Consider the following 120,988-nt stretch of genomic DNA (forward strand, 5'->3'; position numbering starts at 1 on the left):
CCATTTATTTTAGTGCTTGCAAGTACTAAATAAGCTACCATGGCTCCAAAGAAAGCTCCTAGTGCCAAGCCTGTGGTAAAGAAGGTGAGAAATACGATTGAATTTAAGAAAACCATCACTGAACAATATGAAAGTGGTACAAGTGTGGCCGAACTGGCCAGGATGTATAAGAAACCCTACACAACCTTATGTTCCATAGTGGCCAAGAAAAAGGAAATCAAGGACGCTGTTGTTGCAAAGGGAGTAACTATGCCGACAAAAATGAGATCACCAGTACTGGAAGATGTTGAGAAGTTATTAATGGTGTGGATAAATGAGAAACAATTAGCAGGAGATACTCTTATGACTTCGATTATTTGTGAAAAGGCTAGGCAGTTGCATGACGATTTGGTAAAGAAATTGCCTGCAAATAGTGGTGAAGTGAGTGAATTTAAGGCCAGCAAAGGCTGGTTGGAGAGATTTAAAAACCGTACTGGCATACACAGTGTGGTAAGGCATGGTGAGGCTGCCAGTTCGGACCACAAGGCGGCTGAAAAATATGTGCATGAATTCCAGGAGTACATAGAGGCTGAAGGACTGAAACCTGAACAAGTGTTCAATTGTGACAAAACAGGCCTCTTTCGGAAGAAAATGCCAAAGAGGACCTACATTACACAAGAGGAAAAGGCAATGCCAGGACACAAGCCTATGAAAGACAGGCTGACGCTAATGTTCTGTGCTAATGCTAGTGGGGATTTCAAAGTGAAGCCGTTATTAGTGTACCATTCTGAAAATCCCAGAGTGTTCAGGAAAAACAATGTTATGAAGAGTAAATTGTGTGTGTTTTGGAAATATAATAATAAGGCATGGGTCACGAGGGAAATTTTCGTCGAGTGGTTCAATGAAGTGTTTGGCCCTAGTGTGAAGAATTACCTCCTGGAAAAGAAATTGGATCTCAAGTGCCTGCTGGTAATGGACAAGGCACCTGCTCATCCTCCAAACTTGGATGACTTAATTTTGGAGGAGTTTGGGTTCATCACAGTAAAGTTCTTGCCCCCGAATACCACTCCTCTCCTCCAACCCATGGACCAGCAGGTTATTGCAAACTTTAAAAAATTATTTTATTATTTTTTATTATCACACTGGCCGATTCCCACCAAGGCAGGGTGGCCCGAAAAAGAAAAACTTTCACCATCATTCACTCCATCACTGTCTTGCCAGAAGGGTGCTTTACACTACAGTTTTTAAACTGCAACATTAACACCCCTCCTTCAGAGTGCAGGCACTGTACTTCCCATCTCCAGGACTCAAGTCCGGCCTGCCGGTTTCCCTGAATCCCTTCATAAATGTTACTTTGCTCACACTCCAACAGCACGTCAAGTATTAAAAACCATTTGTCTCCATTCACTCCTATCAAACACGCTCATGCATGCCTGCTGGAAGTCCAAGCCCCTCGCACACAAAACCTCCTTTACCCCCTCCCTCCAACCTTTCCTAGGCCGACCCCTACCCCGCCTTCCTTCCACTACAGACTGATACACTCTTGAAGTCATTCTGTTTCGCTCCATTCTCTCTACATGTCCGAACCACCTCAACAACCCTTCCTCAGCCCTCTGGACAACAGTTTTGGTAATCCCGCACCTCCTCCTAACTTCCAAACTACGAATTCTCTGCATTATATTCACACCACACACATTAAAAAACTCTACACAAAAGCAATGTTTCACAGGTGCTTGACTGTGACCACAGACACTCACTTGACCCTAAGGGAATTTTGGAGAGAACACTTCAGCATCCTCCACTGCATAACCCTTATAGGTATGGCTTGGGAGGGAGCGACTACCAGGACTTAGAACTCTGCCTGGAGAAAATTGTGGCCAGATTGCGTCGACAAGAGGGATTTTGAAGGGTTTGGGACTGACCCTGATGAGCCTATGTCTGTTGTAAAATCAATTGTGGCACTGGGGAGTTCCATGGGGTTGGATGTGAGTTTGGAGGATGTGGAAGAATTGGTGGAAGACCACAATGAAGAGCTCACCACTGAGGAGCTGCAAGAGCTTCAGCAGGAAGAGCAACACATCGCAGCTCAGAATCTTGCTGCAGAGGAGGAGGAAGAGAGATGGAAGAAGGTGCCTTCTTCAGAAATTAAAGAGATTTTTACTATGTGGGGTAAGATGGAAAGCTTTATGGAGAAACATCACCCTAACAAGGTTGTTGCAAGCCAGGTTGGTAACATGTACAGTGACAAAGTCTTGGGCCATTTTAGGGAAGTGTTAAAGAGATGCCAGAAACAGAGCTCTCTCCACAGTTATTTTGTGAGACAGGACTCCAGTGACTCTCAAGGTGGTCCTAGTGGCATTAAGAAACAGAGAAGACAAGCAACCCCAGAAAAGCAATTGATACCTGAGGTGTTGCTGGAAGGGGATTCCCCTTCCAAACTATAAACAATCCACTCTCTCTCCTCCTCCAGTCTCCCATACACTAAGAAGAATCTCCAATAAAGGTAAGTGTTATGCTGTTAATGTTTCATTCATCATTTCCCATTGTATTGTTTATGTACTACATGTATATTTCATGTAAAAAAATTTTTTGTTTTAATACTTCTGGGTGTCAGGAACGGATTAATTTTATTTACATTATTTCTTAAGGAGAAAATTGATTCGCAAATTGTAAATTTTGTTTATAGTAGCTCCTCCAGGAACGGATTAATTACGAAAAACGAGGGACCATTGTATATACGTTTGGACCGTTTACGGGTTAATGACAATATGCAGTTAAACTTTACTGATTGTGTGGGTACCTTTATTAACCCTTTCAGGGTTGAGAGACCCTCTCCTAAACTTGTTCTCAGGGTCGAAAAATTTTCGGAAAAAAAAAAAAAAATCTTATGAAACGATACAGAATATTTTCCCGATCATAATGACACTAAAAGTACAAAATTTGATGTTAAACTTATAGAATTATGCTCTTGCAAAGTTAGCGGTCTTAGTGATGTTTACGCATCAGCGATTTTGCCCACTTTGAGCCCTATTTTTGGCCAATTCCAATGTACTAGTTGACAAAAATCATAACTATTTTGCTAGAACTCCATTCTTTCTATCGAATGAGTACAAGAAACCACCCATTTACTGATTTCAACTATCCAATAAAGTGGTAAGAAATTGGCAATTTTGCCAATTTCACACAAATTTCAAAAGATGCCAATTTCCAAATAGAGTCCAAAATAAACAAGAAAGACATTCCTGCACTAAAATAACATTTCCTCTGTTCATTAGTCACGTCCCAACGCCCCTCTTACATTTCTTTTGCTTTCCACTATGAATTTTTATTCTCACAAAAAATAGAAGATTTACTGTTATGCAGACTGCTGCATTAGTGTAGAAATGGTATAAATAATATCAGCGCACTTGTGAAGGAATATTAGATTCACCAGTTGACGTGTATTGCACGCTTGGCATGATTTGTTTACTTTTGAACTTCGGCAAAAATCGAACATTTCTGCTACTTTGAGCTCAATTTCAAGGTACTTTTCATTGTAAAACCAATCAAAATCATCTCCATTTCTGTAATGTGTCTTCCATTCTATAAAATGAAATCAGGAAAACTAGAATACAATCATAAATACCATACAAAAATAGAGTACAAAGTCGCTGTTTTAAACCAAAAACACAAAGTTTTTTTCTCTCATTACGCACTGTGTGCTGCAGGATTTTTTTTATACTGCACACACTGACCACATAGACCAATTCTTTCATATGTAGGCCTACCAGCTTTCTCTCACTAGATTTGAAGGCGCTAGAATTTACGTGTACTAGTACGTCAATAACCCTGGTGTGTAAGACGTACTAGTACGTCAATAACCCTGGAGTGTAAGACGTACTAGTACGTCAATAACCCTGGAGTGTAAGACGTACTAGTACGTCAATAACCCTGGAGTGTAAGACGTACTAGTACGTCAGAAACCCTGAAAGGGTTAATGACAATATGCAGTTAAACTTTACTGATTTTGTGGATACCTTTATTAATGACAATAATTCACTCACACACTTGAAAAAACCCGGTGTGTTGCCAGGCCAGATCCAGAAATTTTCCTGGGGAGAAGAAAACCAAAATTCATGGTTGTAATGAGGAACCCCTCAGGGAAGGTTCCTTGATGTTGGTCAGGGGCTCTTGATTTAGGGAATTGGATCTGTGCTCCAGTTCCCCGAATTAAGCCTGAATGCCTTCCACATCCCCCCCAGGTGCTGTATAATCCTACGGGTTTAGCGCTTCCCCTTGATTATAATAATAATGTAGTGAGGAAAGATGTGATAGCCTGGCTGAAGGAATCATATTTTTTATTAAGTCATTGATTTTAAATGTCAAAATATTTTTATAATATTGTAGTAACAGTTAAATGAGGAATTCAGAATCAGTGCACATTAGATGGGAGTGAGTGAAGGCAGGTGGTTTTTATGACTTGATGAGCTGTCGGAGTGTGAGCAAGGTAATACTTCTGAAGGGACTTTTGGAAACCAGTTAGCCATTGAGTCCTGGAGGTGGGAAGTACAGTGTCTGCACTGTGAAGGATGGGTAGGGATGTTACAGTGCTGGAGGTGGGAAGTACAGTGCCTGCACTGTGAAGGATGGGTAGGGATGTTACAGTGCTGGAGGTGGGAAGTACAGTGCCTGCACTGTGAAGGATGGGTAGGGATGTTACAGTGCTGGAGGTGGGAAATACAGTGTCTGCACTGTGAAGGATGGGTAGGGATGTTACAGTGCTGGAGGTGGGAAGTACAGTGCCTGCACTGTGAAGGATGGGTAGGGATGTTACAGTGCTGGAGGTGGGAAGTACAGTGCCTGCACTGTGAAGGATGGGTAGGGATGTTACAGTGCTGGAGGTGGGAAATACAGTGTCTGCACTGTGAAGGATGGGTAGGGATGTTACAGTGCTGGAGGTGGGAAGTACAGTGTCTGCACTGTGAAGGATGGGTAGGGATGTTACAGTGCTGGAGGTGGGAAGTACAGTGCCTGCACTGTGAAGGATGGGTAGGGATGTTACAGTGCTGGAGGTGGGAAATACAGTGTCTGCACTGTGAAGGATGGGTAGGGATGTTACAGTGCTGGAGGTGGGAAGTACAGTGTCTGCACTGTGAAGGATGGGTAGGGATGTTACAGTGCTGGAGGTGGGAAGTACAGTGCCTGCACTGTGAAGGATAGGTGAGGATGTTAGCGCTGGAGGTGGGAAGTACAGTACCTGCACTCTGAAGGATGGGTGAGGATGTTAGTGCTGGAGGTGGGAAGTACAGTACCTGCACTCTGAAGGATGGGTGAGGATGTTAGTGCTGGAGGTGGGAAGTACAGTACCTGCACTCTGAAGGATGGGTGAGGATGTTAGTGCTGGAGGTGGGAAGTACAGTACCTGCACTCTGAAGGATGGGTGAGGATGTTAGTGCTGGAGGTGGGAAGTACAGTACCTGCACTCTGAAGGATGGGTGAGGATGTTAGTGCTGGAGGTGGGAAGTACAATACCTGCACTCTGAAGGATGGGTGAGGATGTTACAGTGCTGGAGGTGGGAAGTACAGTACCTGCACTCTGAAGGATGAGTGAGGATGTTACAGTGCTGGAGGTGGGAAGTACAATACCTGCACTCTGAAGGATGGGTGAGGATGTTAGTGCTGGAGGTGGGAAGTACAGTACCTGCACTCTGAAGGATGGGTGAGGATGTTACAGTTCAAAGGATCATCTGAACAGTTATATCAACATTCTTCTAGCATGATAAGTGATTGAGTAATGACAGAAGTTTATCTATTTCTCAAGCCTTGGCTGATGTGTAAATAAACAAACAAGTATACCCACATTGTTTAAATCGTAAATACGATCAAATAATTTATAAAGGGGTGACCTGATAAAAAAACATTAAATTATTAAATTATATTTATTATAATGTAATTATCTCACTAATCACTGATAGTAAAAGATTCCAAATCCATAATGTTCAATTACATATACAATAAGCTTGAATTGTTAGTCAAGCTTTATAGGCTTTATGTATTTAGTAACAGCCTCAGATTTCCAGATTTAGCAAACTGTTCAACAACATTGCCTTTTTTTTTTTCAACACGTCAGCCGTCTCCCACCGAGGCAGGGTGACCCGAAAAGAAAATACTTTCGTCATCATTCAACACTTGCACCTCACTCATACATTATCACTGCCTATACTAAAACCTCCAAGCAAATGTGATTCATGAACATCCTGTCTCTGTCTACCTTGTCGGTTTCTCTCAGTATTTTATGTTATCATGTCTCCCCTGTACTCCCTGCCCCTCCTGTCCTCCCTGCCCCTCCTGTCCTCCCTGTCTCTCCTGTCCTCCCTGTCTCTCCTGTCCTCCCTGCCCCTCCTGTCCTCCCTGTCTCTCCTGTCCTCCAGTGTCGTCAGGTCGGGTTCTCTTAACCTCTCCTTGTAGGACAGATTTTTTTACGTTTTTTTGCAAAAATAAAAGTCATGGTGGTCTAGAGGTAGGGCCATTGCCCCTTTGCAGTGACCCTACCCCTAGACCACTCCTGTGTGCAAAACACAGTCATTAATAAAGACATCCACAGCCTCTAAATATTCCTTTTTTGGTTTTCAGAAACTATTCCAGTTATAAAGTTTTTTTTGAGGTGTTTTGCTCTAAGTAGAGCTTCATAAAGTGATAGTAAAGCTCTACAAAGAACACAACCTGGGTTATGAAAACAAGGTTTGCTTTGCACCGTGCTTGTCTACCATAACGTGGGCAACACCTGCCATCGTACACAATACAACACTTCTCTCGCACAAATGGCAGTGTAACGTTTCTCATTAGCTCTAAACCACATAAATAATGCAGTTACATGAAAAGAACATGTTACCACATGTGTGTGTGTGTATGGCACACACACGATGTGTACACACTATACACACACCACCTGTATACTGTACATGTACCATGTGTACCATACATACACCAAGTGTGTACCATACACACACACACTATGTGTCAGCCCCAAAGTTTTGTTACAAATTATAACATTAATGGCAATGCGCATACTGCATTACAGTTGCAGTGTTGGCGTGATATAACATCCACAACATTCAATGTTTATATTCACTGGGACTCATTTTATTGCTTCCTATGTAGTTATTTCTCTTACAGCTTTTCTCTGGCAGTTGAACTGCGGGAATCCTGGTCTACAGTGGGTTCATGACTGCCACAGTCTTGGAGATCTACTCACCATTGTGAACCAGCATGTGCGTGTTCAGACTGCTCTTCCTGGTGAACATTGTGCCACATTCCTCACATTCAAACTTCTTCTCGCCACTGTGCATCAACATGTGGGTGTTGAGGCTGCTTTTCCTGGTGAATCGTTTGCCACACTTGTCGCACTCGAACTTCTTCTCACCGCGGTGAGCCAGCCGGTGAATGTTGAGGCTGCTCTTTCTGGTGAACAAGCCACCACACTCATTGCACTCAAACTTCTTTTCTCCAGTGTGTGTGATCGAGTGAGTATTGAGGCTGCTTTTCCGAGTGAATCTACTTCCACATTCTTCGCACTCATACTTTTTTTCTCCGCTGTGCACCAGCCGGTGGGTGTTCAGGCTGCTCTTCCTGGGGAAGAGCTTAGCACACACCTCACAGGCATACCTCTTTTCAATCACTGTAGGTATGGCAGCTGTGGTAGTGACGCAGGCGAACCTCTTGTCCGGGATGGTGGTGACGGCAGTTACACCATCGCCGGTCTGGACCAGCATGTGAGCCCCAAGGTGGGCTGGGTGCGTGGCCAGGAGGCCGCTACAGTCCTCACAGGCAAACTTATCCTCTCCCCCGTGCACAATCATCTGGGTGATGGTATTGTTCTTATAAGCAAACTGTTTACCACACTCTTCACACCTAAACATGTCTTCTCTCATTATTTACGACACCCACACAGAGGTCAGCTCGAAAATCTGTGAAAGAGGCGTGTGTGGGAAAGACAAATTGCATGCAATAAAGACTTATCACCTTACCACACACACCCTGTTCCAGCATGTCTCGGGGAATTATCACTCACTGACTGAGCACAAGAATTCACAATCTTGCAAATGAATCACAATATTCCTTGCAACTACACCTCCATTTCACATACCTTTAAGCAATGCCACTTAAGTTTCAGTTCATTACTCAAGTCTTTCAGTCTGTTCTTTGATAAATCATTTTTCTCTCATATTGCTCAGGATTAATTAAGAGTTTAGATGGCAAAACAGGAGAGTCACAGCTCCCTCTCACTCATAGAGTTAAATGACCCACACAGATTTACTGCTTCTTGTGAAGATTTAATCTGGAAAACGCACAACTGTGGGCACACTGAAAGCCACAGAAATCACCAGCGTAAGATTTATTTCAGGTAAGTTTGTTTCCCTACAGTGTGAGTAGCTTGGAGCACCTTGGATCTACTTCTTGGTGAACCAGTGAGGGCTTGAGCAGACCATCAATCTGAAAAAGGAAGAATTATCAATTATTTTTATATTATACCCATACAAGGCTAGCATCCAATAAAAAAATTTAATAATTTCCCATTTATGTTTACAGTGTAAAGATGATCTCCACAACCACTGACTCAGCCAGCATTTTCATGACTACTATTAACCTTGTCAGGGTCTCCAGGCCCTCTCCCAGACTTGTTCTCAGGGTCACCCAAATTTCAAAAAAAAAAAAAAAAAAATTTTTCTTATGAAAAGATAGAGAATCTTTTCCGGATCATAATGACACCAAAAGTATGAAATTTGATGAAAAACTTACGGAATTATGCTCTTGCAAAGTTAGCGGTCCCGACGATGTTTACGCATCGATGATTTTGCTGACTTTGAGCCCTAATTTCGACCAATTCCAGTGTACTAGTCGACAAAAATCATAACTATTTCGATAGAACTCCATTTTTTCTATCGAATGAGTACAAGAAACCACCCATTTACCGGTTTCAACTATCCAATACAGTGGTCAGAATTTAGCAATTTTGCCAATTTCACACAAATTTCAAAAGATGCCAATTTCCAAATGGGGTCCAGAATAAACAAGAAAGACATTCCTGGCACTAAAATAACATTTCCTCTGTTCATTAGTCATGTCCCAATGCCCCTCTTACATTCTTTTGCTTTCCACTTTGAATTTTTATTCTCACAAAAAATAGAAGATTTACTGCTATGCAGACTACTGTATTAGTGTAGAAATGGTATAAATAATATCAGCGCACTTGTGAAAGAATATTAGACTCACCAGTTGACGTGTATTGGACGCTTAGCATGATTTGTTTACTTTTGAACTCTGGTAAAAATCGAACATTTCTGCTACTTTGAGCTCAATTTCAAGGTACTTTTCATTGTAAAACCAGTCAAAATCATCTCAATTTCTGTAATATGTCTTCCATTCTATAAAAGGAGACCAGAAAAACTAGAATACAACAATAAATACCATACGAAAATACAGTGCAAATTCGCTGTTTTAATCCAAAAACACGGTCGAAGTTTTTTTTTTCTCATTACGCACTGTGTGCTGCAGGAGTTTTTTTATACTGCGCACACTGACCACATACACCCATTCCTTCATATGTAGGTCTACCAGCTTTCTCTCACTAGATTTGAGGGAGCTAGAATTTAGGCGTACTAGTACATCAAAAACCCTGGGGCGTAAGCTGTACTAGTACGTCCGAAACCCTGAGAGGGTTAAAAACATCTTATCTCCTTAACATATCTCAGCACAAGCTAAATATGTGGATACACACATAACCCGCACATAGAAGAGAGGAGCTTACGACTACGTTTCAGTCCAACTTGAACCATTTACAAAGTCACACTAACAAAAAGGAGAGAAGGAGGGTATATATATAGGCCAGCAGACCTGTGACTTAACCTGATTATTTTTTTTCCCTTCTCCCTCTTCCCTCTTCCTCTTCCCTCTTTCTACTTTGGGTTTTCATTCTTCTGCCTTGGGTATTTGTCCTTTATTATTTTTCCTCCCCTCTGTGCTCTTGCTCCTACCCTCTGTGAGTCCCTAGCTCCCTTGTGAGGCCCTAGCTCCCTTGTCCCTAGCTCCCTTGTGAGTCCCTAGCTCCCTTGTGAGTCCCTAGCTCCCTTGTGAGTCCCTAGCTCCCTTGTCCCTAGCTCCTTTGTGAGTCCCTAGCTCCCTTGTGAGTCCATAGCTCCCTTGTGAGTCCCTGGCTCCCTTGTGAGTCCCTAGCTCCCTTGTGAGTCCATAGCTCCCTTGTGAGTCCCTGGTTCCCTTGTGAGTCCCTAGCTCCCTTGTGAGTCCCTGGCTCCCTTGTGAGTCTCTAGCTCCCTTGTGAGTCCCTAGCTCCCTTGTGAGTCCCTGGCTCCCTTGTGAGTCCCTAGCTCCCTTGTGAGCCCTAGCTCCCTTGTGAGTCCCTAGCTCCCTTGTGAGTCCCTAGCTCCCTTGTGAGTCCCTAGCTCCCTTGTGAGTCCCTAGCTCCCTTGTGAGCCCTAGCTCCCTTGTGAGCCCCTAGCTTCCTTGTGAGCCCCTAGCTCCCTTGTGAGTCCCTAGCTCCTTTGTGAGTCTCTAGCTCCCTTGTGAGCCCCTAGCTCCCTTGTGAGCCCCTAGCTCCCTTGTGAGCCCCTAGCTCCCTTGCAGTGCTCCTCTTTCTTAGTATTTGACTGACTCCACTACCACTACTACTACCACTACTACTACCACTACTACTACCACTACCACTACCACCACCACTACCACCACCACCACCTCTCATGCTCCCATCATTGTCTGCAGGCCTATATATACTCCCTCCTCTCCTTCTTGTTTACAAGACTTTGTAAATGGTCCAAGTCGGACCAAAACGTCGTCGTAAGCTCCTCTCTTCCATGTGCGAGTTATCTGTGTATTGTTCCAGTTATGGTATTGTTTGTTTGTTATCTAAACATGTGAAGACAACACATGCATATTCTCAATGTCACAAACACATGTAAAACAAATAAGACCTGCTCTCAATATCTGTAATCCTCCCAAATATTAAATCTGTGTCACCTTTATGTTAATAATCAAACGTGTAATTTGTTTCATAGCTGTTAACCCTTAAACGGTCCAAACGTATATATACGTTTTTTCAACATCTGAAAGTATGTAAAAAAATGTAGATCTTCTTTTCTGTTTTACATTTCAAAACGTGTAAAAAAAAGCAGATCGACTTTTGGAGCGCTATGAATCTGAACGTCGATCTGTCTGGACCGTTTAAGGGTTAATGCCATATAGCATGAATAGGATATTCAATTCTCTTGTATTCACTGTAAACTCCTAAATTTATACTCACACTCACCAACATGTTACTGCCTTAGTAATCCTAAGTCAGTCTTAAGTTTACCCGAAATGCTCTATATATACGGGCTTTCAGCACGTACACCCAAATGCCATTCATAGTATAAACATTGTATCAAGCTGAAAATTATTATTATTATTATTATTATTATTATTATTATTATTATTATTATTATTATTATTATTATTATTAATGAGAAATGAAGTCTCAGTGTATATAAGTACAGGTCTCCCTCAACATTCGCGATGGTTAGGGGATCAAGAGCCTCGCGAGTGTTGAAAAACCGTGAATGTTTGGTGCCCCAATATATTGTAGGGAAATATATTACAATACTGCTTCCTTAACTTGTTGAACCATGAATAATCATAAAATACATGAAAACATCGTAAATTGTACTAAATATATACATGTTATGCTTTAATAATGTATGTTATTTAATAACATGTATGTTAACAACATGTATGTTATTAAATAACACAGACTCCACCACTGCCTCCACCACTGTGAGTCCCTACTACCCTCCCTCCGACCCCCACAACTGGCAGCCAGCCCTCCCACCACTCAGTGTGGTGAGTGTTTTGTTTGTTCGTTATTTGCTATTAAACTACAGAATAAATAATGTAAACCCATCCATGACTGCATATTGGAATGGCTATTAGGACAGGTATTGGACGGTGACATCATGTGTTTACTCTTGAACACTGCAATAAATCGAACATTTCTGCTATTGCTAATAATAACAATAGTAATAACAATAGTAATAACAATAATAATAATAATAATAATAATAATAATAATAATAATAATAATAATAAATACGATATAATTGAAGAAGGAAATTGTACAAAAATACGAGGGAGTGGTTGACACATCGTCAGTGAGACTTTGTTTATGCTGGAGTGAACATTAGTCTCCGTGCTCTCCCAAACATTTCACAATAATTCAGCGGTTGAGGCAGTGGTATTTAATAACATATATGTTATAAATAATAATAGTACAAATTATTAATAACATGTATTATTATTAACATGTATGTTATTAAATACCATTGCCTCAATCACTGCCTCTACCACTCCAGTCACACTCAATCTACAAGCACCAAACACAATGAATTATTGTGAAATGTTTGGAAGAGCAGGGAGACTAATGTTCACTCCAGCATAAACAAAGTCTCACTGACGATGTGTCAACCACTCCCTCGTATTTTTGTACAATTTCCTTCTTCAATTATATCGTATTTATTATATTATTATTATTATTATTATTATTATTATTGTTATTACTATTGTTATTACTATTGTTATTATTAGCAATAGCAGAAATGTTCGATTTATTGCAGTGTTCAAGAGTAAACACATGATGTCACCGTCCAATACCTGTCCTAATAGCCATTCCAATATGCAGTCATGAATGGGTTTACATTATTTATACTGTAGTTTAATAGCAAATAACGAACAAACAAAACACTCACCACACTGAGTGGTGGGAGGGCTGGCTGCCAGTTGCGGGGGTCGGAGGGAGGGTAGTAGTGACTCACAGGTGGCGGGAAACTTAAATATGATTTGGTGGCTGGGAATTTGGCGGTTGGGAATTCGCGAATGTGTGAAGCCCGTGAAAGTTGAAAACGTGAATGTTGAGGGAGACCTGTATATAGTATATAAGTATATAGTATATAAGTTTACCTGGAGTTTACCTAGAGAGAGTTCCGAGGGTCAACGCCCCCGCGGCCCGGTCTGTGACCAGGCCTCCTGGTGGATCAGAGCCTTATCAACCAGGCTGTTGCTGCTGGCTGCATGCAAACCAACGTACGAGCCACAGCCCGGCTGGTCAGGAACCGACTTTAGGTGCTTGTCCAGTGCCAGCTTGAAGACTGCCAGGGGTCTCTTGGTAATCCCCCTTATGTATGCTGGGAGGCAGTTGAACAGTCTTGGGCCCCTGACACTTATTGTATGGTCTCTTAACGTGCTAGTGACACCCCTGCTTTTCATTGGGGGGATGTTGCATCGTCTGCCAAGTCTTTTGCTTTCATAGTGAGTGATTTTCATGTGCAAGTTCGGTACTAGTCCCTGTAAAGGGAGCGCCTGTCTCTTTCTATTTTACATCTACTCCTCCTTTTTCTTAGAGGAATAAGCCTTGTGCATACATCGAGTGCCACCGAGTTAATCTGTTCTAGGCATAAGTTGGGGTCTGTGTTGCTTAGTATATCTTCCCAGCTTATATCGGTTAGGACTTGGTTTACTTGGTCCCAGTTTATGTTTTTTTATTGAAGTTGAATTTGGTGAATGCTCCCTCGTGACTAGTCTCATTATGTCGGGCTGGGGCTCCACGCATACATGTCTGAACCTCAATTATGTTGTGATCTGAGTATATTGTTTTTGATATGGTGACATTTCTTATCAGATCATCATTGTTAGTGAAGATGAGGTCTAGTGTATTCTCCAGTCTAGTAGGCTCTATTATTTGCTGGTTTAAATTGAATTTTGTGCAGAGATTTAAAAGCTCGTGTGAGTGTGAGTTTTCATCAGAGCTGCCTCCTGGTGTCATTACTGCAACAATATTATTTGCTATATTCCTCCATTTTAGGTGCCTTAAGTTGAAATCCCCCAGGAGCAAGATGTTGGGGGCAGGAGCTGGAAGATTTTCCAGACAGTGGTCAATTTTTAACAGCTGTTCCTGGAATTGCTGGGATGTTGCATCCAGAGGCTTGTAGACTACCACAATGACTAGGTTTTGGTTCTCGACCTTTACTGCTAAAACTTCCACTACATCATTTGAGGCATTAAGCAGTTCTGTGCAAACAAGTGACTCTGCAATGTACAGGCCAACCCCCCCCCCCCCTTTTGCCTGTTCACTCTGTCACATCTGTATAGGTTGTAACCTGGGATCCATATTTCGTTGTCCAAGTGATCCTTTATGTGGGTCTCAGTGAAAGCCGCGAACATTGCCTTTGCCTCTGCAAGCAGTCCACGGATGAAAGGTATTTTGTTGTTTGTTGCTGGCTTTAGACCCTGTATATAATGTATATAATGACAACAAGATGATGAATTAGACACGTGTGCAACACCTATCTTTATTCTGTAGATGTTTTGCCAACCAGTGGCTTTATGAGTACAACAGAGAAGAGTGAAGAAACAGATGAGGTAATCTGTCCCTCAGCCTAGAAGGTGTTCAGTAATAGTCTTTATAAAGCCACTGGATGGTAAAACTTCTAGAGACTGAAGATACCCATATGTTGCTGCATATATGTCTAATTCATTATGAGGTGTAGACATTAATAGATGCGATAAACTATTTTGTATATTGTAGCTTTACAGGTGGTCCTGGAATTAACATGGGATTACATTCCAACGAACCTTCGTAAGTTGAAAATATCATGAGTCAAATATGAATATGATATGATAGGGGGTAGGGGTTGGCCTAGGAAAGGTTGGAGGGAGGGGGTAAAGGAGGTTTTGTGTGTGAGGGGCTTGGACTTCCAGCAAGCATGCGTGAGCGTGTTTGATAGGAGTGAATGGAGACAAATGGTTTTTAATATTTGACGTGCTGTTGGAGTGTGAGCAAAGTAACATTTATGAAGGGATTCAGGGAAACCGGCAGGCCGGACTTGAGTCCTGGAGATGGGAAGTACAGTGCCTGCACTCTGAAGGAGGGGTGTTAATGTTGCAGTTTAAAAACTGTAGTGTAAAGCACCCTTCTGGCAAGACAGTGATGGAGTGAATGATGGTGAAAGTTTTTCTTTTTCGGGCCACCCTGCCTTGGTGGGAAATGGCCGATGTGTTAATAAAACAAAATAACTACTGTCACTGAATACAGGAGGGCCCCACTTATACAGCACGTTAGTTCCAGGCTACTGATGTAAAGCAAAAATTGCTGTAAACTGAAACTTTGTTGTTGTTTTTCACTTTCAAATGCATATAAAAGCCTGATAATATATTTGAACTATCATATATTAAGTGAGTAATAGAGCTAGGCCTAAACAATATAAGTAGTACACACATTACTGACCTTTGAGGGTCCAGAGGCCAAATCTCAGAGTGACAGCCAGGGTCCAAGATTTTTTAAAAAAAAAAAATTATTTTTTCTTATGAAATGGTGGAGAATCTTTTTTCTGAAGGTAATGAAACAAAAAGTACGAAATTTGATGGAAAATTGACAAAATTATGCTCTCGTGAATTTTGCTGCATCCCTGATATTTGCGCATTGGCAATTTTGCCGATTTTGACTCCCATTTTAGGCCAATTACATTATTCCAGTCGACCAAATTCCTAGCTATTTCACTAGTATTACTTTTGTTTTATCAACTGAGAAAAGAAATCACCCAGTCAACTGTTTCAACTACCCAATAAAGTGATTGGAAATTGGTAATTTGGCCAATTTCACACATAAGAACATAAGAACATAAGAACGAAGGAACACTGCAGCAGGCCTACTGGCCCATGCGAGGCAGGTCCAAGTCTCCTACCAGCTTAAGCCAATGCACCCAAACTAGTCAGGTCAGGTCACCTTGACTTAAGGGAGGAACACGGCAACCGACCTGGTAGCACAAGCTATCAGGTCCAACTCACACCCACCCACATCCACTCATGTATTTATCCAACCTATTTTTAACCCTTTGACTGTCGCAACCCCCAATCCTGAGGTGTCTCCTGGTGTCGCAAAATTTAAAAAAAAAAAAAATTATTTTTTCTTATGAAATGATAATCTTTTCCCGATTGTAATGACACCAAAAAAACGAAATTTGATGGAAAACTGACGGAATTATGCTCTTGCGAAGTTAGCGACCTCGGCGCTGTTTACAAATCGGCGATTTCGCCCACTTTGAGCCCTATTTTCGGCTAATTCCATTGTTCTAGTCGCCCAAACTCATAGCTATTTCTTTAGAACTTGATTTTTTCTATCGATTGAGTACAAGAAACTGCCCATTTACTGATTTCAACTACCTAATAATGTGGTCAGAAATTTGCAATTTGGCCAATTTCATGAAAACTAAAAAATATGACAATTTCAAAATAAGGTCCAGAATGAACAATGCAGACATTCCAGGCTCTAAAATAACGTTTTCTTTGTTCATCAGTCACGTCTCCAGGCCCCTCTGATATTACTCTTGCTTTCTATTTTGAATTTTTATTCAAACAAAAAATATTAGACTTACTATTATGCAGACTACTGCAATGCTGTAATAACTGTATAAATAACATCAACCCATTCATGACTGCATATTAGAATGGCTAGTTGGACATTTATTGGACAATGGCATCATTTGTTTACTTTTGAACATTGGCAAAAATCAAACATTTCCCCTACTTTGAGCTCCATTTCTAGGTTCTTTTTATAGTAAAATCAATCAAAAACATCTCTATTTCTGTAATATGTTTTCCACTCTATCAAATGAGACCAAGAAAACGAGAATACAACCATAAATACTATACGAAAATAGACCACAAAGTCGGCATTTTAATTAAAAAAAACGGTCGGAGTTTTTTTTCTCTCATTATGCACTGCGTGCTCCAGGATTTTTTTTATATGGTGCACACTGACCACACAGACCCATTCTCTCACATGTGAGCCTACCAGCTTTCTCCTGCTTGATTTGAAGCCGCTAGAATTTATGAGTATATATACGTCAAACACGGCACCTCGTAAAACGTATATATACGGCCGCGACAGTCAAAGGGTTAAAGCTACACAACGTTCTGGCCTCTATAACTGTACTTGGGAGTTTGTTCCACTCATCCACAACTCTATTACCAAACCAGTACTTTCCTATATCCTTCCTGAATCTGAATTTTTCCAACTTAAAACCATTGCTGCGAGTCCTGTCTAGGCTAGATATTTTCAGCACACTATTTACATCCCCTTTATTTATTCCTGTCTTCCATTTATACACCTCAATCATATCCCCCCTAATTCTACGTCTTTCTAGAGAGTGCAGATTCAGGGCCCTTAGTCTATCCTCATAGGGAAGGTTTCTGATACATGGGATCAACTTTGTCATCCTCCTTTGTACATTTTCCAGAGCATTTATATCCATTCTGTAATACGGTGACCAAAACTGTGCAGCATAATCTAAATGAGGCCTAACCAAGGATGTATAGAGTTGAAGAACAACCTGAGGACTCCTATTATTTATGCTTCTTGATATGAAGCCAAGGATTCTATTAGCTTTATTGCAAACACTTATGCACTGTTGTCTTGGTTTCAGATTACTGCTAACCAGAACTCCTAAATCTTTTTCGCAATCCGTAATATTAAGATCTACATTATTTAGTTTATATGTGGCATGGTTATTGTCCTGTCCAACATTTAGAACTTTGCATTTGTCTATATTAAACTGCATCTGCCACCTCTCCGACCACTGCATCAGTCTATTCAAATCTTCCTGGAGTGCTCTAATGTCCTCGTCAGAATGAATTCGACGGCCTATTTTGGTGTCATCGGCAAACTTGCTGATGTCGCTCTTTATGCTCTCATCTATGTCGTTTATGTATATTGTGAACAGCAGGGGGCCCAACACTGACCCCTGTGGAACACCGCTCATGACGCTTCCCCACTCTGATTTCTCCCCATTTATGCAAACTCTCTGCTGCCTATTTGTCAACCATGCCTCTATCCAGGAAAAAAATTCTCCTCCTATTCCATGTGCCTTAATTTTCCTCAATAGTCTCTGATGTGGGACCTTGTCAAAAGCCTTACTGAAGTCCATATACACAATATCATATTCATTACCATGATCAACCTCCTCAAATACCTTAGTGAAAAAAGTTAATAAATTCGTAAGGCAGGAACGCCCCTTTGTAAAACCATGCTGAGATTCGTTGATTAATTTATGCTTTTCAAGGTGGCTACGAACTGCCTCGGCAATTATTGATTCCATAAATTTTCCCACTATGGAGGTTAGGCTTATTGGTCTATAGTTCGAAGCTAAGGACCTGTCACCTGCTTTGAAAATAGGTATCACATTTGCCATTTTCCACTTATCTGGCACCATGCCAGATAAGTTCAAAATATTCTAATTTCAACATAGAGTCCAGAATAAACAATGCAGACATTCCGTGCACTAAACTAACATTTCCTCTGTTTATTATTTACATTTTCAGGCTTTACACACGAATTCCATTTCTATTTTTTATTCACATAATAAATTTTTATTCACACCAAAAAATAGAAGATTTACTGTTATGCAATTTTGTAATAATTGTATAAATAATATCAGCACATTTGTGAATATATATCAGACCTACCAACTGATGTGTATTATACGCGTGATGGCAATTGTTCACTCTTGAACATCGGCAAAAACTGAACATTTCTGTAACCTGGAGCTCAGTTTTTAGCCATTTTCAGTACTAAAACCAATCAAAATCATCTCTGTTTCTGTAATATATTTTCTATTCTGTCAAATGCAACCAAGAAATCACGAATGCAACTGTAAAAAAGCATACAGAAAAACACCACAAAGTCACTGTTTTAATCCAAAAATACGGTTGCAGTTTTTTTCTCATTATGCACTACATGCTGCAGTATGTTTTATGTTGTGCACACTACCACATATCTAGGCCCAAATTTACCACTTCCTGCTTATCCGAGTGAGGTGAGCTCAAGCCATAACGCTACGGCCTGGACCCAGGCTTCAAAGCCGTAAAACTATGGGACGGGCCCTCAAAGCATTAAAATATTGTCGTCCTTAGCTTATACTGAGTGAATATATTTATTGTAGAAAGTCGGAATAAATGAAGAACGGGTATAATTCAAAAGCGCTGCATTAGCCAAATGCTGTAAAGCAAAGTGCTGTAACATGGGGCCTGCCTGTAAATAAACAAATAATTATTGTAACTAAGTCAATAACAGCATTGAAAAGTAAATAAATAAATCAAGTTATGGACTTACTGCCTCCATGCTGCATAATTCAACCTTTCAGAGTCACAACCCAGGCTCACAAACTTGCTCCCAGTGTTGAAGAATTTAAAAAAATATATTTTTCCTTATGAAATGAGAATCTCTTTCCAAATATAATTAAACCAAAAGTACAAAATTTGATGGAAAACTTACAAAATTACTTTCTCGCAAAGTTGGCAGTCTCAGCGATATTTATGCATCGGCGATTCTGGCCACTTTGAGCCATATTTTCCACCAATTCCATTGTTCCAGTTGATCAAACTCATAACTATTTTACCAATATCCCTTCTATTCAATCAACTGAGGACAAGAAACTGCCCATTTACCTTTTTCAACTACCTAATAAAATTATCAGAAATTGGTAATTTGGCCAATTTCACAGAAAATTAAAAAATTGCTAATTTAAAAACAGGGTCCAGAATAAACAATGTAGATCTTCCTGGCACTAAATACATTTCCTCTAGTCATTAGTTACGTCCCCGGGCCTCTCTTATATTACACTTGCTTTCCATTTTGAATTTCTATTCACTCAAAAAATAGAAAATTTACTATTATACAGACCACTGCATAATTGTAATAATTGTATAAATAATATTAGTACATTCCTAAATGTGTATTAGTCAAGTGAAATCGTTTGTGTACTCTGGAATATCGGCAAAAAATTTAACATTTCCGCTACTTTCAGATCAATTTCAAGATACTTCCTGTCCTGACACCAATCAGAATCATCTCTGTTTCTGTAATATATCTTCCATTCTATCAATTGAGACTAAGAAACTGAAAATACAACCATAAAACTTTACAAAAATACACCGCAAAGTATTATTAAACCAAAAATATGGTCGCAGTTTTTCCCTCATTATACACTGCTTGCTGATATGGTGGACACTTATTTTTTCTCATCTCTATGACCCATTCTCTCATCTCTAGTGGACCATCTCATCTCTAGCTTAGACCCATTCTCTCATCTCTAGACCCAAACTTAGACCCATTCTCTCATCTCTAGACCCAAACTTAGACCCATTCTCTCATCTCTAGACCCCAACTTAGACCCATTCTCTCATCTCTAGACCCAAACTTAGACCCATTCTCTCATCTCTAGACCCAAACTTAGACCCATTCTCTCATCTCTAGACCCAAACTTAGACCCATTCTCTCATCTCTAGACCCAAACTTAGACCCATTCTCTCATCTCTAGACCCAAACTTAGACCCATTCTCTCATCTCTAGACCCAAACTTAGACCCATTCTCTCATCTCTAGACCCAAACTTAGACCCATTCTCTCATCTCTAGACCCAAACTTAGACCCATTCTCTCATCTCTAGACCCAAACTTACCGCTCACAGCTTATCTGACTGAGCTAAGCTCGTGGCTTAGAATTACAGTACCAACCCTGGCTTCAGTCACAGTGCTGTGGTACCAACCCTGGCTTCAGTCACAGTGCTGTGGTACCAACCCTGGCTTCAGCCACAGTGCTGTGGTACCAACCCTGGCTTCAGTCACAGTGCTGTGGTACCAACCCTGGCTTCAGTCACAGTGCTGTGGTACCAACCCTGACTTCAGTCACAGTGCTGTGGTACCAACCCTGGCTTCAGTCACAGTGCTGTGGTACCAACCCTGACTTCAGTCACAGTGCTGTGGTACCAACCCTGGCTTCAGTCACAGTGCTGTGGTACCAACCCTGACTTCAGTCACAGTGCTGTGGTACCAACCCTGACTTCAGTCACAGTGCTGTGGTACCAACCCTGGCTTCAGTCACAGTACTATGGTACCAACCCTGGCTTCAGTCACAGTACTATGGTACTAACCCTGGCTTCAGTCACAGTACTATGGTACTAACCCTGGCTTCAGTCACAGTACTATGGTACTAACCCTGGCTTCAGTCACAGTACTATGGTACCAACCCTGGCTTCAGTCACAGTACTATGGTACTAACCCTGGCTTCAGTCACAGTACTATGGTACTAACCCTGGCTTCAGTCACAGTACTATGGCACCAACCCTGGCTTCTGAGCCATAGTACTACAGTACCAACCCTGGCTTCAGTCACAGTGCTGTGGTACCAACCCTGGCTTCAGCCACAGTACTATGGTACCAACCCTGGCTTCAGCCACAGTACTATGGTACTAACCCTGGCTTCTCAGCCATAGTACTACAGTACCAACCCTGGCTTCAGTCACAGTGCTGTGGTACCAACCCTGGCTTCAGCCACAGTACTATGGTACCAACCCTGGCTTCAGTCACAGTACTATGGTACCAACCCTGGCTTCAACCACAGTGCTGTGGTACCAACCCTGGCTTCAGTCACAGTACTATGGTACCAACCCTGGCTTCAGTCACAGTGCTGTGGTACCAACCCTGGCTTCAGTCACAGTGCTGTGGTACCAACCCTGGCTTCAGTCACAGTGCTGTGGTACCAACCCTGGCTTCAGTCACAGTGCTGTGGTACCAACCCTAGCTTCAGTCACAGTACTATGGTACCAACCCTGGCTTCAGCCACAGTGCTGTGGTACCAACCCTGGCTTCAGTCACAGTGCTGTGGTACCAACCCTGGCTTCAGTCACAGTGCTGTGGTACCAACCCTGGCTTCAGTCACAGTGCTGTGGTACCAACCCTGGCTTCAGTCACAGTGCTGTGGTACCAACCCTGGCTTCAGTCACAGTGCTGTGGTACCAACCCTGGCTTCAGTCACAGTGCTGTGGTACCAACCCTGGCTTCAGTCACAGTGCTGTGGTACCAACCCTGGCTTCAGTCACAGTGCTGTGGTACCAACCCTGGCTTCAGTCACAGTACTATGGTACCAACCCTGGCTTCTCAGCCATAGTACTACAGTACCAACCCTGGCTTCAGTCACAGTGCTGTGGTACCAACCCTGGCTTCAGTCACAGTGCTGTGGTACCAACCCTGGCTTCAGTCACAGTGCTGTGGTACCAACCCTGGCTTCAGTCACAGTGCTGTGGTACCAACCCTGGCTTCAGCCACAGTGCTGTGGTACCAACCCTGGCTTCAGTCACAGTACTATGGTACCAACCCTGGCTTCTCAGCCATAGTACTACAGTACCAACCCTGGCTTCAGTCACAGTGCTGTGGTACCAACCCTGGCTTCAGTCACAGTACTATGGTACTAACCCTGGCTTCGCAGCCTTAGTACATCGGTACCAACCCTGGCTTCTCAGCCATAGTACTACAGTACCAACCCTGGCTTCAGTCACAGTGCTGTGGTACCAACCCTGGCTTCAGTCACAGTACTATGGTACTAACCCTGGCTTCACAGCCTTAGTACATCGGTACCAACCCTGGCTTCTCAGCCATAGTACTACAGTACCAACCCTGGCTTCAGCCACAGTACTATGGTACCAACCCTGGCTTCTCAGCCATAGTACTACAGTACCAACCCTGGCTTCAGTCACAGTGCTGTGGTACCAACCCTGGCTTCAGTCACAGTGCTGTGGTACCAACCCTGGCTTCAACCACAGTGCTGTGGTACCAACCCTGGCTTCAGTCACAGTACTATGGTACCAACCCTGGCTTCAGTCACAGTACTATGGTACTAACCCTGGCTTCACAGCCATAGTACTACAGGACCGACACCGAAAGGGTTAACCCTTTCTGTGTCGGTCCTGTAATATTACGCCAAAATTCTAACGGCTTTAAATCTTGCAGAAGCTGGTAGGCCTACATATGAGAGAATGGGTCTATGTGGTCAGTGTGCACAGTATAAAAAAAATCCTGCAGCACACAGTGCATAATGAGAAAAAAAAAACTCCGACCGTGTTTTTGGATTAACCCTTTGACTGTTTCAGTTGTATATATACGTCTTATGAGCCAATGTGTTTGACGTATATATATATTCAAAAAATCTAGCAGCTTCAAATCAAGCAGGAGAAAGCTGGTAGGCCCACATGTGAGAGAATGGGTCTCCATGGTCAGTGTGCACCATATAAAAAAATTCCTGCAGCACGCAGCGCATAATGAGAAAAAACTGATCGTGTTTTTGGATTAAAACGCCGACTTTGTGGTGTATTTTCATACAGTATTTATGGTTGTATTCTTGTTTTCTTGATTTCATTCGATAGAATGGAAAACATATTATAGAAATAGGGGTGATTTTGACTGGTTTTACTATGAAAAAAACTTGAAAGGGAGCTCAAAGTAGGGGAAATGTTTGATTTTTACCGATGTTCAAAAGTAAACAAATGTCCAACTAGCCATTCTGATACACAGTCATGGATGGGTTGACATTATTTATACAATTATTGCAACAATGCAATAGTCTGCATAACAGTAACTCTTCTATTTTTTGAATAAAAATTCAAAATAGAAAGCAAGAGTAATATCAGAGGGGCCTGGAGATGTGACTGATGAACAAAGAAAATGTTATTTTAGAGCCAGGAATGTCTGCATTGTTCATTATGGACCCTATTTTGAAATTGTCATATTTTTTAATTTGCGTGAAATTGGCCAAATTTCCAATTTCTGACCTTGTTATTGGGTAGTTGAAATCAGTAAATGGGCAGTTTCTTGTACTCAATCAATAGAACAAATGGAGTTCTAAGGAAATAGCTATGAGTTTGGGCAACTGGAACAATGGAATTAGCAGAAAATAGGACTCAAAGTGGGTGAAATTGCCGATTTGCAAATATCGCCGAGGTCGCTAACTTTGCGAGAGCGTAACTCCATCAATTTTCCATCAAATTTCGCTCTTTTGGTGTCATTACCATTGGGAAAAGATTCTCTATCATTTCATAAGATTTTTTTTTTTTTTTTTTCAAAATTTTTTCAACACCAGGAGACACCTCAGAATTTGGGGTTTTGACAGTCAAAGGGTTAAAACTCCAACTTTGAGGTGTATTTTTGTATAGTATTTATTTTTGTATTCTCATTTTTTTGGTCTCATTTGATAGAATGGAAGACATATTACAGAAATAGAGATGATTTTGAATGGTTTCACAATGAAAAGTACAGTGGACCCCCGCCTTACGATATTATTTCATTCCAGAAGTCTGTTCGGGTGCCGTTATAGACCGAATTTGTTCCCATAAGGAATATTGTGAATTACATTAGTCTGTTTCAGACCCCCAAAAATACACTTACAAAAGCACTTACAAAAATACACTTACATAATTGGTCAAGTTGGGAACTGATCGTTAGTCGGGGGTCCACTGTACCTTGAAATTGAGCTCAAAGTAGCAGAAATTTTTGCCAATGTTCAAGAGTAAACAAATGATGTCACCATCCCATACGTGTCCAACTGGCCAGTCTAATATGCAGTCACGAATGGGTTGACATTATTTATACAATTATTATAATAATGCAGTAGTCTGCATAACAGTAAATCTTCTATTTTTTGTCTGAATAAAAATTCAAAATGGAAAGCAAGAGTAATATAAGAGGAGCCTGGAGATGTGACTAACGAACAGAGAAAATGTTATTTTAGTGCCAGGAATGTCTGCATTGTTTATTCTGGACCCTGTTTTGAAACTGGCATCTTTTAAAATTTGTGTGAAATTGGCCAAATTGCCAATTTCTGACCACTTTATTGGGTAGTTGAAATCGGTAAATGGGTAGTTTCTTGTACTCAATAGACAGAACAAATGGAGTTCTAGCAAAATAGCTATGAGTTTGGTTGACTGAAACAATGGAATTGGCCAAAAGTAGGGCTCAAAGTGGGTGAAATCGCCGATGCATAAATATCGCCATGATCGCTAACTTCACAAGAGCATAATTCCATAAGTTTTCCATCAGATTTCATACTTTTGGTGTCATTACCACCAGGGTAAAGGGTTAAACTCGACACAGAGAGCAAGTTTGTGAACAAGGGTCTTGACAGTGAAAGCTTGTGAGCAGGTGTCTCGACACTGAAAGCTTGTGAGCAGGGGTCTCGACACTGAAAGCTTGTGAGCAGGGGTCTCGACACTGAAAGCTTGTGAGCAGGGGTCTCGACACTGAAAGCTTGTGAGCAGGGGTCTCGACACTGAAAGCTTGTGAGCAGGGGTCTCAACAGTGAAAGCTTGTGAGCAGGGGTCTCAACAGTGAAAGCTTGTGAGCAGGGGTCTCAACAGTGAAAGCTTGTGAGCAGGGGTCTCAACAGTGAAAGCTTGTGAGCAGGGGTCTCAACAGTGAAAGCTTGTGAGCAGGGGTCTCAACAGTGAAAGCTTGTGAGCAGGGGTCTCAACAGTGAAAGCTTGTGAGCAGGGGTCTCAACAGTGAAAGCTTGTGAGCAGGGGTCTCAACAGTGAAAGCTTGTGAGCAGGGGTCTCAACAGTGAAAGCTTGTGAGCAGGGGTCTCAACAGTGAAAGCTTGTGAGCAGGGGTCTCAACAGTGAAAGCTTGTGAGCAGGGGTCTCAACAGTGAAAGCTTGTGAGCAGGGGTCTCAACAGTGAAAGCTTGTGAGCAGGGGTCTCAACAGTGAAAGCTTGTGAGCAGGGGTCTCAACAGTGAAAGCTTGTGAGCAGGGGTCTCAACAGTGAAAGCTTGTGAGCAGGGGTCTCAACAGTGAAAGCTTGTGAGCAGGGGTCTCAACAGTGAAAGCTTGTGAGCAGGGGTCTCAACAGTGAAAGCTTGTGAGCAGGGGTCTCAACAGTGAAAGGATTAAGTTTTATCTCTAAAATAATTGCTTTTGCACCATCATAAAGGTGAAATATTGAAGACGAGGAGCACTTGTATACTAGAACAGTACAGATGATGGATCTTCTTATCACTTCTGGGCAAATGACTACAAGAAATTTCCAACACCAAATCATCATCTTTTTTTTTTTTACACTCCAATTGTTACACGTTTCATTGTCGCATTATTAAAAAAAATAAGAAAGTTCCATTACAGTAGGACCCGTAATCCATGTGGGATACAGTCCAAGACCTACAGTGAACACCGGAAACCGTGGCTAGTAGCGAACCCTATATTTAAGTCATTTATTGTTTACATACATACCAATGATAAAGTTTAATTGATGCATTATGAAAAATATGTCTAGAGTTAGCACTTTTTCACCGATGGGAAGCACTTCACAGCTTCTCTTAGGGTTGGAAGAACTGCCAACGTCACTACTTTTGCACTTGGGGTCATTATTAAACAAAATTAAGAGTCATTTTCAGGCCGTGATAAATCGTGGATAACTCAAATCGCAGATACTGAATCAGTGGATACAGGGGTTCTAATGTATATTTTTCATTAACCCTTTCAGTGTCGGTCCCATAGTACTACAGCTTTCAAGCCCGGGTCAGTCCCATAGTTCTATGTCATGAGCTTAGCTCACTCAGATAAGCTTAGAGTGATAAATTTGGGTCTAGTTATGAGAGAATGGGTCTATGTGGTTAGTGTGCTCCATATAAAAAAAAGTCCTGCAGCACGCAGTACATAAGGGGGAAAAACTTCAACTGTGTTTTTGGATTAAAACTGCGGCTTTGCGGTGTTTTTCACACGGTTTTTATGGTTGTATTCTCAGTTTCTTGATCTCAATTGATAGAATGAAAGACATATTACAGAAATGGATTTGATTTTCATTGGTTTCAGGACTGACAGTAGCTTGAAATTGAGCTCAAAGAAGTGGAAAAATTTTATTTTTGCCGATATTCTAGAGTACACAAATGACGTCACTTGTCCAATACACATCCAAATGGCCAGTCTAATAATAATTTTTATTTTAGTATGATACATGTTTGTACAAAGGAGTATAACAATTGGGTGTACATGCCAAAAGCCCCTTAATATGCAGAGCATTTCGGGTAAACTTAAGATTAACCTAAGATTAATAAGGCAATAACAGTGTAATAACTGTACATATGGTCATTAGGCGAGTTACAATGATTACAAAAAACTTAAAATTCTATTAGCTCATGTTATATAGCTTTAGTAAGTTTGGTGTCTTAAAGATTACAGATATTGTTGTACGTAGGTTCATGATACTGAGCAAATGCACATACAGTCTATACAGTGGACCCCCGCCTTACAATATTATTTCATTCCAGAAGTATGTTCAGGTGCCAGTACTGAACGAATTTGTTCCCATAAGGAATATTGTGAATTAGATTAGTCCATTTCAGACCCCCAAACATACACGTACAAACGCACTTACATAAATACACTTACATAATTGGTCGCATTGGGAGCTGATCGTAAACCGGGGGTCCACTGTACACATTTATTTATGATGGACTGGGATAGGTTAAAGAGATAAGGTGTTTTCTAACTGTAGTTTTGAAAATGCTGAACCAGTGGTTCTGGAGATTTCTGGCAGAGTTCCAGATTTTCGTTCCTTTTACATACATTGAGTTTTTGAAAAGATTTAACCTGACACAGGGAATGTCATAGAGATTTTTGTGTTTGGTATTGTGTTTATGGGTCCTACTGCAACTGTCAAGAAAATGCTTCAAGTCAGGATTTATCTAAGAATTGATTGTTCAGTAAATGTACAGTAGTTTGCATAGTAGTATGAGTGGATGATTTGTATGGTGAGTAGGTTTAGGTCTTTGAAAGGTGGCGAAGGGGAGGCCGTCTAGCTGTGGATTGTGTGATCATTCACCCTGCAGTTTTTTGTTGGGTTATTATTGGCTTTAGGTGATTTGTCATTGTGGAACCCCAGACACAAATAGCATAGGTGAGGTATTGGTAGATCAGTGAATAGTATAGTGTAAGTAGTGCTGTTTGTGGTACATAGTAACGTATCTTTGAAATGATGCCAACTGTTTTAAATACTTTTTTTGTTGTGTGTTGGATATGAGTGTTGAATTTTAGGTTGCTGTCAAGGTGAAGACCCAGGAATTTTCCCTCATTATGTTTAGCAATAAGGATGTTGTTAAGCATAATGTTTAGTTGGACCTCACTTGCTCTACTCCCAAACATAATGTAGATGGTTTTGTCTATATTCAGTGAAAGTTTATTGAGTCATCCAGGTTGCTATTTTTGCGAGCTCTTCATTAGCAACAGAGTGAGGCTAGATTAGTGTGGGAGATGACAAAAGTCGTGTCGTCGGCAAAAAAATAGGCATAAGTTGTTGAGATATGCTTGGAAGGTTGTTGATGTATAAAAGGAAGAGGAGGGGACCAAGAACACTTCCCTGCGGTACACCAGTGTCCAGGGGTCTTGCTGAGGAGGTTGTGTCATTGATAGAGATGTATTGCTTTCTTTTAGTAAGGTATGACTTGATACATGCAAGTGCACGGCCTCTTACACCGTAATGATCAAGCCTGTGGAGTAAGATGCTGTGATCTACTGTATCAATAGCTTTCTTAAAGTCGAAAAAGAGTTCAAGTGGGTATTCATTTTTTTCGAGTGCTGTGTGATGGTGGTCTAGCATTTTTATTATTTGTGCTTTTGTTTCTCCTTGAGGATGCTTTGTGATGTTATGAAGGAGTATAACTTTTTGTGTATGAGTTTCTTGAAGATTTTGGAAAGTAAAGGCAAGTTCAATATTGGCCTAGAATTGTTTACATCTGTTGGGTCACCATCTTTGTGTGCTGGTGTTATCCTTGTTAGCTTGAGTAATGCCAGGAAAGTGTTGGTTTCTGGTGATTTGTTAAAGAGTAATGCAATGGTGGGTGAAAGGATTTGAGCTGCTTGTTTGTACAGTAGTTGTGGTGCTTGAGTTACATTTCCTGATTTGTTTTTTAGAATTAATAATGATGGTAGCCTCAGTGTTGGTGTAAGATAGAAGAATGTTGGGAAGTTTCCATCAAGATAGTCATTAGCTCGAGCATTGGTAATTGAAATTTTACTGGCGAGATTTGATCCTATGTTTGAGAAGAAGTCATTTATCTTATTACCTGTATCAATAGGTCGGAGTTTCGGTTCAATTGGTTTAGTTAGTACAACATTAATAGCTCAGTTCAGTTTGTGGTGCCCAGGATCTGAGAGTCTTCCAGATCTTTTTAATATCTCTTGTTTCAGTGAATCTATTAGAATAGTCCAGTTGCTTGGACTTTCTGATTATTTGATGAGGATTGATGTATAGTGTTTGATGAATTCTTTAGTTATTAAGCCCCTTCTATGTTGCTTTTCATACTGATGTTTCATAATGATGGATCTTAGGATCCTAGGTAGTAGGTTGGTAAACAGCAACCGCCCAGGGAGGTACTACCGTTCTGCCAAGTGAGTGTACAACGAAAACCTGTAATTGTTTTACATGATGGTAGGATTGCTGGTGTCTTGTCTGTCTCATAAACATGCAAGGTTTCAGGTACATCTTGCTACCTCTACTTACACTTAGGTCACACTACACATACATGTACAAGCATATATATACACACCCCTCTGGGTTTTCTTCTATTTTCTTTCTAGTTCTTGTTCTTGTTTATTTCCTCTTATCTCCATGGGGAAGTGGAACAGAATTCTTCCTCCGTAAGCCATGCGTGTTGTAAGAGGTGACTAAAATGCCGGGAGCAAGGGGCTAGTAACCCCTTCTCCCGTATAAATTACTAAATTTAAAAGAGAAACTTTCGTTTTTCTTTTTGGGCCACCCTGCCTTGGTGGGATATGGCCGGTGTGTTGAAAGAAAGAAAGGATCTTAGGATGCTGTTAGTAAGCCATGGACAACTTAGACTTTTATTAGTGATCTGTTTAGTTTTTAAGGGACAATGTTATAGAGTCAATGTATTTTGTTTAGAAACATGTCTACCCATTTACTGATACCAACAGCACTGGAGAATTCTATATGCCAGTCAATTGAATTTAGCTCTGCAGTGAGGGTACTTATTGATGTCTCATCATGGAGTCGAGAAGAGAACTTATTATATTCCATTGGTTGTTTACAAATGTTGGTTAGGAGGAAAGTTGAGTAGTGGTCAGTAGTGTTGTCAGCGATTATTCTCACTTTAAGGGGAGGTGAGTATGTTTGTCCATATATGGCCAATTATGGTTGCACTTGCCTCAGTCTTGTTGGTAGTGTAATTGCTGGTATGAGTAATGTATTGTTCATATTGTTAATGAAGTCGATTACATGTTTGTCACCTGTTAAGCCAAGGTTGATGTTGAAGTCTCCTGCTAATAGTAGGTGGTGCACTGACATTATTTATACAATTATTACAATACGTAATGCAGTAGTCTGCATAGCAGTAACTCCTCTATTTTTTTTTTTTTTTTGTGAATAGAAATTCAAAATGGAAAGCAAGCATAATATAAGAGGCCCGGGGACATAACTAATGACCAGAAGAAATATTTTTTTAAGTGCAAGGAATGTCTACATTGTTTACTCTGGAGCCTATTTTTAAATCAGCAGTTTTTAACCCTTTCAGGGTCCAGAGGCCAAATTTCAAAGTGGTGCCCCAGTGTCCAAGAATTTAAAAAAAAAAATGTTGTTATTTTTTCTTATGAAATGGTAGAGAATCTTTTTCTGAAGGTAATAAAACAAAAAGTACGAAATTTGATGGAAAATTGACGAAATTATGCTCTCGCAAATTTTGATGTGTCAGCGACATTTACGAATCGGCAATTTTGCCGACTTTGACTCCCATTTTAGGCTAATTACATTATTCCAGTCGACCAAATTCTTGGCTATTTCACTAGTATTACTTCTATTCTATCGATTGAGCACAAAAAATCGTCAAGTCAACTGTTTCAACTACAAAATAAAGTGATCGGAAATTGGTAATTTAGCCAATTTAAGACAAAGTTCAAAATATTCCAATTTCAAAATAGGGTCCAGAATAAACATTGTAGGTATTCCTGGAACTAAACTAACATTTCCTCTGTTCATTAGTTACATTTTGAGGCTTTACAAATAAGTTTCATTTTGATTTTTTATTCACATAATTTTATTCACACCAAAAAATAGAAGATTTACTGTTATACAATATTGTAATAATTGTATAAATATCATCACCACATTAGTGAATGTATATTAGACCCACCAGCTGGCGTGTGTTAGACGTGTGAGGTCGTTTGTTTACTCTTGAACATCGGCAAAAATTTAACATTTCCGCTACTTTGAGCTCAGTTTCAAGCCATTTCCAGTGCTAAAACCAATCAAAATCATCTCTATTTCTGTAATGTGTTTTCCATTCTATCAAATGAGACCAAGAAATCGCAAATACAACCACAAAAGACATACGAAAAAACACTGCAAAGTCGCTGTTTTAATAAAAAATCACGGTCTCAGTTTTTTTTCTCTCATTATACACGGTGTGCTGCAGGATTTGTTTTATGTGGTGCACACATACCACATAGATGTATTCTCTCATATCTAGGCCCAAATTTACCACTCACAGTTTATCAGAGTGAGCTGAGCTCATGGCGTAGATCTACGGTTTGGACCCTGAACGTAAAGCTGTAGATCTACGGGATGGACCCTGAAAGGGTTAACTTTGTGTAAAATCAGCCAAATTACTGGGTAGCTGAAATAGGTAAATGGGCAGTTTCTTGTACTCAGTCGATAGAATAAAATGAATCTAGCTAAACAGTTATGAGTTTGATTGACTGGAACGAAAGAATTGGTTGAAAATAGAGCTCAAAGTGGGCAAAATTGCCGATGTGTAAATATCGCCAAGACTGCTAACTTTGCGAGAGCATAATTCCGTAAGTTTAACATCAAGTTTCGTACTCTTGGTTTCATTACCTTCCAAAAAAAGATTCTCCATCGCTTAATAAGAAAAAAAAACATTTTTTTCTTTTAATTAACCCTTTGAGGGTTTCGGCCGTAGTAGTACGGCTTACGACCCAGGGTTTTTGACATATTAGTATGCCTAAATTCTAGCACCCTCAAATCTAGTGGGAGAAAGCTGGTAGGCCTACATATGAAAGAATGGGTCTATGTGGTCAGTGTGCACAGTATAAAAAAAAATCCTGCAGCACACTGTGCATAATAAGAAAAAAAAACTTTGATCGTTTTTTTGGAATAAAACAGCAACTTTGCACTGTATTTTCGTATGGTATTTATTGTTGTATTCTAGTTTTCTTGGTCTCATTTTATAGAATGGAAGACATATTACAGAAATTGAGATGATTTTGACTGGTTTTACAATGAAAAGTACCTTGAAATTGAGCTCAAAGTAGCAGAAATGTTCGATTTTTACCAAAGTTCAAAAGTAAACAAATCATGCCAAGCATCCAATACACGTCAACTGGTGAGTCTAATATTCTTTCACAAGTGTGCTGATATTATTTATACCATTTCTACACTAATGCAGTAGTCTGCATAACAGTAAATCTATTTCTTTGTGAGAATAAAAATTCGAAGTGGAAAGCAAAAGAATGTAAGAGGGGCATTGAGACGTGACTAATGAACAGAGGAAATGTCATTTTAGTGCCAGGAATGTCTTTCTTGTTTATTCTGGACCCTATTCAGAAATTGGCATCTTCTGAAATTTGTGTGAAATTGGCAAAATTGCTAAATTCTGACCACTGTACTGGATAGTTGAAATTGGTAAATGGGTGGTTTCTTGTACTCATTCGATAGAAAAAATGGAATTCTAGCAAAATATTCATGTTTTTTGTCGACTAGTACAGAGGAATTGGCCAAAAATGGGGCACAAAGTGGGCAAAATCACCGATGCGTAAACATCGTTGAGACCGCCTTCACGAGAGCATAATTCCATAAGTTTTCCATCAAATTTCATACTTTTGGTGTCATTATGATTGGGAAAAGATTCTCTATCTTTTCATAAGAAAAAATTATTATTTTTTTTTTTAAATTTGGCCGACCCTGAGAACGAGTCTCGGAGAGGGCCTGTCGACCCTCAAAGGGTTAAATTCTTCGACCCTGAGAGAAAGTTTGCGATCACGGGTCTCAACCCTGAAAGGGTTAACTTGATTCTCCTCCAATTTCCATCAAAGTTTTGTCCTAAAAACTATGTGTAAAGCAGATTCTAACAAAAAAAAATTAACTTAATTAGACAGCAAATAAAAAAAAATATTGAGATCAACTTCCCCTTTTATTAAATTCATTATACATGAATACTTAAAATGGCATTTCATGTAAACACAGAGTGAGACTAGGGTTACTTTACACTAAAAACACAGATGGGGGAGTTTTTATCAGTTTAATAAACGGTAGTAACAAGAATTTAAAATAACAGTTAAGATACAAACTGGAAATCTCCATGGGGAAGTGGAACAGAATTCTTCCTCCGTAAGCCATGCGTGTCGTAAGAAGTGACTTAAAATGCCGGGAGCACGGAGCTAGTAACCCCATCTCCTGAGTACAATTACAGTGGACCCCCGCATAACGATCACCTCCGAATGCGACCAATTATGTAAGTGTATTTATGTAAGTGCGTTTGTACGTGTATGTTTGGGAGTCTGAAATGGACTAATCTACTTCACAATATTCCTTATGGGAACAAATTTGGTCAGTAATGGCACCTGAACATACTTCTGGAGTGAAAAAATATCGCTAACTGGGGGTCCACTGTACTAAATGCTGAGAGCACGGGGCTAGTAACCTCTTCTCCTGTATGCATTACTAAAGTTGAAGATTGAGACACTTATGCAACATATGGGAATCTTTATTGAGGAAATGTTTCGCCACACAGTGGCTTTATCAGTCCAATACAAAGCAGACACAGCAGCATCATGGTATCTTGATACAAAGAATTCTTCAAAACTTGTCCAACCTTTGGTCGAAGACCTACTTCGACTAGTGGATGGTACCACTATGACCCCACCTCCTCCTGCTTCGCCTCACCTGACTACAGTATATAAGCAATGTCTACGGCCTTATGCTGTACATTCTACAAGATTGATGGACTGAACACATCGACTCCAGGCTGAGGGACTGATTACCTCAAACTCCTCCTCTCCTTACACCTTTCTGCTTTGTATTGGACTGATGAAGCCACTGTGTGGCAAAGCGTTTCCTCAATAAAGATTCCCATACATTGCATAAGTGTCTCAATCTTCAACTTGTCGGTTTTCAAAACCATTCATCACATTACTAAAGTTGCAAAAGAGAAGCTTTTGTTTTCGTTGTTTGGTCACACTGCCTTTGTGGGATACGGCCAGTTTGCTGTTATTTTCACACTGCCAAGGTAAGATATGGCCAGTTTGTTGAAAACAAAAATACAAACTGTAAATATTACGTGGTAGTTTAAAAATAACATCAAAGATTGTTTAACATTTATGTTACTATATTACAGGTGCTAGAAAATACTGCAGCCTGAATAGCCAATCCCTGGATAACACTGCAACCTGAATAGCCAATCCCTGGATAACACTGGAACCTGAATAACCAATCCCTGGATAACACTACAACCTGAATAACCAATCCCTGGATAACACTGCAACCTGAATAACCAATCCCTGGATAACACTGCAGCCTGAATAGCCAATCCCTGGATAACACTGCAACCTGAATAACCAATCCCTGGATAACACTACAACCTGAATAACCAATCCCTGGATAACACTACAACCTGAATAACCAATCCCTGGATAACACTGCAACCTGAATAGCCAATCCCTGGATAACACTGCAACCTGAATAGCCAATCCCTGGATAACACTACAACCTGAATAACCAATCCCTGGATAACACTGCAACCTGAATAACCAATCCCTGGATAACACTGCAACCTGAATAACCAATCCCTGGATAACACTGCAACCTGAATAACCAATCCCTGGATAAGCATCAGTGATATTTACATTTTTACAATTTACTGACACCGAGATGTGATTGTTTTCTCCACGCCTTTGAAGCCAGAGTCCAAGCCAGAGTACTACGTCATGAGCTCAGTTCACTTAGATAAGCTGTGAGTGGTAAATTTGGGGTCAGAAATGAGAGAATGCATCTATGTGGTAAGTGTGCACCATGTAAAACAAATCCTGCAGCATGCAGTGCATAATGAGAAAAAAACTGCGACTGTGTTTTCGGATTAAAACAGCGAATTTGTGGCGTATTTACATATGGTTTTTACGGTTGTTTTCCCAGTTTTTTGGTCTCATTTGATAGAATGGAAAATATATTACAAAAATAGAGATGATTTTGATTGGTTTTAGTATTGAGAATAGCTTAAAATTGAGCTCAAAATAGAGGAAATTTTCAATTTTTGCCAATGTTCAAGAGTTAACAAATCACGTCACGTGTCCGATACACGCCAGCTGGTGCAACTAATACACGCCAGCTGGTGCAACTAATACACGCCAGCTGGTGCAACTAATACATGCCAGCTGGTGCATCTAATATATGCCAGCTGGTGCATCTAATACATGCCAGCTGGTGCATCTAATATATGCCAGCTGGTGCATCTAATACATGCCAGCTGGTGCATCTAATATATGCCAGCTGGTGCATCTAATATATGCCAGCTGGTGCATCTAATATACGCCAGCTGGTGCATCTAATACATGCCAGCTGGTGCATCTAATACATGCCAGCTGGTGCATCTAATATATGCCAGCTGGTGCATCTAATATACGCCAGCTGGTGCATCTAATATACATTCACAACTGTGCTGATATTACTTATACAATTATTACAATATTGCATAACAGCAAATCTTCTATTTTTTGGTGTGAATAAAAATTCTATATGCGAATAAAAAATTCAAAATGAAATTCATCTGTAAAGCCAGAAAGCGTAACTAATAAACAGAGAAAATGTTATTTTAGTGCCAGGAATGTCTGCATTGTTTATTCTGGACCTTATTTTGAAATTGGAATATTTTCAAGTTTGTGTGCAATTACCCCTCAGGGAAGGTTCCTTGATGTTGGTGAGGGGCTCTTGATCCAGGGAATTGGATCTGTGCTCCAGTTCCCCGAATTAAGCCTGAATGCCTTCCACATCCCCCCAGGTGCTGTATAATCCTACGGGTTTAGCGCTTCCCTTTGATTATAATAATAATAATAATGTGTGCAATTGGCCAAATTACCAATTTCTGATCACTTTAATGGGTAGTTGAAATAGTTAATTGACTTATATTTTGGGGTCAATAGATAAAAATGGAACATATACTAGCAAAATTGCTATGATTTGTGCATAATAGAACAATGTAATTGGCCGAAAATAGGACTCAAAGTGGGCAAAATTGCCAATGCGCAAATATTGCTGACACAGCAAAATTTGTGAGCGTAATTTCATCCATTTTTAATCAAATTTCATACTTTCTGTTTTATTACCTCTACGATTTCAAAAGAATAAATAATTATTATTTTTTTTTAAATTCTTGGACCCTGTGGGGAATTTTCAGATTGGGGGTCGGAATCCTCAAAGGGTCAAGGTTATGTACAAGGAATACAGCCTCTCCTCACTTAGCGACGTACTTGTTTACCGACCACTTGGCCTTATGACCAGCTCTCTGACCAGTATGCAAACCAAAGTAATGTACATTAGAGCTGATTTCCTCTATTCTGTTTATTATAGTATACAGTCCACTATTGTATATACATTTAAAAATACAGTGGAACCTCGGGTTACGAATTTAATCCGTTATGTGGATTTGTTCGTATCCTGATTTGTTCGTATGCTGGGTCAATTTTCCTCATTTAAATTAACTGAAATGCAATTAATTCGTTCCAGCTGAATTCCTGCTCTCAGGAGGCATGACAAAATAACCCTAATATCAACTCTAATGAGAGCATAGGCAATGGGGTCGAAGAGGTATGGGGTAGGTTTAAAAATGTAGTGTTAGAGTGTTCAGCAGAAGTTTATGGTTACAGGAAAGTGGGTGCGGGAGCGAAGAGGAGCGATTGGTGGAATGATGATGTAAAGAGAGTAGTAAGGGAGAAAAAGTTAGCATATGAGAAGTTTTTACAAAGTAGAAGTGATGCAAGGAAGGAAGAGTATATGGAGAAAAAGAGAGAGGTTAACCCTTTGAGGGTTTTCGTCGTACTAGTACGTTTTACGCGTAGGGGTTTTTGACGTACTAGTACTCATAAATTCTAGCGGCCTCAAATCTAGTGGGAGAAAGCTGGTAGGCCTTCATATGAAAGAATGGGTCTATGTGGTCAGTGTGCACAGTCTAAAAAAAATCCTGCAGCACACAGTGCATAATGAGAAAAAAAAAACTTTGACCATTTTTTTTTAATAAATCAGCGAATTTGCAGTGTATTTTCGTATGGTATTTATTGTTGTATTCTAGTTTTCTTGGTATCATTTTATAGAATGGAAGACATATTACTGAAATTGAGATGATTTTGACTGGTTTTACAATGAAAGGTGCCTTGAAATTGAGCTCAAAGTAGCAGAAATGTTCGATTTTTACCAAACTTCAAAAGTAAACAAATCGTGCCAAGCGTGCAATACACGTCAACTGGTGAGTCTAATATTCTTTCACAAGTGCACCAATAATATTTATACCATTTTTTACACTAATGCAGTAGTCTGCATAACAGTAAATCTTATATTTTTTGTGAGAATAAAAATTCAAAGTGGAAAGCATAAGAATATAAGAGGGGCCTTGAGACGTGACTAATGACTAGAGGAAATGTCATTTTAGTGCCAGGAATGTCTATCTTGTTTATTCTGGACCCTATTCGGAAATTGGCACCTTTTGAAATTTGTGTGAAATTGGCAAAATTGCTAAATTCTGACCACTGTACTGGATAGTTGAATTTATAAATGGGTGGTTTCTTGCACCCATTCGATAGAAAAAATGGAGTTCTAGCGAAATATTCATGTTTTTTGTCGACTAGTACAGTGAAATTGGCTGAAAATGGGGCTCAAAGTGGGCAAAATCGCCGATGCGTAAACATCGCCGAGACCGCTAACTTTGCGAGAGCATAATTCCGTAAGTTTTCTATCAAATTTCAAACTTTTGGTGTCGTTATGATCGGGAAAAGATTCTCTATCTTTTCATAAGAGAAAATAATTTTTTTTTTTTTTTAAATTTGGCCGACCCTGAGAACGAGTTTCGGAGAGGGCCTGTCGACCCTCAAAGGGTTAAGAGAGTGGTGAAGCAATGTAAAAAGAGAGCAAATGAGAGAGTGGGTGAGATGAAAAAGATTTGGAGTGAGATTAACAAGTTAAGGAAGCCTAGAGAACAAATGGATTTGTCAGTTAAAAATGGAAGAGGAGAGTTATTAAATGGAGAGTTAGAGGTATTGGGAAGATGGAGGGAATATTTTGAGGAATTGTTAAATGTTGATGAAGATAGGGAAGCTGTAATTTTGTGTATAGGGCAAGGAGGAATAACATCTTGTAGGAGTGAGGAAGAGCCAGTTGTGAGTGTGGGGGAAGTTCGTGAGGCAGTAGGTAAAATGAAAGGGGGTAAGGCAGCCGGGATTGGTGAGATAAAGATAGAAATGTTAAAAGCAGGTGGGGATATAGTTTTGGAGTGGTTGGTGCAATTATTTAATAAATGTATGGAAGAGGGTAAGGTACCTAGGGATTGGCAGAGAGCATGCATAGTTCCTTTGTATAAAGGCAAAGGGGACAAAAGAGAGTGCAAAAATTATAGGGGGATAAGTCTGTTGAGTGTACCTGGTAAAGTGCATGGTAGAGTTATTATTGAAAGAATTAAGAGTAAGATGGAGAACAGGATAGCAGATGAACAAGGACGCTTTAGGAAAGGTAGGGGGTGTGTGGACCAGGTGTTTACAGTGAAACATACAAGTGAACAGTATTTAGACAAGGCTAAAGAGGTCTTTGTGGCATTTATGGATTTGGAAAAGGCGTATGACAGGGTGGATAGGGGGGCAATGTGGCAGATGTTGCAGGTGTATGGTGTAGGAGGTAGGTTACTGAAAGCAGTGAAGAGTTTTTACGAGGATAGTGAGGCTCAAGTTAGAGTATGTAGGAAAAAGGGAAATTATTTCCCAGTAAAAGTAGGCCTTAGACAAGGATGTGTGATGTCACCATGGTTGTTTAATATATTTATAGATGGGGTTGTAAGAGAAGTAAATGCGAGGGTCTTGGCAAAAGGTGTGGAGTTAAAAGATAAAGAATCACACATAAAGTGGGAGTTGTCACAGTTGCTCTTTGCTGATGACACTGTGCTCTTGGGAGATTCTGAAGAGAAGTTGCAGAGATTGGTGGATGAATTTGGTAGGGTGTGCAAAAGAAGAAAATTAAAAGTGAATACAGGAAAGAGTAAGGTTATGAGGATAACAAAAAGATTAGGTGATGAAAGATTGGATATCAGATTGGAGGGAGAGAGTATGGAGGAGGTGAATGTATTCAGATATTTGGGAGTGGACGTGTCAGCGGATGGGTCTATGAAAGATGAGGTGAATCATAGAATTGATGAGGGGAAAAGGGTGAGTGGTGCACTTAGGAGTCTGTGGAGACAAAGAACTTTGTCCTTGGAGGCAAAGAGGGGAATGTGTGAGAGTATAGTTTTACCAACGCTCTTATATGGGTGTGAAGCATGGGTGATGAATGTTGCAGCGAGGAGAAGGCTGGAGGCAGTGGAGATGTCATGTCTGAGGGCAATGTGTGCTGTGAATATAATGCAGAGAATTCGTAGTTTGGAAGTTAGGAGGAGGTGCGGGATTACCAAAACTGTTGTCCAGAGGGCTGAGGAAGGGTTGTTGAGGTGGTTCGGACATGTAGAGAGAATGGAGCGAAACAGAGTGACTTCAAGAGTGTATCAGTCTGTAGTGGAAGGAAGGCGGGGTAGGGGTCGGCCTAGGAAAGGTTGGAGGGAGGGGGTAAAGGAGGTTTTGTGTGCGAGGGGCTTGGACTTCCAGCAGGCATGCCTGAGCGTGTTTGATAGGAGTGAATGGAGACAAATGGTTTTTAATACTTGGCGTGCTGTTGGAGTGTGAGCAAAGTAACATTTATGAAGGGGTTCAGGGAAACCAGCAGGCTGGACTTGAGTCCTGGAGATGGGAAGTACAGTGCCTGCACTCTGAAGGAGGGGTGTTAATGTTGCAGTTTAAAAACTGTAGTGTAAAGCACCCTTCTGGCAAGACAGTGATGGAGTGAATGATGGTGAAAGTTTTTCTTTTTCGGGCCACCCTGCCTTGGTGGGAATCGGCCAGTGTGATAATAAAAAAAAAATCAACTCTATGGCTTATTTACCTGTCACAATTCATCTAATATGACATAAGCAATAAAAATAACACAGAAACCTGATATACACTCTAGAATGAGTAAAATATGTCATTACATGGATGGTGGAGGGAGGAGGATTGTGATCGGGAGTAGTCACACGTTATCGCTATAAAAACGTCAGAGGTGTTATTATACGAATTAGATCTGGTGTACATACGACATTTATGTACCTTGGAGAAGAAATGCAGAGCGGCATATCCTGTCAGGAGTTCACACTTTTCTTAAGAACCGCTATGTACAATTTTTATGTTCATCTCACTACACTACATATCTCCTGTGAGCTGTTTCTCCGTCAACAATGTCAACAGCAGCTTTTCCATCTTTTCATTGACAGAGGTCCACTGCTTAGAAATTACTGTAATGCCCTTTGCTGGCACTATATCCTTCATAGACTCCTTCTGCCTTAGTTTTGTACATATAGTAGAGGGGCTACGCTTGTACTCACTCGCCAAGTCCTCAACCCTCGTACCTAGTCTGTGCTTATCAATGGTTTCTTGCTTTAATTCCATGCAAATCATCCTCTTTTTCTTCTCGGCACTGTTCTCTGCACTTGCTTTTTTAGGATCCATGGTTAGAAAGAAATCTGGTGAATTAACTGCACAAAACGTAAGGAAATCACGAGAATTCCTTGCAGCGCGAGGGTAACTACGTAAGCACATGTGCACTGATGACCACTGTTTTGACTGACACTGCTCTCTGGTGGTGGTGTTGTCAAACTAAATTATAGCCAGTACGTACATACACGTATGTACTATTATTATTATGATTATTATTGTACTATTACATATTATATTATTATATTATTATATTATTTTATTATTATTATATAGTATTATTATTACGTATATTATACATAATTATTATTTTGTATTATCATTATTATTAGTACATAAGTATTATTATAATAATACAGTGGACCCCCGCATAACGATATTAATCCGTTCCTGAGAGCTCATTGTTATGCGAAATTATCGTTATGCGAATGAATTTTCCCCATAAGATTATTTTATTATTATTATATAGTATTATTATTATATTATACATAATTATTATTTTGTATTATCATTATTAGTAGTACATAAGTATTATTATAATAATACAGTGGACCCCCGCATAACGATATTAATCCGTTCCTGAGAGCTCATTGTTATGCGAAATTATCGTTATGCGAATGAATTTTCCCCATAAGAAATAATGGAAATCAAATTAATCCGTGCAAGACACCCAAAAGTATGAAAAAAAATTTTACCACATGAAATATACATTTTCCTACACACAAAGAGAAGGATACATGCACAATAGTAGAGTAGTACATGCACAATATATATTGTGCATGTACTACTCTACTAAATGAAGAATAAATGACACTTACCTTTATTGAAGATGCAGCAATGACTGATGAGACACTGTGTCCTGGGAGTGCCTTTTCCTCCTGAGTACTGTAGGTCCTGTTTGGCATTTTCTTCCAGAACAGGACTTATCACACTGTGTATGTCACTACGATTCTTAAATCTCTCAAACCAACTTTTGCTGGCTTTAAATTCACCAATATGAGCACTAGTTCCAGGCATTTTTCCCTGTTCACCTGGGTGTTAGTCGACTGGTGTGGGTTGCATCCTGGGAGACAAGATTAAGGACCCCAATGGAAATAAGTTAGACGACAGTCTTCGATGACACTGACTTTTTTGGGTTATCCTGGGTGGCTAACCCTCTGGGGTTAATTGTTTCTTGGTATTCTCAATAAGCCACACCAACAACAGTGCTACAGCAGCAGCAGCAGCAGCTGAAAGTGCTACAGCAGCAGCAGCAGCAGCTGAAAGTGCTACAGCAGCAGCAGCAGCAGCTGACAGTGCTACAGCAGCAGCTGACAGTGCTACAGCAGCAGCAGACGATGCTACAGCAGCAGCAGATGGTACTACAGCAGCAGCAGCAGCAGCTGATGGTGGTACAGCAGCAGCAGCAGCTGACGGTGCTACAGCAGCAGCTGACAGTGCTACAGCAGCAGCAGACGATGCTACAGCAGCAGCAGACGGTACTACAGCAGCAGCAGCAGCTGACGGTGCTACAGCAGCAGCAGCAGCAGCTGACAGTGCTACAGCAGCAGCAGCTGACAGTGCAGCAGCAGCAGCAGCTGAAAGTGCTACAGCAGCAGCAGCAGCAGCAGCTGACAGTGCTACAGCAGCAGCTGACAGTGCTACAGCAGCAGCAGACGATGCTACAGCAGCAGCAGACGGTACTACAGCAGCAGCAGCAGCTGACGGTGGTACAGCAGCAGCAGCAGCTGACGGTGCTACAGCAGCAGCTGACAGTGCTACAGCAGCAGCAGCAGACAGTGCAGCAGCAGCTGACAGTGCTACAGCAGCAGCAGCAGACAGTGCAGCAGCAGCTGACAGTGATACAGCAGCAGCAGCAGCAGCTGACAGTGCTACAGCAGCAGCTGACAGTGCTACAGCAGCAGCAGACGATGCTACAGCAGCAGCAGACGGTACTACAGCAGCAGCAGCAGCAGCTGACAGTGCTACAGCAGCAGCTGACAGTGCTACAGCAGCAGCTGACAGTGCTACAGCAGCAGCTGACAGTACTACAGCAGCAGCAGCAGCTGATGGTGCTACAGCAGCAGCAGCAGCTGACAGTGCTACAGCAGCAGAAGCAGCAGCTGACACTGCTACAGCAGCAGCTGATAGTGCTACAGCAGCAGCAGACGGTGCTACAGCACCAGCAGCAGCAGCTGACGGTGGTACAGCAGCAGCAGCAGCAGTTGACGGTGCTACAGCAGCAGCTGACAGTGCTACAGCAGCAGCAGCAGCAGTTGACAGTGCAACAGCAGCTGACAGTGCAGCAGCAGCAGCAGCAGCTGACAGTGCTACAGCAGCAGCTGACAGTGCTATAGCAGCAGCAGACGGTGCTACAACAGCAGCAGCAGCAGCTGATGGTGCTACAGCAGCAGCTGACGGTGCTACAGAAGCAGCAGCAGCTGACGGTGCTACAGCAGCAGCAGCAGCTGACAGTGCTACAGCAGCAGCAGCATCAGCAGTTGACCATGGTACCACAGTATTTCGATAATATTTCTCACCCTTTTTACCACAGGGTTGGCACTAGAAGCTTTCTTGGGGCCCATGGTCACTTATTTTGCAGATAAAATCACCAAAAACGCTGTTATAATACGAAATGTTCTGATTGTATGCTTGGATGTTACCGCGGAGGCTGGCTTGTAAACAATGCCACCGGCGGAACATGTGAGGCTGGCTCAGGCCACACATAGACACATCTCGGACGAATAGCGTTGAGCGAGTTTTTTAGCGCTGTGCGAGGCAAAATCTTAGCGATAAAATGTATCGGTATGTGGATTTAACATTATGTGATGCCAATGGTATGCGGGGGTCCAATGTAATAATAATATTATTATTATTATTATTATTGTTGTTATTATAGGTACCATCCGACTTACGACCAAGCTTGGTTCCGACCAACCGGTCGTAAGTCAAAATGGACGTAAGTCGAACCTTACTACTGAATATCAACATCACACTTTTGTAATGATTTTATTTTATTGTTTTGATATTTCATGTTTTACTTTACTTTTTATGTTGTTAGTACTGTATTTTATACTGTAAGGTTTAGGATAAACACTGTGTACAACACAAATACTTGTTTATTTCCCAGATATCTGGCATAAAAAACATGGTCATATGTCGAGCAGGTCGTAAGTCGAATGGTAGGTGTATTATTATTAACCCTTTGACTGTCGCGGCCGTATATATACGTTTGTGAGGTACCGTGTTTGACGTATATATACTCATAAATTCTAGCGGCTTCAAATCAGGCAGGAGAAAGCTAGTAGGCCCACATGTGAGAGAATGGGTCTGTGTGGTCAGTGTGCACCACATAAAAAAAATCCTGGAGCACGCAGTGCATAATGAGAAAAAAAAAAACTCCGACCGTTTTTTTTTAATTAAAATGCCGACTTTGTGGTCTATTTTCGTATAGTATTTGTGGTTGTATTCTCGCTTTCTTGGTCTCATTTGATAGAATGGAAACTATATTATAGAAATGGAGGTGATTTTGATTAATTTTACTATAAAAAGAACCTGGAAATGGAGCACAAAGTACAGGAAATGTTTGATTTTTGCCGATGTTCAAAAGTAAACAAATGATGTCTTTGTCCAATAAATGTCCAAATAGCCATTCTAATACGCAGTCATGAATGGGTTGATGTAATTTTTACAATTATTACAGTATTGCAGTAGTCTGCATAACAGTAAATCTTCTATTTTTTGTTTGAATAAAATTTCAAAATAAAAAGCAAGAGTAATATCACAGGGACCTGGAGACATGACTGATGAGCAAAGAAAATGTTATTTTAGAGCCAGGAATGTCTACATTGTTCATTCTGGACCTTATTTTGAAATTGTCGTATTTTTTAATTTTCGTGAAATTGGCCAAATTGCAAATTTCTGACCATGTTATTGGGTAGTTGAAATCGGTAAATGGGCAGTTTCTTGTGCTCAATCGATAGAAAAAATAGAGTTCTGAAGAAATAGTTATGAGTTTGGTTGACTGGAATAACGGAATTAGCCGAAAATAGGGCTCAAAGTGGGCGAAATTGCCGATTTTTAAATATCGCCGAAGTCGCTAACTTCGCGAGAGCGTAATTCCGTCAGTTTTCCATCAAATTTCGTTTTTTTGGTGTCTTTACAATCGGGAAAAGATTCTCTATCATTTCATAAGAAAAAATAATTTTTTTTTTTTCGAATATTTTGCGACACCAGGAGCAACTTCAGGATTGGGCCCTTCGACAGTCAAAGGGTTAATGTATTATTATTAATTTAGGGACCTGGAGCAGAGATCCAATTCCCTATATCAAGAGCCCCTCACCACATAAGTACTACTACTACTACTACTACTACTACTACTACTAATAATAATAATAATAATAATAATAATAATAATAATAATAATAATAATATTTTTTTTATTATCACACTGGCCGATTCCCACCAAGGCAGGGTGGCCTGAAAAAGAAAAACTTTCACCATCATTCACTCCATCACTGTCTTGCCAGAAGGGTGCTTTACACTACAGTTTTTAAACTGCAACATTAACACCCCTCCTTCAGAGTGCAGGCACTGTACTTCCCATCTCCAGGACTCAAGTCCGGCCTGCCGGTTTCCCTGAACCCCTTCATAAATGTTACTTTGCTCACACTCCAACAGCACGTCAAGCACCAAAAACCATTTGTCTCCATTCACTCCTATCAAACACACTCATGCATGCCTGCTGGAAGTCCAAGCCCCTCGCACACAAAACCTCCTTTACTCCCTCCCTCCAACCTTTCCTAGGCCGACCCCTACCCCGCCTTCCTTCCACTACAGACTGATACACTCTTGAAGTCATTCTGTTTCGTTCCATTCTCTCCACATGTCCGAACCACCTCAACAACCCTTCCTCAGCCCTCTGGACAACAGTTTTGGTAATCCCGCACCTCCTCCTAACTTCCAAACTATGAATTCTCTGCATTATATTCACACCACACATTGCTCTCAGACATGACATCTCCACTGCCTCCAGCCTTCTCCTCGCTGCAACATTCATCACCCATGCTTCACACCCATATAAGAGCGTTGGTAAAACTATACTCTCACACATTCCCCTCTTTGCCTCCAAGGACAAAGTTCTTTGTCTCCACAGACTCCTAAGTGCACCACTCACCCTTTTCCCCTCATCAATTCTATGATTCACCTCATCTTTCATAGACCCATCTGCTGACACGTCCACTCCCAAATATATGAATACATTCACCTCCTCCATACTCTCTCCCTCCAATCTGATATCCAATCTTTCATCACCTAATCTTTTTGTTATCCTCATAACCTTACTCTTTCCTGTATTCACTTTTAATTTTCTTCTTTTACATACCCTACCAAATTCATCCACCAATCTCTGCAACTTCTCTTCAGAATCTCCTAAGAGCACAGTGTCATCAGCAAAGAGCAACTGTGACAACTCCCACTTTATGTGTGATTCTTTATCTTTTAACTCCACGCCTCTTGCCAAGACCCTCGCATTTACTTCTCTTACAACCCCATCTATAAATATATTAAACAACCACGGTGACATCACACATCCTTGTCTAAGGCCTACTTTTACTGGGAAATAATTTCCCTCTTTCCTACATACTCTAACTTGAGCCTCACTATCCTCGTAAAAACTCTTCACTGCTTTCAGTAACCTACCTCCTACACCATACACCTGCAACATCTGCCACATTGCCCCCCTATCCACCCTGTCATACGCCTTTTCCAAATCCATAAATGCCACAAAGACCTCTTTAGCCTTATCTAAATACTGTTCACTTACATGTTTCACTGTAAACACTTGGTCCACACACCCCCTACCTTTCCTAAAGCCTCCTTGTTCATCTGCTATCCTATTCTCCGTCTTACTCTTAATTCTTTCAATAATAACTCTACCATACACTTTACCATGTATACTCAACAGACTTATCTCCCTATAATTTTTGCACTCTCTTTTATCCCCTTTGCCTTTATACAAAGGAACTATGCATGCTCTCTGCCAATCCCTAGGTACCTTACCCTCTTCCATACATTTATTAAATAATTGCACCAACCACTCCAAAACTATATCCCAACCTGCTTTTAATATTTCTATCTATATCCCATCAATCCCGGCTGCCTTACCCTCTTTCATTTTACCTACTGCCTCACAAACTTCCCCCACACTCACAACTGGCTCTTCCTCACTCCTACATTTAGCAATTCCTCAAAATATTACCTCCATCTTCCCAATACCTCTAACTCTCCATTTAATAACTCTCCTCTCCTATTTTTAACTGACAAATCCATTTGTTCTCTAGGCTTCCTTAACTTGTTAATCTCACTCCAAAACTTTTTCTTATTTTCAACAAAATTTGTTGATAATAATAATTATTATTATTATTATAACAATAATAATACAATAGTAATAATAATAATAACAGTAAGGAGAAACTTCAAAAGGCTGTCAGTAGTTGGCACCACCATCAGCAAAACATTGGTAACTACTACTAGTACACTTTTCACCTGTCTAGATTTAAATAGTCTTAAGTAGGCATTTCTGCCCAAAATGCCTCGGCATGATAGTGGCTTTCTTTGCTCCAATTATATTATGAGATGTAAACACACACTGTAACCTTTGCAAAGAAATATATATTTTATTTATTTATTTATTTAAGGAACCTCCCTTGAGGGGGAAGTTCGCATCCTGAAATTTCTTTCGTATCCTGAAGTAAAAAATGAACTGAACGACGGTTCGCATCCTGAAAAATTCGCATGGTGGGGTGTTCGTAACCTGGGCTTCCACTGTTTACTAAAAATTTTATAAATAGTGCAAAGGTGACATTAAAAAAATATCTAAAGATGGTTGACACAAACCCATTACCATTATAGCATGCTCATCGCTTTATGACCAACTCATTTACCGTCCTATTCTTAGGAACAGTATCCCACTGTTAAGAGAGGGCAGAATGTAGTAGACTTTAAAACAGTACAATTTTAAGTGCATATTAATACACCTACCATCCGACTTACGACCTGCTCGACTTATGACCGTGTGTTTTATGCCAAATTTCTGGGAAATAAACAAGTATTTGTGTTGTACACAGTGTTTATCCTAAACCTTACAGTATAAAATACAGTACTAACAACATAAAAAGTAAAGTAAAACATAAAATACCAAAATAAAACAATAAAATAAAGTCATTACAAAAATGTTATGTTGATATTCAGTAGTAAAGTTCGACTTACGTCCATTTCGACTTACGACCGGTTTCTCGGAACCGAACTTGGTCGTAAGCCGGATGGTAGGTGTATTTAAATTTAGTGTTCTAAAGTTAGTTTGGATTTCCTGAGCAGTTTCAAACTGGCTGTATTATTTAAGACTCAGTACAGTGGACCCCCGCATAACGATTTTAATCCGTGCAAGAGGGGTAATTGTTATGCGAAATAATCGGTATGCGAATGAATTTTCCCCATAAGAAATAATGGAAATCAAATTAATCCGTGCAAGACACCCAAAAGTGTGAAAAAAAAATTTTTACCACATGAAATATACATTTTCCCACACACAAAGAGAAGGATACATGCACAATAGTAGAGTAGTACATGCACAATATATATTGTGCATGTACTAGTCTACTAAATGAAGAATAAATGACACTTACCTTTATTGAAGATGCAGCAATGACTGATGAGACACTGTGTCCTGGGAGTGCCTTTTCCTCCTGAGTACTGTAGGTCCTGTTTGGCATTTTCTTCCAGAACAGGCCTTATCACACTGTGTATGCCACTACGATTCTTAAATCTCTCAAACCAACCTTTGCTGGCTTTAAATTCACCAATATGAGCACTAGTTCCAGGCATTTTTCCCTGTTCACCTGGGTGTTAGTCGACTTGTGTGGGTTGCATCCTGGGAGACAAGATTAACCCTTTGACTGTCGAAGGGCCCAATCCTGAAGTTGCTCCTGGTGTCGCAAAATATTCGAAAAAATAAAAAATTATTTTTTCTTATGAAATGATAGAGAATCTTTTCCCGATTGTAAAGACACCAAAAAAACGAAATTTGATGGAAAACTGACGGAATTATGCTCTCGCGAAGTTAGCGACTTCGGCGATATTTAAAAATCGGCAATTTCGCCCACTTTGAGCCCTATTTTCGGCTAATTCCGTTATTCCAGTCAACCAAACTCATAACTACTTCTTCAGAACTCTATTTTTTCTATCGATTGAGCACAAGAAACTGCCCATTTACCGATTTCAACTACCCAATAACATGGTCAGAAATTTGCAATTTGGCCAATTTCACGAAAATTAAAAAATACGACAATTTCAAAATAAGGTCCAGAATGAACAATGCAGACATTCCTGGCTCTAAAATAAGATTTTCTTTGTTCATCAGTCATGTCTCCAGGTCCCTGTGATATTACTCTTGCTTTTTATTTTGAAATTTTATTCAAACAAAAAATAGAAGATTTACTGTTATGCAGACTACTGCAATACTGTAATAATTGTAAAAATTACATCAACCCATTCATGACTGCGTATTAGAATGGCTATTTGGACATTTATTGGACAATGACATCATTTGTTTACTTTTGAACATCGGCAAAAATCAAACATTTCCTGTACTTTGTGCTCCATTTCCAGGTTCTTTTTATAGTAAAATTAATCAAAATCACCTCCATTTCTATAATATAGTTTCCATTCTATCAAATGAGACCATGAAAACGAGAATACAACCACAAATACTATACGAAAATAGACCACAAAGTCGGCATTTTAATTAAAAAAAACGGTCGGAGTTTTTTTTTTCTCATTATGCACTGCGTGCTCCAGGATTTTTTTTATGTGGTGCACACTGACCACACAGACCCATTCTCTCACATGTGGGCCTACTAGCTTTCTCCTGCCTGATTTGAAGCCGCTAGAATTTATGAGTATATATACGTCAAACACGGTACCTCACAAACGTATATATACGGCCGCGACAGTCAAAGGGTTAAGGACCCCAATGGAAATAAGTTAGACAGTCTTCGATGACACTGACTTTTTTGGGTTATCCTGGGTGGCAAATCCTCTGGGGTTAATTGTTTCTTGGTATTCTCAATAAGCCACACCAACAACGGTGCTACAGCAGCAGCAGCAGCAGCTGACGGTGGTACAGCAGCAACAGACGATGCTACAGCAGCAGCAGACGATGCTACAGCAGCAGCAGACGATGTTACAGCAGCAGCAGACGATGCTACAGCAGCAGCAGCAGCTGACGGTGGTACAGCAGCAACAGACGATGCTACAGCAGCAGCAGACGATGCTACAGCAGCAGCAGACGATGTTACAGCAGCAGCAGACGATGCTACAGCAGCAGCAGCAGCTGACGGTGGTACAGCAGCAACAGACGATGCTACAGCAGCAGCAGACGATGCTACAGCAGCAGCAGACGATGTTACAGCAGCAGCAGACGATGCTACAGCAGCAGCAGCAGCTGATGGTGGTACAGCAGCAACAGACGATGCTACAGCAGCAGCAGACGATGCTACAGCAGCAGCAGACGATGTTACAGCAGCAGCAGACGATGCTACAGCAGCAGCAGCAGCTGACGGTGGTACAGCAGCAACAGACGATGCTACAGCAGCAACAGACGATGTTACAGCAGCAGCAGACGATGCTACAGCAGCAGCAGCAGCTGACAGTGCAGCAGCAGCAGCTGACAGTGCAGCAGCAGCAGCAGCTGACAGTGCAGCAGCAGCAGCAGCTGACAGTGCAGCAGCAGCAGCAGCTGTACCACCAATAGTAGCGATGGCTGATTGGGGTTTATTATACAACCTGGCCAGCTCGGAGACACGCACTCCACTTTCATACTTATCAATGATCTTTTTCTTCATCTCTATTGTAATTCTCACCCTTATTGCTGTAGGGTTGGCACTAGAAGCTTTCTTGGGGCCCATGGTCACTTATTTTCCAGAAAAAGCACCGAAAACACTGTAATAATACGAAATATTCCGATTGTATGCTTGGATGTTACCGCGGAGGCTGGCTGGTAAACAATGCCAGCTGCGGAACATGTGAGCGTGGCTCAGGCCGCACATTGGACGCGTCTCGGACGAAAATCGGTGAGCGGGTTTTTAAGCGGTATGTGAGGCAAAATTTTTGCGATTAAAACAAGCGGTATGCGGATTAATCGCTATGTGATGCCATCGTTATGCGGGGGTCCACTGTATAGAGTTGCTATAATGTTGAACATGTACGAGTCATTCAGTACATGTATTGTTTTTACACTACAAACTGAACTCAACGGTCTGCTCTTTACCGTATGTCCCTTCAAGGGGGGTTCCTTGACACTGATGAGGAGCTCTTGATCTAGGGAATTGGATCTGTGCTCCAGTTCCCTGAATTAAGCCTGAATACCTTCCACATCCCCTCCTCGCAGTGCTGAATAATCCTATGGGTTCAGAGCTCCCCCTTGATTACAATAATAATAATAATTTACCGTATGTCTGGAACTTAATCTAAATATTTACCAAAGTTCAGAGACTATAACTCTTGCATTGAAATAATTAGTTAATTTAATAAGAAACTTCAAAGACACTATTATCCACATTAATACAGTAGGCCTATTGACCCATGCTAGGCAGCTACTATATAAAGCTGTTTAACAATCTTAACTATTGCAGAGTTTAGTCTCACATACAACAAATTAATTATAGTTGAATTTTTAACACTACTGACTAGGTGAAGAATTAAGACACACTTGCAACATCTGTCTATCTTTACAGTAGACATTTTGTCATCAAGCGGCTTTATCAATACTTGTCTCATAACAATAAAAATGCTTTCAAATGAGCTGATGTAGGTAACAGCTCTTAGCTTGTCAATAAAGTTAGAAATCCTTAACCTGTAAATAGCTTGTCAATAAAGTTAGGAATCCTTAGCCTTTGACTGTTTCGGTCGTATATATACGTCTTACGAGGTATACTGTGTTTGACGTATATATACTCATAAATTCTAGCGGCTTCAAATCAAGTAGGAGAAAGCTGGTAGACCCACATGTGAGAGAATGGGTCTGTGTGGTCAGTGTGCACCATATTTTTGTATTCTCGTTTTCTTGGTCTCATTTGATAGAATGGAAAACATATTATAGAAATAGAGGTGATTTTGATTAGTTTTACTATAAAAAGAATCTGGAAATGGAGCTCAAAGTAGGGGAAATGTTTGATTTTTGCCGATGTTCAAAAGTAAACAAATGATGTCATTGTCCAATAAATGTCCAAGTAGCCATTCTAATATGCAGTCATGAATGGGTTGACATTATTTATACAATTATTACAATATTGCAGTAGTCTGCATAACAGTAAATCTTCTATTTTTTGTTTGAATAAAAATTCAAAATAGAAAGCAAGAGTAATATCAGAGGGGCCTGGAGACATGACTGATGAACAAAGAAAATGTTATTTTAGAGCCAGGAATGTCTGCATTGTTCATTCTGAACCCCATTTTGAAATTGTCATATTTTTTAATTTTCGTGAAATTGGCCAAATTGCAAATTTCTGACCACATTATTGGGTAGTTGAAATTGATAAATGGGCAGTTTCTTGTACTCAATTGATAGGAAAAATGGAGTTCTAAAGAAATAGCTATGAGCTTGGTCGACTGGAACAATGGAATTAGCCAAAAATGGGGCTCAAAGTGGGTGAAATCGCCGATTCATAAACAACGCTGAAGTCGCTAACTTCGCGAGAGTATAATTCCATCAGTTTTCCATCAAATTTCATTCTTTTGGTGTCATTACAATCGGGAAAAGATTCTCTATCATTACATAACAAAAAATAACTTTTTTGGGGGGAAATTTTGCGAAACCAGGAGACACCTCAGGATTTGGGGTTGCGACAGTCACGGGGTTAAATTTAGTAATGTATACAGGAGATGGGGTTACTAGCCTCATGCTCCCAGCATTTTAGCCACCTCTTATGAGATATACATGGCTCATGAATAACTGAAACTGCGGATACCGGACCCGCGGATACGAGGGTCCTACTGCATGTACCAAAGATGAGGTAATGAGTCCCTCAGCAAAGGCTTTTGTATATATTTCTACAGTCTTCACATTATGCCCTTGTGTTGATAAAACGACTGATGACAAAATGTCTACATCGTCAAGATTCCCACACATTACATGTGTGTAATTCTTCAAATTAACTTTAGTTGAACAGTTACATGACTAAATTGAAATTTAAGATCTTTACAACAATAGTTTAGTATAAAGAAGAACTGTGATCTTACTTGTTGTGACACAACCGTTCTCACTGTAGCAACATTCCCTCAACCTTCGTAGTCAATGCTCCCTCTTGTTATTTTCCCCAGGAATGATAGTTTGGATATCTGTAAATGTTTGCTAGTTAAAATATGGTAAAATAAGAACACTGGCATATATATATAAACAACTGTTCACATCTGCTATTCCCTGCCAAGATAGCATGACCAAAAAGTTTTAAATACAGTGGACCCCCGCTTTACGATCAGCTCCCAATGCGACCAATTATGTAAGTGTATTTATGTAAGTGCGTTTGTATGTGTATGTTTGGGGGTCTGAAATGGACTAATCTAATTCACAATATTCCTTATGGGAACAAATTCGTTCAGTAATGGCACCTGAACATACTTCTGGAATGAAATAATATCATAAGCCGGGGGTCCACTGTATATACTAACCATCACTAGTTCATAGGTATCTTGCCAGAACCAAAATGAGCATTACCATGAGTAGAACAATACACATACAACCTGCACATAGGAGAAAGAAGGTTATGACGACCAAAACGTCATCATAAACTTCTTGAACCATTTACAGCCGACTTGTAAATGGTTCAAGTCGGATCAAAACATCATTACAAGCTTCCCTCTACTATGTGCAAGTTATCTGTTTATCTTACCAGGATTAACCACATATCACAATACAAATGAGCCAGTGAGTTACAACATTCTTCATCTAATTCACAGAAGTAATCTGCATTAAAGGTAGAGCTTTCAGACTGGATACCTTTGAAGAGTTTCGCAAGTTTCTCTAGTCTCTGAGCCTAGCCATGGGCCAGGCTCGTCTGGTGCTTGCCTGGTCAACCAGGCTGTTGCTGCTGGAGACCCACTGCCCCACATATCCATCACAGCCTGGTTGATCTGGCACCTGGTGAAGGTACTTGTCCAGTTTCTTCCTGAAGGTTTCTACACTTGTTCCAGAAGTGTTTCTGATATCTTCTGGTAAGATGTTGAATAGTCTTGGACCCCGGATGTTGATACAGAGTAAACATGTCATGGAGCCGGAGAAGATGAAATTGAAGAGTGCTTTCTGATAGATGGAATAAAGTAATCAAAATAGACTTCTCGCACAAATGGACAATTCTCCCAGAGAGGTACTGACTGTACAGTGGACCCTCGACCAACGATGGCATCGTATAACGTTAAATCCGACTAGCGATACATTTTAACGCTAACATTTTGCCTCGACTAACGCTAAAAAAACTCGACTAACGATATTCGTTCTCAGGTACCAATTAATATTGTTAGTCGAGGGTCCACTGTACCTCCATCAGATAGCATTGTGAGAGCCTAAAGTGACCGATAATAACAATAATAACCTTTATTTGTACAAGTACATGATACAACTTATACAGACCATAGCTGACATCAGTGGCATACTATGTAGAAAGCCCTTGGTTATGCGGGGCATTTCCCACAACTTTGGTTAAACTTGTCCCCCAAGATGCGACCCATACCAGTCGGCTAACACCTAGGTACCTATTTATTGTTAGGTGAACAAGGGCAGCAGGTGTTTCAAGGAAACACTCCCAGTGTTTCCACTAGTACTGGGGATCAAACCACGGACCCTCAGTGTGTGAGCTGAGTGTGTTACCAACTCAGCAACAGTGAAATAAATCATGACAAGTGGGTCCTAAAACTCAGACCAGTGGGTTCAAATCCCTCCTGTTCCCTGGCATGTTTGCAACAGTGTTACTGTGATTTCATGAACCAACAATGATTAAAATAGGATGACCTGCAACCCAAATGTTTTTTAATTACAAACAGTTTACTGTATACTTAACTTACTGCAAACATAATGCAAGCTAGTACAAGGGAACCTTATCAATGACCAAGTTAGTACAAGGGAACCTTATCAATGACCAAGTTAGTACAAGGGAACCTTATCAATGACCAAGTTAGTACAAGAAAACCTTATCAATGACCAAGTTAGTACAAGAGAACCTTATCAATGACCAAGTTAGTACAAGAGAACCATATCAATGACCAAGTTAGTACAAGGGAACCTTATCAATGACCAAGTTAGTACAAGGGAACCTTATCAATGACCAAGTTAGTACAAGAAAACCTTATCAATGACCAAGTTAGTACAAGAGAACCTTATCAATGACCAAGTTAGTACAAGAGAACCATATCAATGACCAAGTTAGTACAAGGGAACCTTATCAATGACCAAGTTAGTACAAGAAAACCTTATCAATGACCAAGTTAGTACAAGAGAACCTTATCAATGACCAAGTTAGTACAAGAGAACCATATCAATGACCAAGTTAGTACAAGGGAACCTTATCAATGACCAAGTTAGTACAAGGGAACCTTATCAATGACCAAGTTAGTACAAGGGAACCTTATCAATGACCAAGTTAGTACAAGAAAACCTTATCAATGACCAAGTTAGTACAAGAGAACCTTATCAATGACCAAGTTAGTACAAGAGAACCATATCAATGACCAAGTTAGTACAAGGGAACCTTATCAATGACCAAGTTAGTACAAGGGAACCTTATCAATGACCAAGTTAGTACAAGAAAACCTTATCAATGACCAAGTTAGTACAAGAGAACCTTATCAATGACCAAGTTAGTACAAGAGAACCATATCAATGACCAAGTTAGTACAAGGGAACCTTATCAATGACCAAGTTAGTACAAGAAAACCTTATCAATGACCAAGTTAGTACAAGAGAACCTTATCAATGACCAAGTTAGTACAAGAGAACCATATCAATGACCAAGTTAGTACAAGGGAACCTTATCAATGACCAAGTTAGTACAAGGGAACCTTATCAATGACCAAGTTAGTACAAGAAAACCTTATCAATGACCAAGTTAGTACAAGAGAACCTTATCAATGACCAAGTTAGTACAAGAGAACCTTATCAATGACCAAGTTAGTACAAGAGAACCATATCAATGACCAAGTTAGTACAAGGGAACCTTATCAATGACCAAGTTAGTACAAGAGAACCTTATCAATGACCAAGTTAGTAAAAACCTTATCAATGACCAAGTTAGTACAAGGGAACCTTATCAATGATCAAGTTAGTACAAGAGAACCTTATCAATGACCAAGTTAGTACAAGGGAACCTTATCAATGACCAAGTTAGTACAAGAAAACCTTATCAATGACCAAGTTAGTACAAGAGAACCTTATCAATGACCAAGTTAGTACAAGAGAACCTTATCAATGACCAAGTTAGTACAAGAGAATCTTATCAATGACCAAGTTAGTACAAGGGAACCTTATCAATGACCAAGTTAGTACAAGAGAACCTTATCAATGACCAAGTTAGTACAAGAGAACCTTATCAATGACCAAGTTAGTACAAGAGGACCTTATCAATGACCAAGTTAGTACAAGGGAACCTTATCAATGACCAAGTTAGTACAAGAGGACCTTATCAATGACCAAGTTAGTACAAGGGAACCTTATCAATGACCAAGTTAGTACAAGAGAACCATATCAATGACCAAGTTAGTACAAGGGAACCATATCAATGACCAAGTTAGTACAAGGGAACCATATCAATGACCAAGTTAGTACAAGGGAACCATATCAATGACCAAGTTAGTACAAGGGAACCATATCAATGACCAAGTTAGTACAAGGGAACCATATCAATGACCAAGTTAGTACAAGAGGTCCTTATCAATGGCCAAGTTAGTACAAGGGAACCTTAACTTATCAATGACCAAGTTAGTACAAGGGAACCTTATCAATGACCAAGTTAGTACAAGAGGTCCTTATCAATGGCCAAGTTAGTACAAGGGAACCTTAACTTATCAATGACCAAGTTAGTACAAGGGAACCTTATCAATGATCAGGTTAGTACAAGAGGTCCTTATCAATGACCAAGTTAGTACAAGGGAACCTTAACTTATCAATGACCAAGTTAATACAAAAGGATCAAGACTTAGCAGCAGCCACGTCACTGTGACTTATACTCATAAATGAAAGTTGAAAGACATTGCCAAAATAACTGTACGCCTACCATCCAACTTATGACCTGCTCGACATACCACCACTCAACTTATGACCATGTTTTATATGCCAAATTTCTGGGAAAAAACAAGTGTTTGTGTTGTACACAGTGTTTATCCTAAACCTTACAGTATAAAATACAGTACTAATATCATAAACGTAAAGTAAAAAATGAAATACAGTACACCTACCATCCGACTTACAACCGAGCTCGGTTCCGAGAAACCGGTCGTAAGTTGAAATGGTCGTAAGTCGAACTTTACTACTGAATATCAACAAAACATTTTTGTAATGACTTTATTTTATTGTTTTATTTTGGTATTTCATGTTTTACTTTACTTTTTATGTTGTTAGTACTGTATTTTATACTGTAAGGTTTAGGATAAACACTGTGTACAACACAAATACTTGTTTATTTCCCAGAAATTTGGCATAAAAAACACGGTCATAAGTCGAGTGGTCGCAAGTCGAGCAGGTCGTAAGTCAGATGGTAGGTGTACCAAAATAAAACAATTAAATAAAATCATTACATAATATGATGCTAATATTCAGTAGTAAGGTTCAACTTACATCCATTTTGACTTACAACCAGATGGTCGGAACTAAGCTTGGTCGTAAGTCGGATGGTACCTGTATAATGACACACACCCTTTGTACCATCATTCTCTATAAGACAATACAATTAAGTTCACAAAACAACTAATTCATACTCTGAAACCCCAGAAACAGAACTCACCCATCACAATAATTATACATAAAACAATAATAAAAAAAATAATAATATATATTTCTACTAGTACATGATACAACTTATACAGATTATAGATAATATAAATGACGTACTATATAGAAAGCCCCTGGTTATACAGAGCATTTCTCACAACTTAAGATAATTTTGTCCCCAGGATGAGACCCACACCAGTTGACTAATGCCCAGGTACCTGCTTACTGCTCGGTGAACAGGGGCAACAGGTGTCTTAAGGAAACACGCCTAATGTTTCCACCCGCACCGGGGATTGAACCACGGTTAATCAATGGGTAAGAATTGAGCCTACGGCAACAAATTAGAGCCAGCGCAGAATAGTGGTAACGTAGTTGGAGATTTGACTTCTTGGAGTGAGAGATATGGAAGGAAGTGTAAAATAAACCTAATGAGGAGCAGGGGTGCTGTGGGGACAATAAGGGAACACTGTATCAACATCCTGGGTCCCAGACTATTCAACGTCTTACCAGAAGATATCAGAAACAGCTGGGACAAGTGTAGAAGCCTTCAAGAGGAAACTGGACAAGTATCTTCACCAGGTGCCAGATCAACCAAGCTGTTATTGATATGTGGGGCAGCGGGCCTCCAGCAGCATCAGCCTGGTTGACCAGGCAAGCACCAGACAAGCCTGGCCCATGGTCAGGCTCGAGGTTCGAGGTTCTGACCAGAGCTTTGGTAAGAGGGGAGGGGGGGAAGAATGGAGGGATGGAAGTTGGGAAAGGTTGGGGAGGGAGGAGGGGTAGGTGGGGTTATAAAAGGGTAGTGGCCTATGCACTTTGGTGTAATTTGAATATGCGTGTGTGCATATTGAGTGATTTATGAAGAGGTTGGTTTTATGAGTAGGGTACAGTGGACCCTCGAATTTAGTCCTGCCTTTTCTGTACGCAAAGCTATTTTTATTATCTATAAAATGTATTTTTTGTTAATATTTTTGGGTGTCTGGAATGGTTTAATTGGATTTACATTATTTCCTATGGGAAATATTAACAAAAAATACATTTTATAGACAACAAAAATAGTTTTGCATACAGAAAAGGCAGGACTAAATTCGAGGGTACATGTATACCTCCTGCCCAACAATTTCGCAATGTTATATTGTGTTATACCAGTGCGTCATTGAATTGGTGGCCCGGTGGCCTGGTGGCTAAAGCTCCCGCTTCACACACGGAGGGCCCGGGTTCGATTCCCGGCGGGTGGAAACATTTCGACACGTTTCCTTACACCTGTTGTCCTGTTTACCTAACAGCAAATAGGTACCTGGGTGTTAGTCGACTGGTGTGGGTCACATCCTGGGGGACAAGATTAAGGACCCCAATGGAAATAAGTTAGACAGTCTTCGATGACGCACTGACTTTCTTGGGTTATCCTGGGTGGCTAACCCTCCGGGGTTAAAAATCCGAACGAAATCTTATCTTATCTTATCTTATCTTGGTCAGGCTCAGAGAGTAGAGATACTCTCAAAACTCTTCAGAGGTATATCATAGGTATTAGAAGTGTTTTCACATGATAAAGATATATTTCTTTGAGCATACAAATAATGCAGATACACGTGCTCCAAGAATTACCAAGCTGTGACATACTACAATATCTTTACAATGGTGCGATAGCGATGCACATTCATTATTTTACAATTATTGATAGGATAAACTTATATTTATTTATTTACTTTTCATTATTGGTATTTAGCCCCTTCAGGGTCCAAGGCCAAAATCTGAAGTGGTGCTCCAGTGTCCATGAAATTTTGAAAAAAAAAAATATTATTTTTTTCTTACAGAATTAAAGAGTATATTTTTGTGAAGGTAATAAGACAAAAAAAAAAATTCTGATCAGTACTTACCGAGATACAGTGCCAAGAAGTTTGTCCAAAATGACCTGGTGGCGGCAACATCGACGAATTCCACATACGCGCATTACTTTATGTAGCGTTTTTTGTTGTTTTTTCTTTTCTATTCCAATTTTTTTCTTTTCCTACTAACATTTGGGGCCTGAGAGACCAATACTGTATATAATGTATATATATAAACTCACTGTATTGAACACAATAACCGCACTAAAGTTATTATCATATTATTGTTTACCACTGTTGTTTATTACAATAAACATGTACAAATCTTGTATAATACTAATGTTCTATCATATATTTACATATTTACAATCACTGGACATGGTTTTAAAACTGCTGGAGCTTGTGGAACTCCTTGAAACAAGGCACCATACACAGAGGCACCTTACATTCCTCACACATAAACCGAGTGTCTTTGTGTCTTTGTTGCCGTCGTTTTGTTTGTGCACAGACAATGCATCTCTTCTGAGCAAATTTCTTCTTAGTTGAAGGAAGCTGTATTATGAAATGATCACCTTCCCTCCTCAAACGCTTGGGTATATTCTGAGTAATTCGAGGACCGTGTTGTATAGCAGGTGTTCTTACCTGGTACTTCATTATGAGTTGTCTGACAACAGACAAACAATTAAAAGTGAATACAGGAAAGAGTAAGGTTATGAGGATAACAAAAAGATTAGGTGATGAAAGATTGGATATCAGATTCGAGGGAGAGAGTATGGAGGAGGTGAATGTATTCAGATATTTGGGAGTGGACGTGTCAGCGGATGGGTCTATGAAAGATGAGGTGAATCATAGAATTGATGAGGGGAAAAGGGTGAGTGGTGCACTTAGGAGTCTGTGGAGACAAAGAACTTTGTCCTTGGAGGCAAAGAGGGGAATGTGTGAGAGTATAGTTTTACCAACGCTCTTATATGGGTGTGAAGCATGGGTGATGAATGTTGCAGTGAGGAGAAGGCTGGAGGCAGTGGAGATGTCATGTCTGAGGGCAATGTGTGGTGTGAATATAATGCAGAGAATTCGTAGTTTGGAAGTTAGGAGGAGGTGCAGGATTACCAAAACTGTTGTCCAGAGGGCTGAGGAAGGGTTGTTGAGGTGGTTCGGACATGTAGAGAGAATGGAGCGAAACAGAATGACTTCAAGAGTGTATCAGTCTGTAGTGGAAAGAAGGCAGGATAGGGGTCGGCCTAGGAAAGGTTGGAGGGAGGGGGTAAAGGAGGTTTTGTGTCCGAGGGGCCTGGACTTCCAGCAGGCATGCGTGAGCGTGTTTGATAGGAGTGAATGGAGACAATGGTTTTTAATACTTGACGTGCTGTTGGAGTGTGAGCAAAGTAATATTTATGAAGGGGTTCAGGGAAACCGGCAGGCCAGACTTGAGTCCTGGAGATGGGAAGTACAGTGCCTGCACTCTGAAGGAGGGGTGTTAATGTTGCAGTTTAAAAACTGTAGTGTAAAGCACCCTTCTGGCAAGACAGTGATGGAGTGAATGATGGTGAAAGTTTTTCTTTTTCGGGCCACCCTGCCTTGGTGGGAATCGGCCAGAGTGATAATAATAATAATAAAAAAATATATGCATTGAGCATTGAAATGTCCATGAGATGGAAGAAAAGTTTCATGTACCACTTGTAACTCTTACGAACACAATCAACAAAACCAATCTGCATGTCACATTTGTCAACCAAGCGCATGTTTTGTGTATAATCAATCACTGTCACTGGTTTTTGAATACATTCATTAGTCACTCGATCAACTTTGCCACTGTCTTGCATTTCATTACGGTGAATGGTTGTCAACAATGTGACATCTCAATTGTCATGCCACCGTAATGCCATGATGTCATTGGCAGTAAACACCTGCACGTCATCACCACGAGCACCTGCGTTGAACCTGGGCATATGTTTACGATTAGAACTCACTGTGCCACACACATCTGTCTTGTTCACTCGCATGAAACCACTGAGTAAAGGGCTTGTGTACCAGTTATCGGTATATAATGTATGCCCCTTACCAAGATAAGGTGCCATCATGTTTCTCACTACATCACCTGAGATACCCAATAACATCTTGGAATCTTTCAATGTTTTACTTCCCGTGTATACAACAATATCCAACACCAGGCTACTGTCACAATCATAGAGTACAAACAGTTTTATACCAAAGCGTTTCCTCTTGCTCGGTATATACTGCTTGAATGACAGTCTACCTTTGAACAAAATCAAAGACTCGTCAATTACAAGATTCTTGAATGGATAAAAGTATATGCTGAACTTTTGTTTGAGATACATAAAAACATTTCTAATCTTGTATAACCTGTCACTTCTGTCAGGCCTGGTTTTGTCAGAGAAGTGCAACATACATAACAGTAAGATAAACCTGTTCACTGGGATGATTTCACTGAAGACCGGGGTAGAAATTAGCCGATCTGTGGACCAGTATGCTTTTATATTATGCATATAGACATGAGGCATAAGCATTATTGTTGCAAAAGGCAAATACATTTCTGCAACAGTCGTCTCTTTCCACCTGTGTAGTCTTGACTGTGGTGATATGATCGTATTTGCCATGGTGTACTCAAAATACTTATTACTTTCCCTGACAATAGTTTCCATCAATGGCTGGTCAAAGAATAATTCAAAGAATTCCAGTTCATTGGCCGTGGTTCCAAGGGGACAAGTAGGTAGAATTCCACTTTGAGAGTCATCGAAGTGGTGGGGCTTGGGAACAAAATTGGGATTTTGCTGCCAATCACAGATACGGTTTGCTGGTGGATACTGGACATCATAGGCTGGTTGTGCAGGTGGTTGTGGTTGTGGTGGGCTGGTGGCTGATGCTCCGCTTTGTCCTTGAACTGACGAGTCAGCAGCGTGTGTCCCAGCCTGGGCTGGTGAGTCACGCATGGCAGTGCCACTACCATCACCACTACCACCATCTACTGATGCCTGTGGTCTATCCATGCCAAGTGTAGCCACATCATCCTCACTATCACTATCTAAACCTGGTGTAGGGCCACGGGATGTACTCCGGGATGTACTCCGTCCCCTGGGCACAGCATAGGGTACACTACCCGAGCGCATGCGGTGGCGTACATACCGACGCTTCACTGGTGAATATGATTCCTCATTATCACTACTCGAATGATCGTCGAGCACAAGAAAATCACAATCCACGTCACTATCATCATCATTACTGAAGTCAGAGGCCTGGCCACGTGAAAATATTAGTTTTCTCTTGCATTGTGGCACAACCGACAGTGAGTCACGAGTGCCCACACCAGAGGTAGAAGGTTGAGGATCGTCAGGGTTTTCTGCACTATTATCGATATCCTGGTCATTCCTTTCGGTCACTAACTGATCAAAGCCATAGAATTCGTCTTCATTTCCACTTCCATCAGTGTCAGAACTATCAGATAGGAAGAGGAGAGTCCCAATTTTCCGGGGAGTGAGAGCTGACTTGCGACGAGGCATGGTGAACAAGGGTAACTGAGCTGGCATTCCCACAATGCTATGCAGGCGCCTAGATTTTTTGTTTATGGCGCACACCCACCACGCAGACCCGTTCTCTCACATGTGAGCCTATGTGCGCTTTCGCGCTAAATTTGACGGCGCTAGAATTTTGGCATAGATCTACGGTTTGGACACTCAACATGAAGCCGTAGATCTATGGGACGGACCCTGAAAGGGTTAACCCATTGACTGTCAAGACCCCAAATCCTGAAGTGTCTCTCTGTTTTGCAAAATATTCAAAAAAAATATTTTTTTCTTATGAAATACAGAATCTTTTCTCAATGATAATGACACCAAAAGTACAAAATTTGATGGAAAACTTGCAGAATTACACTCTCGCGAAGTTAGCAGTCTCAGCGATACATACACATTGGTGATTTTGCCCACTTTCAGCCCTATTTTCAACCAATTCCATTGTTCCAGTCAACCAAGCTCATAGCTATTTCTTTAGAACTCCATTTGTTCTATTGATTGAGTAAAGAACTCACCCATTTACCGATTTCAACTACCCAATAAAGTGGTCAGAAATTGGCAATTTGGCCAATTTCATGCAAATTAAACAAGATGTCAAATTAAAAAAAGGTGCCAATTACAAAATAGGGTCCAGAATGAACAATGCAGACATTCCTGGCACTAAAATGACATTTTCTTTGTTCATCAGTCACGTCTCGAGGCCCCTCTTATACAGTGGACCCCCCGTTTACGATCACCTCCCAATGCAACCAATTATGTAAGCGTATTTATGTAAGTGCGTTTGTATGTGTATGTTTGGGGGTCTGAAATGGACTGATCTACTTCACAATATTCTTTATGGGAACAAATTCGGTCAGTACTGGCACCTGAACATACTTCTAGAATGAAATAATATCGTAAACTGGGGGTCCACTGTATTACTCTTGCTTTCTATTTTGAATTTTTGTTCACACAAAAAAACAGAAGATTTACTGTTATGCAGACTACTGCATTATTGTAATAATTGTATAAATAATGTCAACCCATTCGTGATTGTGTATTGGACTGGCCAGTTGGACACTAATCAAAATCATCTCTATTTCTGTATCATGTCTTCCATTCTATCAAATGAGACCAAGAAAATGATAATACAATCATAATTACTATACAAAAATACACCTCAAACTTAGCGTTTTAATCCAAAAACACAGTCGGAGTTTTTTTTTCTCATTACGCACTGTGTGCTGCAGGATTTTTTTTATACTGTGCACACTGACCACACAGACCCATTCTCTCACATGTGCACCTACCAGCTTTCTCCCACTTGATTTAAAGCAGCTAAAATTTTGGCGTATTTATACATCAAAAACACTGGCTCATAAGACGCATATATACGACCGAAACAGTCAAAGGATTAAACAGTTCAATGACATTCAGTTTTCCGGCATGACTGAATAGAGATTATGAAATTACAGCAAGAGACTTCAATTACAAATCTAATGGGACAACATATGTTACAAATTATGTATGAGAGTTAAAGGAAGACTAGAAGAACAGGGATACAAGTGGCTGAGGATAAACATTATGTATGAGCATTGAAGCGAGGCTAGAAGAACAGATACATAAGTTGCTAAAGATATACACACTGTTTGAATTGTTGTCTGGATTATATTATGGAGACGAGATGCTTTTTAACAACAGTTTTTAAGTTTTTGGCAGACAAGGGACCTTCAGAGACTTCAGGGAGTTTCAGATTTTAGGGTCTTTTATGCACAGTGAGTATTTACACAAGCTGAGTCAGACTAGGGAAGTGATTCGCAAAGTGGGTGGTACCGCCCCCCCTTGGGGGCGGAGGAAAGATCCAGGGGGTGGAACTGAGGAAAAAGGGGGTAGCAGTAGCAGAGTGGCATCAGAACCATGGGAGCATTTGTTATACAAAATCTAAGCTACAAACACTTAAGTAACACAAATGCTTCATAAAGAATAAAATTAACATAAATTTATACATGAAAGATGTACACGTACGTACTTTACTTTCTTCGTAACATCATATTTAGTAGAGTGAGGCTTCAGTACAGTCACCACACTTCTTGCCAAGCAAAGAAACAGACTGAACATTACTGAATGAGAGGCTGTAAGACTTCTTCTCAGTACCTTCAAGACTGATGTTGAGATGACGATGTCCCTGCATCAAGCACATCCGTCACATCAAATCAAATAAAAAATTTATTTCTTTGCAAAGGTTACAATGTGTGTTTACATTTCATAATTTTCTGGTACAAAGAAAGCCACTATCATGCCAAGACATTTCGGGCAGACTTAACCCAATACGTAAAGACTAAAGTCTAGACAGGTAAAGAGTGGCAGATTACAAATAATCAATATTTTACTCTATTATTAATCTAAGGTAATACACTTTATGATACATACATTTTCAGGTTTGCAATAATGGTTTAATAGATAAGGGTTAATACAATACGTATTTGGAAAAGTTTCTTTAAACTTGGTTAGAAATTAGCATAGTGTGGGTGTTGTTGTTGTTTGTCCATCGATTCGACGAGGACCATCTAGTCATCCTGGGGTCGAAGTTGGTGGGTACGCAGATGACTTATCAGGCCAATCCACGCACGAAACGTTCTCTGGCAGTGTGGACAGGGAAGGGTGGCGGCATCGAGGGGTCTGGTGGCTCTGGTCTTCCTCGCCTGCCTGCGCTGCTCAGCTAGTGAGATTCTGCTTGCCTCGCAGGATGTTGCCCCTTTCTGGACAACTGCTCGCCAGTCATTCCTGTCCTGAGCTATCAGCTCCCACATGGTGTGGTTGATGTTGAAAGCTTTCAGAGCAGTCTTAAGGGTGTCCTTGTAGTGCTTCTTTTGGCCTCCTTGAGAGCGCTTTCCATGCTGCAGTTCGCCAAACAAGAGTTTCTTTGGCAGCCGGTGGTCTGGCATGCGAGCAACGTGACCTGCCCAGCGAAGCTGTGTCTGCATTAGGATGGTGTAGATGCTAGGCAGGCCAGCTGTAGTCAGCACTTCTGTGTCTGGGATCTTATCTTGCCATTTGATGCCGAGAATTTTTCTGAGCCGTGTGGTGTGAAAGTGGCTCAACTTTCTGGCGTGACGTTTGTAGACAGTCCAGGTTTCGCAGCCATAGAGAAGTGTGGTGAGGACTATGGCTCTGTACACCTTGATCTTGGTGCTTGTGGTGATGCCTCTTCGGTTCCATACATTCTTGTGGAGCTTGCCGAAGGTGGCACTGGCTTTGGCAAGTCTGGCATTCACCTCATCATCGATGACAACGTTTCTGGAAAGGGTACTGCCGAGGTAGGTGAATTTGTCTATGGCGTTCAGTCGCTGCCCGTTGATGGTGATGTTTGGCTCAACATACGTCTTTCCTGGAGCAGGCTGGTGCATCACTTCAGTTTTCGTTGTACTGATTGTCAGCCCGAAGTTGTTGCAGGCGTCAGAGAACTTGTCAACACTGTGCTGCATGGCGGCTTCTGAAGCAGCATTGAGGGTGCAGTCATCAGCAAATAACAGGTCATTGATGGTGTCAGTTGCAGCCTTGGTTTTTGCTTGAAGCCTCCTGAGGTTGAAGACAGACCCATCTGTACGGTACCTGATGCCGATTCTTGCGTCTGTGTCCCTGAATGCGTCTGTAAGCATGGCCGAGAACATCAGGCTGAACAGGGTGGGAGCAAGCACGCAGCCTTGTTTCACTCCATTTGAGACTGGGAATGGTTTAGACATCTCTCCGGTGTCTTGGACTCTGGCCAGCATTCCATCGTGAAGTTGGCGTACGATGGTGATGAACGTCTTTGGGCAGCCGTACTTTGCCATGATTATCCAAAGACCCTCTCTACTAACGGTGTCGAAGGCCTTGGTCAGATCGACGTAGGTGGAGTACAAGTCGGCGTTCTGTTCCTGACATTTCTCCTGTAGCTGTCTGGCAGCGAACACCATGTCGATAGTCCCTCGATCTTTCCGGAAGCCGCACTGGCTTTCAGGTAGGAGTCCTTGCTCTAGATGTTCGTTGAGCCGATTGAGTAGAACTCTAGCCAGGGTTTTGCCTGCGATGGAGAGCAGGGAGATACCACGGTGGTTGTCGCATGCCTGGCGGTTTCCTTTTCGTTTGTAGAGATGCATGATGGAAGCATCTTTAAAGTCCTGAGGAACTGTCTCGTGCTGCCATACAAGCTGGAAGAGTTGGTGAAGTTTCTCTACCAGTGCCATTCCGCCTTCTTTGTAGACTTCAGCTGGGATGGCGTCAGACCCAGGAGCTTTGCCACTGGACAGGTCAACTGTCCAGTGGGTATGGTCAATAATGAGATACGAGATCATTTTTGAGTAAAGTCCTAAACTGATTTGTGGGCAGGGAACTTCTTGCTGGTTCAGGCAAAGAATTCCAGATCTTTGGGCTCTTTATGTGCACTGCATTTTTGCATAGTGTGAGATGGACACGAGGGATGTCAAAAAGTGTTTCGTGCCTCGTGTTATGCCTGTGTGTTCTTTTGAAGCTGTCTAGAAGAGTTGAGCAGGGGGTTGATATTGGAGTTTAATGTTCTGTATATATAGTAGGTACAATAATAAGTGTGTACATTTTGTATATTAACCCTGTGACTGTTTTGGTCGTATATATATGTCTTACGCGCCACTTTTTAAGACGTATTTATATGCGTAAATTCTAGCGGCTTCAAATCAAGCAGGAGAAAGCTGGTAGGCCCACATGGGAGAGAATGGGTCTGTGTGGTCAGTGTGCACCACATAAAAAAAATTCTGCAGCAAGCAGTGCATAATGAGAAAAAAAAAAAATTCTGACCTTTTTATTTTGGATTAAAAATGCCGACTTTGAGGTGTACTTTCATATAGTATTTATCGTTGTATTCTCATTTTCATGATCTCACATGATAAAATGGAAAACATATTACAGAAATACAGATGATTTTGATTAGTTTCATAATGAAAACGACCTTGAAATTGAGCTCAAAGTAGCGGAAATGTTTGATTTTTACCAATGTTCAGGAGTAAGCAAATCACACCACACGTCCAATACACGTCAACTGGGGAGTCTAATATTCTTTCACTAGTGCACTGATATTATTTATACCATTTTTACAATAATGCAGTAGTCTGCATAACAGTAAATTTTGTATTTTTTGTATGAATAAAAAATCAAAATAGAAAGCAATAGTAATATAAGAGGGGCCTAGAGACGTGACTAATGAACAGAGGATATGTTATTTTAGTGCCAAGAATGTCTACATTGTTTATTCTGGCCCCTGTTTTGAAATTGGCATCTTTTTTATTTTGCATGAAAATGGCCAAATTGCCAATTTCTGACCACTTTATTGGGTAGTTCAAATCGGTAAATGGGTGGTTCCTTGTACTCAACTGATAGAAAAAATGGAGTTCTAAAGAAATAGCTATGAGTTTGGTCAACTGGAACAGCAGAACTGGCCAAAAACAGGGCTCAAATTCAGCAAAATCACCAATTCATATATGTCGTCGAGACCTCTAACTTCATGGGAGCGTAATTCCGTGAGTTTTCGACCAAATTTCGTACTTTTGGTGTCGTTACCATTGGGAAAAGATTCTCTATCATTTCATAGGAAAAAATAATTTTTTTTTTTTTCAAAAAATTTTGTGACATAGAATAACAGTTTCAGAAAGAGGCTTGCGAGAGTCCAAGGGTTAAGCAAGTTTAATCTCTTGACGAGTGGTGGGGTGTGTTGTCTGGCCCAGAGTGGTGGGGTGTGTTGTCTGGCCCAGAGTAGTGGGGTGTGTTGTCTGGCCCAGAGTGGCGGGGTGTGTTGCCTGGCCCAGAGTGGCGGGGTGTGTTGTCTGGCCCAGAGTGGTGGGGTGTTTTGTCTGGCCCAGTGTGTTGGGGTGTGTTGTCTGGGCCAGAGTGGTGGGGTGTGTTGTCTGGCCCAGAGTGGTGGGGTGTGTTGTCTGGCCCAGAGTGGTGGGGTGTGTTGTCTGGCCCAGAGTGGTGGGGTGTGTTGTCTGGCCCAGAGTGGTGGGGTGTGTTGTCTGGCCCAGAGTGGTGGGGTGTGTTGTCTGGCCCAGAGTGGTGGGGTGTGTTGTCTGGCCCAGTAGTTTGTGATCATTCGCACTGCAGCTTTTTGTTCGGTTATTAATAAATTAATTAAAGATTTAAGGTGATCGGCAGTGGTAGATCCAGAAGCACAGATACCATAGGTGAGGTAAGAGAATATTATAGTGGTATAGAGTAAGGAGAGCCATTTGGGGCAGACAGTATCGTATCTTGGAAAGGATATCTACTGTTTTGGAAACTTTCTTAGTTATATGCTGGATGTGGGTCTGAAATTTAAGATTACAGTCAAGGTGGAGACCTAGAAATTTGCCCTCAGTGTGTCTTGTAATGGGTGAACCATTTATTGATATGTTTAGCTGGATATTTAATGCTCTGTTTCCAAAAAGCATGAAGTAAGTTTTGTCTATATTGGGGGTGAGTTTGTTGGTCGCCATCCAGCTTGATATTTTTAGTAGCTCACTATGTATAGCCGGGTTTGGGTGGGAGAAGACATAAGTGGTGTCATCAGCAAATAGAACTGGTTTAAGGAGTCAAGATTCATTTGGGAGTTCAATGATGTAAATAAGAAAGAGTAGAGGACCTAGGACACTTCCCTGTGGCATGCCAACAACTACAGTAGAGGACCTAGGACACTTCCCTGTGGCACTCCAACAACTACAGTAGAGGACCTAGGACACTTCCCTGTGGCACTCCAACAACTACAGTAGAGGACCTAGGACACTTCCCTGTGGCACTCCAACAACTACTGTACAGTAGAGGACCTAGGACACTTCCCTGTGGCACTCCAACAACTACAGTAGAGGACTTAGGACACTTCCCTGTGGCACTCCAACAACTACAGGCTGAGTAGTGGAAGTCATAAATAAATAAATAAATAAATAAATACTGGTATCTATCACTGAGATAAGATTTCAGGTAATTGAGAAGTGTCTTCTAACCCCGTAATGCTCTAGTTTTAGGTGCAAGATATTATGGTCTACTGTATAAAATGCTTTCCGTAGGTCTATGAAGAGCCCCAGAGGATTTTCAGTTTTTTCAAGTGCTGCATATAGTAATTCGAGCATCTGAATAATTGCATCATTTGTGCTTTTTTTGGCCTAAACACAAACTGCTAGTGGTTCAGTATGTTGTGGGAAATAAGGAAGGAGTAGATTTGTCTATGCATTATCTTTTCCAAGATTTTAGAGAGCAAAGGCAAGTTAGATATCAGTCTGTAGTTATTTAGTTCGGTAGGATCACCTCCATTGAGGATCGGGGTGACCCTTGCTGTCTTGAGTATGGATGGGAATGTTGAAGATTCGACAGATTTAACAATAAAAGACACAATACCGTGACGGGAACGATACACAAATCGTAATAAAGTTGGTAGAATTACTGACAATATGTAAAGTAAAAGGACACAAGTACAACTAATGTGACATTTTATTGTGGCAACGTTTTGCTCTCCAGGAGCTTTGTCAAGCCGATCGGCTTGACAAAGCTCCTGGAGAGCGAAACGTTGCCACAATAAAATGTCACATTAGTTGCACTTGTGTCCTTTTACGATACACAAATAACCCGCACATAGAAGAGAGGAGCTTACAACGACGTTTCGGTCCAACTTGGGCCATTTACATAGTCACACTGTGACTTTGTAAATGGTCCAAGTCAGACCGAAACATCGTCGTGAGCTCCTCTCTTCTATGTGCAGGTTATTTGTGAATTCAACAGATTTGTTAAACAGTGTGGCAATAATGAGGGACAGCACATGAGCTGATTTTTTATACATGATTGGTGGCAAGTTAATTAGGTCTCCTGCCTTGTTTTTGAGTGATTTAATTATTAGCGAGACATCAGTAGTATTTGTTGGTGCTATATATACAGTATGTGGGGTAATTATCAGTGAGGTAGTCTTGTGGGTGAGTATTTGCATTGGGTATTTTGTTTGCTATTTTTTATCCTATAGTAGAAAAGAAGACATTAATTTTGTTGGCAGTGTCTATAGGCTGTATGTGAGGTTCATCTGGTTTCGCTAAGTTAATCTGTTTCTAGACAGTTTTGTTAAGCCCAAAATTTCAGAGCGAGTTTTCCAGGTCTTTTTTGTATCACCTTTAATTTCATTAAATCTGTTTACATAATACATGTACATTTGTTTGGACTTCTGTATTAGATTATTAAGTCTTGAGGTGTATCGTTTAGTTACTTCTTTTGTTATTAGGCCCCGTCTGAATTGTTTTTCATATAGAAGTTTTTATTCATGGATTTAAGGATAACATTTGTAAGCCAGAGGCTGTTTAGTCTCTTTGTTGAGATCTGCTTTGTCTTCATTGGACAATATTATAGAGATTTTGGATTTTATGTATAAATATTTTGACACATTCATCAATATCATGGGTGTCCAGTAGCTCACCCAGCCCGTCAGTGTTAATAAGGCAGAAATAAAATTACAGTGGACCCCCGCATACCGCACGCATCGCATACCGTACAATCCGCATACCGCTCGCTTATTTCGCAAAAATTTTGCCTCGCATACCGCCCAAAAACCCGCTCACCGCTCTTCGTCCGAGATGCGTCCAATGTGCGGCCTGAGCCACGCTCACATGTTCCGCTGGTGGCATTGTTTACAAGCCAGCCTCCGCGGTAACATCCAAGCATACAATCGGAACATTTCGTATTATTACAGTGTTTTTGGTGATTTTTTCTGGAAAATAAGTGACCATGGGCCCCAAGAAAGCTTCTAGTGCCAACCCTACAGCAATAAGGGTGAGAATTACTATAGAGATGAAGAAAAAGATCATTGATAAGTATGAAAGTGGAGTGTGTGTCTCCGAGCTGGCCAGGTTGTATAATAAACCCCAATCAACCATCGCTACTATTGGTGGTACAGCTGCTGCTGCTGCTGTACCACCGTCAGCTGCTGCTGCACTGTCAGCTGCTACTGCACTGTCAGCTGCTGCTGCACTGTCAGCTGCTGCTGCTGTTGTACCACCATCAGCTGCTGCTGCTGCTGTAGTACCGTCTGCTGCTGCTGTAGCATCGTCTGCTGCTGCTGTAGCATCGTCTGCTGCTGCTGTAGCATTGTCTGCTGCTGCTGTAGCATCGTCTGCTGCTGCTGTAGCATCGTCTGCTGCTGCTGTAGCATCGTCTGTTGCTGCTGTAGCATCGTCTGCTGCTGCTGTAGCATCGTCTGTTGCTGCTGTAGCATCGTCTGTTGCTGCTGTACCACCGTCAGCTGCTGCTGCTGCTGTAGCACCGTTGTTGGTGTGGCTTATTGAGAATACCAAGAAACAATTAACCCCAGAGGATTTGCCACCCAGGATAACCCAAAAAAGTCAGTGTCATCGAAGACTGTCTAACTTATTTCCATTGGGGTCCTTAATCTTGTCTCCCAGGATGCAACCCACACCAGTCGACTAACACCCAGGTGAACAGGGAAAAATGCCTGGAACTAGTGCTCATATTGGTGAATTTAAAGCCAGCAAAGGTTGGTTTGAGAGATTTAAGAATCGTAGTGGCATACACAGTGTGATAAGTCCTGTTCTGGAAGAAAATACCAAACAGGACCTACAGTACTCAGGAGGAAAAGGCTCTCCCAGGACACAGTGTCTCATCAGTCATTGCTGCATCTTCAATAAAGGTAAGTGTCATTTATTCTTCATTTAGTAGAGTAGTACATGCACAATATATATTGTGCATGTACTACTCTACTATTGTGCATGTATCCTTCTCTTTGTGTGTAGGAAAATGTATATTTCATGTGGTAAAAATTTTTTTTTCATACTTTTGGGTGTCTTGCACGGATTAATTTGATTTCCATTATTTCTTATGGGGAAAATTCATTCGCATACCGAAAATTTCGCATAACAATCAGCCCTCTTGCACGGATTAAAGTCGCTATGCGGGGGTCCACTGTATTGATGACTCATCACGTAGTCGAAGAGAGATCTTAGTTGAGTCCTGCAGCAATCTACCGAAGATGGTCATGAGAAAAGTTGAGTAATGGTCTGTAGTGTTGTCTGTGATTATGCTTGCTTTTATTGGGGTTACAGTATTAGTCCAGATATGATCAAGTAATGAGGCACCTGTCTCTGTGATTCTTGTTGATTTAGTTATAAACGGCAGTAGCAAGCAGCTGGTCACAGTGTTTGTGAAATCAGCTACTTGGATGAGGTTTATATTAACCCTTTCAGGGCTGGTGCCGTACTAGTACGGCTTGTATGCCAGGGTTGGTGCCGTACTAGTATACTCATAAATTCTAGTGCCTTCAAATCTAGTGGGAGAAAGCTGGTAGGCCTACATATGAAAGAATGGGTCTATGTGGTCAGTAAGCGCAGTATAAAAAAAATCGTGCAGCACACAGTGCATAATAAGGAAAAAAAACTCCCACCATGTTTTTGGTTTAAAACAGCGACTTTGCAGTGTATTTTCGTATGATATTTATGGTTGTATTCTAGTTTTCCTGATCTCATTTTATAGAATGGAAGACATATTATGGAAATTGAGATGATTTTGACTGGTTTCACAATGAAAAGTACTTTGAAATTGAGCTCAAAGTAGCAGAAATGTTTGATTTTTGCCAAAGTTCAAAAGTAAACAAATCATGCTATGCGTCCAATACACATCAACTGGTGAGTCTAATGTTCTTTCACAAGTGCGCTGATATTATTTAAACCATTTCTACACTACTGCAATAGTCTGCATAACAGTAAATCTTCTATTTTTTGTGAGAATAAAAATTCAAAGTGGAAAGCAAAAGAAATGTAAGAGGGGCCTGAGGATGTGACTAATGAACAGAGGAAATGTTATTTTAGTGCCAAGAATGTCTGTCTTGTTTATTCTGGACCCTATTTGGAAATTGGCATCTTTTGAAATTTGTGTGAAATTGGCAAAATTGCTAAATTCTGACCACTTTATTGGATAGTTGAAATCGGTAAATGGGTGGTTTCTTGTACTCATTCGATAGAAAAAATGGAGTTCTAGCAATATAGTTATGATTTTTGTCGACTAGTACACTGGAATTGGCCCAAAATAGGGCTCAAATTGGGCGAAATCGCTGATGTGTAAACATCGCCGAGACCGCTAACTTCGCGAGAGCATAATTCCTTAAGTTTTCCATCAAATTTCATACTTTTGGTGTCATTATGATCGGGAAAAGATTTTTTTCATTTGAAAAAAGTAGTTTTTTTTCTGAAAAATTGCCGACCCTGAGAACAAGTTTAGGAGAGGACCTGCCGACCCTGAAAGGGTTAAATTCACCAGCAAGTAACAAGTGGTGTATATTCATCTCTGTGTCCGTTATCGTGTTTCTTAGCCCTTTGACTGTTTTGGTCGTATATATACGTCTTACGAGCCACCATTTTTGACGTATATATACTCATAAATTCTAGCGGCTTCAAATCAAGCAGGAGAAAGCTGGTAGGCCCACATGTGAGAGAATGGGTCTGTGTGGTCAGTGTGCACCATATAAAAAAAATCCTGGAGCACGCAGTGCATAATGAGAAAAAAAAACTCCGACCGTTTTTTTTAATTAAAATGCCGACTTTGTGGTCTATTTTCGTATAGTATTTATGGTTGTATTCTCGTTTTCTTGGTCTCATTTGATAGAATGGAAAGCATATTATAGAAATAGAGGTGATTTTGATTGATTTTACTATAAAAAGAACCTAGAAATGGAGCTCAAAGTAGGGTAAATGTTTGATTTTTGCCAATGTTCAAAAGTAAACAAATGATGCCATTGTCCAATAAATGTCCAACTAGCCATTCTAATATGCAGTCATGAATGGGTTGACATTATTTATACAATTATTACAATATTGCAGTAGTCTGCATAACAGTAAATCTTCTATTATTTGTTTGAATAAAAATTCAAAATAGAAAGCAAGAGTAATATCAGAGGGGCCTGGAGACATGACTGATGAGCAAAGAAAAAGTTATTTTAGAGTCAGGAATGTCTGCATTGCTCATTCTAGACACTATTTTGAAATTGTTATACTTTTTAATTTTCATGAAATTGGCCAAATTGCAAATTTCTGACCACATTATTGGGTAGTTGAAATCGGTAAATGGGCAGTTTCTTGTACTCAATTGATAGGAAAAATGAAGTTCTAAAGAAATAGCTATGAGTTTGGTCACCTGGAACAATAGAATTAGCCGAACATAGGGCTCAAAGTGGGTGAAATCGCCGATTCGTAAATATCGCCAAGGTTGCTAACTTCGCAAGAGCGTAACTCCATCAGATTTCCATCAAATTTTGTTCTTTTGGTGTCATTACAATCAAGAAAAGATTCTCTATCATTTCATAAGCAAAAATAATTTTTTTTTTTTTTGAAATTTTGTGGCACCAGGAGACACCTCAGGAATTGGGGCTGCGACAGTCAAGGGGTTAATCCTTTCAGGGTCCGTGTCATAGATCTATGGCTTTATGTTGAGGGTCCAAACCGTAGATCTACGCCATGAGCTCAGCTCACTCTGATGAGCTGTAAGCGGTAAATCTGGGCCTAGATATGAGAGAATACATTTATGTGGTATGTGTGCACCACATAAAACAAATCCTGCAGCACATAGTGCATAATGAGAGAAAAAAAACTGAGAACATGATTTTCGATTAAAACAGTGACTTTGCAGTGTTTTTTCATATGTTTTTATAGTTGTATTTGTGATTTCTTGGTCTCATTTGATAGAATGGAAGATATATTACAGAAATAGAGATGAATTTGATTGATTTTAGTACTAAAAATGGCTTGAAACTGAGCTCAAAGTAGCGGAAATGTTAAATTTTTGCCGATATTCAAGAGTAAACAAATGATCCCACACGTCTAATATACGCCAGCTGGTGGGTCTAATATATATTTACAAATGTGCTGATATTATTTATACAATTATTACAATATTGCATAACAGTAAATCTTCTATTTTTTGGTTTGAACAAAAATTCATTATGTGAATAAAAAATCAAAATAGAATTCATTTGTAAAGCCTGAAAACATAACTAATGAACAGAGGAAATGTTAGTTTAGTGCCAGGAATGTCTGCATTGTTTATTCTGGATCCTATTTTGAAATTGGAATATTTTGAACTTTGCATTAAAATGGTCAAATTACCAATTTCCAATCACTTTATTTTGTAGTTGAAACAGTTGAGTTGGTGATTTCTTGTGCTCAATCGATAGAATAGAAGTAATGTTAGTGAAATAGCTAAGAATTTGGTCGACTGGAATAATGTAATTGGCCTAAAATGGGAGTCAAAGTCAGCAAAATCGCCGATGCGTAAATATCGCTGACATATCAAAATTCGCGAGAGCATAATTTCATCAGTTTTCCATCAAATTTCGTACTTTTTGTTGTATTACCTTCAGAAAAAGATTCTCTACCATTTCATAAGAAAAAATAACAAAATTATTTTTCGAAAATTCTTGGACACTGGTGCGTACTTCGAAATTTGGTCTCTGGACCCTGAAAGAGTTAAGTTGGCACTAAATGTGTATTTGTGTGAGGTAATGTATAGACGGCTCCAATTGCTATTTTTTTTTTAGGTTTTCAGATGTGAGTTTGGCAAATATATATTCACCATATTCGTTCCTGGTGCAAGTCGATTTATTACATTTTAGTTCATTATAGCAGTAGATAGCTCCTCCTGTTTGATCAGGTCTGCTGTTGTGTACGGCTGTGCAACCAGATATGGCAAAGATGTCTGTTAAATCACGTTCGAGCCAGGTTTCATCTCACTAATATTGTGAAGACAACGTAATTACAGACAAGATGTAAATTTACCCTTTCATATTGTTAAATAAATTGGTTTACTACGGTAATTTTTATTTGTGAAATAAATACGCTTGTTTATAGTGTTAGATGAGTTGTTGTTTTGAATTTGCAGTAAAGTTAATACCAAGAAAGAGGTGTATTCGTATGTGTGTGTGTAGGGGGGGTGCCTAAATATGTGGCCTGGGAGCCAAGGTGGCACCAGCCTGAAAAAGTCTGGGAAACTGGAGGCTAAAGCTCTCGCTTCACACACGGAGGGCCCGGGTTTGATTCCCGGCTGGGTGGAAACATTTCGATGTGTTTCCTTATACCTGTTGTCATGTGTACCTAGCAGCAAATAGGTACCTGGGTGTTCGACTGGTGTGGGTGGCATCCTGGGAGACAAGACTGAAGACCCCAATGGAAATAAGACAGACAGTCCTCGATGATGCACTGACGTCATTCTTGGGTTATCCTGAGTGGCTAACCCTCCAGGGTTAAAAATCCAAAGAAAATCTTATTTTAACCAATGGACTAGATGAATATTGAAAAGTTTTGTGTTATGTCTAAATGTGTTGCAGCTATTAAGGAAGATTTCCAGAGAAGTGTTTATTCTAGAATCGACTGTCCTGTGTCAATAGAATACTCTCAAAACTAGTCACAGGTACATCAGTATTATATATCCAGAATGCTATTAAGTGGGAGCTGAGGGAACCTAAGCTTTAGGCCTATCACCAATAGGCCCAACAAAAAATTGGATTTATTTCAGAGATTTTGAGGCGCTTGTACTTTTCCTCAACGAATAAATATAAAGCTTAAAGACCTTATTAAAAAACACAAACTGAGTTAGAATTAAGAATTCAAAAAAATTTTTAACATTTTTTAATTGAAGTGCATAGCATAAGCCTGCCACAAATTCTCAGTTCAAGGCCTAGAAATTCTTTAATCCTGCCCTATTAATACCAATACCAAGAACAAAAACCATACCATGGGCGGGGATTGAACTCGTGGCGAGTCAATACAAAGCTGTGGGGATGTGAGGATATCAAAGGAGAATTTAGTGATAGCTGCAGTTGCAGGAATTAGAAAGAGCCTACAAACTGACCCAACTTTGCTGAGATGGCTGCATAAATATTGTATTTTCAAATTAGTGGTCAGTAGAAATTGTAGTAATATTGGTAGTAACATTACTAGAGGTAGTAGAATTAGCACAAATAATAATAGTATTCTCTCTTCTACATAGAGTATTACAGTAGGACCCCCCGTATCTGTGGGTCCAGTATCCGTGGGTCCAGTATCCGTAGGTCCAGTGTCCGTGGGTTCAGTATCCGTGGGTCCAGTATCCGTGGGTCCAGTGTCCGTGGGTCCAGTATCCACAGTGTCAGTTATCCACGGTTGACCGTGGCCCAAAATTAACCCTTATTTTTGCTTAATAATGACCTCAAAGTGCAAACGTAGTGACGGTGGAAGTTGTTCACAACCTAAGAGAAGCTGTGAAGTGCTTCCCGTCACTGATAATTCTCAACTTACTCTGCATAATTTATCAATTGAACTTTACAATAGGTATGTATGTAAATGAAAAGCAGCTTATATATAGAGCTCGCTACTATCTGCGGCTTCAGCATCTGCGGCTTCAGTATCCACGGCTTCAGTATCCACGGCTTCAGTATCCACGGCTTCAGTATCCACGGTTTCAGTATCCACGGCTTCAGTATCCACGGCTTCAGTATCCACGGCTTCAGTATCCACGGCTTCAGTATCCACGGCTTCAGTATCCACGGCTTCAGTATCCACGGCTTCAGTATCCACGGCTTCAGTATCCATGGCTTCAGTATCCACGGCTTCAGTATCCACGGCTTCAGTATCCACGGCTTCAGTATCTGTGGCTTCAGTATCCGCAGCTTCAGTATCCACGGCTTCAGTATCTGTGGCTTCAGTATCTGTGGCTTCAGTATCCACGGCTTCGGTATCCACGGCTTCGGTATCCACGGCTTCAGTATCCACGGCTTCGGTATCCACGGCTTCAGTATCCATAACAGGTCCTTGGAAAGTAACCCTTGTGGATACAGGGGTCCTACTGTATTGTTATTACCATGGGAAGCACTAAACCAGTAGGGATTATACAGCACTCATGATGGGGAGGGGGATGGAAGGTATTTAGGTTTAATTCGGGGAATTGGAGCACAGATCCAATTCCCTAGATCAAGAGCCCTACACCAGCATCAAGGAACCTCCCTTGAGGGGTCTTCCATATAGACTATTTTAAAACAATACCTGCGTATGTTGTCTCCACCTTCTGGATAAGTTGTAGTTTTTATAAGCCTTCTTAAGTTCTTGTAAAATACAAAACTGGAGTCACTGTACAGTCACTGTAGTTGTTTCACTGTCGTGTATCATCCTTCACAGTCACTCTGAAAAATATAAGTCTCAACAATAGCATTATCGTGATAAAAACAACTGTCAAACTGCATATTAAATGTAATTATATAATAGTTGAATGATATACAACTCATGAAGAATATTGGAACTTGTATTTCAGTGATTTTCCACTACTGCGAGATCAAAGAAACATTGTATACAGTGGACCCCCGCATAACGATTACCTCCGAATGCGACCAATTATGTAAGTGTATTTATGTAAGTGCGTTTGTACGTGTATGTTTGGGGGTCTGAAATGGACTAATCTACTTCACAATATTTCTTATGGGAACAAATTCGGTCAGTACTGGCACCTGAACATACTTCTGGAGTGAAAAAATATCGTTAACCGGGGGTCCACTGTATATGGGTAGGCCCTGCTTATACAGCAGGTTATGTTCTGGAGCCCTGCTTATACAGTAGGTTATGTTCTGGAGCCCTGCTTATACAGCAGATTAGATTCTAGGTTACTGCTGTACAGGAGGACCCGCTTATACAGTAGGTTAGGTTCGGTAGCTCTGCTTATACAGCAGGTTAGGTTCTAGGTTACTGCTGTACAGGAGGGTCCTGCTTATACAGTAGGTTAGGTTCTGTAGCCCTGCTTATACAACAGGTTAAGTTCTAGGTTACTGCTGTACAGGAGGGTCCTGCTTATACAGCAGATTAGGTTCTAGGTTACTGCTGTACAGGAGGGCCCTGCTTATACAGCAGATTAGGTTCTAGGTTACTGCTGTACAGGAGGGCCCTGCTTATACAGCAGGCTAGGTTCTAGGTTACTGCTGTACAGGAGGGCCCTGCTTATACAGTAGGTTAGGTTCTAGGTTACTGCTGTACAGGAGGGCCCTGCTTATAATGCAGGTTAGGTTTTAGGTTACTGCTGTACAGGAGGGTCCTGCTTATACAGCAGCTCGGTTCTAGGTTACTGCTGGAACCTAATACATATAAAAGCCTGATAAAATGTATACACTATCACATATTAAACCAAAAATAAAGTCGCAGTTTTTTCCCCGCTATGCACTGCATGCGGCAGGATATTTTTTATATAGTGCACACGTACCACATCGACCCATCCTCTCATATCTTGGCCCAAATTTACCACTCACAGCTTATCTGAGCAAGATGAGCTAATGGCGTAGTTCTACGGCACAGACAGAGATTTCATACACATTGTACTACAGCACGAACAGAGACTTCATACACGTTCTATGGCATGGACAGAGATGTCATACGTGTTGTACTGTGGCACGGATAGAGACTTCATACACGTTCTATGGCATGGACAGAGATGTCATACGTGTTGTACTATGGCATGGATAGAGACTTCATACACGTTCTATGGCATGGACAGAGATGTCATACGTGTTGTACTATGGCATGGATAGAGACTTCATACACGTTCTATGGCATGGACAGAGATGTCATACGTGTTGTACTGTGGCACGGATAGAGACTTCATACACGTTCTATGGCATGGACAGAGATGTCATACGTGTTGTACTATGGCATGGATAGAGACTTCATACACGTTCTATGGCATGGACAGAGATGTCATACGTGTTGTACTATGGCACAGATAGAGACTTCATACACGTTCTATGGCATGGACAGAGATGTCATACGTGCTGTACTATGGCACGGATAGAGACTTCATACACGTTGCACTACAACACGGGTAGCAAAGTGCTTATTTATTTATGTATTTATTTTATGTCTTTGCAATAGTGGGTTGCAGTGCAACGAGAGCCTCTATTATGCCTAGGCATAATACTGCTAGTTAAATAAGAACATAATAATGGAGGAACACTGCAGAAGGTCTACTGGCCCATGCAAGGCAGGTCCTTAATAGAATATATCATACCATATTTCACACCATAAATGAGTAATATATTTTATTCAAAAAAAATCAAACAAAAATAAAATAAAAAATTATGGATATCTGCCTAGATCAAATTAATATATTCACGACTCACTATAAGCTAAGAATGACAATATTTTAAGCTAAGTAATGTGTGTACTGTATATGCATTTTTTAGGCCTAACTACTGCTCACTTAACCCGTAAATGGTCCAAGCAGATCTACGTTCACATGTGTAGTGATACAAAAGTTGATTGAAGTTTTTTTTACATATTTTCAAATATAAAAAAAAAGTAGATTGAAGTTTTTTACACATTTTCAAATGCAAAAAAAAAAACAAAAAGATCTACTTTTTTTTACATAGTTTCAAATGTTGAAAAAACATATATATATGTTTGGACCGTTTACGTGTTAATATATTAGTGTAAACTTGTTATCAGGCTTTTGTATGCATTTGAAAGTGAAAAAAGACTTTCACTTTACAACAGTAACCCCAAAACCTAAATTGCTGTGTAAGCGGGACCACCGTGTATATGCAGCGGCAGCAGCAGTGGCAGCGGCGGCGGCGGCGGCGGCGGCGGCGGCGGCGGCGGCGGCGGCGGCGGCAGCAGCAGCAGCAGCAGCAGCAGCAGCAGCAGCAGCAGCAGCAGCAGCAGCAGCAGCAGCAGCAGCAGCAGCAGCAGCAGCAGTAGCAGTAGTAGTAGTAGTAGTAGTAGTAGTAGTAGTAGTAGTGTGTCTGGCCAACACCATCCCTCACCCTCACACCACTTCACTGACTTGACAATGTGCTGTTGGAGTGTGAGCTGTGTGACATTTATGAAGGGATTCTGGGAAACTGGTTAGTCGGACTTGAGTCCTGGAGGTGGGAAGTACAGTGTCTGCACTCTGAAGAAGGGTGGAGATATATTGCAGTTTTTAAACTGTGGTGTTGACATATCTCTGGAAAAACAGTAATGGAGTGAGTGATGATGAAAGTGTTTCTTTTTTTCTTGGGCCACCCTGCCTTGGTGGGAAATGGCAAATATATTAAAAACATGTACAACTTAAACTGAACCATGGCAACATGTGCACTAAAGCACTTTAAATTCTAAGTAATATTTTTACACCGAGGTCAACATTAGCTACTCCATCCCAGAGCTATTACAGTGTGTCTTATTAATAACTATTTTTATTGAGTAAATGCACGAAGAGAAATTCTGGACATTCCAGCAGGGTCGGGGACCAGCCTACCATCAGCCTCTACCAAAAAAATATAATTTTGAGAAAGAATTCCAATGTACAGAAGATTATTTTGCTATTATTTTAATATATTAACCCTTTGACTGTCGAAGGGCCCAATCCTGAAGTTGCTCCTGGTGTCGCAAAATATTCGAAAAAAAAAATTATTTTTTCTTATGAAATGATAGAGAATCTTTTCCCGATTGTAAAGACACCAAAAAAACGAAATTTGATGGAAAACTGACGGAATTACGCTCTCGCGAAGTTAGCGACTTCGGCGATATTTAAAAATCGGCAATTTCGCACACTTTGAGCCCTATTTTCGGCTAATTCCGTTATTCCAGTCAACCAAACTCATAACTATTTCTTCAGAACTCTATTTTTTCTATCGATTGAGCACAAGAAACTGCCCATTTACCGATTTCAACTACCCAATAACATGGTCAGAAATTTGCAATTTGGCCAATTTCACGAAAATGAAAAAATACGACAATTTCAAAATAAGGTCCAGAATGAACAATGCAGACATTCCTGGCTCTAAAATAAGATTTTCTTTGTTCATCAGTCATGTCTCCAGGTCCCTGTGATATTACTCTTGCTTTTTATTTTGAAATTTTATTCAAACAAAAAATAGAAGATTTACTTTTATGCAGACTACTGCAATACTGTAATAATTGTAAAAATTACATCAACCCATTCATGACTGCATATTAGAATGGCTATTTGGACATTTATTGGACAATGACATCATTTGTTTACTTTTGAACATCGGCAAAAATCAAACATTTCCTGTACTTTGTGCTCCATTTCCAGGTTCTTTATATAGTAAAATTAATCAAAATCACCTCCATTTCTATAATATAGTTTCCATTCTATCAAATGAGACCATGAAAACGAGAATACAACCACAAATACTATACGAAAATAGACCACAAAGTCGGCATTTTAATTAAAAAAAACGGTCGGAGTTTTTTTTTTCTCATTATGCACTGCGTGCTCCAGGATTTTTTTTATGTGGTGCACACTGACCACACAGACCCATTCTCTCACATGTGGGCCTACCAGCTTTCTCCTGCCTGATTTGAAGCCGCTAGAATTTATGAGTATATATACGTCAAACACGGTACCTCACAAACGTATATATACGGCCGCGACAGTCAAAGGGTTAACAAAAAAGTGTGGAAAATCCTAATCCTTTCACTGCCAGTCATGTGGATCTATGTCATTAAGTTTATTTAGGCACAGGTACACATAAGTACAATTTTTGTTTTCAACAAACCGGCCACATCCCACCAAGGCAGGGTTTACCTGGAGTTTACCTGGAGAGAGTTCCGGGGGTCAACGCCCCCGCGGCCCGGTCTGAGACCAGGCCTCCTGGTGGATCAGAGCCTGATCAACCAGGCTGTTGCTGCTGGCTGCACGCAAACCAACATACGAGCCACAGCCCGGCTGATCCGGAACTGACTTTAGGTGCTTGTCCAGTGCCAGCTTGAAGACTGCCAGGGGTCTGTTGGTAATCCCCCTTATGTGTGCTGGGAGGCAGTTGAACAGTCTCGGGCCCCTGACACTTATTGTATGGTCTCTTAACGTGCTAGTGACACCCCTGCTTTTCATTGGGGGGATGGTGCATCGTCTGCCAAGTCTTTTGCTTTCGTAGTGAGTGATTTTCGTGTGCAAGTTCGGTACTAGTCCCTCTAGGATTTTCCAGGTGTATATAATCATGTATCTCTCCCTCCTGCGTTCCAGGGAATACAGGTTTAGGAACCTCAAGCGCTCCCAATAATTGAGGTGTTTTATCTCCGTTATGCGCGCCGTGAAAGTTCTCTGTACATTTTCTAGGTCGGCAATTTCACCTGCCTTGAAAGGTGCTGTTAGTGTGCAGCAATATTCCAGCCTAGATAGAACAAGTGACCTGAAGAGTGTCATCATGGGCTTGGCCTCCCTAGTTTTGAAGGTTCTCATTATCCATCCTGTCATTTTTCTAGCAGATGCGATTGATACAATGTTATGGTCCTTGAAGGTGAGATCCTCCGACATGATCACTCCCAAAAAGAAAAACAAAAGCTTCTCTTTTTAAATTTAGTAATACATACAGGAGAAGGGGTTACTAGCCCCTTGCTCCCGGCATTTTAGTCGCCTTTTACGACACACACGTACGGAGGAAGAATTCTGTTCCACTTCCCCATGGAGAATAAGTACAATTATCATAGTGTAAATTACCTAGAATAACACAAAAAAAAGGTCAGACAAAGTGACTTATTTCCATTGGGGTCCTAGAGGCCAGTGTCATTTATTTAGACCTACAGTTTAATCACAGTTCCCTCAAATTTGCTGAGATCGACAAATTTTTCCCTAGACATAAGAGAATGGGTCTGTGTGGTGGGTAAACACAAAATAAAAAAACGAATCCTGTCCCATTCAGTGCATGATGTGTTTGTCTTGAAATAACGAAAGTGATGGATACACGAGCCAATGGGTCCACCAGCAGCAACAGCCTGGTTGACCAGGCATACACCAGATAGACCTAGCCCAGGACCAGGCTGCAGGAGTAGCAGCTCTCATCAAAGATATATTAACCCTTAAACTGTCCAAACGTAGATCTACGTTCATTCGCTTAGCACTCCAAACGTAGATCTACTTTCTTTTACATTCTTTCTTATGGGGAAAATCAAGGTCGGAGCACTACGCATGAAAACGTAGATCTACATTTGGACAGTTTAAGGGTTAAAGGTATATATGGTCATTGTTCTGGGTGGTTTTCATGGTTTTATTGGTCATTTCTTGGTATCTATTGTTAGACCCAGAGACATACAGTAAATCCTCGACTTAAAACATGTTAAGAATCTTATGTACCGTGTACAATGTCATTATTATACACATGTTCGTAAGTTGAACACTTCCTGTATAATGAATATTAGTACAGTGGAACCTTGGTTTATATATGCCCTAGTTCATATCTAAACTATAGTTATTCTCTATAAAATGTATTTTCTGCTAATATTTTTCGGTGTCTGGAACGGATTAATTGGATTTACATCATTTCTTATGGGAAATTTTAGTTTTTTATTAACACATCGGCTGATTCTCACCAAGGCAGGGTGGCCTGAAAAAGAAAAACTTTCACCATCATTCACTCCATCACTGTCTTGCCAGAGGGGTGCTTTACACTACAGTTATAAAACTGCAACATTAACACCCCTCCTATATTTTCCTTAAGGGAAATAAAAAAAAACTACATTTTATGGAGAATAACTTGAGTTTTATATACAAACGAGGGCATGCGAAAACTGTGGTTCCACTGTATTAGTCTGCCGGAAATGCCTAGGCATGCTAGTGGCTTTCTTTGTACAGTGGACCCTAGCCTAACAAACGCATCGCATAACGTTAAATTCACCTAACGATACATTTTAATGCTAACATTTTGCCTCGGCTAGCGCTAAAAAACACGCCTAATGATATTCGTTCTCGGGTACCAATTAATATCGTTAGGTGAGGGTCCACTGTATTTAATATTTTGTAATGTTTAACCATACACTGTAAACTTTGCAAAGAAATAAAAATTTTGGATTTTTTGAATTATACATAATTCACGAGGTCCTGAATGTGTATATAAGTTGGGGATTTCCTATAGTACTAGCAAAATGTCGATTTTGCTCAGTTTCAGACCAGAAGTGGCCTAAAAAAAAAAAAAGCCAAGATGGAAGCGGAAATGTTTGACTTTTGACTATTTCCTTAGGAAGGGAGAACCTGTCAAAGCCGCACACTCTGTGTTACGGGTGTTTACTACATCTGCTTCAAGTATTGGGACGACCAAAACCATGACCAAGCAGTCTTGGTTATGCTTCATAACCCAAAGTTAGGAAAAGCTTTGATTTTTTGTCAAGACAGATTCAAAATATTAGTCAAGGGTCATATAGATGATCCCTGACTTATGAAGGAGGTAAATTCACATGATAGTTTGAAAATCTCCTAAGTCGACCGTAACTACAGCCTCTCCTCACTTAGTGACGTACTCGTTTACCAACTGCTCGTAATTACGACCTACTCTCTGACCAGTATGCAAACCTAAATAATGTATATTAGAGCTGCTTTCCTCTATTCTGTTTATTACAATATACAGTACACTAATGTACAGACATTTATGTTATGAATGGTGCAAAGGTGACATTAAAACAATATCTAAAGATGGTTAACACAAACCCACTACCAGTACAGTATGTTCCTCGCTTAATGACCAATTCGTTTACTGCTCTTACGAATGGAACCCTGTCGTTAAGTGAGGAGAGGCTGTATATGATAAATAAAAAATAAATAACTACTGTCACCGTATAAGTAAATAAACAAAATTACTGTAACTAAATGCCAGTATTGAAAAGTAAATACCATATTTCGCGGCCTATAAGACATGGCTTTTAAGACTTGTTTTAGTTTCAATGGCTTGGCATCGGAAGTAACTGGAAGAGCTACAACCCCCCCCCCACACCCCAGACTTATAGCTCCTGTCACTGACCTTCAGTTTATAGGACACAAGGTGATTTTTAGAGGCATTTTAGGGAAAAAAAAACACGCGTCTAATAAGCTGCAAAATACAGTAAATGAATACAAGTTTATTTTATCAAAGTTTCGTGACTAGTGAACGTGCGTCGCTATTGTAACATTGTCAAGTCAAAATATTGTAAGTTGAACCATCGTAAAGCAAGGAGCACCTGTTTAAGAAATGCCTGAGAATGTAATTAATAAAAAAAAATGCAAATGTGCAGCCAACAGTACCAGCCTGGTTGATCAGGCCCTGATCCACCATGAGGCCTGGTCACAGACTGGGCCGCGGGGGCGTCGACCCCTGGAACTCTCTCCAGGTAAACTCCAGGTTAGTGGCTGGAATGTCTCCAGTATAGCAGACAGACACCAAAACATAATTAGTACAATTTACATTAGTAAAATAATACAACTTGACATGTGTACGTATTTAACGCTTAAAAATTATTTATTTAGCAATTTTGAATTAACCCGTACATAGGAGAGAAGGATTTATGATGATGTTTGGGACCAACTTGCACCATTTACAAAGTCACGCAGTGTGACTTTGTAAATACAGTGGACCCCCGGTTATCGATATTTTTCATTCCAGAAGTATGTTCAGGTGCCAGTACTGACCGAATTTGTTCCCATAAGGAATATTGTGAAGTAGATTAGTCCATTTCAGACCCCCAAACATACACGTACAAACGCACTTACATAAATACACTTACATAATTGGTCGCATTGGGAGCTGATCGTAAACCGGGGGTCCACTGTATATAGCAATTTTGAATTAACCTGTACATAGGAGAGAAGGATTTATGACGATGTTTGGGACCAACTTGCACCATTTACAAAGTCACGCAGTGTGACTTTGTAAATGGTGCAAGTCGGACCCAAATGTGGTGGCCAGTTCCTCTGCAACATAATGGTTATTTGTGTACTGGAGAAATGATTGTAGGCACAGTATAGTTAATACAGGAGACGAGGTGAGTGTTTATTATAGTCTTGGCAGAATTAATGTGGGAGACGAGGTGAGTGTTTATAATAGTCTCGGCCGAGTTAATGTGAGAGACGAGGTGAATGTTTATTATAGTCTTGGCAGAATTAATGTGAGAGACGAGGTGAGTGTTTATTATAGTCTTGGCAGAATTAATGTGGGAGACGAGGTGAATGTTTATTATAGTCTTGGCAGAATTAATGTGAGAGACGAGGTGAATGTTTATTATAGTCTTGGCAGAATTAATGTGGGAGACGAGGTGAATGTTTATTATAGTCTTGGCAGAATTAATGTGAGAGACGAGGTGAGTGTTTATTATAGTCTTGGCAGAATTAATGTGAGAGACGAGGTGAATGTTTATTATAGTCTTGGCAGAATTAATGTGAGAGACGAGGTGAATGTTTATTATAGTCTTGGCAGAATTAATGTGAGAGACGAGGTGAATGTTTATTACAGCGGTAAACTGCCTGCCGCACACGGGACATGTTGCTGGGTCAGGCAATCAATTCCACGTCTCGGGGCCCTTTATGTATGGACATTTTTGCATGGGGTGAAGTGCATTTAAGTCACATTTATGTTGAATTTAAGTCATATTTAACCCTTAAACTGTCCAAACATAAATCTACGATCTCTCAACATCTGAAACTATGTAAAAATGTTGACCTATTTAAGTCACATATAACAGTGTTGGAGATACAACAGAGTTGGAGATACAACAGTGTTGGAGATACAACAGTGATGGAGGCACAACAGTGTTGGAGATACAACAGTGTTGGAGATACAACAGTGATGGAGGTACAACAGTGTTGGAGATACAACAGTGTTGGAGGTACAACAGTGTTGGAGATACAACAGAGTTGGAGATACAACAGTGTTGGAGATACAACAGTGATGGAGGCACAACAGTGTTGGAGATACAACAGTGTTGGAGATACAACAGTGATGGAGGTACAACAGTGTTGGAGATACAACAGTGTTGGAGGTACAACAGTGTTGGAGATACAACAGTGTTGGTGATACAAGTGTTGGAGATACAACAGCATTGGAGGTACAACAGTGTTGGAGATACAACAGTGTTGGAGATACAACAGTGTTGGAGATACAACAGTGATGGAGGCACAACAGTGTTGGAGATACAACAGTGTTGGAGATACAACAGTGTTGGAGATACAACAGTGATGGAGGTACAACAGTGTTGGAGATACAACAGTGTTGGAGGTACAACAGTGTTGGAGATACAACAGTGTTGGTGATACAAGTGTTGGAGATACAACAGCATTGGAGGTACAACAGTGTTGGAGATACAACAGTGTTGGAGATACAACAGTGTTGGAGGTACAACAGTGTTGGAGATACAACAGTGTTGGAGGTACAACAGAGTTGGTGATACAAGTGTTGGTGACACAAGTGTTGGAGATACAACAGTGTTGGAGATACAACAGTGATGGAGATACAAGTGTTGGAGATACAACAGTGTTGGAGATACAAGTGATGGGGATACAACAGTGTTGGAGATACAACAGTGATGGGGATACAACAGCGATAGAGATACAACAATGTTGGAGATACAACAGCGATGGGGATACAACAGAGTTGGAGATACAACAGTGATGGAGATACAACAGAGATGGAGATACAACAGTGTTGGAGATACAACAGTGATGGGGATACAACAGTGATGGAGATACAACAGTGTTGGAGATACAACAGTGATGGGAATACAACAGTGATGGAGCTACAACAGAGTTGGAGATACAACAGTGATGGGGATACAACACTGTTGGAGATACAACAGTGATGGAGATACAACAGTGTTGGAGCTACAACAGTGTTGGAGATACAACAGTGATGCAGATACAACAGTGTTGGAGATACAACAGTGTTGGAGATACAACAGTGATAGAGATACAACAGTGATGGAGACACAACAGTGTTGGAGATACAACAGTGATGGGGATACAACAGTGTTGAAGATACAACAGTGTTGGAGATACAACAGTGATGGGGATACAATAGTGATGGAGATACAACAGAGATGGAGATACAACAGTGATGGGGATACAACAGTGATGGAACTACAACAGTGTTGGAGATACAACAGTGTTGGAGATACAACAGTGTTGGAGATACAACAGTGATGGAGGTACAACAGTGTTGGAGATACAAGTGATGGGGCTACAACACTGTTGGAGATACAACAGTGATGGAGATACAACAGTGTTGGAGATACAACAATGTTGGAGATACAACAGTGTTGGAGATACAACAGTGTTGGAGATACAACAGTGTTGGAGATACAACAGTGGTGGAGGTACAACAGTGTTGGAGATACAACAGTGTTGGAGATACAACAGTGTTGGAGATACAACATTGATGGAGATACAAGTGTTGGAGATACAACAGTGTTGGAGATACATGAGTGGTGGAGGTACAACAGTGTTGGAGATACAACAGTGTTGGAGATACAACAGTGTTGGAGATAAAACATTGATGGAGATACAAGTGTTGGAGATACAACAGTGTTGGAGATACAATAGTGTTGGAGATACAACAGTGATGGAGGTACAACAGTGCTGGAAATACAACAGTGTTGGAGATACAACAGTGTTGGAGATACAACAGTGATGGAGATACAACAGTGTTGGAGATACAACAGTGTTGGAGGTACAACAGTGATGGAGATACAACAGTGTTGGAGACACAACAGTGTTAGAGATACAACAGTGATGGAGATACAACAGTGATGGAGATACAACAGTGTTGGAGATACAACAGTGTTGGAGATACAACAGTGCTGGAGATACAACAGTGTTGGAGATACAACAGTGTCGGAGGTACAACAGTGCTGGAGATACAACAGTGTTAGAGATACAACAGTGATGGAGATACAACAGTGTTGGAGATACAACAGTGTTGGAGATACAACAGTGTTGGAGATACAACAGTGCTGGAGATACAACAGTGTTGGAGATACAACAGTGTCGGAGGTACAACAGTGCTGGAGATACAACAGTGTTAGAGATACAACAGTGATGGAGATACAACAGTGATGGAGATACAAGTGTTGGAGATACAACAGTGTAGGCTATACAACTGTGTTGGAGATACAACAGTGTTGGAGATACAACAGTGTTGGAGGTACAAAATTGATGGAGATACAAGTGTTGGAGATACAACAGTCTTGGCTATACAACAGTGTTGGAGATACAACAGTGTTGGAGATACAAGTGTTGGAGATACAACAGTGTTGGAGATACAACAGTGATGGAGATACAACAGTGTTGGAGATACAACAGTGATGGAGATACAAGTGTTGGAGATACAACAGTGTTGGAGATACAACATTGATGGAGATACAAGTGTTGGAGATACAACAGTGATGGAGATACAAGTGTTGGAGATACAACTGTGTTGGAGATACAACAGTGTTGGAGATACAAGTGATGGGGCTACAACACTGTTGGAGATACAACAGTGATGGAGATACAACGGTGTTGGAGATACAACAATGTTGGAGATACAACAGCGTTGGAGATACAAGTGTTGGAGATACAACAGTGTTGGAGATACAAGCGTTGGAGATAACAGTGATGGAGATACAACAGTGATGGAGATACAAGTGTTGGAGATACAACAGTGTTGGAGATACAACAGTGATGGAGATACAAGTGTTGGAGATACAACAGTGTTGGAGATACAACAGTGATGGAGATACAAGTGTTGGAGATACAACAGTGTTGGAGATACAACTGTGATGGAGATACAAGTGTTGGAGGTACAACAGTGTTGGAGATACAACAGTGTTGGAGATACAACAGTGATGGAGATACAAGTGTTGGAGATACAACAGTGTTGGAGATACAACAGTGATGGAGATACAAGTGTTGGAGATACAACAGTGTTGGAGATACAACAGTGTTGGAGATACAACAGTGATGGAGATACAACAGTGATGGAGATACAACAGTGATGGAGATACAAGTGTTGGAGGTACAACAGTGTTGGAGATACAACAGTGATGGAGATACAACAGTGATGGAGATACAACAGTGATGGAGATACAAGTGTTGGAGGTACAACAGTGTTGGAGATGCAACATGCTGGAGATACAACAGTGATGAAGATACAACAGTGATGGAGATACAAGTGTTGGAGATACAACAGTGTTGGAGATGCAAGAGTGTTGGAGATGCAACATGCTGGAGATACAACAGTGTTGGAGATACAACAGAGTTGGAGATGCAACATGCTGGAGATACAACAGTGTTGGAGATACAACAGTGCTGGAGATACAACAGTGATGGAGATACAAGTGTTGGAGATACAACAGTGTTGGAGATGCAACATGCTGGAGATGCAACAGTGTTGGAGATACAACAGTGTTGGAGATGCAACATGCTGGAGATACAACAGTGTTGGAGATACAACAGTGTTGGAGATACAACAGTGCTGGAGATACAACAGTGATGGAGATACAAGTGTTGGAGATACAACAGTGTTGGAGATGCAACATGCTGGAGATACAACAGTGTTGGAGATACAACAGTGCTGGAGATACAACAGTGTTGGAGATACAACAGTGCTGGAGATGCAACATGCTGGTGATACAACAGTGTTGGAGATACAACAGTGCTGGAGATACAACAGTGTTGGAGATACAACAGTGCTGGAGATGCAACATGCTGGTGATACAACAGTGTTGGAGATACAACAGTGTTGGAGATACAACAGTGCTGGAGATACAACAGTGTTGGAGATACAACAGTGCTGGAGATGCAACATGCTGGTGATACAACAGTGTTGGAGATACAACAGTGTTGGAGATACAACAGTGTTGGAGATACAACAGTGCTGGAGATACAACAGTGTTGGAGATACAACAGTGCTGGAGATGCAACATGCTGGTGATACAACAGTGTTGGAGATACAACAGTGTTGGAGATACAACAGTGTTGGAGATACAACAGTGTTGGAGATACAACAGTGTTGGAGAGTGATGCTGTCTTCATCTCAGATATAACATCAACCTGGTTATTACACACCTGAAGTCACACCTCTGGAGCCACACCTCTGGAGCCACACCTCTGGAGCCACACCCGGAGCCACACTAGGCCGTAAAACAAGGTTAAATAAGGTAGGTTGTGAGAGGCTGTGTGTTGTTGTGGTCTGGACAGTGTTGCCACCACCCTGAACCCGCTATATGTAGCGATGGTAGTACTGGTAACTTCCGCTATATGTAGCGTTGGTAACATTGGTAACTTCCCCTATATGTAGCAATGGTAACACTGGTAATTTACCCTATATGTAGTGCTGGTAACACTGGTAACTTCCCCTATATGTAGTGTTGGTAACACTGGTAACTTCCCCTTTATGTAGCATGGTAACACTGGTAACTCTCGCTATATGTAGTGCTGGTAACACTGGTAACTTCCCCTATATGTAGTGCTGGTAACACTGGTAACTTCCCCTATATGTAGTGCTGGTAACACTGGTAACTTCCCATACATATAGTGCTGGTAACACTGGTAACTTCCCCTATATGTAGTGCTGGTAACACTGGTAACTTCCCCCTATATGTAGTGCTGGTAGCACTGGTAACTTCTGCTATATGTAGTGCTGGTAACACTGGCAACTTCCCCTATATGTAGTGCTGGTAGCACTGGTAACTTCTGCTATATGTAGTGCTGGTAACACTGGTAACTTCCCCCTATATGTAGTGCTGGTAACACTGGTAACTTCCCCTATATGTAGTGCTGGTAACACTGGTAACTTCCCCTATATGTAGTGCTGGTAACTCTGGTAACTTCCCATGTATGTAGTGCTGATAACACTGGTAACTTCCCCTATATGTAGTGCTGGTAACACTGGTAACTTCCCCCTATATGTAGTGCTGGTAGCACTGGTAACTTCCCCTATATGTAGTGCTGGTAACACTGGTAACTTCCCCTATATGTAGTGCTGGTAACACTGGTAACTTCTGCTATATGTAGTGCTGGTAACACTGGTAACTTCTGCTATTTGTAGTGCTGGTAACACTGGTAACTTCCCCTATATGTAGTGCTGGTAACACTGGTAACTTCTGCTATTTGTAGTGCTGGTAACACTGGTAACTTCCTCTATATGTAGTGCTGGTAACACTGGTAACTTCTGCTATATGTAGTGCTGGTATCACTGGTAACTTCACCTATATGTAGTGCTGGTAACACTGGTAACTTCTGCTATATGTAGTGCTGGTAACATTGGTAACTTCCCCTATATGTAGTGCTGGTAACACTGGTAACTTCCCCTATATGTAGTGCTGGTAACACTGGTAACTTCTGCTATTTGTAGTGCTGGTAACACTGGTAACTTCCTCTATATGTAGTGCTGGTAACACTGGTAACTTCTGCTATATGTAGTGCTGGTAACACTGGTAACTTCACCTATATGTAGTGCTGGTAACATTGGTAACTTCTCCTATATGTAGTGCTGGTAACACTGGTAACTTCCCCTATATGTAGTGCTGGTAACACTGGTAACTTCCCCTATGTGTAGCGATGGTAACACTATTAACTCTCGCTATATGTAGCAATGGTAACACTTGTAAGTTCCCTTATATGTAGCGATGGTAACACTGGTAACTTCTGCTATATGTAGCGATGGTAACACTGGTAACTTCTGCTATATGTAGTGCTGGTAACACTGGTATCTTCCTCTATATGTAGTGCTGGTAACACTGGTCACTGCCCCAATATGTAGTGCTGGTAACACTGGTAACTTCCCCTATATGTAGTGCTGGTAACACTGGTAACTTCCCCTATATGTAGTGCTGGTAACACTGGTAACTTCCCATATATGTAGTGCTGGTAACACTGGTAACTTCCCCTATATGTAGTGCTGGTAACACTGGTAACTTCCCCTATATGTAGTGCTGGTAACACTGGTAACTTCCCCTATATGTAGTGCTGGTAACACTTGTAACTTCCCCTATATGTAGTGCTGGTAACACTTGTAACTTCCCCTATTTGTAGTGCTGGTAACACTGGTAACTTCCCCTATATGTAGTGCTGGTAACACTGGTAACTTCCCCTATATGTAGTGCTGGTAACACTGGTAACTTCCCATATATGTAGTGCTGGTAACACTGGTAATTTCTGCTATATGTAATGCTGGTAACACTGGTAACTTCCCCTATATGTAGTGGTGGTAACACTGGTAACTTCCCCTATATATAGCGCTGGTAACACTGGTAATTTCTGCTATATGTAGTGCTGGTAACATGGGTAACTTCCCCTATATGTAGTGCTGGTAACACTGGTAATTTCTGCTATATGTAGTGCTGGTAACACTGGTAATTTCTGCTATGTGTAGTGCTGGTAACACTGGTTACACAGCCATACACAACTGTAGGTCAGACCAACAAGGGGTGGCACAGCTATATGTAGTGCTGGTAACACTGGTTACACAGCCATACACAACTGTAGGTCAGACCAACAAGGGGGTGGCACAGCTATATGTAGTGCTGGTAACACTGGTTACACAGCTATACACAACCGTAGGTCAGACCAACAAGGGGGTGGCACAGCTATATGTAGTGCTGGTAACACTGGTTACACAGCCATACACAACTGTAGGTCAGACCAACAAGGGGTGGCACAGCTATATGTAGTGCTGGTAACACTGGTTACACAGCCATACACAACTGTAGGTCAGACCAACAAGGGGGTGGCACAGCTATATACTACTCGACCAACTAGAATGTATCACTAATACTTGCACAAGGGATGAACATGGGGAATATGTAATAGCTAACTTCAAATCTAAATACCTACAAAAACCTCTCATAAACATCTACATAGTTCCACAGTCAAACATTAGAAGTTTTAGTGACAACCTGGGAAGTATGATAACTGATGCACGCATTACCTGGAGTTTACCTGGAGAGAGTTCCAGGGGTCAACGCCCCCGTGAGCAAAGATCACTTACTACTGCCTGGTTGATCAGGCTCTGATCCACCAGGAGGCCTGGTCACAGACCGGGCCGCGGGGGTGTTGACCCTCGGAACTCTCTCCAGGTAAACTCCAGGTAAACTCTCAGGTGACTTCAATATAAATCTGCAAGACCAGGACCCACATGTTACTGAATTCACAAACACTGAGTAACTGCATGTTGCTACCAACAGTAACAAAACCTACAAGAGTTACAGAGACTAGTGTTTCCCTACTAGACCACATCTGGACCAACACTATATCCCCTTTAAAATCAGCCATAATCACAGATAATACCACAGACCACTACCCTACCTTCCTCATAACAAACCTTGGCAAATTACTCCTAGACACTACTAAAGTCACCTTCAGACTTCACAATGAGGCAGCCATTAATAACTTCACAGCAGCAGTGACAAACACTGACTGGCACACTGAGCTAGAAATCTATACAGATATTGACGAATGTATTAACAATTTTCTAAAAAAGACCCAATACCTCTATAACAAGCACTGCCCTAAAAAACTAAACAGATGACTGCAAAGAGACTGAACAGTCCCTGGCTAACACCCAGCATTCTCAAATCCATAAATACAAAACACCTACATGAAAAACAGTACAGAATGGGCCACATAACCAGAGACCAAACAAAACGTTACTCGTCAATCCTAACCAGCCTGATAAAAAGGGCTAAAAAACTGTATTATGAGAACAGATTATCCAACTTACGAGGTGATATAAAAAAGACCTGGAAAACCCTATCGGAAATTCTAGGAACAAAAAAGATAACACGAAATAGCGAGATTGAATTAACAAAATCAGATGAACCCCAACTCCCACAACTGAAACAGCAAACAGACTCAATAATTTCTTCTCCACTATAGGAAAAAACCTTGCCAATAAAATCCCAAACTCAGATACCCCACCAAATGACTACCTCACTGACAACTACCCGAACACACTGTTCCTAGCTCTGACTAACACTGGCAACTACCCGAACACACTGTTCCTAGCTCCGACTAACACTGGCAACTACCCGAACACACTGTTCCTAGCTCCGACTAACACTGGCAACTACCCGAACACACTGTTCCTAGCTCCGACTAACACTGGCAACTACCCGAACACACTGTTCCTAGCTCCGACTAACACTGGCAACTACCCGAACACACTGTTCCTAGCTCCGACTAACACTGGCAACTACCCGAACACACTGTTCCTAGCTCCGACTAACACTGGCAACTACCCGAACACACTGTTCCTAGCTCCAACTAACCCAACTGAAGTCTCCCTTATTATCAACAAACTAAAAAACAAGACAGGAGATTTAAATACCTTACCACCCATTATATACAAAAAAGTGTCACAAGTGCTATCACCAATCATTGCAACATTCTTTAACAAATCTATAGAATCCTCTACCTTCCCTACAGTTCTCAAAATAGCAAGGGTCACCCCGATCCATAAAGGAGGAGACCACACAGACTTGAATAACTATAGGCCAATATCCAACTTACACCCTCTCTCTAAAATCTTTGAAAAATTAATCCATAAGCGTATCTATTCCTACCTCATCTCGCACAACATACTCAACCCCTGTCAATTTGTTACAGTTGACCACGACTTGCTCCACATAAAATTGTCGCACTGTGGTATAATAGGGCACTCCCTCAACTACCTAAAGTCATACCTCAGCAACAGAAGCCAATATGTGTACACAAATGGGGCAAACTCTTCTGCACAGCCAATTACAGTTGGTGTCCCACAGGGAAGTGTCCTTGGCCCTCTTCTCTTTCTCATATACATAAATATGGCATGCAAAGAGTACGTAACCTTTATTCGGCGCATGTACACACCCTCATTTACAGGCTATCTGCCCCAACCAGCGAACCAGGTGACTGAGGGTTAACGATGGGGCCCCGTCGTTCAACCGGTAACCAGGTTCCAGCCAATAAGAAGATGGTTTTGGCAATTGCAGAGGTTATGTGGGTACCACTCTCCTGTCTGCCCTTGTCATTCCCATTCTAGAGCTGGTTGAAGCACGGTCTGCTATCTTGTGGCTTCTATTTCTGCCTTGCTTACCATGGAGTGCACTAATACCTATCACTGTACATAGTGTATATACTTCTGTTCTAAATTGGTGAAGGATAATATAATTCAAAACTTTTCTGCTGTGTTTATTTTGCTCCCATTACACCCAGGATAACAGGCCATTTGGACTCCTGGGTTGTAATAATAAATGACCTACCAAATGCATCACAACTACTCAAACCCACACTATTTGCAGATGACACTACATACGTCTACTCTCACCCGAGCCCAGTCATGCTAGCCAATACTGTAAATACCGAATTACAGAAAATATCAACCTGGATGAGGACCAATAAACTTGCTCTAAACATTGACAAAACCTACTACATTCAGTTTGGTAACAAAGCTGCAGATGTGTCTCTTAACATAATGATAAACGGATCACCTATCAAAAAACTCACAGAGGGAAAATTCTTAGGAATCCACCTTGATAATAGACTCAAATTTCAAACTCGTATACAACAAATTTCTAAGAAAATTTCCAAGATCGTAGGCATACTATCGAAGATACGGTACTATGTTCCACAGTCAGCCCTCCTGGTCCTATATCACTCACTTATTTACCCCTATCTCACCTATGGAATTTGTGCATGGGGCTCAACAACAATTAACCATCTCAGACCACTAATGCTGTATAGCCCTTGTGGATTAGCGCTTCTTTTTGATTATAATAATAATAATCAGACCACTAATTACCCAACAAAAGGCTGCAGTCAGAATGATAACAAATTCCCATTACAGGCAGCACACTCCACCAATATTCAAAACACTAAACCTACTCACAATACAAAACATCCATACTTATTACTGTACCTACTACATTCATAGAACACTTAATTCTGACATAAACCCTCCCCTCAAACATCTCCTTACCAACCTCAACAGAACACATGACCATAACACAAGACACAGATCACTCTTTGATGTTCCTCGTGTCCATCTCACGCTATGCAAAAACTCAATGAACATAAAAGCCCCTAAAATCTGGAATTCATTACCTGTGAATATAAAAGAAACACTGTTTATAAATTTAAGTCTCTTCTCAAAAATCACTTACTCACCCTCAGCTAAATAAATTGAAACATAAACACATACGCAGTTTAATGTGATCCTTCATTGACAACGTTTCGCCCACACAGTGGGCTTTTTCAAGTCACACACAGATCTATCTGGGGTGGAAGGTACGTGAGTATTTATAGTCAGGTTCAGAATGTTGAGGTCAGGTGGAGAATGCTGCATCTGATGATCTACCGAGTAGGGTTATAGAGTCATGGGTAGCTTGACAGGGGTATTGGACAAGTTGTGAGTAGACCTTCTGCAGTGTTCTATGTTCTTATGTGGGATAGCGATGAAGAAGTTTCTTGGCGAGTGGTTCAGCTATGTTATAGAAGCCATTGTTCTGGTTGAAATTGTTGGTTACAGAGATAAGCGATGATTCCAGGATTCTTCGGTATTGAGTGTTGTCTTCTGTGGCGATAAGTCTTGAGTTTCTGCAATTAATTAAATGGTTGTGTGAATTGCGATGTTGTACACAGGCATTCCTTGTATCGTCAGTCCTGCTTGTGTATTGGTGTTCTGAAATACGTGTTTGGAGGTCTCTTGATGTTTCGTCCACGTATAATTTGTTGCAGTCATTACAAGGGATTATGTATACCCCTGCAGAGGATGGAAGCTTGTCCTGTCTACTACTGGTGATGCCCTTGATGGTCGTGGTTGTGGAGGTAGATACTTGGAATGATGTATTGGAAAAGATGTTGGAAACATGTTTGGCAATGGAGTTGGTGGGGAGGACTATGTATCTCTTCTCGGCAGTGTCTTCTCTGGGTGTGTTGAAGATGTTTAATGCCCGCCGTCTGCAGTCTCTGATGAAGTGACGAGGATAGTGGAGTTTGGAAAATACTTGTTCAATTATAGTGCATTCTTCCTCAAGGAACTCATTGCTGCAGATTCTGAGTGCACGCAGGAAGAAGCCTCTTCCTTTCCTTGATGTTCTCTGCAAAGCTGATCATGAACTTCTTTTTAAAGTCTATCGAAAACCAACCAACCAAAACGATCTTCTCCACTTCTACTCTCGGTGGTTGTTAAGACACATAGGCAACACTTAAGCAACTTTATTCTGAAACGTTTCGCCTACACAGTAGGCTTCTTCAGTCGAGTACAGAAAGTAGGCAGGAGTGGTGGCCCGGTGGTCTGGTGGCTAAAGCTCCCGCTTCACACACAGAGGGCCCGGGTTCGATTCCCGGCGGGTGGAAATTCCGACACGTTTCCTTACACCTATTGTCCTGTTCACCTAGCAGCAAATAGGTACCTGGGTGTTAGTCGACTGGTGTGGGTCGCATCCTGGGGGACAAGATTAAGGTCCCCAATGGAAATAAGTTAGACAGTCCTCGATGACGCACTGACTTTCTTGGGTTATCCTGGGTGGCTAACCCTCCGGGGTTAAAAATCCGAACGAAATCTTATCTTATCTTATCTAGTAGAGATGTGAAGACGATGTAATCAGTCCATCACCCTTAAAGTCGTAGATTTGAGGTTGTCAGTCCCTCAGCCTGGAGATGTTCTGTTCCAAAGTCTGGAACTAACTGAAGATCAAGCTGTTGTTAAAGATTCGCCGGTATTTTCCCGGCCCGGGTACATAATTGGTCCAGGGACTGGACTCCAAAGTTTTGATAGCTGAGCAAGTTACAAAGGTAATGAACTAGATCTGGTCATAATCATGACCAAGTTACAAAGGTAATGAGCTCCAGGTAGAGCTGGTCACACTCATGAATAATTGCAAAGGTAATGAATCATAAACACATTAATCATGAGAATTTACAAAGGTAATGAGCTCCAGGTAGAGCTGGTGAAAATCATGACAAGTTTCAATTTCATTTCATTTATGGCTTTTAGTTCTTCCCGCGATTCCTGACTCCTATAAGATTCCTTTAGCTTGAGTTCGATGTTTGCTATTTCTCTGACCAGTGTCTCCCTACGCATTACAGATATATTGACCTCTTTTAGCCGCTCTGTTATTCTTTTCCGTCGCCTGTAAAGGGAGCGCCTGTCTCTTTCTATTTTACATCTACTCCTCCTTTTTCTTAGAGGAATAAGCCTTGTGCATACATCGAGTGCCACCAAGTTAATCTGTTCTAGGCATAAGTTGGGGTCTGTGTTGCTTAGTATATCTTCCCAGCTTATATCGGTTAGGACTTGGTTTACTTGGTCCCACTTTATGTTTTTGTTATTGAAGTTGAATTTGGTGAATGCTCCCTCGTGACTAGTCTCATTATGTCGGTTTGGGGCTCCACGCATACATGTCTGAACCTCAATTATGTTGTGATCTGAGTATATTGTTTTTGATATGGTGACATTTCTTATCAGATCATCATTGTTAGTGAAGATGAGGTCTAGTGTATTCTCCAGTCTAGTAGGCTCTATTATTTGCTGGTTTAAATTGAATTTTGTGCAGAGATTTAAAAGCTCGTGTGAGTGTGAGTTTTCATCAGAGCTGCCTCCTGGTGTTATTACTGCAACAATATTATTTGCTATATTCCTCCATTTTAGGTGCCTTAAGTTGAAATCCCCCAGGAGCAAGATGTTGGGTGCAGGAGCTGGAAGATTTTCCAGACAGTGGTCAATTTTTAACAGCTGTTCCTGGAATTGCTGGGATGTTGCATCCGGAGGCTTGTAGACTACCACAATGACTAGGTTTTGGTTCTCGACCTTTACTGCTAAAACTTCCACTACATCATTTGAGGCATTAAGCAGTTCTGTGCAAACAAGTGACTCTGCAATGTACAGGCCAACCCCCCCCTTTTGCCTGTTCACTCTGTCACATCTGTATAGGTTGTAACCTGGGATCCATATTTCGTTGTCCAAGTGATCCTTTATGTGGGTCTCAGTGAAAGCCGCGAACATTGCCTTTGCCTCTGCAAGCAGTCCACGGATGAAAGGTATTTTGTTGTTTGTTGCTGGCTTTAGACCCTGTATATTTGCAAAGAAGAATGTCATCGGACTGGTGGTATTGTTGGTACTGGGGGGGGATTTTTTTTCCTCCATTAGTATCTGTATCTGTTGGTTTGGAGTGGAGGCCATCGACTGTAGTTCCACTCCAGGAATGACTGGATTTGGTGTATGATTTCTGCCATTTCCTGCCAGTTTTTTTTCCTTCCAGGCACTAAAAAACCTCTCCCTCTTGAGTGGCTGTGGCTACCCAGGTTTTCCTATAGCCTGGATGTTTTGTATCTTTTTGTACCCTTTAGTAAGTAAGTAAGTAAGTAAGTAAATTTATTCAGGTATACACAATACAGTTACATAGAATTATCATACATAGCAGCATATGTGTAGAGAACCTGGGATAACCCAAAAAAGTCAGACACAGTGACTTATTTCCATTGGGGTCCTTTTACCTTATTATTATAATATAAAGGTTATAATATTTTCTTATTATTCTATAATGAAGATAACATCTTATTATCATACTAAAAAGACTATCTACTACACGAGGGTCATTAAGACTATCTACAATACGAGGGTCATTAAGACTATCTACTACCCGAGGGTCATTACGACTATCTACAATACGAGGGTCATTACTAGGGATAAGGTAAAATTTACACGTATTTTAGCTAAAAAATAGAAAATCATTCCCCTCCCTTTCTGTTGCTTCATTCATCAGACACTTTTTGGCAGTCTTCTTGAACTGGTTCAAGCTATGACTGGCCTTGACATTTGTGGGTAGTCTGTTCCATTCCTTTATTGCTGTACAATAAAAGGTGTTTGAAGCCTGGCCACTGACTGTGGGTACTACAAAGTTGTGCTCTCTCCCCCTAGTACTATGATTGCTTTGGTTCCCAACCTTGACAAAATTGACAGCAAGATATTCTGGACACTGTTCGTGAGCAATTTTATAAACATGATTTAGCTTCAGTTGTTTTACTCTGTCTTCAACATTCAGCATATCCAACTGCTGTAATTCATCCTGGCCTACATGTTCTCTTGGTCCCAGCCCCAGGATGAATCTTACGATTTTGTTCTGGATGATTTGCAGTCTATCTTTCAGTTTTCTTGTCAAGGCAGAGTACCAAGAAGAGCAAGCGTAATCCATATGGCATTGTATAAGGGCTAGACATAGGGTCCTGCGAGCCTCAGTAGGTAGACACTGTGCTTGTCTATACAGGAACTTCAGTTTGGCATTCGCTTTCTTTACTACACTGTTCCCTATCAATTCTCCTGACATGCATGGGTCAAAGGGGATTCCCAGATATTTAACTGATGAAACCAAAGTGATGGACTCCCCATTACACTGAACATTAAAATTATTTACCCTTCTCAGTTTATGTTTCGTTCCAAAGAGAATGGCTTCAGTTTTCCCTAGGTGTAATGATAGTTTGTTGTCTACTAACCATTTGCTGCAGGACTCCAGTTCCAGTGTTAAAACATTAGCAATATCTTGTGGGTCTTTACCTGTCACTAACAGAGCACTGTCATCTGCATACAGTAGGAGTTTGCACTTGACACTGATAGGCATATCATTGACATAACATAAGAATAGTAAGGGACCCAGAATACTACCTTGGGGAACTCCACATGTTATCGGCAGGGGTTCTGATTCTGTTTTGTTGATTTTGACTATTTGTCTCCTGTTGCTAAGGTAGGACTTAAACCAGTCTACAGAACCTATACCGATAGCATGAAGTTTATTACATAATATATTGTGGTTGACAGTATCGAAGGCCTTTTGCAGGTCTAAGGTTACCATACCTATGAGGTTCCCTTTTGACATTTCAGTTCTCAGGTAATCCATCAGATTAATAAGGGAGGTATCGGTTGAGTAGGATCTTCTAAAGCCCGATTGATAGCTATGGAGAATGCTGTTGTCATTAAGGTACTTAACTACTTGAGAATACACCGCCCTCTCCAGAATTTTAGATATTATACTGAGTATACTAACAGGTCTATAGTTGCTTACATCAGACCTATTATTTTTCTTGAAGATAGGAGTAACTCTGGCCTCCTTGAACCCCTCCGGTACGGTATTAGTGGTGATTGATAGATTTATTATGTGAGCAATAGGGATTGACAGTTCAGAAGCACCATCTTTTAGGAACTTAGACGGGATGTTATCAGGGCCTGTGCTCTTAGTTGGGTTTAACCTGCTTAGTTCTTTTTGAATGAAGTCATGAGATACACTTACTAGTTGACAACTGTTTGGGGTTACCCCTTTATTGGTATAGTATGTTTGAAACTTATCAGAGTCTGTGTTAAAGGTATTTGATGCAGCTGGTAGTTTACTTACTAGTGTTGATGCAACAGATGTGTAGTAGGAATTAAAGCAATTTGCCACCTTAGATGTTTCGTGGCATACCTCATTATCGATAGTGAGTACTATGTTAGACCTATCTACTGGCTTATGGCTATACCCCAACTGTTTTAGTTGTTGCCAGAGCTTTCTGGGGTTATGCTTATATTCTTCAATTTTTGAGCAATAGTGCTTTGCCTTTGCTCCTTTTATAAGCCTCTGTACTCTGTTCCTCACCCTTTGGAATTCATTTAGTGCTGCAATATCCTGTCTGTTTGCTTTAAATCTTTTTATCAGCTGGTCTCTGAATTTCATATTATCTAATATCTCAGTAGTCATCCAGGGTTCAGTTCTTCGTTTAATCCTAACCTCTTTAACTGGAGCAATATTATCAAGGATGGTAGTGAACATTGTTTTGAATTTTTCCCAGACATCGTTTACGTCCGTGCAACTTGTTATCTCTGTCCAGTCACAATTGTGTAGCCTATTTACCAGTGTTTCTTTACTGTAGTTTCTAGTTGACCTCATTTTTATAGTCCTGTGTAGGCCTATCCTATCCCTAGTGATTTTCCTGGTGCAGTAAATGATGAAATGATCACTAAGACCTGTGGTAATGACGCCTGACTGACTAATGTTCTCAGCGCGGTTACAAAGTATGTGGTCAATTAGGGTGGCTGAGAACTGTGTGATCCGGGTTGGTTTATTAATTAGTTGGGTGTAGCTATTTAATCCTAGAATTTGCTTATACCTTTTGCATAGCCCGTTATTTTGTTGCTGAAAACAGATATTGAAGTCGCCCAGTATTATTGTTTCGCAATTGCTTTCAACTCCGGACAAGACTCTGGAAAAGTCTTCTAAGAACGAGTCCAGTCCCTGGACCAATTATGTACCTCTGTAATCTTTTGACTACCGCCCACAGGATGGGTATGGGGTGCATAATAAACATATTAAACTTAAGAACTGGTCCTGGGTAGGAGGGCGGTAACTAGTTCCTACTAAGATGGGTTTGGTCTTGGGAAGCAGCACTTCAAACCGTAGAATCTCCAGTTTATTGTTATTTAAATCAGGTCTTGGGTTGTAAGCTAAGTCATTTCTAATGTAGGCACATACTCCACCACCCTTTCTGTTCCTGTCTAAGCGTTTTATATTGTAACCATCTATTTTGACCTCGTCGTCAGTCACCGTATCATCCAACCAAGATTCAGAGATGGTTATAACTGCCGCCCTAATTTTGTTAGCTAGAATCCTAATCTCTGCCAATTTAGGAAGAAGTGATCTTGCATTGACATGAATAAAGTGAAGGCCTGTTTTCATAAAACAATCATAATCATCAATATATGGCAATGGGTCATTTGTATTAAAATTAGGTAAATCAATGTCATCACTGCTAAAGGGTAACTGTGCCAAAGTGCATTTGTTACACACAAAATGAATTCTGGCACCGTTGCTATAATTGTACATACATCCATCATGCACCCACCCCTTACACATTTTACATAAGGTGCCTTTTCTGTTTTTCATGCGTACTTTAGTACAGTGTATGCACCTGTTTGGTAGTGTTTGAGATAATAATGGCTGTATTGTCTCACATTGACCTATGTATGCATTACATATGGAGTTAAGGTTATCATTCCCAGCTACTAGACCGTCATTATCGCCGTCATTTATCTGTCTGTTTTGCCTCTGCACAATAGTTTGAGGTCCTGGATTAATTTGGATATCACCACTTAAGAGCGCTACAATAAGAGCTGTGTGCCACTGTTTTTGTTTAGGTATGCGGTGTTGCCATACCTTGCGGCGATAGTGACATTTACTTTTCTGGTAGGATGGCAACTGTTGGGCTTTTACTGTCCAGGGCGCTGTTACTCCATTCACCTTTTCCAACCCCCATGACTGATTTCTTTCTTCATGGAATTGAAGAAGAAATATAAATATAATTATGGCAGCCTGTACTCCTCTAATGCCTGCCATTTTCACTCTTCGCTCTTTTACTCATATACAATAATATTTATTTCTCTTTTCCAGTCCCTAGTACACTTAGTATCTGCTTTAATTACACTGAATTACTAGTAAAATTTCCTCTTCAAAACCCTCTTCACTGCTCACTTTTCCCTTAACTTCACAACACCCTTACATTTAACCCCTTATTCACCCTCCCTTACCCACCTCACTTCACAGTCTGGCTTCACCAATTAACTTCTAACTCCTTTCCATTCTGGTAGACCAGAAAGGTTTAATCCATGGTTTTATCCTTCCAAATCCCCCTCAATTCCATTTATCGGGGGTTGTGTCGTGTTGTTGTCTCCTGACCTGTTTTGCTGACTCAGCCATTTTTAAAACACTGAAGGGAGTAACACCACCTGACTTTCCTTGAGTTTATAGATATATTTGGCTTTTTCTGCTATGATTCTCTCACTGTACACTGGTCAGCTGAATATAGGTCAGCTGCTAAAATATTAACCTTGACTATTTAACTATTTACTTCTTTCCCACGACTGGCACTGAGGGATAACCGTCCTATACCTTGGAGTTTTGTACTGTTGATTTGACGATGTCTCCTGTGTTTCCCTCTCGTTAGCACTGGTACAGGTGATATGATGGTGGTACAGATATGATGCTACTGTCAACAGATGAACGTCAGTAAAGATGAGAATTTCACTTCGCTAGTTGTACGTCTGGCAGTAGCTACTGTTTGGATGCCGGTCAGCCATGTTTAAAGGCTCAAATCTTTCCCTCGTTTGGCACTGACGAAAAAAGTCCTACAGACCTGGCATTTCCTTGGAGATTTAGTTGATCAGGATTTCTGCCATGTTGTCTTCCCGTTAAACACTGGTGCAGTTGATATGGAGGTCAGTTATTTCATTTAGTGGAAAACGTCTCGTGTCTGGTTCACGTCTGGCAGCAGGTCTGGTACTTGAATGCCGGTCCCTCTTCTGTCATATTTAGTCCATTTCGTTGTCGTCACCGTCAGTTTTTATGTAACTATGGTTAACTTGCATGTTGTTGCAGCAGTACATGCAAATTTGGCCATCACTGGAGTTCGGATAGGCCCAGGGGACGGCAAGATATAGGAGCAGCCTTGTTGCTGCTTGCTGCGGCTGGGACCCAGGGGGTCCCAGCCGCAGCACAATCTTTCCTGTACTGAAGAGGTACACATTTCAGGGTGAAAAAGCTTACAGGAAGGGAGTTTGCATTTTCCTGTTGTCATATGGGCATGGTATTTTCAAGGGTGGTCATAGTTGCACGTCCCATCTGTTTTTCCAGATTTCCCATGCCAGCAGATACCAAGTGCATAGTATGTGCACAGGCTTGGTTTCCGTTTGCCTTGGGTTTCTGTGACTGTATTCCCTGTTATCTGTTATCTGTTTACAATAATGTTTTTACCACTGAATATATCATTGTTTAGTTAATCTTAAGTTAATTTTAAGCTGCCCATAATGTTCTGCATACAAGGTGCTTTGGTATGTTACACTGTAATAACTGTATTCCTGTACTTCTCTGTATCATGTTCATATTAATAAATAAATAAATAATGTACCTCAACATTACAGAGGTACATAATGGGTCCAGGAACTATACCTCAACATTACAGAGGTACATAATGGGTCCAGGAACTATACCTCAACATTACAGACATAGCCCCACTCCACAAAGGGGGCAGTAAAGCAACAGCAAAGAACTACAGACCAATAGCACTAACATCCCATATCATAAAAATCTTTGAAAGGGTCCTAAGAAGCAAGATCACCACCCATCTAGAAACCCATCAGTTACACAACCCAGGGCAACATGGGTTTAGAACAGGTCGCTCCTGTCTGTCTCAACTATTGGACCACTACGACAAGGTCCTAAATGCACTAGAAGACAAAAAGAATGCAGATGTAATATATACAGACTTTGCAAAAGCCTTCGACAAGTGTGACCATGGCGTAATAGCGCACAAAATGCGTGCTAAAGGAATAACAGGAAAAGTCGGTCGATGGATCTATAATTTCCTCACTAACAGAACACAGAGAGTAGTCGTCAACAGAGTAAAGTCCGAGGCAGCTACGGTGAAAAGCTCTGTTCCACAAGGCACAGTACTCGCTCCCATCTTGTTCCTCATCCTTATATCCGACATAGACAAGGATGTCAGCCACAGCACCGTGTCTTCCTTTGCAGATGACACCCGAATCTGCATGACAGTGTCTTCCATTGCAGACACTGCAAAGCTCCAGGCAGACATCAACCAAATCTTTCAGTGGGCTGCAGAAAACAATATGAAGTTCAATGATGAGAAATTTCAATTACTCAGATATGGTAAACATGAGGAAATTAAATCTTCATCAGAGTACAAAACAAATTCTGGCCACAAAATAGAGCGAAACACCAACGTCAAAGACCTGGGAGTGATCATGTCGGAGGATCTCACCTTCAAGGACCATAACATTGTATCAATCGCATCTGCTAGAAAAATGACAGGATGGAACCTTCAAAACTAGGGAGGCCAAGCCCATGATGACACTCTTCAGGTCACTTGTTCTATCTAGGCTGGAATATTGCTGCACACTAACAGCACCTTTCAAGGCAGGTGAAATTGCCGACCTAGAAAATGTACAGAGAACTTTCACGGCGCGCATAACGGAGATAAAACACCTCAATTATTGGGAGCGCTTGAGGTTCCTAAACCTGTATTCCCTGGAACGCAGGAGGGAGAGATACATGATTATATACACCTGGAAAATCCTAGAGGGACTAGTACCGAACTTGCACACGAAAATCACCCACTACGAAAGCAAAAGACTTGGCAGACGATGCACCATCCCCCCAATGAAAAGCAGGGGTGTCACTAGCACGTTAAGAGACCATACAATAAGTGTCAGGGGCCCGAGACTGTTCAACTGCCTCCCAGCACACATAAGGGGGATTACCAACAGACCCCTGGCAGTCTTCAAGCTGGCACTGGACAAGCACCTAAAGTCAGTTCCGGATCAGCCGGGCTGTGGCTCGTATGTTGGTTTGCGTGCAGCCAGCAGCAACAGCCTGGTTGATCAGGCTCTGATCCACCAGGAGGCCTGGTCTCAGACCGGGCCGCGGGGGCGTTGACCCCCGGAACTCTCTCCAGGTAAACTCCAGGTACAGAGGTACATAATGGGTCAAGGGACTGTACCTCAACATTACAGAGGTACATAATGGGTCCAGGGACTGTACCTCAACATTACAGAGGTACATAATGGGTCCAGTGACTGTACCTCAACATTACAGAGGTACATAATGGGTCCAGGAACTATACCTCAACATTACAGAGACATACAACAGGTCCAGGAACTGGGGTCGTTAAACATTGTTTTCTTTGCGCCTTGTTAAAGCCGGTTGTTGACTCTGAACTGTTAAGGTTCTTAAACAATCAATTTAAGAATTACCAGAACAAACAAGATCAGTTATTATTTAAATGTTTATTTTTTTGACTGGTATCTTTTTCGGTATATATATATATGTATATATATATATATATATATATATATATATATATATATATATATATATATATATATATATATATATATATATATATATATATATATATATATATATATATATATATATATATATATATATATATATATATTAACATTTACAATGAGACAGTGGTATATTACCATTTTCAAATTCAAATTCAAATTCAAATTCAAAGTTTATTCTCTATAAGGATTACAATGCTGAGTTTCCAGGCATTTGATTATTGTGTGGTTTACATGTAGTAAAATAGTGATTACAGAGTGTACCACTAGAACACCTAGCATGGCTAGGCATTTCGGGCAGACTTAGTTTTATTCTTAATTGTAAAATATTACAAATTATGAGGTAAGTTGGTATTATGGCTAAGTGACTAAATACTAGTTTGTGAGTTTAGCAATGTGAATGCTTTTGTTTTGGCACAGTACATAGATTCAGTATTGAGTATCACAGGATTCATTATTTTAAGATTGAGATTAATATTTCTGTTTATGGTCAAATGATGTATGCACAAGGCTTATTCCTCTAAGAAAAAGGAGGAGTAGATGTAAAAGAGAAAGAGACAGGCGCTCCCTTTACAGGCGACGGAAAAGAATAACAGAGTGGCTAAAAGAGGTCAATATATCTGAAATGCGTAGGGAGACACTGGTCAGAGAAATAGCAAGCATCGAACTTAAGCTAAAGGAATCTTATAGGAGTCAGGAATCGCGGGAAGAACTAAAAGCCATAAATGAAATTGAAAGAAACCCAAAGTATTTCTTCTCCTATGCCAAATCAAAGTCGAGAACAACGTCCAGTATTGGGCCCCTACTTAAACAAGATGGGTCCTACACAGATGACAGCAAGGAAATGAGTGAGCTACTCAAGTCCCAATATGACTCAGTTTTTAGCAAGCCGCTAACCAGACTGCGAGTCGAAGATCAAAATGAATTTTTTATGAGAGAGCCACAGAATTTGGTTAACACAAGCCTTTCCGATGTTATCCTGACGCCAAATGACTTCGAACAGGCGATAAATGACATGCCCATGCACTCTGCCCCAGGGCCAGACTCATGGAACTCCGTGTTCATCAAGAACTGCAAGAAGCCCCTATCACGAGCCTTTTCCATCCTAAGGAGAGGGAGCATGGACACGGGGGTCATCCCACAGTTACTAAAAACAACAGACATAGCCCCACTCCACAAAGGGGGCAGTAAAGCAACAGCAAAGAACTACAGACCGATAGCACTAACATCCCATATCATAAAAATCTTTGAAAGGGTCCTCCTTGTGGCTTAGCGCTTCTTTTTGATTATAATAATAATAATTTGAAAGGGTCCTAAGAAGCAAGATCACCACCCATCTAGAAACCCATCAGTTACACAACCCAGGGCAACATGGGTTTAGAACAGGTCGCTCCTGTCTGTTTCAACTATTGGATCACTACGACAAGGTCCTAGATGCACTAGAAGACAAAAAGAATGCAGATGTAATATATACAGACTTTGCAAAAGCCTTCGACAAATGTGACCATGGCGTAATAGCGCACAAAATGCGTGCTAAAGGAATAACAGGAAAAGTCGGTCGATGGATCTATAATTTCCTCACTAAGAGAACACAGAGAGTAGTCGTCAACAGAGTAAAGTCCGAGGCAGCTACGGTGAAAAGCTCTGTTCCACAAGGCACAGTACTAGCTCCCATCTTGTTCCTCATCCTCATATCCGACATAGACAAGGATGTCAGCCACAGCACCGTGTCTTCCTTTGCAGATGACACCCGAATCTGCATGACAGTGTCTTCCATTGCAGACACTGCAAGGCTCCAGGTGGACATCAACCAAATCTTTCAGTGGGCTGCAGAAAACAACATGAAGTTCAACGATGAGAAATGTCAATTACTCAGATATGGTAAACACGAGGAAATTAAATCTTCAACAGAGTACAAAACAAATTCTGGCCACAAAATAGAGTGAAACACCAACGTCAAAGACCTGGGAGTGATCATGTCGGAGGATCTCACCTTCAAGGACCATAACATTGTATCAATTCCATCTGCTAGAAAAATGACAGGATGGATAATGAGAACCTTCAAAACTAGGGATGCCAAATAAATAACAAAAAGGCAAAATACCGTGACTGGAACGATACACAAATAACCCGCACATGGGGGAGAGAGGCTTGCGACGACGTTTCGGTCCGACTTTGTCAATGGTCCAAGTCGGACCGAAGCGTTGTGTGCGGGTTATTTGTGTAGGGATGCCAAGCCCATGATGACACTCTTCAGGTCACTTGTTCTATCTAGGCTGGAATATTGCTGCACACTAACAGCACCTTTCAAGGCAGGTGAAATTGCTGACCTAGAAAATGTACAGAGAACCTTCACGGCGCGCATAACAGAAATAAAACACCTCAATTACTGGGAGCGCTTGAGGTTACTAAACCTGTATTCCCTGGAATGCAGGCAGGAGAGATACATGATTATATACACCTGGAAAATCCTAGAGGGACTAGTACCGAACTTGCACACGAAAATCACTCACTACGAAAGCAAAAGACTTGGCAGACGATGCAACATCCCCCCAATGAAAAACAGGGGTGTCACTAGCACGTTAAGAGACCATGCAATAAGTGTCAGGGGCCCGAGACTGTTCAACTGCCTCCCAGCATACATAAGGGGATTACCAACACACCTCTGGCAGTCTTCAAGCTGGCACTGGACAAGCACCTAAACTCGGTTCCTGACCAGCCGGGCTGTGGCTCGTACGTTGGTTTGCGTGCAGCCAGCAGTAACAGCCTGGTTGATCAGGCTCTGATCCACCAGGAGGCCTGGTCACAGACCGGGCCGCGGGGGTGTTGACCCCCGGAACTCTCTCCAGGTAAACTCCAGGTAAAATGGGTGAGTGAGTGTAAGTGTGAACCACCAGGTGGTATTCGTGTAGTTAGTTGACAGGGTGTATCAGGGAGATAAGATGTTTTCTAATGGTAGTTTTAAAGGTGATGAATGTGTCTGCAGTTCTAGAGTTCTCAGGTAGGGTATTCCAGATTTTAGGGCCTTTGACATACATTGAATTTTTGTAAAGGTTTAGTTGGACACGGGGAATGTCGTAGAGATGTTTGTGTCTGGTGTTATGCCTGTGGGTTCTGTCACAACTATCAAGAAAGCATTTTAGGTCAAGGTTGATATTAGAGTATAAGGCCCTGTAGATGTAGATTGCACAGTAGCAAGTGTGGATGTACTGAACTGGGAGTAAGTTTAGGTCTATGAAGAGTGGGGGGGTGTGTTGCCAGGGATGGGATTTAGTGATTATTCTTACTGCAGCTTTTTGTTGGGTTATTATTGGCTTTAGGTGTGTTGCTGCAGTTGATCCCCAAGCACAAATAGCATAGGTGAGGTATGGATAAATAAGTGAGTGGTATAGTGAGAGAAGGGCATTTTGCGGCACGTAGTATCGTATCTTGGAGAGGATCCCAACCGTTTTGGATACTTTTTTGGTTATATGCTGGATATGGGTGCTGAAATTCAGGTTGTTGTCAAGGTATAAGCCTAGGAATTTGCCCCCATTATTTCTGGTAATTAGAGTGTTGTCAATCTTAATGTTAATTTGTGCATCTCCTGCTCTGCTACCAAACATAATATAGTAGGTTTTGTCAGTGTTAAGCATAAGTTTATTGGCTGTCATCCAAGTCGATATTTTAATCAGCTCCTCGTTAACAATGGTGTTGAGGGTGGCAAGATTAGGGTGAGAGATGACATAAGTCGTGTCATCAGCAAAGAGAATGGGTTTCAGGTGTTGGGATACGTTTGGAAGGTCATTGATGTATATGAGGAAGAGCAGGGGACCAAGGACACTTCCCTGCGGAACTCCAGTATCAAGTGGCCGTGTTGCTGATGCTGTGTCTTTAATGGTGACATACTGATACCTATTAGTAATGTAAGATTTGAAATAAGCAAGCGCATGGCCTCTTATACCGTAATGATCCAGTTTGTGGAGTAGGATGTCGTGGTCTACTGTGTCAAAAGCTTTTCTTAGGTCAAGAAAAATTCCTAGTGGATATTCCTTATTTTCCAATGCTGTGTAAAGCAGATCTAGCATTTTTATGACTGCATCGTTAGTGCTTTTATTTTTCCTGAATCCAAATTGGCAGGGGTTGAGTATGTTTTGAGCCGTTATAAATGAATACAGTCTCCTGTGCACGAGTTTCTCAAAGATTTTGGATAGCAATGGTAAGTTAGATATTGGCCTATAGTTGTTTAAGTCTGTAGGGTCACCACCTTTATGTATTGGTGTAACCCTTGCCATCTTGAGTAGTTTCGGGAAGGTGCTAGTCTCTAGTGACTTGTTAAAAAGTAATGAAATAGCATGCGAAAGGACATGGGCCGCTCGCTTGTACAGTAATGGTGAGACATGAGACAGATTCCCCGAGTTATTTTTAAGTGACTTTATAATCTCAGTGACTTCCGTGGGCTCAGTTGGTGCAAGATAGAAGGAATTAGGGAAATTCCCATCTAGGTAGTCCCCGGCATGGGCACTGGTATGTGGGATTTTATCTGGAGTTTACCTGGAGAGAGTTCCGGGGGTCAACGCCCCCTCGGCCCGGTCTGTGACCAGGCCTCCTGGTGGATCAGAGCCTGATCAACCAGGCTGTTGCTGCTGGCTGCACGCAAACTAACGTACGAGCCACAGCCCGGCTGATCAGGAACTGACTTTAGGTGCTTGTCCAGTGCCAGCTTGAAGACTGCCAGGGGTCTGTTGGTAATCCCCCTTATGTGTGCTGGGAGGCAGTTGAACAGTCTCGGGCCCCTGACACTTATTGTATGGTCTCTTAACGTGCTAGTGACACCCTTGCTTTTCATTGGGGGGATGGTGCATCGTCTGCCAAGTCTTTTGCTTTCGTAGTGAGTGATTTTCGTGTGCAAGTTCGGTACTAGTCCCTCTAGGATTTTCCAGGTATATATAATCATGTATCTCTCCCTCCTGCGTTCCAGGGAATACAGGTTTAGGAACCTCAAGCGCTCCCAGTAATTGAGGTGTTTTATCTCCGTTATGGGCGCCGTGAAAGTTCTCTGTACATTTTCTAGGTCGGCAATTTCACCTGCCTTGAAAGGTGCTGTTAGTGTGCAGCAATATTCCAGCCTAGATAGAACAAGTGACCTGAAGAGTGTCATCATGGGCTTGGCCTCCCTAGTTTTGAAGGTTCCATCCTGTCATTTTTCTAGCAGATGCGATTGATACAATGTTATGGTCCTTGAAGGTGAGATCCTCCGACATGATCACTCCCAGGTCTTTGACGTTGGTGTTTCGCTCTATTTTGTGGCCAGAATTTGTTTTGTACTCTGATGAAGATTTAATTTCCTCATGTTTACCATATCTGAGTAATTGAAATTTCTCATCGTTGAACTTCATATTGTTTTCTGCAGCCCACTGAAAGATTTGGTTGATGTCCGCCTGGAGCTTTGCAGTGTCTGCAATGGAAGACACTGTCATGCAGATTCGGGAGTCATCTGCAAAGGAAGACACGGTGCTGTGGCTGACATCCTTGTCTATGTCGGATATGAGGATGAGGAACAAGATGGGAGCGAGTACTGTGCCTTGTGGAACAGAGCTTTTCACTGTAGCTGCCTCGGACTTTACTCTGTTGACGACTACTCTCTGTGTTCTGTTAGTGAGGAAATTATAGATCCATCGACCGACTTTTCCTGTTATTCCTTTAGCGCGCATTTTGTGCGCTATTACGCCATGGTCACACTTGTCGAAGGCTTTTGCAAAGTCTATATATATTACATCTGCATTCTTTTTGTCTTCTAGTGCATTTAGGACCTTGTCGTAATGATCCAATAGTTGAGACAGACAGGAGCGACCTGTTCTAAACCCATGTTGCCCTGGGTTGTGTAACTGATGGGTTTCTAGATGGGTGGTGATCTTGCTTCTTAGGACCCTTTCAAAGATTTTTATGATATGGGATGTTAGTGCTATTGGTCTGTAGTTCTTTGCTATTGCTTTACTGCCCCCTTTGTGGAGTGGGGCTATGTCCATGCTCCCTCTCCATAGGATGGAAAAGGCTCGTGATAGGGGCTTCTTGCAGTTCTTGATGAACACGGAGTTCCATGAGTCTGGCCCTGGGGCAGAGTGCATGGGCATGTCATTTATCGCCTGTTCGAAGTCATTTGGCGTCAGGATAACATCGGATAGGCTTGTGTTAATCAAATTTTGTGGCTCTCTCATAAAATATTCATTTTGATCTTCGACTCTCAGTCTGGTTAGCGGCTTGCTAAAAACTGAGTCATATTGGGACTTGAGTAGCTCACTCATTTCCTTGCTGTCATCTGTGTAGGACCCATCTTGTTTAAGTAGGGGCCCAATACTGGACGTTGTTCTCGATTTTGATTTGGCATAGGAGAAGAAATACTTTGGGTTTCTTTCGATTTCATTTATGGCTTTTAGCTCTTCCCGCGATTCCTGACTCCTAAAGGATTCTTTTAGCTTAAGTTCGATGCTTGCTATTTCTCTGACCAGTGTCTCCCTACGCATTTCAGATATATTGACCTCTTTTAGCCACTCTGTTATTCTTTTCCGTCGCCTGTAAAGGGAGCGCCTGTCTCTTTCTATTTTACATCTACTCCTCCTTTTTCTTAGAGGAATAAGCCTTGTGCATACATCGAGTGCCACCGAGTTTATCTGTTCTAGGCATAAGTTGGGGTCTGTGTTGCTTAGTATATCTTCTCAGCTTATATCGGTTAGGACTTGGTTTACTTGGTCCCACTTTGTTTTTGTTATTGAAGTTGAATTTGGTGAATGCTCCCTCGAGATTAGATCCTATGGTTGAGAAGAAGTCGTTTATCTTGTTAGCTGTGTCAGTGGGATGTAGTGGTATTTCATTAGGTTTAGTTAGGACAATATTCTTGGTTTTTCTCAGTTTGTGGGTCCCTAGAATCTGAGAGAGTGTTTTCCAGGTCTTTTTTATATCTCCTCTAGTGTTTGTGAATCTACTGGAGTAGTATAGTTGTTTGGCTTTTTTTATTACTTTGGTGAGAGCTGATGAATAGTGTTTAAGAATATCTTTGTGTATTAAGTCCTGTCTATATTGCTTTTCATATTGGTGTTTCTTGTCAATGGATATCAGAATGGTGCTGGTTAGCCATGGGCAATCAAGCCGTTGGTTTGTGATCTGTTTTGTTTTTATAGGACAATGTTTGTTGTATAGTCTAAGTAATTTGTTAAGAAAAATGTCTGTCCAGTCATCAATACCATTGGCCTTGGAGAATTCTGTAGGCCAATCAACAGTCTCTAGGTCAGCTGTGAACTTCCTTACTGAGGCCTCGTCATGGAGTCTAAATGAGACTTTGTTGTATTCAAGTGGTGGTTTACTAATGTTTGTCAGGAGGAAGGTAGGGTAGTGAGACAGTGGTATATTAACATTTACAATGAGACAGTGGTATATTAACATTTACAATGAGACAGTGGTATATTACCATTTACAATGAGACAGTGGTATATTACCATTTACAATGAGACAGTGGTATATTAACATTTACAATGAGACAGTGGTATATTAACATTTACAATGAGACAGTGGTATATTACCATTTACAATGAGACAGTGGTATATATCAGGTTGTGATCCACTGGGAGGCCTGGTCGTGGACCGGGCCGCGGGGGCGTTGATCCCAGGAATACCCTCCAGGTAGACTCCAGGTATCCGTGTTTTCTGGCCACCAGGAACCATCTTCTTACCCGGAAATCACAACGTGAAAACTGTGTCACTTGTTGACCTCAAGAAAATTCTGCTGCCACAACTCCACATCAAATTTGGGCCAATGAAAAAAATCGTGAAGGTTTTGAACTAGACTGGAACTGCTTTCAGGCACCTGGAAAAAATTGTGGAGGTCTTGAACTAGACTGGAACTGCTTTCAGGCACCTGGAAAAAATTGTGGAGGTCTTGAACTAGACTGGAACTGCTTTCAGGCACCTGGAAAAAATTGTGGAGGTCTTGAACTAGACTGGAACTGCTTTCAGGCACCTGGAAAAAATTGTGGAGGTCTTGAACTAGACTGGAACTGCTTTCAGGCACCTGGAAAAAATTGTGGAGGTCTTGAACTAGACTGGAACTGCTTTCAGGCACCTGGAAAAAATTGTGGAGGTCTTGAACTAGACTGGAACTGCTTTCAGGCACCTGGAAAAAATTGTGGAGGTCTTGAACTAGACTGGAACTGCTTTCAGGCACCTGGAAAAAATTGTGGAGGTCTTGAACTAGACTGGAACTGCTTTCAGGCACCTGGAAAAAATTGTGGAGGTCTTAAGCTAGACTCGAACTGCTTTCAGGCACCTGGAAAAAATTGTGGAGGTCTTGAACTAGACTGGAACTGCTTTCAGGCACCTGGAAAAAATTGTGGAGGTCTTGAACTAGACTGGAACTGCTTTCAGGCACCTGGAAAAAATTGTGGAGGTCTTAAGCTAGACTGGAACTGCTTTCAGGCACCAGGAAAAAATTGTGGAGGTCTTGAATTAGACTGGAACTGCTTTCAGGCACCTGGAAAAAACTGTGGAGGTCTTGAACTAGACTGGAACTGCTTTCAGGCACCTGGAAAAAATTGTGGAGGTCTTGAACTAGACTGGAACTGCTTTCAGGCACCTGGAAAAAATTGTGGAGGTCTTGAACTAGACTGGAACTGCTTTCAGGCACCTGGAAAAAATTGTGGAGGTCTTGAACTAGACTGGAACTGCTTTCAGGCACCTGGAAAAAATTGTGGAGGTCTTGAACTAGACTGGAACTGCTTTCAGGCACCTGGAAAAAACTGTGGAGGTCTTGAACTAGACTGGAACTGCTTTCAGGCACCTGGAAAAAATTGTGGAGGTCTTGAACTAGACTGGAACTGCTTTCAGGCACCTGGAAAAAATTGTGGAGGTCTTGAACTAGACTGGAACTGCTTTCAGGCACCTGGAAAAAATTGTGGAGCTCTTGAACTAGACTGGAACTGCTTTCAGGCACCGCAATAATATGTCCTCCCTGGATATATTACTCATTTATTAATGGCTTGAGGTGATTTGCTGCTATGGATCCCCAGACACAAATAACATAGGTGATGTAGGGGTATAAGCTTGTGCTAGTAGGTCTGATGCCGTGCTCCTGCCATAAGTAAATGTGACTTGATCTGACTAGGTTGGGTCATTGTCTTAAGCCGGTGGGAGACTTGGACGTGCCTCGCATGGGCCAGTAGGCCTGCTGCTGTGTTCCTCTTTCATATGGTCTTATGTTCTTATGTTCTGTCTCCAAACATAATGTAGAAGGTCTTGTCAGTGTTAAGTGAGAGTTTATTGGTAGCCATCCAGGTTGATACTTTTAAAAGTTTTAAATTAACAGTATTGTCGAGTGATGCTAAATTTGGGTGGACGATGACGAAAGTTGTGTCCTCAACAAAGAGTATAGGTCTAAATTGTTGCGATGTATAAGAGGAAAAGCAGAGGCCTAAGAACCCTCCCTGTGGAACACCAATGTTCAGAGATCTTCTTGAAGAGGCTGTACCCTTGATAAAGATGTCTGTTGTTAAAGATTCGCCGGTATTTTCCCGGCCCGGGCCCTTCCAAGTGGTGGCCCGGCACTGGCTCCCTGTCTAGGGAGTGTCTGAGACCTAAGTCTCCCATGGGAGGAGGCACAAGTACCCCTCTCATTTTGTGAGCTACAAACTCGGGCTCTGGCACCAACCCTGCCCTAGAAGGGCAACACATGGTGTCGATCGTGCTAGCGCTGTGCTCTCCTGTGTGGAGTGTCGTGTGTTGGTGTTCATTTTCATTCATGTTGATTCGCTGGTACTTCCGGCCCAGGTCTTCTCCAGATGGTGACCCGGCAGTTGCCCCCCGGGTGGGGGGTGACGATCATCATCTTCTTTCTTCTTTCTTGGCCCTCCGGTTGGAGGGTGTCGTCTTCTTCTATCTTGCGCTGACTTCCCCAAAGAGAAACGCAGTCGGGCAGAGGCAGCAGTTACAGGGTCGATTGGAGCTACACCCCAGCTTTAGCGGACAGCAAAGTGCTGGGTAAACTTATCTTCATGGTGAATGGTCATGGATAGTCGTGCTAGACGAGGGTACCGTCTTCAAGGTCCCCATTCTGAAGCATCCTGAATTTCCTCTTTGAGGTGTACTCGACTTCCACAAGGTGTTGGATGTTGGCAGTGAGTAGTCTGGTCATGTCTGCAGTGGTGTGTATGTAACAGTTTGGTCGTAGGTATACTTGACTGTTCCGTCCTGGAGGTGCTGATGGATTTCTGAAGACAGCATTGTGTTCTTATACTGCTTGGTTGTATAGAAGTATACACCCTTCAGGTATCGGACTTGTTGTGGTGCAGCAGTGTCAGTGGCACCGTGAGATGCATCCGCAGTTTCTTGTGTTTTTGCTTTCTTGGCTGGTGGCTGAACTGGTGAAGGCGAGATTTCCGACTGGTCAGTTGCTCTAGCAGTAGATGCAAGCGGTAGTGGACTCTCATTGGTGCGGTTTGCCGACGTCTCAGTGGTCTCTGATTGGTCCATCTCTGTGTCTAGTGGAGGTTGTGACAGCGGTGGAGCAGCGGTGATGCTGGTAATATTTGCAGTAGATTTTAGGATCTCAGTGGAAGGTGGTGATGCAGGGAATGTGAGGCCAGGCATATTATTTAGTTTGAAAAGTTCATTGATGGTGGTGTTGAAGGAACCAGGCTCAGCTGCATTCTGCACATGAGCATACATAATGCAATAAAGAGTCTTGGTGGAGTCGGCAGTAGGTGCTGGCAGGGAAGTGGTGGGAGCAGCTTCCGTGGCATGTAGTATCTTGGTAGTGTCTGCTTGAAGCTTGGCGATAGCAGAATATGTGGTTGCTTGTGGGTTGGGTTTCTTTTGTTGTTTCTTGAGTATGTCTCTTCTGGTAGGGCACCTGGCAGCAAGAGTATGGTGGTCATTCTTGCAGTTCAAGCATTTAGGTGGTGAAGCAGTAGTGCAGTTCTTGAAGTCATGACCCTCACGGCCACAGGTGGAGCAGAACTTCTTGTCCTTGGTAGGACAATCATTTGTGGTGTGTAAGTATGAGTAACAATTATAGCACTGTGAGATATGTTGGAATTTCTCTGCTTCGATGAAGGCTGGGTTGATGTGAAAGTAGTGAATAGCCAGGCCCTCAGCGAGAGCTCTGGCTGCCATGTTGACGTCACTGAAGGTAACCTTCAGCATGGATGAAGCATTGGGTATTTTAGTAATGAAGTCCACCTTGGCCCAAGGGTTCTTTGCTTCGATAGATGACTTGATTTCTTCAGTGGCCTGTACAGTGATAAGGTTGTCGAGTCGCTTGAGGAACACAGTTCTCCTGGCCCTCAGTGCTGGGGAAGTCAAGACAAGAAATCCCTGGTCTCGTAGAGTGGTAGTAGCAGTGGTGGTA

General features: G+C 41.1%; 1 protein-coding gene across 1 annotated transcript; it reads right to left on the bottom strand.

The window, feature by feature from the left end:
- Positions 1-4,737: 4,737 nt before the first annotated feature.
- On the bottom strand, positions 4,738-68,576 carry LOC128697159 (RNA-directed DNA polymerase from mobile element jockey). Its single transcript, XM_070104222.1, has 3 exons — positions 65,029-68,576; positions 52,930-53,028; positions 4,738-8,451 (listed from the first exon to the last, which is right to left on the bottom strand). The coding sequence occupies exon 1, from the start codon at positions 67,331-67,333 to the stop codon at positions 65,567-65,569; it is 1,767 nt and encodes a 588-aa protein (XP_069960323.1). The 5' UTR covers positions 67,334-68,576; the 3' UTR covers positions 4,738-8,451; positions 52,930-53,028; positions 65,029-65,566.
- Between the last annotated feature and the right edge of the window lie 52,412 nt (positions 68,577-120,988).

The sequence above is a fragment of the Cherax quadricarinatus genome, chromosome 89, assembly GCF_038502225.1.
Source record: "Cherax quadricarinatus isolate ZL_2023a chromosome 89, ASM3850222v1, whole genome shotgun sequence".
NCBI lineage: Eukaryota > Metazoa > Arthropoda > Malacostraca > Decapoda > Parastacidae > Cherax > Cherax quadricarinatus.

Bases quoted from the DNA above. Each gene is read 5' to 3' on its own strand.
- LOC128697159 (XM_070104222.1), bottom strand. From the start codon at position 67,333: ATGATCTCGTATCTCATTATTGACCATACCCACTGGACAGTTGACCTG.